The sequence below is a fragment of the Rhinolophus ferrumequinum genome, chromosome X (genome assembly GCF_004115265.2).
Source record: "Rhinolophus ferrumequinum isolate MPI-CBG mRhiFer1 chromosome X, mRhiFer1_v1.p, whole genome shotgun sequence".
Lineage (NCBI taxonomy): Eukaryota > Metazoa > Chordata > Mammalia > Chiroptera > Rhinolophidae > Rhinolophus > Rhinolophus ferrumequinum.
In genome coordinates, this window is record NC_046284.1 from 115,430,538 (window position 1) to 115,574,379 (window position 143,842).

The window sequence follows — 143,842 nt, forward strand, 5'->3', positions numbered from 1 at the left end:
TTTTCTTTACAAAGAAGAAATGGAACTTGAGATGCCATTAAATCCATTCTCCTGCACGTAGGAGCGTCTACCTAAAACCAGCCCTGGCTGACCAATAAACAATGGTCCAGTCAGTCCCAAATTGAAGTCATCAGAGAAGATGAGCCCCACCTCCACTGGCCCCCTATCCCAGCACCACAAACCTCCCAACTAGGAAATGATTGCACAGCCCTGTGCACCCTGCGACCATTACTAATCGTGGAATTAGTAATAACCCAAACCCTCCTGCTCAGTCCCTCAAGGCGACTCTTTCCTCCATATAAAAGATGAGTTTCTCATTCACAAAATCACATTCCTTCATCTTCCCAGTCTCCCCTCCAACCCCACCCCTCCTGACACACACACATGCTGCCCTCCACATCGGATTTTGCTGTTTCCCTTTATGCTCCCCAAAGTTTCTCTACATTATTTTTCTTGTTTTGCAGTCAGCTGCTGTTTTGTATGTGAAACCAGAAGTTCCTATTACGCAAGTCACATCATGGGCATCCAAAGTCAGCATCTGCCATGTGACTCCAAGTCCCGTGCTAACTTGACCTACTGGGGATCCAAATACCTACAAAGAAAGAGGTACTTGGCTGTAAGTCGTGAGAGTCATGTGTAAGTCATGCTTTAAATTAAAACATTTCCAGTTACCCTCTGAGCCGAGGCTCTCAGAACATGCTCCCGGACCCATCAGCATCTTTGGGAACTTGTTAGAGATGCCAGTTCTCAGACCCCACCCAAGACCTGCAGAACCAGAGGGATGTTAAAACTTGGGGATGCTTTAACAGGCCCTCCAGGGGATTCTGCTACACACTAAAGTGTGAGAACCACTTTATAAATGTTTAATTTTACTGGAATTTTAAACATAGTCCAGAAAGATTATTCTGCATAATGAAGTGAAATTGCTTCTTGTCTCTGTTTCTGGTGGTGACCTGGATACACAGCTTTGCAGACAGACTCTCCGACGCTTTTAGGCTGAACCTAACCGTCATTCTACTCCCTGGTTTAGTAATCTCTTCACCCCAGGACAGACCGCCCCTTGGGCAGGTAAAGGCCCATATAAACAATGGGAAGTTTAGAAATACCAATTTTCATTCTAACCTACATGTCGGTTGCCTCCACATCTCCACCTGCATGTGGAAAGAGCTTCCAGTGGGCTAAGCTGGGCACAGCCACCACAGTGTCTCCCAGAAGTTTGCAATGTTTGCTTCCAGATCGCTGGCTCCAAGAAAACCTGGGGTAACGAGCTTTCATCCCACCTGCTTGCGAGCCTTTAGCCACAGTTCAGAGGGCCCCTGTTACATACTGGTCCTTGCTGTGAACATCCCACTGCCCTCGTTAGTGTGACTCATCTTCTGGCACTTGTCCCTTTTAACAAGAGGATGGACTTTTAATCATAGTGCAGAGCATACGATTCTCTCTTATGACCTTTACTTAAACTTCTTTTCCAAATCTCCCTGAAGATTGCTGTCAAGGGTAGCAACTCCTCTCAGATGCTCATCTTGAAACTGAAAGTGCCTTCTGAGGGGGTGGAGAGGATATTTTAACTTGAGAAAATGTCTTCCACTGCTGTGGAATCTGGAAATAAATGCAGGAGGGTATCTTTAAAATGAGGCTGTGTAATTAGGAACTTCTGATGAAAATGACAGTCCACAGGGGGCACGTGCTTTGGAGATGTGATCACAACACCAGCCCCCTCAGGAGATAAGGTAGAGGCCTTTAGTCTTAAATTAGTTTATCTTTAATTTGCATTTGCTGTTGGGTGTAAATTTGCCCACCAGGAGGTAGAGCGTTGATGACTTGAGAGTCACTGTTTTGCATAAGAGCTACTTTGCCTTCAGCACATCTGTAGAACTGGCATGCCCACCCATGAACTCCGCATAGATCACATTGGGGACTGATACACTGTTAGGGGTCTTAGCTGTGAGAGGGGGCGATTTGGATTTGGAATACTGGTGTTCCTAGTAATGCATCCACAAACATTCTCCCTTGCACTTGCAAGCATTTCCTAGTATAGAGATTACATTTGGAGATTTCCTTATAAATGTAACTCTTACAAAAGGGTAATTTCTACTGTTTCCAGAGCTTCTCCTGTGTCTATTGTTTTTCAATATAATCGGCTCAAAATTATCTTTATGCCGGAGAGGCACATTTTGGGGTGGCAAATTCTGTTCCCCTTCACTGTATATTAGAATCTCCTGGCGAGAGTTTTAAAAATCCCAATGGCCAGACCGTACTCCACACCAATGAAATAAGAACCTCCAGGAACTGGATCCAAGTACCAACATTTGAAAACTAGTGCCTAAAACATTGAAAGGTAAGTTAATGGGGGAAGGAGAGAGAATATAGGAAAGCATCGCAATTTCATCCACCTGGTCAATTTGCCCAAGTCCTGTTCTTCCCAGTAAATAGAAATAGCTGAATCTCTGGCTAGACATTACACTGGGACATAAAACATCCTGAGAACAAGTTGCATTCTCTTACTCGGAGACTGAGTGTGAAGATAACGCTCCGTCAGAAAGCCCAAGGTAAGCACCTTCTCTCACCTGCCTTCAGGCTGTATTTTATAAATTCCTATTAAGGTACACTCTTTATCCTGGAAGAATTGTTCTTGACCTTGGATGCTCATTAAAATCATGGGGTGGGTGGGGGGGGCGTAGATTTTAAACTCTCAATGCCCAGGCCACACCCCAGTCCATTTAAATCAGAGTCTGGAGGAGTGGGGGAATGGGAGGGACGGGGGTGGTGGTGGTACTTTTGTAAATTGAAATTTGTATTGAGATAATTGTGGGTTCACCTGCAGTGGTTTCAATTTGCATTTCCCTAATGGTCAATGATGTTGAACGTCTTTTCATGTGCTTATTCACCATCTATATAGCTTCCTCATGAAATATCTGTTCATGTATTTTGTCCCTATTCTAATCAGATTATTTGTATTTTTACTCTTGAGTTTGCGCATTCTCTAGATAGTCTACTTTGTTAGATGTAAAGTTTGTCAATATTTTCTGCCAGTCTGTAGTTCGTCTTATCCTCTTCACAAGGGCTTCCAGAAAGCTAAAGCTTTTAATTTTAATCAACTCCAATTTACCCATTTTCCCTTTCTTGGATTGTGCTTTTTGGTAAAAAGTCTGAGAACCTGCTGCCTAGCCCTTGATCCTGAAGATTTTCCCCTATGTTTTCTTCTAAAAATTTATAGTTTCACATTTTACAGTTAAATCTATGATCCATTTTGAGTTAATTTTTGTATAAGATGTGAGATTTTCGGTCTAGGGTTTTGTTTTGTTTTTTGCCTGTGAATGTCCAGGAATCAATATTTTTAACAGCTCTCAAGGTTATTTCAATGTGCAGTCAAGGTTGAGAACCAGTGGCCTGATGATTGAAGGACACGCCTGTTAGAAATCTGAACTCTAAGGTTTTTTCATGAACATTTCAATACGATTAAAAAAAGAATGACAGAAATGTGTGCTTTTAGAACAGCACTGTCCAATAGAAATACATAATATATATAATAGTGTATATTATATATACATAATTTGAATTTTTCTAGTAGCCTCATTAAAAGTTAGGTAAAATTAATTTTAATAATATATTTAACCAAATATATTCAAAATATTATCATTTCAACTTGTAATCAAAATACAAATTGAGACATTTTGCTTGTTTGCTTCTGGCTTAAGTCTTTAAACTCCCATGTTTATTTTACTTTTATAGCACGTCTTAATTGGACTCACCACATTTCAAATACTCAACAGCCACATGTGGTTATGGCTACCAAATTGAAATATACACTTTTAGATAAAGATAGTCTTGTCCCCCACCCCTTGTTCTTTCCATGTTTGCTGACTGAATATTAAATTCCTGTACCATTTCTACCTGGCACAAATGTAGGACTACTCATTCCGAATAATAGAAGTTGTGTTTAGAAAACCTGCTTCTGCTTACAACAGGATGACACAATTCTCTTCTTGACAAATGCACTCATGGTGGAATATGCTATCATAAATATTTATGCTGGACTGACAGTGATGGGCCCACAGCCTCGGAGCCATGATGTCCCCCCCAACCCCCGGCTTTGATTCTTCTTTTATTTTCCCTCAACTAAAGTTATTAAATTTACATGAGTTTGCACAGTGTTCTAAACTCATGAGGGCCTTGTTTATAGATAGAACTGTGCAGCAGTGAGGGTGGGTCAAGGTAAATCTTATGTGTCATCATTTAAACTGTGTATGGAACAAAGAGCTGAGCAGGACTGATTTCCATTCCACAAATGAAAGCACGCCTGTTTAAATAAATGGATCCTTAGCCATATAACATGGGCTAGACCAGAGTTTCTCATACTGAGCATTGTTGACATTCTTCCTTGGGGGTGGGGTGTGGGTTGTCCTGTGTGCTGTAGATTGTTCAGCAGCATCTCTGGTCTCCAGGATCCACACATTTCACAGGTGTGACAGCACAAAGTGTCTCCAGACATTGCCAGATGTCCCCTAGGGGTCAAAATCGCCATGCTTGAGAAGCACTGGGCTAGAATAAAATGAATTTCTGATTCATGTATTTTGCGGGGGGTTGGGGGGTGGAGGTATTGGCCTAATTTGAAATTTTACATGACTAACTGCATTTGAAGTGTTAAAAGATAAACTGTGAGGCATATTACAAAGTTTTAAGAGTTTATTTGAGCAAAAACCAATTCAAATTGAGCAGTACCCAATCTAGCAGAAAGGAACTCAAGGGGCTGTACAAAATGAAAGACTTTTATAGGCAGATGGGAGCAGGGATAAGGAAGTTATACTAGGCAAACAAACAAACAGAAATCCTGGTTGGTTGTGACAAGGTCACTTTCTTTTAGGGAATGTCGGGTTTATCGGACCGATTAGCTAGTGCTGATTGGCTGGTTTAAGATTCCATTTTTGGGGGAGCTGAAACTGTAGTTAAGTCTTGGTTTGGCGCTGTGGGGCTTAGCATAAGTGACTCCATTTAGGGCCTGTTGTCTTGTTTTGTAACACTTCAATATTATGGAATATTTTACTCTCCAAATTGTTATCCTCTTTGGGAGGAAGTTATTTCTAAAAGTGCCTGTGACAGTCTTTAATCATTGAGAAAATGGCATCCTTAGTTTCAGGCATGGTACTATGGACTCCTTGAAACACAGATATAGGACACAGAAATTCTCATCTTTGATATAAGATTTGTCTTCAAAATAGACCTCCATTCTCTGCTTGATGAGTTCCCACAGATCCTGTAACACTAGCTCAGATGCCTTCTTGTGAGGTCTTTCCTGATTTCCCAAGAAAAACGATACCTTTGTCAGAACTCTCCTTGCTTTTTGCCGAAGCTCTGCTAAAAGTGTCAATTCATTATGTCTGTCATCCCTGCATAGTGAGTGAATGAATGATTACAAGTGACATTATGGGTAGAAGCTGGAGTTTGAGGTACAGCCAACTTTTATTAAACCAAAAAGCATGTTTCATGTATGCGCAGCCAACAGACAGACCAAAAGTAACCAGTAAATGGATACATGCTTGGAACGTGGCCAAGAAACTTGCCAACTTTTTTTTTTAAATAAACAGGATTGACAGCATTCAAAAGGAGAACACTAAAGACCAGAGTAGTTATGAAAACCACTCATCAGTGCTGCTCATGCCCTTTAGTCAACTGGAACAATTGCAAACTCATCTGATCCTGTGATCAGTGGCTTTCAAGATGTATGAATCGTCATTCACAGTAAATGTTCTTTACAGTCAAGAATCTGGATAAAACATTATGTAGATGCTGAAATATTCATTTACACAAAACATGACACTACTGTCACTGGATTAAAACTTTATAGGTTTACTTTATCTCACTGCACATCAGGGAGATATCTAAACTCTCCAAGGACCTGTCTAGCTAAGCTGGAATCTTTGGAAGAACCATAATCACTTCACTTCTACCTGTAAAAAAGAACAGGATCCCAAACAAGTCAAATTTTGCTTCCCTAAGCACCAAAGTCAAATTCAATCTGCCTTGAAGAAGAAATACTGAATTCAGTCATTCTCAAATTTTAAGGTACTTAAGATTTTCTGATGCTAACAAGCTTCCCGATTTCCCAGAGAATTCTGATTCAGGCATCCTGAGTGGGGCTTAATAATCTGCCTGTTTTTTTTTTAAAAAAGAACCCTACAGATGATTCTAATATGGGCTGGCCTATAAACATTCTTGGAGAGATAATGATGAACCAATCATGGGCGATTTTGCCCCTGTCCACCCCAGATATTTGGCAATGTCTGGAGACAGTTTGGTTGTGACAGGTAGGGGGAAAGGGTGCTATTGACTTCTGATGGACAAAGACCAGGGATGCTGCCAACCGTCCTACAATGCACAGAACAGCCCTCACAATAAAGAATGATCTGGCCCAAAAGATTAGTATTGCTTTAGTTGAGGAACCCTGCTCTAACCCACTGGTTCTGAACATTGGCTACATATTATAATTACCCGAGGAGCTTTAAGAAATACTTATGCCTATGTCTTACCCCCAGAAAGTCTAATTAGTGTAGCATGTAGCCTAGAATTTGGAACTCTTAAAACACCCAATGTGATTTTTAATATGCAATAATAGTTGAGAATCATAAATATAGGCCAGTGGTTCTCAAACTTGCATCAGAATCACCAGGAGAATTTTTTCTGTCTTGTCTGCAAAACATAGATTGCAGACATGACGATGTGAGGGGTTGGATGTCAGGAGCAGATGATGTTGATGGTTGGGGACATTTAATATTTTTGGACCAGGGTTAACAATGAGTAACTGAAAAAGTGGAAAGTGAAACTGTGGATAATGGGGGACTACTGTAGTAAGCAATTATTATCTTTATATTTCTTATATTTTGTTCAACTTTTTGTCACCTTTAAATTACATAATTTAGGTTAGCTTTAGTGGTTTTGTTGGTGACTTCTATTTAATTTTTAAAAGGAGTAAATGCCTTTGGAAAAGCATGATCATTTATAGCTGTTATCCACGTGAAAGCTGGCCATCATGACTCCAGCTGAGATACAGCATTTGGCTTTTAGATAGTTCATCATTTCTTTGATTCACTAATTCAACGTGTATTTGTTCAACAACCCACACTCTTAGAATGTCTGATTCAGTAGGTCTGGGGTGGAATCTGAGAATTTGCATTTCTACAAGATCCCAGGTAATGTTCATACTACTAGTTTAGAGACTACACTTTGAGGCTGTCTTGTGAGGCATTGAGAAGTAACTCTGACTCTGGTCTCATTCTGATCTGCCATTTTAATTTTGGATCTGCTAGGCTACAAATAGCACTGATGACATGAAGAAAGGAAGGAACTTTAGATAGCTTTACTTGAAGGAAAGGCATGAAATGCTCAGTATGACAGAGGGGAGGCAATCTTAACCGTTGTTCAGCTTTCCTCCCCTCTTCTTCCCAAAGGGGAGCCTAAGTTCTCCCATCCCAGGGCTGACCAGCGAAGCTGCTCTAGATTGTCATTTAATTACTTTGAACTTCAGCTCCCACTTTCCTTGTCAAAGATGCTAGCAGCTAGAGACTGAGACCACAGCACAGATGTGTGAATGGCTCACGGGATGTCATCAAAGGCTGCCAAAGGAGAGAATACATGGTTTTGCAGCTACTGTTTCCGGACCAGAGTTATGAATCAGAGAGGGGTGAATGTGGGGTGATGAGTGGGAGAGCAAATATGTGGGTGGGCATCTTCTAGTGTGGGGCAAATCTACAAATACCGACTAACCACTGATTCTGTGAGTGCATGGCAGTGATACACTCCGTGCCTGGGCAAGGATAGGTAAGATGCAGTTCCTAAAGATACGGAACTTATTTATGTTAGTTTCCATGAGGAGCTTCTCGTGACCAGCCTGATCCCTCAAGGACCATCGCCTTCTATTTCCTGGTGTACTTGCATTTTTTGTTTACATGACTCTCAACTTGCAAGAGAGGGAGGATGGGTAGGATCACAGTTTCTGGATCCAGCTAGCTTGGGTTTGGATCTTAGCCCTGCTGCTCATTACTTTTATAATGTTGGCCAAGTCACATCACCTCTATGTGCCTCAGTTTCCTCATCTATAAAGAGGGAACAACAGTACCTATTGTGTAGGTTTGTCATGAAGATTAAATGAGAAGATTAAAGTGATTAAAATAGTCGCTGGCACTCAACGAGTATTAATTCTTATTGTATCATAACAATCACAACTTTTATTGTGGAATAAAAGATTTATAATGAGCATTTTAGTAAACACAATAAAGACAATCATTTTCTTTATAAAAAAATAATAACCAGACAACAGCAGAAGGAAGATCATTTTTAAGAATGGCTTCGATAGACTGTAAAGACCTCATTTACAAGAAGTTCAGGAAATATGTTGGGTTCAAGTTCATTGTTCACGTGCAGATAGTAGCCCAGTTGCCAATGAACACGTCTATCTGCAAAGAGCCAGTTGACCCTGCCAACATGAAGAAAAAGGATCAGGGCATTGAATGAAAACGGACTGAAATTAAATGATTTCTAGTAGCTATACAAATAAGCAAAGCCAATAATAGATACATCACTTCATATTTTTCTTCCGCAAAACTTATTAGAGCCTGTTTACATGGCTTTGACAAGTTATTTTCAAGGAGCTTGAACAGCAACTTCAAGTCCAATAAGGAAAGAGTTTTAATTTAGTCCTGTTAGAGGTGGTTGCCAGAAGGGTCAGCAGAGAAGGTCTTTGTAATATGAACATCTCTGCATTGCTTTCAAATTACTGCTAGCAGGTTCTAAGCACAAGATTGAGAAATCAAAGAACTAGCTTTCAGAAAAACTGGTGATAGGGGAAAAGAGTCATGAGACCCTCTCGCAGCAAAATAATCATAGCGTACTTCTTTTTTTGTTCTGCCATGAAGGAATCAAGGGTGTTAGGAGGAAGAGGGAAGAATGACCCAAAGAAGAGCAGAGTGTCCTTATCAAATCTAACTGTGTAAGCAAGTGAGCATGTGACTTTCCTGTTTGTGGTTCTGATGAGGAAAAGCAACTCATCAGCTGAAAAGAAGCAAAAGGAAAAAAAAGTCCTCGTTTCTAAAATGGCTTCACACTCTGAGTTTCAATCTTTAGATCAGGGTCTCTCAAACTCAGCACTTTTGCCATTTGTGGCTGGATCATTCTTTGTTGTAGGGCCTGTCCTGTGCATTGTGGGATGTTGAGCAGTATCCTTGGCCTCTACCCACTAGATGCCAGTAGGACCTGCCCTGAATCTGCAGTTGTGAGGATCAAACATGTCACTATTGACAAATGTCCCCTGGGGGGCAAAAATCACAGCCCGTTGAAAAACACTGTTTTAAAAGATCTGAGTGAGATTAGAAAATTTAGAGCAGTGCTTCTCAAATTATCTATAGGGAAACACAGTTTTGAAAAAATTTCCAATCCATGGTGAACAGATACATTTTGAAACACAGTAAAAATGAATTACTTAAAAAACAAAGTAACAAAAAGACATAAAATACAAGCCAACTTTTATGGTTACATTCAAATGCAATAAAATTACTCTGTGAAGTTGGCAGAAAGGTTTCCAAATGCTTACTCTCCATTTCTGTGCTTATGTGGACCAATAATGTATAGCACCAGTCAAGTCCTCAGTAGCACTAATTTGGAGGAAATTGGACTTAGAAAAAAAATGCATTAAATCAAGTAATACTAGCAGCATGCAGTAGTTTCCCCTTATTCTCGGGATTAACAATGACAAAATACAACAATTATGTCAATATACTGTAGTGAAAGTTATGTGAACGTTGCCTCAAAATATCTTGTTGTACTGTACTTATCCTCCTTCTTGTGATGTGAGATGATTCAATGCCTACGTGATAAGATGGAGTGAGGAGAATGACTTCGGCATTGTGACACAGCTTTAGGCTACTAGTGACCTTCTGACTGCACATCAGGTGGAGGATCATCAAGACATGACAGAGTCAGCGGTTGGATGTCAGGAACAGATGATGTTGATGGTTGGGGACATTTAATATTTTTGGAACAGGGTTAACACTGAGTAACTGAAAAAGTGGAAAATGAAACCGCGGATAATGGGGGACTACTTAGTAAGGAATTATCTTTATATTTCTTATATTTTGTTCAACTTTTTGTCACCTGTAAATTACATAATTTAGGTTAGCATTAATTGTTTTGTTGGTGACTTCTATTTAATTTTTAAAAGGAGTAAATGCCTTTGGAAAAGCATGGTCATTTATAGCTATTATCCATGCGAAGGCCGGCCATCAAGACCAGCTGAGTTACAGCATTTGGCTTTTAGATAGTGCATCAGTTCTCCGATTCAGTAATTCAACATGTATTTGTTCAACAACCCACACTCTACCAGGCATTGGTCTGGGCCCTGAGATCCAAAGATGAGTGAAGGAGAAATTCCACCTATGAGGGAGGGTAGTGGCATCCAGAAAACCTTCCTGGAGGAAGTGACAATCCACAGAGCAAAGTAGAGGAGGTTGAGAGTGTGTTTCTGGCAGTGGGTATTGCGTAGGAGACAGTCAGTAGTTAGTCATGACCCTTCCTAGGAGCTGAAAGTAACACATAGCTGTAGCTGACAATGGAAGTGGAAGAGGCAAAAGATGAAGCTGTTGAAATAACCCAGGGGTCAAATCGTGAAACCTGTGTCAGCCCTCGCTATGCCAGGTATGGTTCCAAGTACCAGTAGCACTAGCATCACCTGGGAACTTTTGGGAAATGCAGACTCTCAGGCTTTACCCCAGATCGGCTGAGCAGATTCTGCATTTTAACCAGAACCCCATGGAATCCATATGCTCTGTTAGAGACAGAGAAGCACTGCTCTGAGACTTATGAAGGCTGGAATTTTGGTTGGAGACTTTATCCTGAGGGATGTGGGCAGCATAAGGCTTTTAGGCACTGAAGGTTGGCTAAACCAATATCCATAGGTACTCTGGCCTGTCTTTGCCATAGGTACCAGGTAGATGAGCATGTAGCTCAATATTGACTTTCCCAGACTCCTTTGAAGCTGGAGAAGGGGCAGAGCACCTCAGTGGAAATCTACTGGGGTGAATTTTGAGAAAACTACTGCTTTCCCAGTTAAAATAACAGGTATGACTGGCAGATCCCTTTGCCATTTCTTTCTGCCTTTAATGGGGATGTGATTCCTGGAGCTGTGGTAGCCATCCTGATTATGGGAGAAAGACCAGTGCTAGCCTTGACTTGTTGGACTACAGAACCTAAGCCAGGAGACACTCCCTCCAGACAGTATTTGTTAGGTTGTTTGTTACTTGCAACTGAAAGCACTCATTTGACTAGCCCAGAATGACAAATCATTAATATATCAGTTAGTATTATATTGTGTTTTTACATACACAGAAAACAAAGCAATATTTTTTTAAACAAGATGTATATTTATGGTCCTCTCACAGAGAGAACAATTTAGTGATAATGCAGTCTAGGCAAGAATGACAGTTACCATAAAACACCAGGAAGTCTGTTTGCTATCTCTGCCATTCTCACAGCATGACTTCTATCCTCATGATAGTTGCTGAGATTCCACCCACAACTTCTGCACTCCAGCTCAATGGGCTGTGGGGGAGAAAGAAACTTTACCTTCAAGGTTCTTTCAGCTGGTCTAATAAATCTACATGGGACAGATTAACAAGAGAAAATAACCAAATTTAAATACATATGTGTGTATGGGAACCCCACATACATGAGAGAGTCAGAGATCCTACATACATGAGAGGTTCAAAAAAAGGGGAAATAGGTATATATGGCATTCTGAGCTAAGGATGTGGTAAGGTGATTTGAAGCTTCAGAGGGGAGGATGGTTATTGTGGGATGTTAAGAAGAGCAGATAGAAAAAAAGAATAACAGATGTTCAGTAATTAGAAGTTTGCCTCGCCCTATAGATAGGTAATAAAAAGTTATTTCTGATGATAACTTATTATGGGCCAGGGCCCTAGTTTAAATTCTTAGCGAGGTGAAAGTTCCCCATGAAACTGCAGGGTCTCGGTTGCCTTCAGCTCAAAAGAATCCACGTGCTGCAGAGGCATATCTTGGGATGACTCATTCTGAACCCTTACAGGGCCACTCCCTAATTTTTAAGGAGTCTTCCTTCAGACCCCACCCACACTTTTTTTAATTAGCATTTTTTATTAGTTTCAGGTGTACAAAACAATGTAATAGATATTTATCATTTATGTCCCTCACACAGTGATAACTTCCCTCCCCCATCTACTACCCCTCTGACATCGCACACAGCCATTACATTTCCACTGCTTCTATTCCTGATGCTGTACTCCGCTTCTTGTAAATATATACAGAGAGATATATATGACTGTAGTTGACATTCATTATTGTTTGCTTCAGCTTCAGGTGTACAGTGCAGTGATCAGGCATCTACATCATCCCTGAGGTGGTCTCCCTAATGAGACAAGTGTCCATCGGATACCCTACAAAATCTTTACAACATGATTGATTACATTCCCCAAATTGACTTTCGTATCCCCGTGGCAATGTTGTGGTTACTGACTGTGCTTTCTAATCCCCTCACCTTCCCCCTTATCCCCACTCCCCCTCCCATCTAGCAACCCTCAGTTTTTCCTCTATGTCTCTTAGACTGTTTCTGATTAGTTCATTCATTTATTCTTTTCTTTAGATTCCACATATAAGTCAGATCATATGTTGTTTGTCTTTCTCTGTCGGGCTTATTTCACTTAACATAATGTTCTCTAGGTCCATCCATATTGTTGCAAATGGTAAGATTTCATTCTTCTTTATAGCTGTGTAATACTCCATTGTATAAATGTACCACAGCTTCTTAATCCAGTCATCTACCGATGGGCATTTCGGTTGTTTCCATGTCTTGGCTATTGTGTATAGTGCTGCAATAAACATAGAGGTGCATAAATTTTTTCGAGTTAGAGTTTTGGATTTCTCGGGATAGATTGCATTTCTCTAATGATTAGTGAGGTTGAGCATTTTTTCATATGTGTGTTTGCCATCTGTATGTCCTCTTAAAAAAAATGTCTCTTCATGTCCTCTGCCCATTTTTAATTGGGTTGTTTGTTTTTGTGGAGTTGAGCTGAGTGAGTTTTTTTTTATAGATTTGGGATATTAACCCCTTATCAGATATATCATTGGCAAGTATCTTCTCCCATTCAGCAGGATCCCTTTTTGTTTTATTGGTGGTTTCCTTTGCTATGAAAAAACTTTTTAGTTTGATGTAATCCCACATGTTTATTTTTTCTCTTACTTCCCTTGCCCAAGGGGATACATCAGTAAAAATCTTACTCCGGGTAATGTCTGTGAAGTTTCTTCCTATGTTTTCTTCTAGGAATTTTATGGTTTCAGATCTTACATTTAAGTCTTTAAGCCATTTTGAATTTATTTTTGTATATGGTGTAAGGAGGTGGTCCAGCTTCATTTTTTTGTATGTGTCTGTCCAGGTTTCGCAGCACCATTTATTGAATAGACTGTCTTTACCCCATCGTACATTCTTGCTTCCATTGTCATAGATTAAATGACCATATAGGCATGGGTTTATTTCTGAACTCTCTATTCTGTTCCATTGATCTATGTGTCTGTTTTTATGCCATCACCATGCTGTTTTGATTACTGTAGCCTTATAGTATAATTTGATGTCAGGTATCATTATACCTCCCACTTTGTTCTTATTTCTCAAGATTGATGAGTCTATCCGGCCGCCCCACACTTTTACATACAGTTCATTGACCAGGATTTGCTATATATTTACATCTTGCTGTGAAGGAGGCTGGGTAATGTAGTATTTTTTTTTCTGGGTTGCCATGTATTAAACTAAATTCCACAAAGTGGAAGAGAACAGATATTTTATATCCATATCTCTCTGGAAGATTCTACCACAGTCAGGTTTGCATTTCAGAAAAGATCATTCTGATAGTAGTATGGAAAGCACATTGTAGGGGAAAATGCCTAGAGGTAGGCATATCAACGATGAGGCAGTGGAATACTCTAGGGCAGGGGTTGGAAACTACAGGCCGTAAGCTAAATCTGGCCTGCCAACTTGTTTTTGTAAATAAAGTTTTATTGCAGCAGAGTGATGCCACACACATAGATATTGCCTGTGGCTGTGTAGAGGAGGGAAAATCATTCTCCTTTTACCATTCTAGGTTCTTGGATGAAACCCCCCTGTAATAGATTAATGGGAGAAAAACAAATGGAAGTTTAGTAACATGTATCCATCCTGTATACATGGGAGAGACCCAGGAACACTGAGTAACTCCCCCAAATGGCCCAAGCCACCATCTTCAATACCATCTCCAGCTCACACAAAAGAAGATGGGGGGGGGGCCGGGAGAGAGAAGCCAGTTATGGGAGGTTACCAGGAAAAGAGAACAGGGTCAGGTTTGTTATGCAGATTTAACTTGGTGCCTTCTCCACTGATACGAGTTTCTAGAGATTTAGAGGCACCTTTCACTTCCTGATACAGAGAGGGAGACCCCCTTGAATGGAGGTTTCCCTTATAAATGTAAATGTCTCTTTTCTGTTTTCAGAGATTTTCCTGTGTCCGCTGCTTCTCAAAATAATCCTTATGCCAAAGAGGCATGTATTTTGGGGTGGTATATTCTGCTCTCCTTCAGCTGCTTTCTCTCTATGACAGCAGAGTTAAGTAGTTTCAACAGAGACTGTCTGGACTTAAGCCCTAAAATACAGAGGGTACCAAAAAAATGTATACACATTTTAAGAAAGAAAAACTGTGTAAAAATTGTAATACTCAATATAGACTGATAACAAAAGATGAATACAAGTCATGTGTATACATTTTTTTGGCACCCCCGGAATTTCTATCTGGCCCTTGACAGAAAAACTGCTGACTCCTGGCCTAGAGGAGCAGCAAGCAGGGTTGGAGAAAAACAGATACTTTCAGAAGACATCAAGGGGGTAGAAAGGGCCAATGATTGTTGGATGAGGGGGATTGGAGGTAGAGTGGAGCTCTGGTTTGAGCAGGCAGAATATTCCTGAAATCCTAAATGGGGCCCAAATCACTGCTTAGCAAGTGCAAGTTTATGTGGGAGAGTTCTTGCGAGACTTCAGTTTTATTGTTATTTATAGTTCATTAACTAGAGAACCAAAAAGAATAATTCAGGTTTTGAGATCTTGGCTTAGATGAATAAGACATGAAAAGGGACTAGTGTCCATTTAAAAAGGGGAGAGAATGAACATGGAAACACGGAGTGTCAGACACTGTGCTAAAGGTGTATTTATGCTATTTGTTAATACACAGTGGCAGTTCTTAATTTTGTTTCTTGATGTTTGATGGTTAAAAAACATTTTTAAGTATCAAAGAAAAATGATATAACTAACATAAGTCACAATTTGTTTTTATTTTTTGAATATTAAAATTGTATTTAAGTATAGTTGGTATACAATATTAGTTACATTAGTTTCAAGTGTACAAAGATTTTTAATTATACAAAAATTTATAGTGGTATCATAAGCTCATTTTAAAAAGTGGGGGGAAAGAAAAAAAATGAAAAATAATCCATACTCTATCATTAGAATTGCTGTTAATTCCGTATATTCTTTTCATCCCCTACAAAGATCGAACATTCTATTTTAAATTATGTTTTTCATATAGTTATATATACTGCTTTTTTCACTTAAATATATTATAATTTTTTTGTCCTTGTAAGATCTTTGCATCATTGTGGGTTCTGTTTAAAAATAAAATTCAACTGAGTAAATTTTAAATATCATATTGGCTTTATTCCATGATTCATGAAGGGCAGCATATAATCTAGCAGATAGAAAGGAGCTCTGAGGAAAAGCCTTCCTATGAAAGACTTTTATAGGCAGAAGGAAGCAGGAACAAGGAAGTTATACTAGGCAAAAAAGCAGATTGATTATTGCAAGGTCACTTTCCTTTAGGGGATGGCAGGGGTCTATCAGGCAGATGACCTAACTAGTGCCGATAAAGCCATTCCTGATTGACTGGTTTAAGATTCCATTTCTGGGAGAACCTAAACTATAATTAAACCTCCTTTGGGGACATGGGCTTAGCCTAAGCAACTCCATTTTGGGACTATTGTCTTGTTTTTAACAGTTCAAAACCATTCTGAGGATTTATGGGAAGTGTCTAGATTTGAATAGACACCGTGAATTTCAAAATTTTATATTTCCTAACCGCGAGATAAATCCCTGACATAATATCCTGAACATCGCGTCATCTACCTGAAGGGCTTTTAAAGCCATGAGTCCTTTCCAGTACAACTCAGCACTTTCCTCATTTTGGAAGAGGGAATCTTTGTGTTGGCAGCAAAGCCAGAGTTGCTGCTTTTGTTCAGTGGCTCTTTGTAGAACCTATTTATAACTGCAAATTTGACCTTTTACTCTTGTTTTACAAGTGTCAGGCAGGGTTGCTATTCTACACAAAATAATTCTTCTTTCCTCTTCTGCCTTTCAATGACATTTCTTTGGGCTTAATCATAATCTATAAGACCCGGCTTTCTCTCCCATCCTGGGAATACTTGGTAGCTAGCCCTAGTTTTAGGGATCCTTTTTTAATAGACAGAAAATAAAATGAGACTAGTCAGTAGAGCTATGGTTTACCTAAAGGAACTAAACAAAAAAGTGATTTCACAGATCCAGCAAAGCAAACTCCTTTTAATTAGCACCCAAATGAAGCATACTCACTTAAAAGGAGTGAGTGCCAGGAGAGTGTTTGGGTAGTATTTTCTGTTTCCAAGGACCAGCATAGGTGGTAGAAAGTGGCAAACGGCATCTGTTGAGGTCTATCCCTTTTATATGTGCTCTGGAAAGCCTCAGAATGGTGAATAATTGGTCCCCAGAATAAGCTCTGTTTTGCTAATAGGTTTCCAACATGAAATGAATCCATTAATACTCAGTGGCATGTTAAACATCTGAATTCATTTTGCAAAGCTGAATGTCAAAATGATTTTTGAAATGAGAATAAACATAGAGCCATTTATTACTAGTGATCACACGAGTGGTTCTAACAACTGGACCCTGCCAACTAGAGGTCAGGGCGCACCCTGCACTTTTTTTTTTTTTTACTGTGGAAGAGGAACCCTGCACAGGGATATGCTCCCACCAGTGTGGAAGCGGGTTAATCATTAAAGTCCTTAAGACAAACGCAGGTATGTGGTGGGGTTGGTGTTCTGTTTGCCCGAAGGCATTTTTGTATTTCCATCCATTCAACATATATTTGAGGGCCTCCCCTGCTTCAGATCCTACATTTTCAGGATGAGTTTTGTTAGACTAGGGTCAGCTGGTTTCCACATAAGCCTCTTAGAAATTTCTCTCTCCTCTCCTCCCGCCTCTGAAAAACCCAACTCTAAACAGTACGCTTCATCAGCTAGCTCCCAGCATGAGACATCTATGCAAGTGGGAAGGAAAGGGTTAACAGCTGATCTGCAATGCAGCTTTTCCCATCATGGAGACACACCAGGGAGAAATGACCTGAGCAAATTTTGTAGCTGTGGTAGTAGCACTACTTGATGGTATTTGCTAATGGGAAGTCCTTATCGATGGAATGTGTTTGTCAGGATATACCAGGTCTGTATAGGACTGCTTACAGTGAATGCACCTGGAATCTATGCATTTCTGGGCCTTGGCCAGCTGGAAAATGTCAGTGTCATCCATTTAATTATCAGTATAAAGTAAAGAAGTTTTAAGACAAAAATATTCCTTTCTGTGAAATTGACACCGCGTGTGTTAAATCTGGGCCAAGGCCACCCTCCCACTCGAAGGCTGTGATTCCCTGAGGATAGTCCTTTTTGTACCACTGTGTCCAGCACAGTACAGAGCACCCACATTACACTCAACAAACGTTTAATTCATTTTAAAGTCTATACATATATAGCATAACCCACTTGTAAAGGACCACAAACACGCTAGCAAAACCCACAAAAGATCATAACAGTTTCTAACCACAACTGTTGCGGCTAAGGGGATGAAAGGAGTTTGGATCAGTGCTTTTCAAACTTGAACGTGCATGTGAACCAGCTGGGGACCTGGGATGTTGTCGACACGCAGCTTCCGATGCAGCATGTCTGGGGTGGGCCCCGAGATGGTCTTTCTAACATTTCTAAAGCCTTGTTAGTTGAAGTATGGTCAGGCGCTGCAACATCAGCACAACCTAGGTGCTTGTTAGAAATGCCGCCCCACCCCAGCTTTTCTTAATAAAATTCTGGCTCCTTTTTCATTGATGCTTGATTCATTGGAACACACTCTGAAAAGGTCCAAGGACTCCTTATTGATTTCTCTCTAAGGTTACCAGGCCCTACTTCAGAAGTGGTATTTTCTTTGGTGCCTATATCGCCATCGTAATTGATTGATTTTTCCAAGCTTATTGCTGAGGGGCAACAAAGCAGATTTCTATCCTTCGTGCCTTTCTGAAACTATAAAACTTTGAACTTTCAATCATTTGATTCAAGTCATGTTTGTTTAGAGACTGCCTGGCAAACGGTTTAATACTATTATGCCTGCTGTTTACTGGAGGGTGGGAAAATACAATATTGAATAATGAGTCCTGTGGGCAAGAAAAGGAATGTGGAAATTTCACCTATAATTGAGTCAAAGAACATTAGATTCAATAGGTATAGAAAGATGTGCCTGGGGTAAATAAAACACATTTATATGTAGGTACTAGTTCAGAGTCACTTTTTTCCCCTCTCCCCTGAATCTTTAGCAAAAATGTATATTAAGTTTAAGCCATGAAATTGAAGGGCTGGTAGGTGCAAGTACTCAAAAATCAGTGCCAGAACCACTGAAATTCAAAGATGTAAGTGAAGAAGAAAATACAGATGGTCCCTGACTTTATAATGGTTCGACTTAAGAGTTTTTGACTGTACAATGGTATGAAAGCAACCATTCAAGCCATACTTTGAATTTTGATCTCTTCCTGGGTTAGCAATATGTGGATGTGATACTCTCTCACGATGCTATGGCAGCCGTAGCTCCTACCACGTGATCAGGAGGGTCAACAACTGGTTTCTACAGTCTACTGTGCTGCCAGTTTTTTTTTTGGATATTGTCTGAGCACAATTAAGGTAGGCTAGACTAAGCTATGATGTTCAGTAGGTTAGGTGTATTAAAAGCATTTTTGAATTAGGATATTTTCAACTTATGATGGGTTTATTGGGTAGTAATCCCATCGTACGAAGAGAAGCATCTGTACTTTTGGCATGAAGAGAAGTATTCATCAGAATTTCTGTCTTCAGAGAAACATCCAGATGGAAAAGAAGACTCAAAAGGAAATGCCATTAACACACAGGCTGAGATGAAAGGATGATACATAGTTATATGCAAGTCTGCCAATACTTAGAAGATGCCATTAACTATAAACATGCTTACTTGTAGTGTCTGTAATCAAGTCCTCTCTCTAAGTTAGCGTTCTCAGTGCCCTTGAGGTCTACTTGGATTTGCTCTTCATGAAGAAAAACCAACAAAGGTGGGTGTGTTTCCTGGAGGTAATAACTACCTATGGACCATGAGCTCAGGCCAAAACTGTGTGTGGGGGGGTTGGGGGAGCTGAAATCCTGCCCAGCACAGAGCAATAACGAACGGCTGGCTCTCATGGTGAGCTTCCATCTCAGTGAGTGGCGAACATGTTTCGCAAATTTAACCAATCCACAGAAAGTTAAGAAACAAACATTGGTCCAGATAGGGATAAAAAGGAAGGGAGAGTCAGACATATGCAATCTGGTCATGACTAAAACTAACTAGCTGTAGTGGATAAAATAGGATGTGGAAATACAAATCCACAGAAAAGTCTTTGAGACTGCAGGCGGCTTTTAGTTAAAATACACAATCTGCCATCTTCAATTAGTTTTACAAATGGAATTTAGAAAAGGAAAATATGAAGGTCTATACGGGCTTCATCAGTAAACCTTCCTTCCTTTACTTACAAGGGTCATGGCATTCACTTTGAAACATGACCTTTGGCTCTTACTTAAATTTCCATTACAGGCTGGGCTTGTAGGTATATAGGATTCCTTCGATGCGTGGTAAAACTCTCGACACAGTGTTTTCCAAAACATGTTCTCAGGGTACTTAGTCTCCAAATATATTGCTTAGAAAAGGGATTCCATGGTTTTAGAAATGTGGGTATTTGTCATGCACATTAGTACACTAAAGAGGCTGAGAACTTCTCTGAGGAAAATCTCTAATTTTGTTTAAGACAGTGTTTCTCAGAATTATTTGACAATGGAACCCTGTGGCCCAGAGTGAGCTGGAATTAGTGTTGTAAGGGGTCTCCTTGGGGAGATGCTGGCCTATAGACAGAGAAAACAGCACTTGAGAAACCACTCGGCCGTGACACTCAGGGAGCCATAGTCATCTCTGCTGTAAGGTGAGTAGGGTAAGAAAAGCTGGGGAAGCTCCCTGTTCATTGGACATTTGGGTGAGGCCAAACATTATCCTCCTCTAGTGTCCATGACAAATAACAGAAGAAGTGTCTTTGCGAGGCTTAGAGAGACAATAGCCCTACTGACCTACAATCCCTGCAGGGCTGCAGACCAGGTATTCTGGGTTCTTTGAGAACAGCCACTGTCTCTTTCACTTGCTATTTTCCTGCAGCACCAAGTTATACGCTTTGCCTAAAGCTGTGCTTTGTGAATGCTAATTGATTGGTGTACATGAGGAAAAAACTATAAGGGAGGAAGGGGAAGGCCAGCCTAGAACTTCAGAATAGTCTGTTTTTTAAATCCCAGGAATGAATTTCTTTATCAGGTAGGCTCCTCCCCTTTGGCAGGTATCAGCATGCTAAGTGCTGGGTACTTGATGGTGGCCACCATCCCTTCCCTTGCGGAGTTTACAGTCTAATGAGGAGAAAGGCATTAATAAAATCCACACAAATATCTCAATATAAGCTGTAATAGGTGCTATGAAGAAAACATGGTGGCATCATGGGAACATCTAATAGCGGGACCTGACCACTTCTTGGAATGAAAGATGCCTTTTCTTTTTTTAAAAATTGAGGTATAATTGACATATAACATTATATTAGTTTCAGGTGTACAACATAATGATTCAATATTTGTATATATTGCAAAATGATCACCACAATAAGTCAGGTTAACATCTGTCACCATACGTGTAGTTACAAATTTTTTCTTGTGATGAGAATTTTTAAGCTTTCCTCTCTTAGCCACTTTCAAATATGCAATACAGTATTAACTATAGCACCGTGCTGCATATTACATCCCATGACTTAAATTTTTTATAACTGGAAATTTGTATCTTTTGACCCCTTCACCAATTTGGCCTACACCCCACCCTCTGCCAACCATCAATCTGTTCTCTGTATCTATGAACTTATTTCTTTGCTGTAGATTCAACATGTGTGATCACATAGTATTTGTCTTTGTCTGAATGCTCTCAAGGTCCATTCATGTTGTCACAAATGACAAGACATTTTTTATGACCGCATAATATTCCTGTGTGTATTATATATATATTTTATATATTGTATATTATATATTATACATTATATAATATGTTACATATATATTACATATATACATAAATATATAAAATACACACCCATTTTCTTTATAAATTCATCCATCACTGGACATTTAGGTTGTTTCCATGTCTTGGCTATGACAAATAAATGCTGCAATGAACATGGGGGTGCAGATACCTTTTTGAATTAGTGTTTTCATTTTCTTTGGATAAATATCCAGAAGGGGAATTGATAGTTCTACTTTTAATTTTTTGAGGAAACTCCATATTGTTTTCCATAGTGACTGCACCAATTTACATCCCCACTAACAGTGCACGAGGGTTCCCTCTTCTCCATATCCTTGCCAACATTTGTTATCGCTTCTCTTTTTGATAATAGCCATTTTAACAGGTGATCTCATTGTGGTTTTGATTTGCATTTCCCTGATGATTAGGAACGTTGAGCATCTTTTCATGTACCTATTGGCCATTTGTATGTCTTTCTTTGGAAAACTGTCTATTCAGATCTTCTGTCCATTTTTAAATCATACTGTTTGGTTTTTTGCTATTGAGTTGTATGAGGTTTTTATGTGTCTTGGATATCAGCACTATATCAGATATGATTTGCAAATATTTTCTCCCATTCCATAGGTTGTCTTTTCATTTTGTTGATGGTTTACTTTGTTGTTCAGAAGTTCTTTAGTTTGATATAGTCCCACTTGTTGATTTTTACTTTTATTGCCTTTGCTTTTGGTGTCAAATTCATAAAATCATTGCCAAGGTTGATATCAAGGAGCTTACTGCCCATGTTTTCTTCTAGGAGTTTTAGGATTTCAGGTCTTATATTTCAGTCTTTAATCCATTTTGAGTTAAGTTTTGTGTATGGTGTAAGATAGTGGTCCAGTTTCATTCTTTGCTTGTAGCTGTCCAGTTTTCCAAACACCATTTATTGAAGGACTATTTTTTCCCTATTGTGTAATCTTGGCTCCTTTGTTGTAAATTAATTGATGATATATGTGTGGGTTTATTTCTGGGTTATCTATTTTTTCATTGATCTACGTGTCTGTTTTTATGCCAGTACCATACTGTTTTGATTACTGTAGCTTTGTAGTATAATTTGAAATCAGGAGTACAGTGCTTCCAGCTTTGTTCTTTGTCAAGTTTGCTTTGGCTATTCAGGGTCTTTTGTGGTTACATATAAATTTTAGGATTTTTTTTCTTATTTCTTTGAAAAATGCCATTGGAATTTTGATAGGGATTGCATTGAACCTGTAAATTGTTTTCAATAGTATAGACGTTTTAACAATATTAATTCTTCCAGTTGAGAATCACAGAATATCTTTCCATTTATTTGCATCTTTTTCAGTTTCTTTCATGAATGCCATAATTTTCAGTGTACAGGCCTTTCACCTCATTGGTTAAGTTTATTCCCAGGTATTTTATTCTTTTTGATGCAATTGTAAATGGGACTGTTTTCTCAATTTCTCTTTCTGGTAGTTCATTATTAATGTATAGAAACACAACATTTTACATATTGATTTTGTATCCTGCAACTTTGCTGAATTTGTTGATTAGTTCCAATTATTTTTGGAGGAGTCTTTACGGTTTTCTATATATAATATCATGTTACCTGCAAATAGTGACACTTTTACTTCTTCCTTTACAATATAGATACCTTTTATTTCTCTTTCTTGCCTACTTGCTCTGGCTAGGACTTCCAATACTATGGTAAATAAAAGTGCTGAGAGTTGGAAGAGAGGGACATTTTCTGAGCAAATGATGAGCTGAGGTCCACTGTGAGGAGGTGAAGGTAGGAGGTTGGGATGGAGGAGAAGTCCAGGAAAAGAGATGGGACCAAACCATAAAGAAGGAGAGAAGGGGGAGGTAAATGAGGCAGAAAAAGTAGGCAAGGGCCAGATCGTTCAGGAGCTTGTAGGCCAAATTAGGAAATTTAATCATGGGCTAACAGTGATTAAAGCTACTTGAAGGCTTTAATCTGAGGAGTGATATGATCGGGTGTGCATTTTCAATGGGTCCTGAATATCCCTGAATGCAATATGTAGAAAGTACTGTAGAGAGTCAAAGGGATGTCCAGACATTTCTTGAGATTGTTGCAGAAGTCCAGGTGAGAGACACTGTGGATTGAAGAACAAGGTGCTGGCAGTGGAGAGGGAGAGAAGTAGAGAGGGGAAGGGCCTTGTGGGGTCAAGGATGAAGGTCAGGTTTCTAGCTGGTGTAAATGGACAGAGCGTGATGCCATCCATTGAGGTGGGGACTGGAAGACCAGGTCTGGGGAAAGAGCATGAGTTGTTTTTGACATTTTGTGATGGATTCCTGGAACTGCTGAGTTGATGGTAGACACATATGTCTAGACTTAGAACAGGGAGGTCTGATTAGAATATCCAAGGGGTTAATGGCTTACCAATGCTAATTGTAGCCCTATATATGGAGGAGATTGCTTATGGAGAGAAAGGAAAGAGTGTACATTCCCAACTTTTAACATCTTAAAGACTTGGTGGAGGAAGATGAGCCAGTAAACGATACTGAAGAATGTCAGTGGGAGAAGAAAAGCAGGAATTCATTGTCTTAGAAACTTAGTGATTGGTAGCCAAATGCTGCTGCAATAAATCACATCAAAGCCAGGCTGAAACAGGTCCACTGATGAAGTGCCGAGGAGGTCATTGCTGGACCTTAGCGAGTACCGTTTTGTTAGAGTGATGGAAATAGGCATTAGGATGGATGAGACAACAGGGAGCAAGATGGAGTGGAAACGTGGTGAGGACCCTTCCTAAAGTGGTTTGTGTAATGGAAGGACCAGATTTCAGTTCTGATTTTGGCCCTATATGAGCAACCTCACTTATATCTGGCTCTCAATGTTGGAATCAAGAGGGTCTACTTCACTCAGTGTATATAGAATGGTAAATATTAATGTTTTTCTTCCATTTATTCTCAATTTTTTTTGTGTCTCTTAAGAGAATCTTGCTGAGGGGGATTCTACTTTCCAAGATACTGTACACACACACAGTGCTACATGACCCTCCCCCCCACCAAATATGAATCAAATACTTTATCTGGTGTTAAAATTAAGGTTTAGATTCACCAAGATATGGGTTACTATGCCAATATTTTTTGCAGTACCTTCTTAACGAATTTTTCTGACTATATTCAATTCTACCCTAAGCACTGACTTTTTTTTTTTTTTTTTTTTAAAGGTGGGTTTTTTTTTTGTTTTGTTGTTGGGTTTTTTTTAAAGATTTTATTGGGGAAGGGGAACAGGACTTTATTGGGGAACAGTGTGTACTCCCAGGACTTTTTTCCAAGTCAAATTGTTGTCCTTTCAATCTTAGTTGTGGAGGGCGCAGCTCAGCTCCAGGTCCAGGTGCCAGTTGCTAGTTGCATGGGAGGGGTGGGGTGGGGCGCTGAGAGGACGGGCTCCAACCAACTGAGCCATCCGGGAGCTCAGCTCAGCTCAAGGTGCCCGTGTTCAATCTTAGTTGCAGGGGGCACTGCCCACCATCTGAACTGGCAACCTTGTGGTCGATGGGACTTGAGGAATTGAACTGGCAACCTTGTGGCTGAGAGCCCACTGGCCCATGTGGGAATCGAACCGGCAGCCTTCGGAGTTAGGAGCATGGAGCTCTAACCGCTTGAGCCACCCGTCGGGCCCCTAAGCACTGACTTTTAATGACTAAGATCTTAAGCAGTTTAAAAGATCCCAGAGCAGTAAATACTGGATTTTCAAGGAAGGTTTGCTTTTTACATCAGTTTCCTTTTACCTTTCCTTTTTAGCAACTTATCAGTTAGCCACATTAACAAAAAATTAAGATTAGCAGATTGTCATACTATTGTTGTTGCCCCTAGTCATAACCCCCTCCCTCTCTACCCCCCTAAAAGGAAGTGGCTGGAGTCAGAGAGTTAGAATATTGGAAAAATACCCAAAACACATTTTTGACATTTAGTTTCTGACTGAGAAGAGTGATTTGGTATTTGACTCAAGTGGCTCAAGCCCATTTGCCTTTTAGTGGGCAAAAGCCATTCCATGGCAAATTCAACTGCACACAGTGAGTTCTACTGAATGAACCTATGTGATAGAGTGAAGACTTGATGCAAAAAAGATGATTATTGGAGTGGGAAAGACAAATGATTCACTTCTTTGTTATAGTTTCAGGTCCAGCAACGGGAGAGGCATAATACTAGGTTTGAAGTTCCTTGCATTCAGAAACACAACTATATACATAGAAGGTGAAATCACGTCTAAATTTGTGGGTCAATAGCAAGTGTGTGCAGAAGGACACTTTGAGATGACTTTGAAGAACGAGTGAGATTTTTCAACACATGCATGTGGGTGCAGAGCTCTAGAATGACCTGAAAATTTGCAGGGGATTTTCTAGAGTTTGATCCAAAATAAACTGGACAGTATAATGCTGGGAATCACGATGCAAATCTCTGTAAGAAAAGGACTTTTTCCCTTTCTTACAGTTTCAACTTTTTTTGTATAGCTACCTTCACAGAGCATATTTATGTCCAAGAAAACTAATTCAAATAAGTTAACTGAAGTGAGTGGATTATTCTGAAAGAAAAGGGAAAGTTTAAAATAACTTATTGTTTTTCACTAGAGCTTTGTTTACAAAAGCACACAATTACTGGAAGTCCCCTTTGCCCTACCTAGCCCATTAACTTATCGTGAGAATACTTCTCAAAATTTTTATGATTAAATAAATGTTTAAAATAGTGGTGACATACTTTCCCTTAATTTATTTATAAAAGTTTGAATACTTATGTGCACTGAAGCTATGAGACTGGAAAAAGCCAAGTGGGATAGAGACATACTATTCCCCCTGCCTGTCATTTGGTGCTTAGCACAAGTTCTAGTCTATTTCCTTTCATGTGGAGGACGTCTGTGAATTCAAAGCAATCAATGAGACTGGGTAAGGTTGGATTAAGCTCTCTGACCCCTCTGTTTCCTGGTCTGTAAAATGGAGGGACTCGGTTGGATGGTCGCATCCAACACCCTATATAACCCTCTCCCCTCAAATGGGGTCCAAGGCTAGTGAATGCGATGGGATAGCACTCCCATGATTTAGGTTAGCTTGTACGAGGTCTGACAATTAAGTTCGCGAACGCATCCCAGAAAAAGTGCTACACACATCATTGCTGAATATCACTACGGTCACCTTTGAAGTGCTCTCCTTGGGAAGCTATGCACTGATACCAGCGCCTTGCCCACCCTTAAAGCAATTTTGGAACTCTTTTTATGGAATGGCCATCAGCTGTCATCGTATTACCCTTGATGTCCTGAATGTCATCAAAATGTCTTCCTTTCAATATTTCCTTTATCTTCTGGTAAAGAAAGAAAGAAATTGGGGGCCAGATCAGGTGAGTAGGAGGGTGTTTCAATACAGTTATTTGTTTACTGGCTAAAAACTCCCTCACAGACAGTGCCATGTGAGCTGGTGCATTGTTGTGATGCAAGAGCCATGAATTGTTGGCGAGAAGTTCAGGTTGTCTAACTTTTTCACGCAGGCTTTTCAGCACTTCCAAACAGTAAACTCAGTTAACTGTTTGTCCAGTTGGTACAAATTCTTAATGAATAATTCCTGTGATATCAAAAAAGGTTAGGAACATCATTGCAACAAGTTCGTGAACTTAATTGTCCAAACTTGTATGATGTATTCCCAGACTGTTCAGGACAAAGGAGCATGCACTTGTAACTTCAAGGACCACTCAAACTGTCCCTCTAGAAAGACATGGAAGTGTGCACATGTCTTGCCCCTATGGGTCAGGGAGATGCTCTTCTGTATTCTTGCCAGTTGAACCAATTGTCCCAAATACTTCAACATGTCTTACTTTGCATGACAGTGGACATGATGTGTGGGGTAGAGAAGGGAAGACAAACTTTATACATTACAGGGAGGTAATTCTATTCAATGTTAGGGTAACATTTTTATGAAGATGCCAAAAGTCCTATGTGATATCTTTATTGAATTGTTACAAATTTGAGGGGAAACGATTGCAGGTGGAATACTGCAAGACCAGTTCTGTGGGTGTGGTGTTTTGAAGAGGCTGTGGGTGCGATGGTGGAGGAAAACATCTGACAATGTCTTCCTCAGTCTGGAAGGGATACTCCTTCACAGGAGAGTCAAGGCCACTGAGCATCACTGGCCTTGCAGGTGTGTCCCTTGACCTGGGCAGCAGAATGAAGAGTGAGGTGCCAAGAAGGCAAGGGTACAAGTAAAATGCAGGGAGAAGTTTGCAGAACTGATGTTCGTCTTTGAATGAGGTGGGCTATTCAGGAAGACCAACTCAAGTGGGAAAAGTTCCCGGGAGCTGGGATGGAAGGCAGTGGAGTAAAGCAGGGCCAGCCTCTCCAGGGCTGCGTTAAATGCATTATTTCCTTTCAGTCTCCCATCAGTCCTGCAAAGTACTACTGTGACTGTCAGACTCACATAGGGTGAGGAAACTGAGGCTGAAATAGCTCAACTAACATGCCCAAGTCACATAGGGAGCAAGTGGCAGGCAGTCTTACTTCGGAGCCCTTGCTCCTAACCACCATTGCTTCAGCCAGAACAAATGGGATTTCCAGTGTCCTCTTGGACCAGGGAGAGAAGGGCGGCCCTGTGCCTCTGCGGCCCAAGTTCTGACATCAGGACACCTCGAGTTGCTGGTGAACATGTAGGGGAGAACGAGATGAAGACTGTTGTAAAGTAACGTGCTCTCCTACTTGGAGCTTTCCCCACAGCTGTTGTTTCCTAGAAAAGTGTGTCTTTTAGGAAAGGAGACCACATACATGCTCCCAGTCCGGGCAGGTGTGGTGCTTCTTGGTACATTACCCTCTGTCTTTGTAGCTCTATTTGGATTTTCTCTTTGGGTGTGTGTCTCTTACTTCTTTTTCAGTTTAGAAGATGGACCTGTCCTATTCGTTCTATTTTTACGGAGCAGTAGCTGCCATTTGGGTGTCGTGTCTTCTAGTGGCAAGGGGACCACACCAGTAATCCCCAGGGCCTCTTCCCTCTGGCCGCCCCTTCCTAACAACGCTGATGCCCATGCTCCAGCGCCTACTCGCGGGGACTGCCTTCCGTCCGCCCAGCAGCTAGGTAGGACTTGTCAGGCAGGAAGGTGTGTGGGTATGAATTTGGGGGGACGTGGGGTAGTTCTGGCAATTAGATTTCACGATGGAGCTCCCAACCATGACAGTGAGTCCAATGCTAAGTCGGAGGAAAACAGCTCTGCTGAAGAGCAGCCAGACCCTGACTAGGGGTGAGGAGAAAAGGGACACTAAGGAGAGGTCACCTGATAACACCACCGCTTCTGGAAGCTTGCAGGGCTGTCCTTATAAAAATGCAAAGCAGGTCTAAAAGAAATTAATGTGATCTTTAAAAGGTCAGAGTGAGTCTGAGCATTGACTTTAATATGCTTTAGCAATTAGAGACCAGAGATTTTTCCTAATGATATTTATTTCATAAATGTAATTATTTTTCTAAAACATATTAAAATAGAAAACATGTTCTTTTGATCAATTTATACAAAGAAAATACCAATATAGTAATAAAAATACTGAAAATATATGAAAAGCACCAGAACATTAGAGAAATTACACTGGCAACAATTCTAGGAATATATTTTTTTGCAATTGTACAATAAAGTGCTATTAAATCCAGTCAAAGTTAGTGGCAAGATATAAAAAGTTATGGTATTCTTATGAAATTTGAGGCTAGGTTTATCAGCAATTGCATTTTTAGGCTGCTTGCAGATCAAACTAATGACATTCCATTAATGTTTTCATGCATAATCTATTAATTTCCATCTTCAAGTGAAAACAATTGAAATCTAAATATTGATTCTTGGTAATCTGTCACAAACAGGTAATGACATGATTCAAAATAAAATTATTAATTTTAGAGTACCAAAAATAATCAAACGTGATTAAATAAAATCAAGACAGAATAAAATCAAATGTAAATATATGTGATTAATCAAGACAAGTACCAAAGTTTAGATGCTTTGATTTTATAGTTAATTTTCATTAATTAGTGACATTAAATAGACACACAAACATTAACAAGATATGTTATTAAATTCAACTGGCCAAACATCAGGGCAGAGCATTTTAGTGAATCAACGTAATTTTCATATAAAACATTAAAGGGACACTGTTAGGACAATACATTTCCAATTTTGACTAATTATTTCCTCATTTATTTGCCGAGGAACATAAAACATACACTTTGGGATTAGATTGTATTAAAGGCACGAATCTAACATGTAAGGGGAAACCGCTGTGCACACACACAGGGAGATACTAGGGATAGTACTTAGGGTGGACTGCCGTCACTTGCACGTCTGGAGTTGGCAAACTGAAACAGAAAAACCCAAATTAAGACAACGTATCAGACCAGTGTCCTTTTAAGGTTTGATATCCTAGGCCAGTTTTGAAGGAACTTTATTATATTGTTCTTCATAACTCTATTTTGGAACCATCAACTTCTCCAGATGAAAGCTGCCAACACTACACCTCAGAATAACAACAACAACAACAACAACAACAATAATAATAATAAATCTCCAAACGTGGCTTAATCAAAACTCACAACTTATTTTACAGGCAGACTATGCTTTCTTTCATATAAAATAGATTTACACATGAACTAACATGGACTGAACTGGACATATTAATGAGGAGAACAAACTAATTTCATTAGACTCTGCTCCTGTGCAAGATGTTTTTTTTTTAGGAATTTAGGAACCGTCCTTGGTATTACTGTGACAAAAGCAGAGTATCAGGCATGTCCCTTAGCCCTGGTCTGAAGGTTTTATATACTTGGTCACGAGTTTGTTTTTCACTCTTAACCGAAGAACTGACACTTGAGTTTCGTTTTTTCTTTTTTTCATCCTTATAATCTTTTCTCAAGTTCCCCTTTTATGGCTGATTTTAAGAAGGAACTGAAATATAAATGAATTATACTGCTATGCATCTCAAAAACAAACGTTTCAAAAAATTTTGTATAACTCGTTTCATTTAGAAAAGGGGGTGTAGAGGATCAAGCCTTTATAATAAATGAAGCAAAAGGCTCAGGTCGGGGTCCAGCCATAGCAAGCAACATGAAACTGCATAAGAAAGACTGGAAAGTGGGACTGAAGAGAGATTCCCTCTGGACATCACTAACAGAATTTAAGGAAAATCCAACCAAACTCAGTTTTCCAAATTCTACCTAAATGAGAGTGTTCATAAAAAAGTCTGAGATTAATAAAAGGCAAGGGAGGACTGATAAGAAACAAAGGCAAAAGGTGGTTTGGCATTAAATAGTTTTACATTCCAAAAGAATATTGACTAGCGTCTGGAAGTAATTCTCAAAATTACAAAGTCATGATTACAGAAATTACTCTGTATGTTTTTTTCCAATATACATGTTCTATATACACATAGAAAAGCTAGTAAGTTGGCTCAGCTATAATAATTATGTCATAAAAAAGCAGATTACGTTTTTTGGCTGCAACAAAGCATGTTATACTTTTCAGTTCAGCTCATATATGTACATGATAAAACTTAAGCTTTAAAAGTATTCAAATCAAAAGGAAAAAAATAAGTTACATCTAAACTTAATTTACACAACGGATATGTCTTTCCTTGCATTAATAACTAATTATACGCTCTTATCATCCATTTCTTCAGTGTTTCCTTATTCTAAGTTTATTTTCAAGACTTGTATCTGTTCCCCTCTGTGCTGCACATGTCCTTTTAGGAAGCACAGATGGGTCACACTGTTAGTAGCATGGTGGAGACGTTCTGGATCTTACTTTTTCCAGCTAATGGACAAAAGAGCCATGTTTCCTACTGAGGAGCACTTCTTTAATTGAACAACAAACAGAACAAAGAGATGACAAAAGCAAGCGAGAGCACTGTTAAGGAAAGCAGCAGCTGCTGGAACCAGATACAACGCTGAACTTGGTCTTCAAGCTTTTTATTGCTTTCTAGTAAACGATTGAGCTAAAGAGGGAAAAAAGGATGAAAGATTTGTATCAGTAAAACAGTATATTAATCATGTGAATGACAAACAGGAATATTAGAAATCCAAACATTTACAGGATGTGGTCCATCTACTCTGAAAGGCTGGGAGCTGGAAATGCAATGAGGAATTAGATTTGTTTGGTGAACAGACTTGTACCTGCTTACTCTCGTTTTGAAAAGGTCTAATTTTCTAGCTGAGAAAGGAGCAAAGCAATCAATTCCTGGAAGTTTGGAAACCAGCTACTTAGAAAGAGAGCCCCTCCCCCCATCTTTTTCAAATTTAAATGCACTATGTGGTAACGTTCAGTGAGATCAAATTCTTTGATTACTCCCCAAAGCACCATGCACTTTGCTATATGGTCCCTAATTCAAATCAAAATGTCCAGAGCTTTTAAAAAATTAGTAGATCTCCAGAAGTAACTCGCTGCTTACCATTTCTGATTTGGCTTCCCTTCACAAAGAAGAGAGCATTTCTGTCGTGTCTATGCCAAAGGTTCTCCTTATGTCAGTGGGAAAAAAATAAATTTCTAATGTTAATTAGCAGTAACAATTTTGTTTTAGGAAGAACGAACACTTACTTGTAGACACATATCTTCACTCGTTTTATCTGACATGTTAAAAGCACTGTCTTTTAACGTAAGAGTGGTTGGTTTACTGCTCTCAACAATATGGCATCTTAACCTATGAAAATCCAAAGGAAAAATAACTTCTTAAAATTATTAATAATTTTTTATAAAAGTAAAAAATAAAATGAGAAAAACACAAGTATATGTAACACAGGTGAAAGTACTCATTCTTCTCCCCAGATACACCTAAGGTAGCAGTTCAGTGTATATTTATCTTTGAAGGGGACAGAATCTGCCACCCCCAAAATATGCCGCTTTGGCATAGGGATTATCTTGAGCTGGTTATTTTTTGAGAAACAGCAGACACTGGAAAAGCTTTGAAAACTGAGTAGAAGTCACCCTTTTGTAAGAAAGTTACATTTATAAGGGAACTCTCCATTTGTAAGGTGTCTCCTTCTCTGTACCAGGAAGAGGAGGATGAATAAATCTCTAGAAACTCATCACTGGAGAAGGCGAGGACTTAAATCTGCATACCGCCTGACCCTGGTTTACTGAGCTTTGCCTGATAACGCCCCCCAAATCGCTCCCCCCTCCACCCACACATCTGCTTTGGGCTTTAGCTGGAGATGGTATGGAAGGTGGTGGCTTGGGCCATTTCAAGGAGTTACTAGGTTTCCCTGGGTCTTTCCCATGTATATAAGAGATACCCACGTTATTAATCTCATGTTTTTCTCCTGTTACTCTGTCTTTGATTTGGGGTGGGGGAGTCTCAGCTAAGAACCTAGGAGAGTAAAGGAAAATTATTTTTCCTGCCCTACAGTCTGGTGACTTACTATTGGACCTGTTAAGATACCATACTTGCTTGGGGGCCTGCAGATTGGCTCCTGGAAAACTGGCAGAAGCAGGCGAAGGATAAGAATTCTCACCAACGTCAGCTCTCCTGAATCTCATTGTAGTGCTAGGCTAAGAGGGGAAGGGAAAAATTTTCATCCTGTCCCTTCCTTTCCAAATTTAGATTAGAAGGAGAAATAATTGTGGGAACTACTTCCTTGGGTGTAGCGACTTTGGTAGAGATTTTTGTTATGAGTAGTCTTGTTTTCTATTGATCCTTTTTTCTCTCAGAGATGGTCACTATTTTCTTTTGTCTCTTTTGTGTCACTTGTCACAAGGAGGAGACTCATAGGCCCAAATGAGTTTTTCATTATATCTTGATCTATCTTGAGAGCGTGGCTTTGTGACCAGTGAGAAGATTCCCTCTGGTCGCTGTCAGCTGGAGTCTGCCTGTGCCCAGTCTGAGACACTAAGTGACAAGCAGCATTCTCTTTGACTGTGACAGCACCCATGGGAGTTTGTCAGAAGGGGTCCCGGTCTATAGTGGGCCTTTGTTGTCTTAACCTTCATTGTCCCTTTCCAGTGGCATGAGTCTGGTGTCACAGATGAGCGGGTCTGTGACTGGAGGCATCTCACGTTCTTGTGGGAAACCTGAGACATGTTTGCACTACACCATTCTTACTGCCTGAGATAATGAAGGTTTTGCTTTCTTATGCTACCACTGGGAGTGAATGTTCTGACTTTGTGAGGACTGCGTTTTTTTAAAACCCTTTTATAGGATGTCTCTTGCGTCCATGGTTAAGCTATAAAAAGTCTTATTGGCCTGAGTCACGATTGAGATTAATATAAGATCCTACTTGTCAATGGCCAGATGATAGGTCCTTTGAAATGGAAAACCTTCTATGTTTGAAAAACAAATTTAAAGAGTTCTCATCCTACAAAGTTCTTATTGGTATCTTCGGAAAGACCAAATTGAAAGGAGGACACGAAGGAGTATGGCGGCGAGCCTTACGGACTTCCTTAGCAAGATGAAATTACAAGGCTCTTTTTACCTCCACTTTCAGAAGATATCTACCAAATTCAGAGAAGAGTTAAAAAGATCAGTGGTCATTCAGGGACCACTGGTCAATCACAGGGACCTTGATTGACTCTAAGGGGTATTCTTCTCACCCGTGATTATACTGCAGTTACCAGACAAGATCTGTGTTTTGACACATCCAGACTCTTGCATTGGCCTATAAGCAGGCGTCTGCTATTAGCAACCATCTTGAGAAACCGCAGGTCTCATTCACTTGGGCACCCCATACCCTTGCAAAACTCAGGACCCACACTAGATGCCTCAATGTCTGCCAAACTCTAGAAGGAAGGTATGCCTGCCATGTAGGCACGTTTCTCTTTCTGATCCTGCCCACCACACTGGAATGCCTTTGAGTAAAAAGCATACCTGTGCTCCACCACTTTGTTTCTGAGAACTTCTTTCCAGAACTGAGTTAATTCTGCTGGGCCTGTGCCAGGTGACTGTTCCATTTCAGCTGCCATTATCAGAAAACGGTCTTGGGCAGAGACGGTTAAACCTGCATTTCAAAAGAGCAGCTTAATATATAAACAGAAATCTTTATAAAGGGTTAGAGATGTGGTTTAAGGCATTATTCTGGGGGGAAAAACGTTAAGGAAAAACAAGAATATGAAACTACCATAAAAAGGAAAAAGTCCTTCTAAAAATGAGGACTGCTTTTTCAACTGGCATCAGTTTAAACAATTTTACTCATTAAAAACAGTGAAAATTTTTGTAATGCTGGGAAGGACTTTAGAGACCCATTTGCCCATCTCATTTTACACGTGGGAAAGCAGACACCTACAGTGCAGTGAGGTGACTTGCTGACACTATATGTATAGATTCTAGTCCAGTTCTGCTGACTCATGGCCCAGCCCCAGGTTCCCCCGCCCCAGCACACCCCACCATGGCCATCATGGGACAACCTACCCCCGTGGGGAGACACGACTATATCAACTGATGCGCCAGGGTCACAGCTGCTGTTACTGGGCTTGACTCGGTATTTTTCTGGAGCAGTTGTTCTCACCTGTTTATAAACAAAGTAGTCACATAATAATCTTTCTGCTTTTATTTGGGAAATGGCTTAAAAAGGACTTCTAACAAAATCAGCAGTTAATTAATAACCAAAATTTACAAAATAAGCTTTGTGGTTATGCATAGAATGTATCTTTAGCCACCAATAGGAAAAAAGCATCTCGAGTATTAAAAAAAATTCACTCATTTTTTAAGTCCAATTTTCACTTAGCCTTCATCTTAAATACAAAAATTACTCCAGCTGTTAAATATTTATCCTGTCTGCTAATCATGTGAATTTAATACACATTCAAAGAAGTGAATGCACATTACAACACATGTTACAATAGTGTTCAGAAATGATAGAAAGATTAGGTAATCAAAGGACATCCACACATTCTAGTGGTTAAATTTAAATATATGATTTAAGGAAGTAATACCTACAACTCAGTCTTGTTACACTTAATGCTCAGTATCAGGTTAGTATCCAGTATAAACTACATTCCTAAATATACTACACTGGGGGAAATGCACATTTGATTTTACAGTTTTATTTTTCACTGTTATTATGAATTATTCATATGATGAAGAGTGATTATCCTTGGGATTTTTATTTACAACAAATGTTAAATTCTGGGTTCAATTTGGGCATTAGCCTATTACTGCAAATAAAAGACTGAAATACAGAACCCAGGAAAAATTTTGTACCACATGGTTAAAGCCAGAAGGTAGTATAGCATACTTAAAAATATCATAAATAAAAACATTGTGCATGTTCAAAATTATCAATCTTTTAATTAAAATGTGTCTAAAATCACTGCCATGTCAAATTTTCACACATAATTTATTCTCTTTCAGAAATTTACCTTAAATGCCACTATGTTTTTAGTTACATTTGTCAACACAATTAAAGCTTTCTTCTCTCCAGATTCCGTACTTCCAAAATATAGTTCTTCTGCTGGGCTAAGTGATGATAAAAACATAAGGCATTTGTATTACTCAGAATAAATGACAATGTAATCATTAGCTTGAAGAAAAACATTTGGTTAGTATTTTATGCTTGTTTGTACAGAGATTTCATCAAAAAGACAAGATTACAAAATAATTACCCAATATATTTTGTATTTTAATCTTACTGATTCAATGTATGCTATTTAAAAAGTCCTAAGGTTTCCCCAAGATCAAAAGCAGAAGGAACAGAGAGCGAACTAGGAAGATTCTGAATTAGTCCTATAATCAGCACCACCTCAAAGTGCATTTTCTTAAACTCTTGGGAAGGTTACAGATAATAATCAAAGTAAAGATGGAGTCGCTGCTTCAACTTCACCTAATCACAGATTAGAATGGGGCATATTTTTATACACCAGCAGAGAAGATCATACCTTAAAAAGAATGATCATTAGGGATGTATTCAAGTAGTAGAATAATTTCTTACTATATGAAGGCTTGTTTTCTATGTAATAGGGAAGAAGAAAAATAAACACAGAAATAAAATCTGGGCTGGGAACTGCAGGAAGAACTTGTCAAACAGTAAAATCAGTGAGCCCCCAAATGCAAATTTACTATTCTTGGCCATTGTAATGCCCGTGACCTAAAATGAAAACAAAAAGATTCCAGCAAAGTTTGTGTAGTTTAATTACATTAGCCAAATTGTATCAGGTGCCTCCAAACAATGGGAAGGATCGTGTTTTTGTTTTAGATAAAAATATATACTGTTCAGCTAGACCTTGACTTTGAGATATATCTTTAAATAGATTCATGTTCTACCAGGAATGTCTTCCTGTGAGAGATGTTTATTAATCTAGAGAGCACACATTTTTAAGGAAGTGTTCTCCCAAGAGGGCTTTGCCCAGCTTTGGACAAGATGGTAAATGAGCACGGTTGCTGGCTTCCTTTTAGGACTCAATCTGAAATATGCCACAGAAAAGACAGGCAGGTTTTGGATCCCAGAACTGCTCTTAGTAACCAGCAGAAAAACTGCGAGAAGCTCTGTGGGTCATAGGTTGGGTCCTTGGGCGTGTGCAGAAGTGCTGTGACTTTCCTGGGGCGGAGGCAGGGAATGGCAGAGCCCTTAGTTCTACTTTGGCTTTCTCCCTAGCTAGCTCTTCTGGCCATACCTCGACATTTATAAGCCAGGACCCACGGTTTGGACAGGCCTCCAGTGAAAAAAACAGTGTGTAACTTCCAAACCAATAGAGGAGAAAATGGGAAAGAAACTCCAAAGAGGGAAAATAGCAAAGAAAAACCATGGAAAACAACATAATGTGCATGTATTTCTCTCTGTCACGCAGACACAACAAGTCTTGATATAATGGTAATCAAAATATATGTAAACAAACTCATCTCGTTAGTTAATCTCAGATTCCAGTTTTAAAAACTCTGGCTGTAATGCTTATAACAGACATATACTAAAACAGTTACATAGAAAGATTTCAAGTAAAGGGATAGAAAAATGACATATCAGGTCATCACTAAAGAAAGATGGTATAGCAATATTAATGTATGGCTAAATATTTACCAACCAAAAGCATCATTAGTGAGAAAGAGGTCTTTATATAATGATAAAGAAACAATCCTGAATCTTTTGGGTTGCATAACCTAGAAATAAAAATAGAGATGGGCTGAAATTTGGCTTTAGTAAAAAACCTATTTTTCTGGTTCAGCTTCAGCTTTTGGAAGGTCAAATTGATAAATGCCTACATTTCAATGTTGTTTCTAGCACCTCTGAATTTGTGCAAGTCTAACAGTATCAGTGTAATGAGAAAAATGCATGTCATTAAGATTTACTGTTAATATATGAATATTCAATTTTATTATCTGTTGTGATAATGAGGGCCTTTTAAACACACTCAACAGAATAACAAAAAGATAGCTAAAAATATCCACTATGTCTGGAAACCAAGGTGAGTCTTCACATAACCCATAATTTTGTATTTCCACAGTTTCAAAAATACTATAGAAGTTTTCTTACTTTGCAGATCCCTCAAGATGATCAAAATATGTTATAAAAGCATAGCTAATAAAATCTTCCACTATTACCTGATGTGTAATAAGGGCCCCTTAAATACACTCAATGGTTTCTTGAAACCTTTCATCTTGGAATCAATCTTTTCATTTTCTTCTGCTTTGGAAACAGCTTCGGTTAGGTTAATCTAAAGACAAAAAAATATATATGAAGAAAAAAGAAATTTAGTTTCATACTGACAGTTGGGTAGGTCATTAGATCCAAAAGTAAACATTATATTGATTCAATCCAAATTACAATCTTTAACATAGGTTTATTATATCTGCATTGTATATTTAGTATATATTAGCATTACATTAACATATAGTTGAGTGCCTACTACAAATATCACTAGAAAATACAACATGGTCCTTCCCTTAAGACTCTTTAAATTTGTTCTAAACTATAATGTATTTATCTATTAAGCCCCTGATTACGGATAGCAAGATGACAACAAAGTGCTTTTTAAAATATGAAATAGAGGAAGCAGATGAAAGTAAAGTTTTCAATTACTTTTATTTCAGACAAATAAAAAATAGCTACAGTTCCTTCCAGGTGCATTTTACCAATTTTTATACAACAGTGTGGAATTGGCCCATCCCCTCCTTCTTCTTTCTTTTTTACATACAAAGATGAGAAGGACAGAAATTTCTAAGTGGATTACACACAATCACATAGCGAGCTAATAGTAGAATTGGGGCTAGGCCATAGCTTTTGACTCAATTTTATTTTTAGAATTACCTTTTTCAGAAGAGCCGTTTGTTCGTCATTAGAAACTGTTTCCAAGGTTTCTTTGCCATCACTTTCTATGTCTTCCTTACTTGAAGCTTCATCCTCACTGGCAATAGGACCATTTTCACACAGTGGTGTCTGGAAGTCGTCATCTACTAGTGGTGGATAGGTATACTTGAAAGGATCCTAAAATAAAATAATTTTGGATCAGTCTGCTAAGAAGTGGATAGAAAAATAATTCTTTTAGTAAAGTTAAAATCCATTACTGTAGCCAAGAAAACAAACTGTAGTGAAATTTAAAACCAGAAAGGGAAAGAGTAGTAAGTGGTATGGGACAACTGGCCAGCCATCTGTAAAACAACCAATTTGGATCTTTAGCTCACTCTTTACACCAAAAGAATTTCAGATGGGTGAAAGCTTTAACTATGTGTGCAAGTGTCTGTGTATGTATGCATGTGTGTGTTTATTTTTTAAAAACCATGTAAGCTTCAGAACAACACATGGGAGGATTAAAAAAAACCCTAAGTAGAGGTAGCCTTTCTAAGTATAGCACAAAACCTAGAAGGCATACAAATACTGATTAAAAATTGAGCACACTAAAATGAAATTTGTTTTTTAAGAAAAAGGCCACAACTGGAAAAATATGCACCACACATATCAGAAACAAAAGACAGCTTTTGTTAATACCGTGTTTCCCCGAAAATAAGACCTAGCTGGACAATCAACTGTATTGCGTCTTTTGGAGCAAAAATTCATGTAAGACCCCGTCTCATATAAGACCCGGTATTATATTATGTTATGTTATGTTATATTATATTATATTATATACCTGGTTTTATATAAGACCCGGTCTTATAGGAAAATAAGACCGGGTCTTATATTAATTTTTGCTCCAAAAGACGCATTAGAGCTGATTGTCCGGCTAGGTCTTATTTTCGGGGAAACACAGTATATACAAATCGTCAAGAAAATAATAACCCAACAGAACAAGGAATAAAGGAATGATGTAGTTCATAGAATGTAGTTCAAAAGAATGAAGACTGCCTTTTAAATCATTAAAATATGCCCAACATCACTTACAATAAAAGAAATGCAAATTAAAACTGTAATAAAATATTTTTCACCTGAGACTGGCAAAAATGAGACTACCGTGTTTCCCCGAAAATAAGACCTAAGTGGAAAATAAGCCCTGGCATGATTTTTCAAGATGACATCCCCTGAACATAAGCCCTAATGTGTCTTTTGAAGCAAAAATTAATATAAGACCTGGCCTTATTTTCGGAGAAACACGGTATTTGGTGTTGGCGAGAATGTGGTTCAAGCGTTCTCACACATCATTGATAAATGGGGAGAATCTCTTTAGAGGGAAATTGGCAACAACTATTAAAATTAAAAACTAAATATACCCACTGACTTAATGATTTTATTTCTAGGAGTTTACCTTCTACATATACTGCTGCACGTGTGTGCCAAGAGTTATTTACAAGGATAGTCATTGCAGCATTATTAGTAATGGGAAAAAGATTAGAAAATAAGGTACCTTCAAAAGAGAACTGATTAAATAAGTTATGTTATATCGACACAATGGAATATTCTGCAATAGTTTAAAGAATCACAGACCTCTATGAATCAATATGGTATAACCTAAAAATAAATGATGTGAAAAAAGCCCCACAACATGTGTGATATGTGACCATTATGTAAAAAATCACTGGATAGAATATCTCCGGAAGGAGAGAAAACTTGGAAACAGTGACTGCCTCTGGGGAGTAGCAATGGGCAGTGACCTTGGGAGGGACATGTACTTTTCACTGTACTCTTATATTTTTCAGTCTTTAGTATTGTTTGCTGTTTCTAAAAATATCATGTGTTTATTATTTTTTGAAAACAAAAAATTATGTTAGAAAATATCAGTCCTAACTACAATTTGACTATAATCCTGAAGAAATATACCACTAACAACAAAGAAGGGCAATAAAATAACCTTTTCTACCCCTAAAAAAAGTAAATTTTACTAAGTACTATTAATTTTAAGATACAACAATTCTATGGGCAAACTATAAAAAAATGACAAATGCATCAAATCACTATTTTAACTAAGGGTAGTACTTGAAATGAACCATACTCTGTTTTTCTAGGTTAAAATGTGAAATAAGTCTCAGAATAGGAAAGCAGCAAAGTTTAAAAATATTAGTTCAAATTTTTTTAATTAAAGAAAACAAACAAAAGGGCATACCAAAACTTTTCATCTTGCTATCCCCTTGGTTCTGGTTGAATACAATTATGCCAGAAAGGCAGTATACAAAGTAGATTATAAAAATCAAGTAATAGAAATGTTATCAATCAAGTTAACCCAAAGCATACCAATTCCATAGGTCTCACAGTTTATTAAAAAAGTCATTATCAATATGTTTTATTGTTAAACAGTATTAAGAATTTAACACATACCTACTAATCCTGGTCTCTTACTTGTAAGTAGTAAAATGATTTCCAAAAAATCTCGATAGTATATATTATCTTTTAAATTAAAAAGATTGTTCAACAGTAAACAATTGGAAGCAAAGTAAAGACACATCCAAATAATTACCTTATGGTTATTAAATAATGTATGGTTCATCTCTAGACACTGTAATACTATGCAGCTATAAATAAAGAGTAAGTTGGTTGTCACATTGATTAGGAATGATCTCTAAGATATATTGTGAAGAAAAAAGCAGGATGCTCAATAGTGTATAAATGTACTACTTATTTAAAAGAGATCGGAAGGAGGAAGAATTACACATATACTACATTTGCTTATACATATACTACATATATAATACAGTTGCTTACATAGGCAATCGAGATCCCTGGAAATAAATGTAAGAAATGAAACTGGGGAGGAGGACAGGGTGGTTGGGATAGCAGTAGAGAGACTTTTTACTGAATACTTATTTCTGAATACTAAATGCTATTTTGCTGAATACTTTCCAGTTTAAAACCATTTAAAAGTAGCACGGGAACAACTTGAAAATTTTACAAATGTCTGTAACACTGCTTTCTACTTTGGGGTATCCGTGATGTTTCTTTGGATGTTATGACATTGATTTTCCTTTTTCCTTGAGGAAAGAATATAGCCCAGTGCTGTGACAGTTTTATTTTAGAAACGAATTTCCAGTACTATACTTACAGTTCCACCCATGTGGGGAGGCAGGTATTCTACACTGACATAGTCTTGGACTTCATTTTTACTTGTAAACTTCAACAAACTCACTGCTTCTGGACCAAGCCAGGATTTCACAATTTTGAAAGCAGCTGAAGAAAAAACAGTCACTTCATTAAATTCTTTTCATTCTCTTTCTCAATTAATTTACTGTATCTGCTAAAGCAGGTCTTCTGGAATTAGTTTGGGCTAAAATCTGTTTATATGTATCTTTCCATGGCATGATACTTAATAGTCTCTAATTCCTGTAGGCATTTACACTGTGACTGTCCCTGATGGATTTCAAATGTTCCATGAAGATTCAGGAAGATTAAATTACCCTGATATTCTCTAATAAACTTATCAGGGTTCTGGCCTCTGCACAAATCCATCAATGATCCCAACTACTAAGATTTCCAGACACTGAATCATACAGCAATGTAATTTGGGGAATAACTGCACAATAGTATGGGGAGAGTCATTTGCCGTACGCTTCTGATAAACCCCCAATCTGAAAAACAGCCTCAAATGGGAAGTCAGGAAGAGAAAGAAGTAGCTCTCCTCATTATGGGTGTGAGCTAGACCCAGACCTCTTCCACCCTAACCCTGAACTTCTCTGCCTTTGTCCCAAGCCCTGCAGTTTATGCAACTGTAAGGAATTTACAGAGTCTGCAGGTATAAATTCTTGTCACACCCAGCTGTTTAGTAATTACAATCTGTTCTGTCATGCCATTCTGATTTAGACTTAATTTTAAAAATCTCATTTCCATCGTGACATTCTAAGCACATTTTAAAGAAATGAAAAGAGGAATCCTGCATTACATTTGCAAAAGCGTCAATAAAAAAATCAGGAAATACAACAGCACAATAAACATTAAATAGTAGTTCAGAAAATTACGTTTTTACTTTGGCTAATTATGCTTAAATTTTTTTACATAACATTTACATTTTCATTAATTTCCATTTTGAAAGTGTGAGTTGACATATTTAAAGTTATGCTACTTGAATTAACTGAAGTGCGAAATCTGATTTTTTAAGAACAGGTTAATTGACATGTAATTTACATACCATAAAATTTACCCTTTTAAAGTATACACATCAATGGTTTTTAGTACATTCACAGAGTTGCACAACCATCACCACTATCTAATTTCACCACATTTTCATCACACCAAAAAGAAACCCTTATCCATTAGCAGTCTCTCCGCATCCTCTTCCATTCCCCGGCAAACACTAATCGACTTTGTTTTTATGGATTTGCCTATTTAGGACATTTCATATAAATGGAATCATACAATGTGTTTTTTTCCCTACTGGCTTTGTTCACTCAGTGTGTTTTTAAGGTTCACCCATGATGTAGCATGTATCAGTATTTGATTCCTTTTTATTGAGGAATCATTTTCCCTTTCATGGACATATAACATTTGTTTATCCATTCATCAACTGATGAACATTGGGGTTGTTCCCACTTTTCACTATTATGAATAATGCTGCTGTGAACATTTGTGTACAAGTTTTTGTGCAGACATATGCTTTCAATTCTCTTTAGGATATACTTAGGAGTGGAATTGCTGGGTCATATGGTAACTCTTATATTTAACTTTTTGAGGAACTGCCAGGCTGTTTTCCACTGTGGCCGCACCATTTTATATTCCCACCAGCAATGTATGAGGGTCCCAATTTCTCCACATCCTCACCATCGCTTGTTACTGTCTCTTTGATTACAGCCATCCTAGTTGGTGTGAAGTATCTCATTTGGTTTTGACTTGAATTTCTCTAATGACTAATGATGTTGAACATCTTTTTATGTGTTCATTGACCATTTGCATATCTTCTTTGGAAAAATGTCTATTCAACTCTTTGGCCCTTTTTAATTGGGCCATGTGTCTTTTTATTGTTGCATTGTAAAAGTTATTTATATATTCTCGACATAAGTCCCTTATCAGATGTAAATATTGACTTGTAAATATTTTATTCCATTCTGAGAGCTGTCTTTTCAACTTTTTGATGGTGTCTTTTGGAGCACAAAATTTTTACATTTTAATGAAGTCCAATGTATTTATTTTCTTTTGTCACTTGTACTTTTTTGGTGTTATATCTAAGAAATCACTTCCTAATCCAAGGTCACAAAGATTTACTCCTAAGAGTTCTTATAAGAATTTTATAGTTTTACATTTAGGTCTCTGATCCATTTTGAGTTAAATTTTGTGTATAATGGGAGGTAGAGGTCCAACTTCATTCTTTTGAATGTGGATGGATATTCAGTTCTAGTACTATTTATTAAAAAGACTATTCTTTCTCCATTGAATTGGCTTTGCACCATTGTCAAAAAATCAACCATCAATGTTAGGGCTTATTTTTGTACTCTCAATTCTATTTTATTCATCTATATGTCTATGCTTATATCTACCAGTGTCTTAATTACTATAGCTCTGTGGTAAGTTTAGAAATCAAGAAGTGTGGCAGTATGAATCCTTCAATTGCGTTGTTCTTTTTCAAAATTATTTTTCCTACTCTGGGTCTCTTGCATTTCCATATCAATTTAAAGACAAGCTTGTCAATTTCTGTAAAAAAGGCAGCTGGGATTTTTATAGGGGCTGCACTGAATCTAGATCAATTCAGGAAGTACTGCTATCTTAACAATATCAGGTCTTCTAATCCTTGAATAAGAGATGTCTGTATAACTAGGTCTTGAATATCCTTCAGTGGTGTTTTATAGTTTTCAGTGTGTAAGTCTTAAACATTAATTTTATTTCTAAGTACTTTATTCTTTGTGATGCTATTATAAATGGAATTGTTTTCTTAATTTCATTTATGGATTATTCATTGCTAGTATATAGAAATACTATTGATTTTGTGTTCTAACTATGTACTCTGCCACCTTGCTGAACTTGTTTATTAATTCTAATAGGTTATTTTTGTGTTTCTATTCCTTAAAATTTTCCATATAGAAGATTATGTCACCTGCAAATATAGATAGTATTACTTCTTTTCCAGACTGGATGCCCCTTCTTTTTCTTGCCTCAATGCCCTGGCAATATAAGTGGTGAAAGCAGACAAACTTGTCTTGTTCCTGATCTAAGAGAGAAGGCATTCACTCGTTCACCACTAAATATGATGTTAGCTGCGGGTTTTCACAGACGCCCTTCATCAGGCTGAGGAAGTTCTCTTCTGTGTAGTGAAGAATTAACCTTTACTCAAAGAAAGGTCTGGCCTTTGCCCTCAGTTTCTGGGAGGTAATCTTCACGCCCGATAGGAGTGTCTTTGTTTGGGGGCCCTGGGTCACACTGGAACAATGAGTTGGGGAGGGCTTTGCGTCACACAGTATCAGACCTCTGGAGGGACTGGAGACGGAGATAAACCATGTGGTAAGTCAGTCAGGCCTATGCAATGGAACCCCAATAAAAACTCTGAACACCACAGTATGCGCGAGCTTCCCTGGTTGGCAGTACTCCACGAGTACTACCACATGTCCATGCTGGGGAATTAACTTGCTTCACATTTGGCACTTTCCTGGATTCTGCACTATGTCTTTCTTCTCTTGGCTAATTTTAATCTGAATCCTTTCCTGTAATAAACCGTAACTGAGTATAATAACTTACAGTGAGTTCTGTGTGTCACTCTAGTGAACCTGAGAGTGGTTCTGGGAACCCCTTGAACTTACAGTTGGTGTCAGAAGTGAGGGTAGTCTTGTGTGGACTACTGTGGTCCCCCAAACTTCACAGTTGTTCCACTCTTTGCACCTACGATTCCTAGTTTCTTGAGAGCTTTTATCATGAGACTGTACTGGATTTTGTCAAATGCTTTTTCTGTGTCTATTGAGATGATCATGTGGTTTTTTTCCTTTAGCCTATTAATATGTTCGATAGCACTGATTGATTTTCATATGTTAACTGACTTTGCATTCCTGAGATAAATCCCTCTTGGTCATGGTGTATAATCCTTTTTATATGCTGCTAGATTCGGTTTGTTAGTACTTTACTGAGGTTGGTCCATCTATATTCATAAGGAATACTGGTCTGTAGTTTTCTTTTCCTGTGATGTTTGTTATTAGGGATACATGCCTCATAAAATGAGTTGGGAAGTGTTCCCTCTTCTTTTATTTTTTGAAAGAGTTTGAGAAGGGTTGGTGTTGATTCTTCTTTATATGTTTGGTAGATTTACCAGTCAAGCCATTTAGGCCTGGGCTTTTTTTGTGAGAAATTTTTTTATTACTAGTGTTTTCAATGGTTAAAACAAATTTTTTTTAATAAAAAAATGTATCATGACTCATAAAGGCTATGTGACTCAGAGATTTGGAATAAATTTCAGATTGATTCTAATTTCTTCCTCAATATCTGAAGCCCGTAAGAAAACTTAGCCAAGGCCTGTGTATGAAATACCCCATCTGTGGGTGACAAAGTAAGGCTTCTGACTATAGTTTTGTCTGAATGGTTGAACATCTTGAGGCTGTTTTTAGAGAAGACAAATGGGTGTCCCCAGGGCCTGGAGGCAGAAAGCTAGCCCAGTTTGCTTTGGAACAGCCTTTGAGTGTTTTAGCTCTAGCCTCTTAAGAGTACGTATACACCAAGCTCAATATAAACATTTTTTTTAAAACAACCATAGAAATATGGCTAAATTGGCAAAGAAAAAAGGACATCAGACATTTTGTTTTAGAAAGTATCAGTAATATACTCACCGTTCATTATCCAAGGCATATCAAAGATCACTATTTTTGCTGAAAGATTAAAAAAAAATTCATTGAATGTGACTTAGTACCACTATAGCAATATCACTTTTACCTGACCTAAAAACAATGGTCATCTAAATGTAACTAAAAAGTGAGCTGGCTGACTCAGTTCTAAGTCAGTGAAGTATGAGTGGTGCTTGAACTAAACTAACTTCTCACTGTGGTGAGGGGCCCCTCCACGAGGATGGCTTCTGGAAAATGAATAATGCACAATCACGGTCCTTTGCTAAGTAGCCTGTCCTTTTGTTTATTTATTGCTTTTGCTGTTTGCAGAAAGGTACAGAAGAAAACAGTTAAGTGGGTAAGTGGAATCTTTGGATGTGCCATGTCATATTAGTGCTGGAGTCCACTGACTTTTAAAATAATTTCAACATCTAATTTATGGTTTCAATTATTAATATAATTTTCTAGAGATTATATTGCTAAACCATTCTCACAGTTGTCACCACTATTTTAATAAGTCATTATATTTGAAGAAACAAAAATTGTTTCTACTTTTCTTAATATCATGAGCTCCAGGAAACCAATAATTCCAAAGTATACAAAAGTATTATTTGCATACTTAGATGAAGATATTAAACAGCCCTATTAACAATTGTGAGAAAGAACCAGAAACCACAAAAGGGATTTTTGATATCTAATTTAGTCTTCATTCCAGAAGAATTAAAATGTAATTTCATTCTTCTCTGAGCAAAGAACCTCCTAGAATGATTATATTAATGTAGGATAGTGAAGTACATGTTAAAAACATGGTATCTGCAAAGAGGTACCCTGGTACTTAATACTATTAAGAAATAATCGTATTTCATGACAGATTCTGAAGCATAATCAATTTAAGATTCTATAAAATTCAATGTCTGCAAAACTATATTAGGTAGGTAGAATATATACATTATCTCTAGTTATTGGAATGAATAGTATTTCAATTCATCTTTGAGCCATGAATTTATTGATAGTTTTCTCAAAAAATCTTGGATGTGTTTTATAAGGTAATAATGATAATACTATTTATAAATGACTCTTCTTAAACTCCATCAGCTATTTTGATAAACAAGTGGATATTTTATTTTCAGTTTGTACATTGGAGAAACAAGCTAATAATATGGGGCAGTGGATGAATTCAGAAGGAACAGCAGATCCTACAAGGTCCCCAAACCAGACATTCTCTTTAACTAAAAACGTTCATGAATACTCTCTCTGAAGACATAAGAGCAAACGGCTAGGAGTGGCCCTGAGCCTCGATCCATAATGCTGTTTGTCTGTTCCTCATTTCACATTCATAATGATGCAAAAGCATGCCAAAGTAAGATGATTTAGGGATTTTATGCTTCAGTGTCACCTGAGTCACAAGTCCCCAAAGACCATAATTGTGGTACTTGCCAGGGGTGTGCCCAGGCAGACCTGAGTTTATTTTCTGATTTCCCTGTTGCTTCTTTTCTGTCTTTTCACTTTCAACCCATTTAGGTTAAAAATATCTCTGTTTATGAGGGATGGCAACTTCATTTCTCCAGGGGGAAACCATCACATAGATCCAATAAATAAAAAATGAGTAAGATTTAGGAGTTCTTCATTCAGGTCATTAATGGAATAATCACAATTAAAAACAAACTCCAAATGCTACATTCAAGTGTAGTGCAGGACAGTCAAGTGTTTTCTCAATGACAATTGTTAAACAGCAATTAGTAACACAGTGTACTTTATGAGTTTGCTTATCAGAGTACACTTTATCAATACTGTTTATCTATTTCTTGTATGTAAGAAGTTCCATATAATATTATTTTAAAGAAATTTCTCAATTGAAAGATTAGTAAAAATGAGATAGTCCCTATGTGTATGTGTATGTTACAGGATGTCATATATACAGTTTAGAACTTAAACTCTTAAAACTAACTGTAAATGACAGTGATTATTTATGAAAATTTCCCCCTGTACCTACTAGAAAATGCACTTAAATGTCTATGAACACATTTAAGCTTTGCATCAGAAAACAATGTTTCAGCTATTAAAGTCCATAATAATATAAAGCGCTACAATTCTCAGGCATTACCTACAGTTTCTACATATTATATTTTTATAAAGAAGTAAGTTACTTACAGAGGTACTTAGGGTAATAAACCTTAAAGCAGTTGATGATAAAGCGTACAAAATCCATGTCCTAAAATAAAGATTATATATTGAAATCTTTAAGAATGTCCACGTTTAAGGTGATAAATTATTAAAGACAAATGAAACAATTATTAACATCTTAAAAATATAAGCAACTATATAAATATGTATATTCTCAAGAATTAACGTTTTATGTCATTAAGCCATTTTTTAAATTAGTTTCAGGTGTACAAAACAATGTAATAGTTAGACATTTAAAATCCTCACAAAGTGATAAGCCCCCTCCCCCAATTTTCTACCCTCTGACATCATATATAGCTGTTACAATACCATTGACTCTATTCCCCATGCTGTACTCCACATCCTGTGACCATATATACATATAATTATAGTTGACATTCAATATTATTCAGCTTCAGCTTCAGGTGTACAGTGCAGTGGTCAGGCATCTACACCGTCCATGAAGTCATCTCCCTAATAGGACAAGTACCCATCTGACACCCTACAAAATCTTTACAACATTATTGATTATAGTCCCCAAACTATCTTTCATATCCCCGTGGCAAAATGTAGCTACCAATTTGTTCATTAAGCCACTTTTAATAATCAGTCCTAAAACTGAGTTAAAGAAATCAGAAGCTTAAATGTCATTCATGTTACCTCAAACTAGTTAGATACTCAGGCGGCTAAGGTAACGTGGCATTATAAAATGGATCCAAAAGCAATCCGCATAGAGAAAATCTAAAAATCTGTTAAATAATTATTGAAACAAGTATACAGTTTACAAACTGACTACTTGGAATGATAATACATTTGTATGTAAATTCTGGTATATTTGCTTCTTAAAGCTAATTTCTACACCTCTAACAGCTTCAATAAAATGTATTTTTTTAGTGTTTTATATAACAATAAATCTGGTAATATTGGCCTGCTATTTCTATTTCACTTCTAGCTTCTTTCCTCTTATTTAGGGATCTAGAATTAGAATTTCTTAGTTTATATTCAAGTGTTGGTCACTGACTCCAATTTCTGGGAGACTTTATAAACGTAACTGGTTGGTTTCAGTGCACTGAACCCAGCAACATGAAATTAGGTTATTAGGGTTACTATTCACATGGATCATTTCAGTCCATGTTATTCCATGGTCACATGCTGTTTTACTAATCCTGATCAGCCATTTTATAAGGTCTGTAGGGTGAAAGATACACACACACGGTGCCAAAAATGTATGCGCATTTTAAGAAAGGAAAAAACTGGATTAAAATTGTAATAATATATACTGATAACAAAAGATGAATACAAGTCATGTGTATACATTTTTGGCACCCTCGGTGTACACACACACACACACACACACACACACACACACACACTTAAATCCATCAGTTACCGAAAGGTGGGTTGTCCTAGAAATGAGTCTATAGAGTCTTTTCTAGCATGTGAGCGGCAGCATCTTTAACTCCAGTAAACTGAAAGTAAGCATCCTTAACTATCTTAAGTATTTATTATGGGATAAATCCTAGTATATAATAATACCTTTGTAACTAATTTTCATATCCACTGTGCACAGAGCTTAATAATTTGTAGTTAAATAAGAGTCAAAGAAATATCTCAAAATAACTAGTTATATATAAATTTGGTTATCTAGCATATATCTGTGGCCCCCAGAAACTGCCTAGAAAGTCTCCCATATTCTTGTTTTCATCTTTTAGGTAGTTGAATGTCCTTGCTTATAAAATCCCAAGTTACTGCTAATTGAAGTAGATTTGATAGGATGCCACTGGTGTATGCATAGTAGTGGGCTCTACATAAAAAAACTCCACGAAACTATTGGTCTGCATTTTGCGGGGATCGCTATTCATTATCTTGTAAAATGTCCTCCCTTTGAGGACTCATGAAAGACTTTTCTCTTTAGTTCAAGTATCAGGAATGAATACACTTCTCCTAAGACCCTGGTTTGAAAATATGGTCTCTGAAATAGTTTGAAATGATTCCATTTCTTTTAGGTAGGCAGCTGAGAGCTTAGAGCCAAATTAGTGGCCCAACTCTTTAACAAGTAATTTTTAAAATGTCTTGCTTTGTAATTCTGTATGCATCTTTATGAGCCAACTTAAATCCTTTGTGATTCATGAGGGTGATCTATAAAAATAATTCGATAAGGTTCAAGTATTTAAAAACATTAATAATGAATTAAATACTCAGTAATGCAAATAAACTTTATAAATTAAAGATAATGAGGTAACATATGAGTAGTTTGAAAAAAATCAGACAGTTCAAGTTAATTCTTTACCCCTATATTTGGCAATAAAAATATTAACAATTATTTTTGATGATTCTGGGTTAATAATTAGAAAATTATACATAAAGGATAACAGAATCATGATTTATTTTTATTATATATTTAGGCATTTAGATTTAGATTTTGGGCATAAAACGACTTACTCTATCATCTAAAACTTATTGACACAGAAACTAGATTGAAAAAATCCAGGGCAATGAATTCTTAAAATATAAATAGAAATATAGAAAGATGAAAAACTCTACCACCCAAAACAACTCATCTCTAGTTCTCTCTAGTCTGTTTTTTGTTCATTTGTTTTTGCAATATCTAAGGTTTTCTTTTTGTGGCTAGGTATCATTATGATACAATCCTCTTGCCTTTTTCATTAAAAAAGGTCATTTTTCAATACTACTACAAATTCTTTATAAATACCATTAAACATACTCCATCAATTAGATACACCATAACTTACTATTTCACCATGCTGACATATGCATTTTTCTAATTTTTCACTATTTTAAATAACACTCTGAAAAGAAACATTTTGGTACACAATGCTTTTTCTGTATTCGGGATTCTTTCTTTAGAATACAAATAGGTTTCAGAAATTAGTTACCAGGCAGAGTCTGAATGTGAACACTTTAAGATTCTTAACATACCGTGTTTCCTCGAAAATAAGACCTAGCCGTACCATCAGCTCTAATGCGTCTTTTGTAGCAAAAATTAATATAAGACCCGGAATCGTAATGTATCGTATCGTATCGTATCATATCTCATTGTATCATATCATACCCAGTCTTCTAGTAAGATAAGACCAGGTCTTACATTAATTTTTGCTACAAAAAACACATTACAGCTGATTGGCTAGATCTTATATTCGGGGAAACATGGATATTATATAAGGCCCGGTCTTATGTTAAAATAAGACCGGGTCTTATATAATTTTTGCTCCAAAAGACACATTAGAGCTGATGGTCCGGCTTGGTCTTATTTTCAGGGAAACCATGGTATTTTGCCAAGTGGATTTTCAAACAGTTTTAACACTGCCCCAGGCAGGTGTGTGAATGCCACTTTACTGCTACCAGAATAAATTCTGCTACCAGAATTTATTGAATGTAAGAGACAACAGCTCTAATAAATGTGCTTATGGATGGATCCCCATCGCTGCTGAAGGGTTTGTAGTTACCACTCAGGTCACAAGCACCCAAATTAAAGACTGGTAGGTTTGATTTATTTTTTTAAACTTGGCAAAATCATTTGGGGAAAATTGGTTTCCAGTTTTCTGGAATCCAAACAAGCAAACAAAACCCCAAGAAAAATCACAAAGAGCTATATGTGCAAAACTCAGGTGAACATCTCGCAGCTGCAAAACACTGTATGAATGTAATGGTACAATAGAGAGCAGACGTTCCTTAGTATTTACTAAGTGCTTTACAGGGGTAGGTGCTGTAGGATATGAGCTTTGGGCAGAAAAGTTCAGTGACCACGTGTGCTCAGTAGCCTGTCAGCCTCCACATCCTACCTCTACATCATGTGTGTCAGACAAGGAACATTTCTAGGAAATCTACAGTTTCAGTGCCAAATACTGAAGCAAATTTCTTTGCAAATCTTACTCCATGTTTGACTTCACTCACAACACAGGAGAGCAGCGAATAAATCTGAAACATAACTTAGTTAGCTCAATTTTATAGCAATATTTGGTTAGGGAGGACAGGAAGGATGGAAGATAAACAATGATTTAGAATTAAAGAAAAATGCTTACTATGCTGTTTAGTCCAGTTTCTGACAGATCAAACATCACTGTTATAGGTTTCCCACTTTCTCTTTTAGCATAACGTTCCAACCAGAATGCAATAAGCTTCTTTTTGTCCAGTATGGTTTTATGATCTTTTATATGATACTTCACCCTGATCCAGACTTTTAGCAGAACATAAGATAAAAATAAGAAAAATGTTTATGGCATTATATTATCATTTTATACGTATATCATTCTTTCCCTTTTCATTTTTCTTCATTTATAATTCATTTTGTTTCTCAGATTAAAATATCTCTTCCTTTTTCTAAATGAGAAGTAGTGTGCACTTGAGAACCTTAAAGAGTAGCAGAAAGTTAGGAAATATCCTTCACTAGTAAGTAAGGGGGAAAAGAAAATACAAGAGAACAAACCATATTTGGTAATAAGATAAGAGTACCCTTCCCTGTGCTTAACAAAAAACAAAGTCGTCATTGCTTCTGTTGCACAATAGAAAAAATGTTCCTTGCAGAGGAAGAGGCTGGACAGAGGCACCGTGGAGGTGTGAGTGGGTGTCGTGCACGTGGGTGGAGTGTGGCAAACCATTCAGAGTGGTGGCAGCTAAGACAAAACATGAGAGGTGAAGCTAAGCAGAGACAGGGCTGGGATTTGAGGACTCTGAATGCAATACTAAGGTGTTTTGATTTTCCTGTTTACAACATCTCTCAGGCAGCAGCATAGAGAGGAGACTGGAAGAGACAGAAAGGAAACCCAACAGCTGCTGCCCTGGGAAGGCGCTGCGGGAAGGAGCTAGTGAGGGACTGAACTGAGGAAGTGCTGGTGAAACCAGACGGGTGGAGTGAAGCTATGTCAGAGGGAAGAGCCAGTGGTTTCTGGCCTGAGCTGGGCAGTATAGGGGCAGAGCAGATGGTGGGACTCGGGTGTTCAGCTGTGTGTTGTGTTGAAGGAAGCCGGCTGGTAATCAATCTGGTGGCACCCGTCAGTGGGTAGCTGGGCAGGTATGTGCACGTGGCCTGGGGACGGTGTGGGCTCAGCGCCATTCAGGGGAGGCAGCTGAAGCTGTCAAGGTACGTGAGATCACTCAAAGACACTATATCAGCTAGAAAGGAAAAGAGGCCAAAAAAGGAATGAAGCCAGGGAAGCACTTTTAAGGGACAAGTGGAAGGAGAAATGCGCAAAGACTGAGGAGAAGCCAGTGATAGGAGGCGAATGCATAGAGTACTGTTACACAGGAATAGACCACATGCCGCAGAAGGCGAGCAAGGCATGCAGTGACGTGCGCGAAGCTGCCTGGGCAGGATGTCTGCTCGAAACGGTGCTCTGACACGCCTGCCGGGCGTCAGCCTTGGTACAAACCAAGCTGGATTTTGGGCAATGGGGAGAGAAGAGAGTTGTCGGATGGCAGGGATGAGTGTTAGTGTTCCTCCTGCTATCACACAGATCGAGGAGAAAGAAAGGGGACAAGATTGGGAAACTTGAAAAGAAAAACGTCCATGTACCAACCGTCAGGGACTGTCAAAAAGATTTCCATAAAAGTACTGGGTTGAAGTTTAATGTCACAGTCAAATTAGAAAGATGATAGTGACTCTGAATTACATTACTTTGGCTGTGTTAGGGCTGCAGCATTTGCCTTTGCTGCCCGTTTGATTAGGTATAATGTAAACAGTACTATAACTACCGAGTATGAGATGCTCAGTCAAGATGGCCCTAACCGTCCCCAACTGGAGGGAACCTGCCGTGTGCTACCTACGGAGGAAGAGCTGCCTATTACTAATTCTGTGGAGCTAGACAAGTACATCTCAAAATCTTGAAAAGCCAGTCCATAAATTCAATATACTTACGTAACTTGTTGCCTTCTTTGTCATAACCGTGGAGATAAATACCTCCAATTTCCAGTAACCATCTGGGAATGGAGGATTCAGTCAGATCTAAAAAGTGATACACTTTGATGAGTAATTGTAACTTAGGGACCTTTTCAAAAAGAAAACTCACAATGTAAAAGGTACTGTTATATAGTAGCTCTGATATAAAAAAGGTAAAGTTTATTCAAACATCTGGATAGAGCATGTGGCAATAAAACAGTGTTTCTTACTAAGTAAACAAACTACATACAGATGAGAGAAATGAAAAAAAATCCATTGCCCTTTGACATGTCAGCCTTTATTTACGTAGACACATTTCCGTGGTCTGGTTGTGTTTCATATAATGATTTGCAAACAAATATTGTCACTGTTGGACAATTTCAAGAGAACACACCCATAAATATCTACAGTATAGATTCAGAATTAATGAAAAAAAATCACTATGGTTTCTTTTGCAAAATAATGTTTTTCCACAAAACCTGATATCCAGTAGAGTCTAATACATTTTATAATCTTGGGGCAAGTGGAAAATAGGAAAAGTGCTAGCTCCGTTAGCAGGAGGAACAAAGAGGGCCTATCCTGTCTCTCGTGAGGCCGAGATCCAACAGAGCAAGACAGCAAGTGCTTTTGTTCCATTTGCCAGTAGTTCCCCAAGAACTTCCGAAGATTTCTTTATCTTTCCTCACCCCCTTTACCTTATATCTGCTGTCTGCCACTAGACACAAGCAATTCTATGCAAGAAAAAAACTATTGTTAAACGTTTATTCTGTCCTTAAGTAATTTAGAAATATCAGATTTGTATTTATTTGCTTGATTAATAAATGCGTCACTGTTTACTGCGATTACCTATAGTTTTTACATTTCCAATGGAATTATTAAATACGCCCCTTCTGATGGATTCCTTCTACAAGTGTGAGGACTGGGGCGAGTGTCTGCTCGATTTATTTGTTGACTGTTTTGTATTAAGTCTCCAGACTCAGTCACTCCAGAGTTTATATTCCTCAAGGTCAGGAAGTTTTTTATACCTCATCAAAACCAGTAGTTATACCAGTTTCTTGTTAAATTTTTAGGAGGAGAGAGATAATGAGTAACCTTTTCTGAGAAGAGTTCTTTATGTGTTTGATGACTATTATAAAACCTCCCTCTAAGATTTCAAACGCCCGTTTTTGGAGAAAATTTCAGTCTTGAAGTAGGCCTTGAAATTAAGCCACTAAAAGAAGGCTGCCAAGACATCCTTGGGGATAAGCTTGCTTTTGGGGGACCTCCATTCAATTATTCTATATGGAACACCTATTAGCACAAGTAACTCTGAGGATGGAGAAAGACATAAGGCAACAACTCAGAAAGACAGGCAGAGTATCTCTAGGCCTAATAGCGAAGATGTTGTCTTGCTATTGTTTAATGGTACCGAACTAACAAGCACACATTAGGAGATTCTGCTGTGAGTGAACAGTCTGAGTGTGATTCTGTTTCCTGGTGATCTGATTTCCTCATGAATGATCTGACTTTTAAGACTTACTCATATGACACTCCTTTCAAAGTGTTATTGGGTCTGTATAATACATTATGTTCTGGTGTTTATGATGATTGCCAAGGATATTTGCAAATACACTATTAGATGAATGTAAAACAGTAACATTTATGCAGGGAATTGTATACTGTCAAGGTTAAATTGAACAGCTTACCATTGACAGACATTTCTTTCCTCCACTGAAAACTCTCATCGATCATCTTCAGTGTTTCATCTACAGCGTCATGTCTCCAGAATAAGTAACTTTCAACCCAGTTATCATCTTGTTGTAGCCTTTCAACATCACGTGGATCATATTTATCTGGCTTATCTAGGGGAAAAACAGTAATAAACATCCAAGTCAGATAAATTTTACAGTGAATAATAACAAACACTAATGCCAAAGGAGAAGAAAGACCCGGAAAACAAAGCTAAGCTATTTGAAGACAGACACAGGGATGCAGTTCGGATGAAAACGCAATTTAAAGGACTGACGGAATTTCTAAGTGTGAGGAGAATAAAGTTATCTAAAGATTGCAGGTTTACTTTAAATACTGTGTTTCCCCAAAAGTAAGACCTGATCTTATATTAATTTGTGCTCCAAAAGACATATTAGGGTTCATGTTCAGGGGATGTCATTCTGAAAACTTATGCTAGGGCTTATTTTCTGGTTAGGTCTTATTTTCGGGGAAACACGGTAAACCACTGTAGATTTTAAAAAATAAGACCATAGTAAGATATTTTGCATGACCCTCTCTAAAACTATAAACCAACATCTGGGAAGATCAATTGTGTTATCTGAACTTGAAATCCTTACCCTAGTCAATGCAAAATGAAATTTTATATGTAAAGAACTAAGTTCTACTTCAAAAGACATTTGTTTGGCAAGTATCATTTAAAAAAATGAACTGAATACAAAATGGAAACTGACCATGTATGTAGCAGTTAACATTTTCTATAACTTATTGGAATAATTGTTTTCAATAATAATTTCTCATTGTCAGCCTACATACATGCTATGTTCCTATCAATCTCTGTATCTGATAGTCTTCTTTCCACACCCTGCTCTCACTATTTTTCTATAACTGAATTTTCCTCGTCTCCTCACAGCCACCTCTGCACGTCCAAATTCTACCATCCTGCAAGACTCCTTTCAAGTGCTTCCTCTTCCATAACATTTCCCGAGCCTAGAAGTCATTCCTTCCCGCCTGTGAACAGCTACAGGACTCGAACTAAGCCTTTCTCATGGCACTTAGCACTTTCCCCCGTGAATCCGAGTCACTGGCATGCTGTCTCCCACATGGAGACAGTAACGGGCCTTCAGTAAACATTTGTTGAATGAATGCTTTACTTCTCACTTTTTATTTTCTCGCTTAATGGTACCCTCCCAGGGGACCTAGCAAGAAACTTCTGAAAATTTTCTGGCTCCTTCATCTCCAGTGTTTTTTTCATCTAATTAGTTGCGAAGTTTTATAGATTCTATCTTCTCCATTTGCTCAGCCTTATTTCAGACCCTCTGAGGTAATAATAGCTTAAAGGGCAAGAAAACAAAGTGCATTCACAGAACTATCTTCTTTGAGTCTCAGTTTCCTTATCTTTAAGCTGCTTTAGATACTCACAGGGTTGTGCAAGGATCAGATGAACATGTATATATGAAAGTAGTTGGAAGTTTAAAGCACTATAAAATATAAGAGTAGGCGCTAAAACATGCACGTGTAGAAATGCCTTTTAATATCTGGGTTCTATTTTTCTCATCTATACAATGAGTGGTTCTGTAGTAGGTAAACCTTGGAAAATGTTTTTTAGCTCTGCTATTGAAAAATTCATCAGTATTCAAAACAACTTTAATTATAAAGTTTAAACATGAGTTGGACTTAAGAGTTTACACTGTTTAGCATCAAGAGAGCCCCTGGGAGCACCTGTCCCCTGAGGAAGCACCATCTAGTTTGGCTACTGGACAGCCGTCTCCACTGGACCAGCATGGTGTTTTGTTTGAAATAACAGGCTGACTCATTCATTTTCAAGAAAATTTCTGCCAAATACCCACATCTGAATAACCACAGTTTACTTTTCAGTTGTTCTTTCAAATAAAAGAGGTGGTCTATATAAAAGATGACTAATTTAGCTGGCAACTCAAACAGGTAGAAGTGTTTAATGCATACTTCCTGATTTTGTCAGGGGTAGAGGGTGTGGACACGTGTGTTTTGGTATCTTCAGATACATATTGAGTGTCCATCTTTAGCTTCTTCCTGTAACATCTGGACTTACCAAAGGATTAATTTTCTGAAAATTTCCTAACACTTGAGGGTTCAGTTGCCTGGGGGCTGTATTTGAATGCAACAAATTATTTTGTCATAAGCACAATTACACTTGGCCTTGAGGTCCCAGACCAAGTTTTCCTCACTTTGAATGCTCAGTTTACTTTGTTTCTCTGTCTCATTCTCTCTCCCCTTAGGCCTCATCTGTCCCCACTTTTCTCCTGCCCCTCTTCTTCCACCCTCATAAGACCTCCTCCCGAATCCTCTCCTTCTCTGTATTTTCCACCCCCATAAGCCTTCCAGGGACATCGTTTTGAAAGACTTTACCTCTTCATGATTAAAGCATATAGATTAGGAAGAGATTAGTTTTGAGGAATAGAATGAAGAAATAAAATGGAGTCACTAAGTCAAGCGGCTAAATTACTAAAATTGAGTAGGCGAAGGCATGAAGAAATGATTATATTCTTGTTCTAACTAGCCTCGGAACTTAAAACCTTTGAACTTTCCAGTCCTGTGTCAATGCCTGGACTTCCAGATAAACCCTGATTGTCCTCTAAGGGACTCACGTATCCAGACCACCAGACATGACCAGACCTCCTGGCACTCATTTTCTGTATCACCTGGCATCCATCATCCAGACTTCCTGACATCTGACTGATAACTGTCTGGGACCAATCCTAGGGCTAAGAATGCAGGACTGATTCTTCTCAAGGATGGGACTTTTAAGAACTCTTTATCTTTTCTTTCTTCTTTGGAACACTTCCAGGTTTTTGCCTAGCTGTGTTCCCGTTTGCAAACTCTAAGAACCTTGAATAAATCTCGATCACTAATTTCTAGAGAAAGCCTCTAGATTCTTTGAGTTCGTTCGACAGTATTATGCACAGATATGTATGCATATGTATATACTATAATATGGTGTCCTTATTACTTTAATCTTGCTGTGGACCAATGAAAACATCATCACAAACCAACATCAATCTTAAGTGGTGAATTTTTAAGCCTCATCCTTGCCTTTCTTCAAAATAGCTCAAAGCTCATTTCAGCCACTTTGTTAAGAAATTTTAAGCACATCTGTGGTTCATTGTTTCTTTCTATTCTGTATGAATTTTGCTCTGTAGATTGATCTTATACAGTTTCCCCAAAAATAAGACCTAGCTGAACAATCAGCTCTAATGCGTCTTTTGGAGCAAAAATTTATATAAGACCCAGTCTTATATTACATAAGACTGGGTCTTATGTTATGTTATGTTATATTATATTATATTATATTATATTATATTATACCTGGTCTTATATTATAGGAAGATAAGACCGGGTCTTATATTAATTTTTGCTCCAAAAGACGCATTAGAGCTGATTGTCCGGCTAGGTCTTATTTTCGGGGAAACACGGTATTTCTACATTATACTGCCACCAGACAAATTGTAAAGTTCATACTTTGACAGAGAAAGAACTGAAGTTAAATAAATGGTAATGGTGATTCACCTCTGCAACAGACAGTACTAAATGTTCCAGGGTAAAGAGAACTCTCAGCTTTTCATCTCTCTGTCTGCTGTGCATGCGTGCACACTGACACCCCCCACACACATACATTGTTTCTCACATATACACCTTCGGAAAATTTTAAGTGTTGCAACATAAAGAGAATAGAAAAATTCACCACAGAAAATTCCATTAACTTTTTTTTCTCTCTTGGCTGGTGAAATGACCAATAGGTCAGAAACTGTGTTTTAAGGTTAACAAATATGAAAAAATTTCTAGATAGATTCAGGATACAGGGCAGAGTGATGGAATCAGAAGACCCATGGTACTATGGATAGGGAGACTGAACAAGTCACTCTGGGACTGATTTTCTTCTCTGTAAAATGGAGATATGGTCTACCTACCCACAGTCATGAAGATCAAGGACATTTTGAAAATGCTAAACACTATACAAGTAAACTTTTATTTAAATAAAATAAGTAGAAGAATAAGTAGAAAATAAGAAGAATAAGTAGAAGACTAAATTTTAATTGACCTATTAGTTAATCAGTTGAGAAAATCTTGGAAGTATATTGTAGTTATTATAAATGTGCCTAGAATTCAGATAAAGGTTGAAAAAATACTGAAGTATTCTGATAATGAAAACTAGAGACCAGTTATTAACTGGGTGTCATAATGTTCAAAAGCAGCAAATATACAACTCTTGAATATTATAGTAGTTTAAAACCTCTTAATTTCTCTAGGTCTCTTATTTCTTATTTCTCCAGCTCTCTAAGCATGGATCGACTTAAAGTTCTGGTGGGGTCCTGGATGGGCATTTGCATTAGATCAACCATTTCTATTGGCTGGATTGTGCAAATGTCAACAATGGGAGTGAATGGGAGTGATCAGGTGCCTAAACAACAAAATATTCCTTTAAGGGCATCCTCTGCTCATTGGCCACACCTACTCTGAATCTCCACTTTCCAGTGAAGCTACCTGGTAAGAGGGAGAGGCAGGTGATCTTTTAAAATGGGATTAAGCCACTAGCCAAAGTAGTGATTCTCAAAGTTCAGCAAGTATCAAAACCAGGGAGGGCTTGTTAAAACAGGGATTGGGTCCCACCCTTAAGAGTGTCAATTCAGGGATGGGATCTGAGAATCTGCATCTGTAACAAGTCCCTACAGGATGTTGGTGCTGCCCTTTGGTCCAGGGACCACACTTTGAGAACCACTGGTGTACTGCAGGGGTTGGCAAACTTTTTCTGTAACGGGCCAGATGGTAAATATCTAAATATCCTGGACTTTGAATGCCACATATGGCCTCCATTGACGATTCTTCCTTGTTTGTTGTTTTTAGCAACCCTTTAAAAATACGGGGGAAAAAACATTCTGAGCTCGAGGGCAGTACAAAAACAGGACTTTGCTGACCTCCCCTGTGGTGTAGAGAGGGAAGGTGCTTTTCTGCTTCAGCTCCTAGTCTTCAAAAGCTGGATTCATATGCTGGATATGCAAGAGACATAATATCTTAGATGATATATCGCTCGGCTCATCTATTCAGGTCTTTTTTCAATATTCTTTAATAACGTTTTATAGTTTTCTCCATAAAAGAAAAAGTCATACATTTCTTCAGTTAGATTATTAGGCAGTTTAGATATTTTTGTGTTGCTATCATGAGACAATACTGACAAGATTGGCAAACCTCATACCTATTATTTTCCTCGCCATATTAGTAACAAGGTTATTTTATATATTGTAGAATTGTAGAATAGTGGAGATCACTGTCTTTTTCCTGACTTTATGGGAATTATTTTGAAGTTTCACAATTAACATAATATTTTCCGTAGGTTTTTAGAAGATACACTTAAAGTTATGTTTTCCATGTTTGCAAAAAGTTTTGTTCGCTTTTTCATAAAGTTGAATTATAGCCAGTGTGGTTTCTCTCTATTGAAATAAACATCTTCCCTCATTTAATTTTGTTAATGCACATATGTTTGTATTGGCTTAAACAAATACAGAAAAAAGAAACAGAAACAGACCTCGTTACCTAAAGAGAAAAGAGGAGAAGGGAGTGAAGAGGCACAAGAGATGAAAGACACTTCTGAATGTTTATCTTTTTATGGTTTTGAGACAGTTGAACTGTACCTATTCAAAAATTTAATTGAGAAGCATTATGTTAATGTGGTAAATTCCTCTGCTACATTTTTTTTATTCCGAATCATCTTTGCATTCCTGGGATTAACACAACTGCTTTTGCCTTATGTGTACACATGCGTCTTTATGGTGGTGGGGCGGGGAGATTGGTCAAGATCTACCCTGTTTTCCCAAAAATAAGACCTAGCTGGACAATCAGCTCTAATGAGTCTTTTGGAGCAAAAATTAATGTAAGACCTGGTCTTATTTTACTATAATGTAACACTGGGTCTATATAACACCGGGTCTCATATTAATGTTTGCTCCAGAAGACGCATTAGAGCTCATTGTCTGGCTAGGTCTTATTTTCAGGGAAACAGGGTATGACTATCAATTCAATTTCTTTAATAGTCACTGATCTATTTAGGTGTTTTTACTTCTCATTGAAGACAATTTTTCTTTTCCCCAGAAAGTTTTACATTTAAGTTTATTAAATTACTGTGATAACACTGGTCATTGTATTATTCTCATGATTTAAGAAAATCTCTATCACATCTATAATTATTGCCTGCTTTTGTTCCTAGTGTATGTCTTTGCCTTCTTCCTTTCTTAATTGGTCATCCTAGGTTTGTCTATTTTACTAGCCCTTGCAAAAAAACAGCTTATGTTTATTATATCTACTATCTTTCCCCCATATCATTAATATCTGTTCTTATTTCCTTCCTCCTTCTTTCTTTGTATTTACTCATGTTCACTTTGTGGCCCCTTGAATTGAATCTTTAGCTGATTTTTATTAGGACCTTGTCATTCTAATGAATGCATGTAAGACCACAGATATTTTGCTGTTGCTCAGCTTTAAGTATTTTGTAATTTCCATTGTGATATCCTCTTTAACCCACAGGTTATTTAGCAAAAGTAAGAACTACAAATATTGCTAGGAAGTTGTTAGTCTATAGGTTATCTAGAGGTGTCCTATTTTAGTTTCTTAACATTTGATTTTAAGTACCTGTTTATTGTGACTTCTAATATAGTTGTTTAATGGTGTGAGAACATGTATGATCTAGCTGCTATGGAATTTCTGAGACTTATTACTTATGTAGTATGTGGTGAATGTTTGCAAAAGCTCCAAGAGCACAAATATATATTCAAAATTATGTATTCTCTATTTGTTGGGTAGGAGAGACTATAAACTCAATATACATACACATACAAACATACATATCTATTATCAACTTTGTTCATTGTAGTGGTAAAATCTGAAATCTTGAGGATTTCTTGCTTTCTTGTTCTGTGTATTTCTGAAAGAGGTTTGTTAAAATCACTCAACATGTTTGTGGATTTTTTGAGTTTCCCTTATAATTTTGGAAGTTTTTGCTTTATGTATCTTAAGGCTATACTGTAAGATACTTTTTTATGTTCCTAATTGTTGTATATTTTGGGGGTCCTTTTATTACTAGTAGCACCCCTTTTTATATGTATAAGTTTTCACCCTAAATAATATTTTGTCTAATGAAAATATAGGCAACACAGGATTACTTTTGGTTAATATTTGTTTTATACATCTTTTTCCATCTTTCTTTTTTTTTTTTTTAAGGAGGGCGCAGCTCACAGTGGCCCATGCGGGGATCAAATCCATCTCTTTATTTCTAACCTTTCTACATTAATTTATTTTAGGTTATTAGTCTCTTATAGGCAGCATGCAATTAAGATTTTAAAAATCTACTCTGGTAACAAGTATATATTTGTTTATATTTGTGGTAACTACTGATAAAGTTGGATTATTTCTGCTGTTTCACTCTGTGTTTTCTACTTACTATGCTCGTTTTTTTCCTCTTTTCCTGATTCCTGCTGTAGAGATGATGTTTTCTTCGTTCCCCTTTTCATTCTTCCACTGGTTTGGAAATTAAACATTTTATTTCTGTCTCTCAGTGGTTACCCTAAGTTTAAATATTCACACTTAATCGACAAAATCTACAGTTAATATCTCTATCCTCCTCCTGAACAAGTCTTGTAATGTTTTGCCTCAATCTCCCCTATTCCTATTATTACTGTTGTTGATTTTTTTTACTAACAACATTAATTCAGATTGTTTCTTTACTAATTTGCTTACCAGTTTCTTTGCTTTTCATTGCTCCTTGCATCCCTCTACTTCCTTTTGGGTTCTATTATTAGTAAAAGAGTCTAATAGATTTTTTATTAGCAATGGACTGTCAATCTTTGCATGCCTGAAAAAATTTTACCTTCACTCTAGACTAAATATTCTAAAAGGGCAGTTATTTTCCTTGGTTCTTTCAGAAAATTATTTCACTGTTACCTGGCGTTAACTGTTGCTGATAAGAAATCAAGTACCGGCATCAGTCTGATATTTGTTCCTTTGTAGATAATCTGTCATTTTTTCAGCAGTTGTTAGATTTTTTCTTTGTCCTTGGTGTTTTCAGTTTCATTACAATATGCCTAGGGATTAATTTATTTTTCTTTATGATGCTCAGATTTTGTTATGCTTCTTTAACCTGAGGATTTGATGTCTTTTATAAACCCTGGAAAACTATCAACTATTATGTCTTCAAATAGCACTGTCTCTATTTTTTTCCTCTGGAAGTCCTATTAGATGTATATGGGTTTCTCATATGTCTTTTATTTTCACTTACATATTTTTATGTTTTTCTCCAATGATCTTGGTACACAGTAAGTGCCTGTATAAAAACTTAAAAAAATTATCTGTAAATGTTTTATGTTAATTGTGAATACATATCAGTATAATGGGAAAAGAAGAGCTTCTGTAAATCACAGCCCAACTAGTAAAAATAAAGTAACTCATATCAAAATAGTTCTATAAATATACACCAAATCTCTATAGTCAACACAAATTCAGCGAAAATAGTTTAGATTGAAATGAAGCAATTTTTTGGTCCTCCCATTCCTTGTAAAAATGGCTGTAGGTGAAAATTTTTTTAGGAATTTCTGTGAACTCTACCCACCTCCTAGAGATCCAATCAAACCAAAATTCTTGTCAGTTTAAATTTTTACTAAAAAAAAATCATTCAAATACACATTAGTTATGAGGACTAATTTATGATCACCTGCCATATGCTAGCTCAAAAGAGAGCTAGGTATTCCAGATGCAAAAAATGAATAAAGCCTGAGCTGATCCCTTGGATGGTTCATAATCTAGAGAGCTTACGTAAAATATCCAATAGTGTAGTTACACTTTAAATGTCATTTCCTTTCCCCATCCTTTCCAGAGAGGGCAGTTGACAAGAACAATCCCTGTGTCTTGTACTCTTTACCTACAGTGTTCCTTCCATTCACTGCTGATCTTCCTGTCCTTAAAATTCTCCTGAGATCCTCTATGGTACTACAGTCTCCTGGTTCTTCTACTTCTCTAACCACTTTGTCTCCTTTGGCCTAATAAAATGAAGGCATTCCTCAAGGTTAATTGCTTAATTAAAAAAAAAAGACAAAAGACTTCTTTAAAATTAAGGGTTTACCACTAAGACCCCACCAAGGGAAAATCTAGAGGTTATACTTTAGATCAAATAATGATTCCAGATACAAGATCTGAAACTCAAAAAGGAATGGTAAATGGAAATATTAGTAAACTTATGGTAAGTAAACAAACACAGATATATAAAACAATAACAAATTGGAAGGAGGAGTGAATATGGGGAGTCAGGTAAGAACTACACAATGACCATATCTTTCAGGGAGGAGAAGAGGAAATACTCCTAACTCATTTTATGAAAACTGCATAATTTTGATGTCAAAAATGAACAACAAAAGTACAAGAGAGGAAAATTACAGGCCAGTTCGTGAATATAGTTGCAAAATTCCTAAATAAAATATTAGTTAACTGAATCCACCAATATATTTCAGACGAGATCGGGCGCGTTCAGGGTGGTATGGCCGTAGACCCACCAATATATTTCAAAAACCTGATTAATATAATCTACCATACTAACAGATTAAAAGAAAACACCAAGTGAACATCTCATTAGATACAATAAATGTGTTCAGTAGATGAAGAAAATGCATCTACCCTGTTTCCCCGAAAATAAGACCTAGCCGAACCATCAGCTCTAATGCGTCTTTTGGAGCAAAAATTAATATAAGACCTGGTCTTATATTTCAGTAAAATAAGACCAGGTCTTATATTAATTTTTGCTCCAAAAGACGCATTAGAGCTGATGGTCCAGGCTAGGTCTTATTTTTGGGGAAACACAGTAGTAAAATTCAACCATCACTCATAATGGGAACAAAACAGCAAACAACCAAAATGGCAAACCAGGAATAGAAGGAAATGTCTTCATTTTGGTAAAGGTTCTCTACAGAGATCATAGTACTTAACGGTGACATGTTCGGGGTTATCGTTCAAAGATCAGGAATAAAACAAGCAAGCTTTTATCACTACTTCTACTCAACACTGTTCTAAAGGTTCCAGCCCATGTAAAGTAAAAGCACTGAAAGATGTAAGAATTGGAAAGTTAGAACACTGTCGTTATTTCAAGGTGATATTACTATCTATGCAGAAAGCCCAAACTAATCTAGAGATATTATCAAAATTAATAAGAGCTAGCAAGGTTTCTGAATTCAATATTAATGTAAAAACTTAAATGCACTTTCTATAAACCAGCAGTCATTTAGAAAATAAATTCTTAAATGACACCATTTAAACAAAAATAATAAAAATAAAATTTTAATTAAAAAAATGCAAAATATCTGGGAATAAATTTAACAAAAATAGGTTAACCTTTATGGAGAAAATTATAAATCTTTCAACAAGAAAGACTTTAGCAGGTAGAACTATATACCAGGTTTTTGGATAGGCCAAAGTTGATTTTCTGATTTAACCCAATTCCACTCAAAATCCCAACAAAAGCTTTTTATTTTTTTCATAAACATGATAAGCTGATTCTATAATTTATATGGAAGAACAAAGGGCCACGAAGAGCCTGAAGAAGTGATTTTCATAGAAGTGGAAACCAAATGGCCCATAGAGATATGAAGAAATGCTTAATCTTGCCCGTACTCAAAGAAAGGCAAATGAGCTGACTCTGGGTGGTGAACACACAGTGTGATTTATGGATGATGTGATACAGAATTGCACACCTGAAATCTATGTAATTTTACTAACAATTGTCACCCCAATAAATTAAAAAATAAAATTAAAAAAAAAAAGATGGTAGCAAATCAAAAAAAAACACCACAATGAGATATTCCAACAGCCCTATAACATGGGAAAAAACTAACAAAGCAACAACAAAAAAATAGCAATGCCGAATTTTAGGGTCTGGAAAAACAAGGACATTCAGATACTGCTGGTTAAAATGAAAACTTGTAGTCACATTGGAAAATCGTTTGGTATTACCGTGTAGAGTATTTGCTTATTCTGTGATCCACCCGTTTCACTGTTGGGTACAAACCCTACAACAGCAGTTCTCAAACTTTTTGATCTTAGAACCCATTTTACACTCTTAAAAATAACTGAGTACCCTAAAGAGCTTGTTTGTTTATATTGGTTACATTTATCAGTAGTTACTGTACTAGTAGGTATTAAAACTGCTTTAAAAAAATTGACACGAGAACAGACCAGCACACATTCTATCAGCTGTCAGAGCAACGATATCACACTAGCGTAACCTCTGGAAAAACAACCACTGTATGCTTGTGAGAGAATGACAATGAAAAAGGAAAATGATGTTTTAGTGTTATTATGAAAATAGTTTTGACCTCTCAAACCCCTTGAAATGGTCTCAAGGAACTACAGTTCCTGCACAAACATTGAGAATCACTGCCTTAGAGAAACTCTAGATACCAGACATGCATAAGAATGTTCACAGCAGCATTGTACATAATAGTAAAACGTAGAAATAACTCAACATCCATCAACTGGTATATTCATTCTGTGCACTATTACACAGCTATAAAAAGGAATTCATGACAGTACGGTTATATTTGACAATATGAATGACTGAGCAACAAGCAAGTCATGGAAAAACATATTCAGCTTTTATTTAAAGTTTAAATGAGGTAAACTTAATAAAGTACTGGTGAGGAATACATCACAGGTGGTGAAGCTAATGAAAAGCAAGGGAATGAGTAACACCAAATGCAGGACAAGCAGCTGCCTGGGGGGGCACAGGACGGATGAAGGACAAATGCAGGACAAGCAGGGACAGGGGTACCCACCCAGGAGGTTCCATTTCTTTGGCTGAATGCTGAGTACATGGGTGTTTATTTTATTCATGTTTTACACATTCTGTACATAAAAGATATTTCTAAATTTAAAAACAATAAGACAACAAAAATTAAAAGACTAGAAAAAGTCAATGGAGAGGAAATTATTTAACTTAACAGCAATGGAAGAAACCACAAATGAATGGGAAATTGCGAATACATTCAGAGAATGAACAAAGTAACATAAACGAGAAAAACCCAAACCAATTATAAAGTCATACTAGTGAAAAAAAATTAAACTACAAGTGGATGTAAACATGAAAAGTTTACTCTCACTAGTTATCAAATGCAAAATCCAAAACCACCATCAGTTAAGAAATGAGGACACTAAATATAGGTAAGGCTGTCGTGAGACTAACACATACATATGTGCTGGTGGGAATGAATCTTGCTGCAACTTCTATAGAGGAAAGTTTAACACATACGAAACAAAGTGTCTTAAAAATACACTACTAAAACCAGTAATTCTACATTTAGACATGAGTCTGAAGGAAATAATCTGCACAAAACGTTGTATTAACAAAAAACTGGGAAGAATATAAATGTCCACAAAGGGACTATGTAAAAGATAAAACTATCTTTTATTTATAGAACAGACTATTAAATGGTAATGTAAAGTGTTGCTTACTTCATAAATATGGGGAAATAACATGTCAGTAAAAAAATGCAACACAAAATTACATACAGGATGGTCTTTTAACTATGTTTTTAAAAATGTATAGAAAAAAGACCGGAAAAAAGGCATTCTCTGTTAGTAGAGCTATCTGTGGATGGTGAGCTTATGGGGAGTTCTCAGACGTTTTTGGTATCATCCAAATTCATTTAAATGAATTCATATACATACTTGCAAAGTCAGGAAACAAACCTAAAATAACACCCCACAAACCTCTCAATAGCTCTCCAAACTGACTACATAAAGCACAAAGGCATTGCTTAGGTGTCCCAGGCTCTGGATACTCCAGGGCCCCCGTTCTTAGCCACGTGTGCTCCTCCTCCCTCCCTAGGCTCTTCGGAGTGGACTTCTGAGGGCCTCCTGAAGTGCCCCCCCCACACCCTCTCACTGCAGGGCCTTAGGTCACACTATTGGATCCGCCTGGTTCACATTTTCCACCTGGCCGAGCTCCACCATCCTCCAAAGTCCATGAGAAACACCACTTTTTCTGTGATTTTTTTTTCTCTAACTCTGTGCTAACCCAGGCACCCCAATCATATGTGATTTTCCTTATCTTTGACTCTTACAGAAATGATGGTAGCACTCTTACTACTCTTGATATAATTTGCCTTAACTTGAACAGCTCTGTTTTAACGCCTCTAACTAGATTCTAGTGGTTCAGGAAGGGGCTCTATCCTTCTTCAGCACTTTCTCTAATATTGACACACAGTTTCCCAGAATTAAGCACATACTGAGTATTTGAGGAACTGAATAAATTATTGTCACAAGGGATTAGTCTCTGGCCTTGGCCACAAGAAGGAGGAAGAGAGAACAGGAAATGTTGCTCATTTGAAACTCAGCATGGAATTTCTCACAGAAACAATGAAAAAAAAGGACCATTAATGATAAGCAATAATGGACTTGTATTTTATTCTTTTGCCAGCTGTCCATAATTGGTAATTTAATTTCTATGGAAACAGAAATGTGCTTGGGATTCCCAAGAATCTACCTTCAAAGAGTTTTTTGGAGTACAGCCAGTGCTTAAAGTGATATACTTGCAGATAGTAAATATTTTCGTTTAGGAAAAACATTACGATTGCTTAAGTCTGCCTTAAGCTCTTCTGAAACAAAATATTGTAAATGACAATAGAAAGGGTGACATGAAAGAGAAATAAGGAAAGTGGATGTTCTAAATATCTGAGTGAATTTCTAAAAAGTAAACTTGAAAGGGAGAACACAGGTAAATGAAAACCCCTTTCTGTCACCTTCCTACTCTACTTGCTGCTCTCTTTCAGGAAACAACTGAAAGTTTAAGGGGAGAAAGTATTTGAAGGTTTTTATTTCCCTTTCTCTTGCCAGTCTTTAAATTAAATTTATATTTACAACGGTTGTGCAGATAACCCACCCACGTGCATTCACACATACCCAAGTGTGTATATTTAAGGACAAAACCCTCCCTATACTTAATGCCATACTGTGCTCTACTTAGAAATAACATTTGTCTTTATGAGACATATTGTGAGGGCTGTTCTTTGCCAGATTTTGGTGGTGGAGGGAAGCCAGTTAGGAGAGCTCTTAGTACTACAGACTTGGACTAATCTCCCTATGTATATATTTAAGCACTGCTATATTCATTCAAAGAGTATGTATCGAGAACTGTGCTAGGTATACAGAGGTGAGTCCAACCTTGCCCTTAATGTCCACAGGTTGCTCAGACCTACATACGTTCTACCGGAGGAAATGAACAATAAGTAAACAAATGAACAAGATAACTACGGCCTATGGTAAGACTTGCAAAGAAGACAAAAATAAACAAGACAAGTAGGCTACTTAATAATCAGCAAAGGCTTCTCAGACACATTTAAACCAAGATGGGAAAGAAAAGAAGGTCCCAGCCATGCACACTATCTGGGTAAGAGCCTTCCGGACAGAGAGAAGTAAAAAGGTCCTGAGATGGAAACAGACTCAGTCTTTGAAGAACATAAAAGAGGCAGTGTGGCTGGTCGTGTTTTTCAAACTGTGGGTCACGTTAGTAGGTTGTGATAACAATTTAGTGGGTCACTGCATCAGGAAGTCATAGATTTTCAGAATAAGTATTCTGTAACAAACCTTTGCTTCAGTTTTGTGTGTGCATGTGTACTGGATTGCAATGTATAATACGTTTCTTAGTGTGGGCAGTGGTGAAATCTGTACTAAGCAAGTAGGAACAGGTGAGGATGGAGGAGTGGGGAAAGAATGAGTGTGTGTGCATGGCCTTGCATTGTAGGTCACTATAAAGAACTGGGATTTTTAAATTCTAAACAAAATAGGGAGGAAACGAAGAGCTTCAAGATGGGGAATGACATGACAATTTGATTAGGATGGTGTTGCCAAAAGATTACTATAGTGAAATTCAGAAGACCTGAGCACCAGCCCTTGGCCTAGCCACTAATACCAGGGATTTTAGGCAAATCATTTAATCTCTCTAACCTTACTTTCTTCATTTTAAAAATAAGAAGATTGGGGCAAGACGATCTTTAAGACCTCGTCTACTACATTTCTATGACTATATTCTTCTTCCTCGCTTGGGTGTAAGTAGAAGAGTATTGGGGAGACACTAGCTCATTATATCAAGTTCTGCGGTCTTAAAATATTATAAACTGTGTAGCTATAAGAGTCACGTTTCTATAGAAAGCAATTTTAAAATTATTTCTTTACTGGAACCAGCTGTATTATTTTAGAAGTGAGATCTCGGAGCTGAAAGTGAATCAAGTGCTTTTGCAACTCTCTGATGCAAAGTTTTGGGATGTGAAGAAAATTGACAGGGAGGGATGAAAAGGTTACTGCCCATGTCATTTGGAACAGATTTCCTTATTTGTTCTAGGTCATCAACTGACATATAATCTAAGGGCAACCTAAAATTGCAGGGAATCTCTCTGCTTAGCACTAAAGTCAACCCTAACTCCTTTCACAGTAACCAAATGACTATTGAGGCAAAATCGTCATTTTGGTTACTATGTAACCCCATGCTGGACAGTTCGATGTCCTCCTAATTGTTAATTAAGCCTCCTAATTATTCACATTTTATAGCTATGTAAAAACAGAGGCTCAGAAAAGACAAGTAAGCTAATAAGTGGCAGGGTCAGGATTAGAATAGTTATACCATATTTATATCAAATTATCCTGCATGTTTAAAAAAATTACTGTACATGGATTAAATCATCAGTTAAATACTGGACAACTCAAGTATCTGTGACATCTGGACACAGAATGTTCAAGCAATACATCAATTCTGGACTCACAGGTACTTTGCTAGGTTCAGTGTGGGATGAAAAGAACTTGTTCCAGCACTGGAGGGCCTACTCCGTGGGTAGCATGCTGGGTTGTCTGATGTAGAATTAGGCAAAATATCCAAGGAATCTGGAGCCCCAATTAAGTACACGTGAGTGAATACTATTATGGCAGTGTCCACGTTCATTTTCGTGATTGCTGCTGGTGAAAGGTCAGCAGAGGAACCGCGGATTGGACAGTGTCACCAGTACCGTGCGCTTAGCAAGTGTCCTGCAAGTTCCATAAACTCGAGATGCTACGTAGAAACTCACCGATTTCCAACTTACATTAGCCCTGTAGCAAGCAACGGACGCATCACCTCCCCGACTGGAGCAGCGTGCATGGCACGTTACGGAAAGGAAAACCTTGGAATCATGCAGGGCACCGCCCCTGTGAGGGTCGAAATGGTCCCTAACGCTTCCCACAGAGACACCAGCAGAGACACCAGCAAACACTCCAGCAAACACTCCAGCAAAGTTGGGGACGCTCATTGCACACCGAGGACGTGACACCCACCTGTCAAATACTCAACTTCGAACCTCCGTCGGGTCTCAGAGATGAGCTTGGCTTTATTCTGGGCTTGACACTGGAAGGAAGACAAGACACGCTTAGACACCAAGCGCACCATCGCGCTTCCCCTCGGCCCAGCCCACCTGCACCTGGGAGCGCAGCCACCGGCCTCAGAGGAGGATTGGGGTCTGAGGTGGGAGCCGGCAACGGTGCGGTGCGATCGGCTCCTCACCTCGGCCATGGTCGCGGGCGCGGACGTGACTGCAGTCGCTATCGCCACTCGCACAGCTGCCGTCCCAATATCACATCACCCACCAGGCCAGCCCAGAGGTAAAGAGCGAAGGGCGGGAGGTGGAGGCGGTCGCGTGACACCGGAAGGCGGGCGGAGGCGTCGCAGAGCTGCCCAATCCACTACGGCCGCCTGAGTCTCGAGGCGGGACTAGGCTCTCAGCCCGGCTTCCCATTCGCTTCTTGTTCGCACCCCCTGCTGTTCCCTGCACTGCGGACCCCACCCCCGCCAGCCGCCGGATCGCGAGCGCTTCCCCCGCGGAACCCCACCCCAGCCAGCTCCACCTGCCATTCGCTTTCACAATGTTCCCCGGAGGCCCCGCCTCCTCAGCCTCCCTCGGCAACCTTTTCCTGGCTGGCTCCGCGGGTTCCGCCTCCTCTGAGCTCTACGTAGCCTCTGGACCGGCCTTCCCAAGATGCTGCGCGCGGGCGGGAGGTTCGGAGCCTCCGGACCCTGCTCCCGCGTGGGGCCTGGGGAAAGTGGCGACAACGGGACTCAGGGCCCCGCGCGCTGAGGTAGGACCGGTGTATGTTCTCTAACCCGACCTTGGCGGAGAGGTCAGTGGGGCTGGGGTTGCTCCCCTGTCCTGTCATTGCTGGAGAGCGGGAAGGAAGCCGGCGTCTTGTGACCTGTATCCATCATCCTATGGATGCCCATCACTTTATGGAATGATAATTAGATTTAAGTGCTTGCTATACTCAGGAATATTTCTCTTGAAACTTTCTTCACCCCTGGGAACACTGGGAGTGTGAGATACTTAATAGGGAATGTATCTTTGAAATCTTTAAACTGAAACAGTTGTGTAAAGTTGAGATGCAAAGCGTCTTCCATTATTAATTAAGGTAATTGTTCTCAAGCAAGGGGCAATTTTGCCTCCCAGGGGACATTTGGCAATGTCTGGAGACATTTTTGTTGTCACAACTGGGAGGGCGTCCTGCTGCTACTGGCATCTGGTGGGTAGAAGCCAAGGATACTGCTAAATCCTACAGTACACGGGAGAGCCCCCACAAGTTATTCAGGGCAAAATGTCAGTAAGTGCCAAAATTGAGAAAGATTGATTCATAACTTGCTGGAGCAGTATTTAAAGTTGTTGGTTAAAAAATTGAAAGCAAATCATCTCGCGTTCAATGTAACTGCCTTTTTTAAAAATTGAAAGATAAAGCTACAAGGACATTGTAAGAACAGCCCCCATGTTTCCACCATCCATAGTCAGCCACGATTGACACTTTAGCATCTTTCACCCCAGACTATTTTTGTTTACATTGTTATAGAGAAAATAAATGAATACTGTTTAGAAATTATTTGGATACATTCTTAATAACATTTCAGGTAAGGCATACCTTGTTTTGTTGCACTTTGCTTTATTGTGCTTCATAGGTGTTGCATTTTTTACAGATTGAATGCAAGACTCGCCACCAGCAAAAAGATTATGACTCACTTAATTGCGATACTATATTACTGTGGTGTCTGGAACCAAATGCGCAATATCTCCGAGGTATGCCTGTATAGCCAAAGTTTTCCTCTGGTTCCACTTCCCTACCCTGATGTCCATCCCTTTCTTCAGAATAAATAGTAGCTGTTTGGAATGTGGCATGAATCTTTACAGCTTTGCTTTTTTTTATTTCGTACAAGGCTGCCTGAGTTTGAATCCTGGCTCTGTCACTTCCTAGCTGTAAGCCTTTGAGAAGATCCCTGAACTCCGTGCCTCAGTTTCTACATCTATAAAGTGGGATAATAGTGCCTATGGCACAAGGATGTCGTAAGGAATAAATGAGTGAGTACAAATTCCAACAGTACTTGGTACAGAGAAAGCACTCGGAATATAGCCATTGTAGGTAAACAGAAAATACATAATCCTGTTTTATGTGTTTTGATTTAGATAAATAATGTACTGCAGTATACATTTTTCTGCAACTTAATTTTTCTCATTTTATTTTTGCCATCTAGCCATGATGATATACATAGATCTAATTCATTTTAACTATATGGTATGATATTCCATCTGTATTTATTCATTTCTCTATTGGTGTTCATTGAAGTTTTCACTATTTTTTTAATAGTACACAACAGCACAGAGCACATTCTAGAGCAATGTCTTTATGTATTATTATGTAGAATTATTTCTCTCAGTTCGTATTTAGAATTGAAACTGCTGGATATGTGCATTTCCATTTATTGCCAAATTGCCTTCCAAAGTCACCTCTCCCTTTAATTAAGTGCTTATAATTATCTCCTAATTGATGGCTCTGCCTCTAGTCTTACCTTACCCCAATCTTCAACACTGTCACCAGGATCTCTATAATTCAGAAGTATAATCCCATGATTTCTGTTTTTGAAATCTTTCAGTGGTTTATCATTGCTATCTAAGGTTAGAAGTCCTTAGTATGACACAGAAAACCTTTAACTTAATCTTTCCTAACTCTCTTAGTGGATCACCATTCCCCCACATTCACCTGCATTTCAGGTGCACTAGGTATTGTTGGGAAAGGGATAAGGGAGATGGATTCTGGGTAGGCCCCAAAAAATAACGTCTAGTTATATAGGTAGAGAAAAGTGTTAACAGTGGACCGACTCTGTAGCCAAGTTAATTTACTTAGGTAACAATGTCCTATATGTTGGGAAAAAAACACATCTATCAGTATTATGCTCATAAGATTATGTTTAATATTATTAGATGAGACTTTTAGCTAAGTGTTTTGTTTTTTTTTTCCAAAGATACTTTGTATTGGTCGCAATTGATACAGTTTGTTAGAGACTATTTTAGATTTCATCTGCAGATAATATAGTGCTCTTTTCGGATCTTCCTGAACCAGACCTGTAGTAATTTAAAGAATTCTGAAATTCACAGTGCCCAAATGAATTTAGTAACGTTTAAAGGGAACATTGTTTATTTGATTGGGAGGCTGGTGCAGAAGATCAGATGAGGATGATAATTTGCCAACCTACTGTGTTATCATATATTATTATTTTTCTAGTGTAGTTACACATCTGTTTGCATTTTATGTATAAATGGTAATACAGAACAGGAAAAGTTCAAATTAATTACACAGCATTTTATAAATACTCTGCTTCCAAATCTCCCCTCCACCCCCACCCACATAACTACAGCAGGAGGTAAAATTTAACTGGTTTGAGTTACCTGTTTTTTCTGCAGCCACTGTTGTAAGGGTACTAAGTAAACAGTCAAATGACTAGTAGGTTGGAATAGTAAGCCTGATGCCCTGATGATCAGGGTTTGATTAATCAGGGCTTGTTTATATTGGTTTAAGAACCTTTAAATTGAACCTTAGTTTCACTTGTTTCCAGATTACTTCTATCTAAAAAGTAAAATTGCCACTTATTCCATAGGTTTAAAGGTTTGTTTTATGAACATATGCTAAGATCTTTACTCTTAAAACAGATGTTGCATTAGTATAAAATAAAACAGATAAAAATGTGAAATTAATAAGCCTTGAGATTACAGAAAATTTGAGGAAAAAATTATCTTCATAAATACATTAATAGTAGCTTCTAATTTTTAACTTTGAAGGTAGCCCATTTAAATAGCATATTGAAAATACAGATGTCTTGGCAATAGTATTTAAAAAGAAAAACATAATCATGTTTCATTTAATATTCATTTATGTTTTTAAATCTATTTGAGTCTAAGTTCATGAGAATAAGTTTGGTGTTTGCTTGGAGCTCATGCTAAAAGCATGTTGGATTAGAATTATAGCAAAGCTTTGAATACCATGCTAAACTTTATAGCAGTGGTTTGCAATATTTTATTTGTACATCATTCATATGTTCAATATACAATGTTTAGCATCTATCTTTTCAGGTAGTAATTCATGGATCATATCTGTTGAGAAAGGGGTGGTGTGCTCACGCAATGTTTTTGAATTAGGAGGCAGTTACCCTATGGAGTTTGTGTTTTAGGACAAAAACTGAGGTAGTCTAGATAAACTGATACATTGGAGGGGAGAGAGACTAGAGTAAGGAAAACCAATTAAGGAGCTTTTTACCTCAGCCTAAGTGAGAGATGAAAGCCTGAACTTTGGTAATTGGAACAGAAAGTTGGAAGATAGAGATTTCTAAATTAAGGAATTTGGTGATAGCATTAAAAGAACAGAATGTAAGGGGCCTGATTTTCCTAAGTCGTAACTGTCAGGGTGCAACAATACACACTCTAAAGTTTAGTAAAGGGAAGATTCTACTGACCTTTTAGCAATCAGATTCTCCTTACTTCTATCACACTCAGATATTGGCGAGCATTGTGTTGATTAAGCTTTAGTTGTGACATTTAATATTAAAATAACAAAAATCCTTTTTGATACAGAAGTTATTTTTGGTTGTTTTTAGTATGATTAAAAAATCTGAAAAACTTTTTGAGTAGGTAGTAACAAACAATGTGTTCTCAGATTTTTGTCTCAGAATATGTCATTTTAATGCTTTTCTTTTTTTTAAATGAATCTTCTGAAAGACCTGACATGGCCGTGGGAAATTTGAAATACAGAAATTGTTATTCATCTATTTTGATGTAATATAGCATGTTTATTTCCTTTAAAGTAAAAGATAGGTTCATAAATAGAAGCCACACCTTTGATTTGCCTATCTTCTTCACTGTGGAAGCTGAAACTACTTTGTGTGTCTCACATCTTTGATATTAATTGCCTAACAACAAACCAGTAAGCCAGTGACTTCTGCTAGTTCGTATTATGATACAGTATCTCCCATTACTTCAGGTCATAGGTTTCATCAAATTCTCAAAAACCGTATCATCAATTTAATGTAAAAAAACCCCAGAAAAACAAATGCCGTAATAATGAATTACTCCCAAATTTAGCTTAAAGCAACAACATTTATGATCGCAAAATTTCTGAGGATCAGGAATTTGGGAGCAGCTTAGCTGGGTGGTTCTGGCTCAAGATCTCTCCAAGGGACTGAGTTATCTAAAGGCTTGAGTAGGAGTAGAGGATCTGACCCCAGGAAGGCTCACCCACATGGCTGTTAGCAAAAGACCTCAGTCCCTTGCTGTCTTTTGGCCGGAAGCCATCATTACCTGCTGTGTGCACTTCTCCAAGGGGCTGCCTGAGTGTCTTGACATGGCAGGTGGCTTTCCCCAGTGTAAGTGATCAAAGGTAGAGGTCAATAATGAAGTCACATGCTTTATGATCCAGTCATGGAAGACAAACACTGTCACTTTTACCACATTCTATTGGCTAGACAAATCATAATGACCAGACCTCACTCAAGGAGAGAATTAAATGTCACTTCTTGATGGAAGGAGTTTCAAAGAATTTGTCAACGTATTTTAAAACCACAAGGGATGTATTTGAAAAATAGACAATAAGGTGTAGCATCTCCAATTTGAAAGTAGATGCTAACTAGTCTGCTCTTAAATAGAATTGCCTCCAAATCAAAGTCATTTCTCTAAAATGCAGGCTACTTTAAGTTAAACTTGTAGAGAATGGTTCAGTGATGCTTTTTTTCTAATTGGACTATTGGTAGATTTTTATAATAAAAGAACAAAACAGCCTTTGGAGTTTGCTTCTTATTCAACAGAGGAGAACATTATTATTTACTTGTAAATGACATAGTTTTCATTTATTTCTGAAATAGTTCGATTTCCTGGTGTAAATGATCCACAGGATAAAAGAGAATATGAATTAGAATTATTTATAGTGGAGAGGGACCTTTCAGCATTCAAAAACCGTTAAGTATGCAACTGTTCTTCTGATATTTATAAGATTAAGTACTGTATTAACCAGCCATGGTGATGATGAGGACAATAATAATGGTAACCTAGTAACCAAATAACCTTTACTGAGGACTTGCTGTGTGCCAGGTCCTATTTCAAGTGGGTTATGTTAGTTAATTACAATACCTTGTGAGGTAGATACTGTTACTATACCCCATTGTATAGATGTGGGTGTGGGGCACAAAGTAACTTGCCCTAAGTCACGGCTAGAAAAGGCAGACCAGCATTCCTGTGTCTGGCTAAGCGTTCAGTAACTGTTAAAGGGAGTGACTCAGCAAATGTAGCCACTGAATCAAGAGAGATCCACATCTGTTTCTTATATGTATGTTAATTGTGTGTGGGAGGTGTTCCTTTGTTCTTTACTAATTCAAGTTGCCTTTCTTATACCAGTGCCACAGTAAGGGAATGCATGTCAGTAGAGTGTGGTGGTTACAAATGTGGGGTCAGCAGTCAGAGGGCCAGCTGCTCCTCCAAATTTAGTGCCATTGCCAATTAGTAGTGTTGTAACCTTGGAAAATTTTCTGACCTTTAAAATAAGGTTTCTCATTTAAAAGATGGGATAATAAGAATACTTGAATAATAGTAAGCTTAAAGGAAATAATGCACGTATTGTACTTGGCACATAAGTATGAATAATTGATAGCTATTATTTAATTATTGTGTTCATTATAATATTACTAATCCTCTATTTTTCTACTTTGAATAAGAATAGTGACTTACTTAGGTCATAAAACTACATTGTTTTTGCAAAGTAAGATTTGAGATTTATGTCTCTTACTCCTACAGAGATTTTTTTCAAGCCATATTATAGCATCTCCTGTTTTTCTTTCTGGGCTTTCATTTTGGTCATACAGTTTGTATGAGCTCCTTTCTCAGGGAAGCAGGGACCCAAATGCCTGGGCTATGGGAGCAGTTTAATTTAAATCACTGACTGAGTTGTCATTGTAATAAAAGTAGGGAAACCAGATTAGGTCAGTAGGTTTGAGAGACAGAAGTGGAACCCTCAAGAAATTCTCTGAGCCAGACAGAATGTTTGCAGTCACCCACATGGCTGTTAGCAAAAGACCTCAGTCCCTTGCTGTCTTTTGGCAGGAAGCCATCATTACCTGCTGTGTGCACTTCTCCAAGGGGCTGCCTGAGTGTCTTGACATGGCAGGTGGCTTTCCCCAGTGTAAGTGATCAAAGGTAGAGGTCAATAATGAAGTCACATACTTTATGATCCAGTCATGGAAGACAAACACTGTCACTTTTACCACATTCTATTGGCTAGACAACAGCTTTTCATAGTTACTGTCAACACATTCAGTTATTGGTTTTGATGTGGTTATTTGTATTCTTTGCAAACTGTGTTTTTTAAGGGCTGTACAGAAATAATACTTGGGATGTATTTTTTGATAAGTGTGTCATTAAGATAACATAAAAAACTTAAAAATGTTACCTTAATAAAATTATAGTTACCTATATAATAGTTGTCTAACAAAAACGTGTTTTCTTTTAACTCTGCCTACTTGATGGCAGTCATTCTCATTTCATTTTTAGGTTTAAAAGTATCAAATGGAATCAATTTGCATTCAAAAATTGGACCAATGCAAAGACTTGATATTGTGGAATGGCGAGCAATGTCCATCTAATGAAGAAGAAAGGCTCTTGTGTTATAATGGGGAAGTGCTTATTTTTCAATTGTCTAAAGGAAATTTTGCAGATAAAGGGCCTGCAGAAATACCCATATTGCATGTCAGAAGAATGGTGTTTGACAGAGAAACAGGAGCATTTGTTCAGAAGTCCACTGGATTCTTCAGCATAAAGGAAGAAAATTCTTATCTAAAAATTATGTGTTGCAATTGTGTGTCAGATTTCAGAACTGGAATGAATCTCCCTTATATTGTGATACAATGCAATGAAAAGAATAATGTTTTCAAATATTTTCTACTATTTCTTCATAGTACCAATAAGTTTGAAAAGTGTTTGAGTTTCAAACTAGGCCATGAGTTGAAGGACGGCATAAGGGTCTTTGATGGCCCTTTAATTTTATGGAATCATGTTGAAACAGTCTTCTATATCTCTCCCCAAACTGGCAGAGTTATTACTGTGTCTGTTAACTTTTCCTGTATTCAGTGGGCAGGAGAGATTGAAAATCTAGGTATGGTTTTATTAGGACAAAAGAAATGCTATTCATCGGAGGAAGAATGCACCCCAAAGCCTTCAAAATCAGATTATGCATTTTGGAATACCAAGTTTTGTGTATACGCCCTTGAAAGTGAAGAAGTTATAAGTGATACGTACATTATCCCTCCGGCTTACAGCAGTGTGATCACGTGTGTGCATGTCTGTGCAACTGAGATCGTCAACAACCAGCTAAGAATGTCTCTGATTGCTCTTACTCGAAAGGATCAGCTGATTGCATTCCAAAATGGGACTCCTAAAAGTGTGTGCCAGCTTCCATTTGGAGATCCTTGTGCAATTCAACTTATGGATTCGGGCGGAGACCTCCTTTTCCTTGTGTCCTTTAGGTCCAGTGATGTTTGTGCTGTTTGGGGAAAGAACTTTCAGGTACAGTAGTTATTCTCATAATCATTCAGTTGGTGTAGCCTTCGACCTATTAAACATTCCTATACTTTATAGAGTTCATTTGGGGTCTTACTATCCAAATCAATTTTTAGTGCTGCACTTATAAGAAAGTCGTATGTATTATTATTTTTTCTTAAAGTTATCTGAATACTACCTGATGAGGATTTTGCCCTGCCATTTTGAGCCATAAAACCTTCGAGTTGGTTGGGAATATGTAAATACATAACTACAATTATTATGTATTTATCTTTTAATATAACTCAATTTTTATTAATGTGATAATTAGGTGCATATTTTTATTTAGAATAATAAGATTATTAGTGACTTGACTTCATAAGCCTTCTTAGAAAACTCAAATCAGTTCAACTTTTTAAAGTTGGTAATCATCTATTTAAACTTAAAATGAAATCTAGAGGAATTTCTTGAAATATATCATTGTCCCTTAAGAGTCAAATAATTGTTCTCCAGAGACAAGTGATAAGTGTTAATTTTCTAAAAACTGTTGCTTAGAGAATTTTGGTATGTTATATTTTGAAACTCAGAGTTGTCCTTAGCAAACATTCACATTTTATCCACATATACAGTAGTCATATTTTTTAATGTAGGGTTTGAAAATTACTTTAGAATACTCACTGGTGTAGAGTGTTCAGTAACAGGTAAAAGGTGCCAAAAATAAATAGGAAATTGGAGGTTTGTAACTGGGTGTCTGCACCAATAATATTTCTGACCCTGCTTTTTGGTAACACTGCATCGTCCTGGCTTAAGATATATATCAACTCATTCAGTTATGTGATATCAGTGTTTGTAATTCAAGATAAATAATCATTATCCGTCAGAAATGTGTCTTCCAAAAGTATTTCTTTAGTTCATTATACAGCTTTTTAAGTTCTTGCGCTACTTTGGTAAAAAGCAGATACTGCCTTACTTTGTGTGCCCTATCTGTTTAATTAGAAGCTCAATTAAAATTTCTGTCACTGTATTATCACCATGATATGGAACACTGATAAATATTTTAGAAGGTTTAAGAGGCATTTTTTATTGTTACTTTGTATGTGTGTGTGTGTGGAAACGTCAGGTTGAAATTGTGTTTTATCAGGCTTTGCCTTGTAAATTACCTTTATGTTAATAAGGGTTATATAACGGTATTCAACCTCTGTAACACATAGAGGAAAATAATTTGAGGGGGTGGCCCGTTAGCTCAGGTGGTTAGAACGCGGTGCTAATAACACCAAGGTTGCCGGTTCGAGCCCCGCATGGGCCACTGTGAGCTGCGCCCTCCTTAAAAAAGAAAGAAAAAAAAAAAAGAAAAGAATTTGAAAGCTAGCCTATTTTATTTTAAAAGCCGTCTTTTAAAACTACATTCTACTTTTATTTGAAGGTTATTTGGAAGGTAACAGTTTCTGTCTTTTTAAACTTCTTTTCCTTTCAAGAAATGGTGGAGGGAAACATCTGGTATAGCCTGTAATCTTTATTGGGATCAGGGTGGTGGAAAGAACACAACCTGAGTTTGAATCCCAGTTGAGCCACTTAATGGTGTTACCTTAAGGAAAGTATTTCATTTTCGTGAACTCGTTTTCTGTCTTTATGAAATTGAAATCATCCTGCCTCTGAGAGGGGAGAATTAAATAAAATGACATGGGGAAGTGTCTAGCACAGTGGTTGGCACATAGAAGAAGCTTAGTGAAAGGTAGCTATTATTAGGCAAGGGCCAGGGCTGCCGTCAATGACAGAGACCGAACAAAAGTCTCGTACTCACCTGGATAAAGAAAAACCATTCCCTTCTGCCTCATTGATTCAGTGGAACATAGTCCTCACTCCCTTGAAGTGGGTCCCCTGCTTGGACACTGCAGAATTCTGCCACTTGACACGTTACCCCAAGTAGGAGACTATGTCACTGCCTGGAAGTGGACCTGTAACTGTTGGCCTCCCCGCCTTGAAGTTGTGTTCCGTGGTTCTTTCTCTACAATGGACCACAATCCTTTCCATAAGTTACCTGAGTCTCTACTGCCATACCCCTTACGCTACCTCTTCAGGGAGTCTGTACTTCTGAACTGTGCTCAAATGCCTCGTATTGAGAGCTCTGGAGTTACGCCCTGATGTCTGCCAAGTAAAGTGCTTCTAAAATGCCTGAGTAACCTCGCCACTCCGGGAGTTGTGCAGCTCCTGCTTCAGTGTTGGTGTTACATTTATACTAACCTAGTTTAAAAAAAAATTAGACATGGCTTAGAGTAAAATATTTGATTACTTTTAAAATGGGAATAAAGGCTAACAATCTACAAATAAAGGGGGAGGAGAGGTAAGGGAATTAATTGCATTTGAGCAAATACACTTAGTTTAGCAGTTAAGACAAAAGAAGTAAATACAGCAGGTTTTACGATTGAATGGAACATACACTATTAAGGAAAAAAATATTTTCTAACACTTGAGTTCTGAGAGGAATTTACTGTTTATGGTATTATGTAAGAGGTTTTGAATAATAAAATAAATACATTATTGAAAAATAAAATAGTGTCTATGGTAGCAGTTTTTCCCCCAAATGGGAGAAAACAACAGAAGAGTCTTCCTTTGGTTTAGCTATGGATTTATCCATCTATCCTTTACCTACCTCATTCTGTAAAGGAATTAAGGCAGCTTACAAAGATAGGTTAAATACAAATAAGCATACATTAAAATAAGTAATGAAAATCAAGGTTTGTGTGTTCTCAATCAACCTTCCCAGGTATAATGTTTTATCCAGTGACAGGACTTGAAACAGAGCTGAGTCTAGAGAAATACATGAGTAGCTTTTATCTTCTGAGGCTTTCTCTCGAGTAGAAATTGTCTCTGCAAGTTTTGGCAAGAATCCAATATATTGTTCTTTGGATATATTTGGCAAGAATCTGTATCATTTCAAAATTGAGATCATTGTCAAGTATACCTGAAACGGATATCGGTATGTTGTAGATAGAAAGAGGTAAATATGTTCTAGAGGTGTTCTGTCTGATATGGTAGCCACTAGCCACATGTGGTTATTCAACATGTGGCTAGTCTGAAGTAGAATGTTCTGGAAATGTCAAATGCACAGATTTCAAAGACTGAATACTGTAGGCACTTGTAACACCACGGTAATTATTTGTGTGTCTAAACATATCTAACCCTATAGAAAAGGTACAGTAAAACTATAGTAAAAAGTGAAAGTAAACTATCTAAACACTGTTATTGGTTATATTGAATTGAAATGCTAATATTTTGGATATACTGGATTAATTAAAACATAATAAAGTTACTTTTACTTTTTTTTTCACTGTTGCTAGAGAATTTTCTTTCATAGGCTACTTGACAATTTAAAATTATATATATGCCTTGCATTTGTGGCTTGCCTGTGTTTCTTTTGGACAGCACGGTTCTAGAGCTGTAGATTGCGAATGTGTGTGTGGATTCACGAGTGCACAGCTTTATGGTGTTTGCATACTGAGCACATTCTTATTACTGTCTCTTCGTATACTTCATTATACTCCATGATACCGGTGAGGGGTTGGGAGGAAGAAGGATACGGTTTTACAAATCACCTTCTTCCTGCATAAATGAAAAAATCACTGCTTTGTAAATTAGCTTTATAGGGGAAAGGTTGATATTTGGTTACATAGATTGAAGAGTCGTATATTCTTGCTCTAATGCAGGCCACCCTCCTGAATCACCTATTCGATGTATCTGTGCTCCTGGGATTCTCAGTGGGAGTTTTAGCTTTTCTGCCTGAGGGAGAAGGGGTATCCGATCCCCGTGGTGTTAGTTTCTCAGATGATTAATGAACCTTTAAAAAGTTATCTTCTATTTTAATCCTGGGGTCTCACATTCTAATATAAACTGGTCAAATCATTCCGTTAGGCTAGGATGGTTCTAGGTGCCCCACTATTAGGATCCCTCCTCTTTTGTGGCCCTGATAATGGCTATGTTCTCCCCAACAAGGATTTAGGGTATTACGTTCTTCTTGACTCTCCCATCCAAGTACTAACCAGGCCCGACCCTGCTTAGCTTCTGAGATCAGACGAGATCGGGCATGTGCAGGGTGGTATGGCCGTAGACCATCTTGACTCTTAAAGGCTATTCTGCTTTGAGAGCTCTTAAAGTGCACACTGGCACCTTGTATTGATCTAGTACAACCGAATTTCTTGTCCAATCATAAATACATATCCACCAAAGCTTATGGGAGTGAGGGTCACACTTAAATTAACTGTTAGAGAAAGAAACTGCACTAGAGTTACTCGTGAGAAATGCTAGAATTTCCAAAATATTTAGTCATGAGAAGTATTAAATTTATAAATTATAATAAAATTTTAATATAGAAACCAGCAACGTTACAGTCCCTGGACAAATGTTGATAAAATATTAAATTTAAGTACCTTTCTATTTATAAAGTTATAACTCTTTATGTTTTCTGATCCCTCAATGTATTTTAGTTTTTAGTGTTTATTTTTCATTACTTGCATATAAGGTTGATGATAACACATTACAACTGCATGCAACAAGTTTTCACAACTGATTTTTTTCCCTTCTCTATTCCTTCTTTACAACTCTTTTTTTTCAGATTGCTGCTAAATGGGAAAAAGTTAGCTCAGTACTGATAGATGACTTTCTTGGAACTGGAACTGAACAAGTACTGCTACTTTTTAAGGACTCCTTAAATTCAGATTGCCTGAGTTCATTTAAGATAACAGATCTTGACAACATAAACTATTCAGTAAGTTCTGTTTACTTTTTATACAATACTTTAAGCACCATTTTAGGAAATTTGAGTGCTTTAAAGCTTTTGACCCACTATTTAAATATTTGTGATTTCATACTTTAAAGTAAACTTTGAACTTTAAAAATACATGCATTGAATCTTTTAAAAATGCAGTTATATGCCTCTTAACAATGGGGGTACGTTCTGAGAAATGCATCGTTAGGCGATTTCATCACTATGCGAACATCATAGAAGCGCTTACACACGCCTAGACGGTCTAGCCTACTGCACACCTAGGCTGTGTGGGGTAGCCCATTGCTCCTGGGCTACAAGCCTGCACAGCATGTACTGTACTGAATACTATAGGCAGTTGTGACACCATGGTAAGTGTTTGTGTGTCTAAACATATGTAAACATAGAAAAGGTACAGTAAAAATACAGTAAAAAAGATACAGAATCGCACACCTGAGTAGGGCACTCACCGTGAATGGAGCTTGCAGGACTGGAAGCTTCTCTGGGTGAGTCAGTGAGTGAGAGTGTGAGTGAGTGTGAAGGCCTAGGACATTACTGTCCACTGCTGTACACTTTATAGACACTGTACACTTAGGCTACACTAAATTTATTTTTGAAAAATGAGGTTTGGGGTGGCCGGATGGCTTAGTTGGTTAGAGCACAAGCTCTGAACAACAGGGTTGCCGGTTCGATCCCCACATGGGCCAGTGAGCTGTGCCCTCCACAACTAGATTGAAGACACAACGACTTGGAGCTGATGGGCCCTGGAGAAACATACTGTTCCCCAATATTCCCCGGTAAAAATTTAAAATAATAAATTAATTAATTAAAAAATGAGGTTAAATCGTGCACAAAAGAAAATGCAATCAAGAGATGAGGTAAACATGAGATTTATGAAGCTGCTGCCATAATACAACATACTGTTTACAGCAAACTTTATAAGTGGAAAGAGTAGACTATAAAATAATGATTAAAAAGTCTATAGTCAATACATAAATCAGTAACAGTCATTCATCACGATGACAAGTATGATGTACTGTACATAATTGTACACACTATACTTTCATACGACTGGCAGTGCAGTAGGTTTGTTTATACCAAAATCACCACAACACATGAGTAATGCCTTGTGGTGCAATGTTATGATGGGTCCAACGTCACTAGGTGATGGAAAGCTTTCAGCTCCGTTATAATCTTATGGGACCACTGTTGTATATGTGGTCTGTGGTTGACTGAAATGTCATGTGGCACATGACTATACATTGAATCGCCTTTCAACAGCTGTTACACAAATTGACTATGCCTTTGAAAATAGTATACATGGTGGTCACTCAAGTGTTAAATTAACTTATTGTTGCTTCTGAAAATCATATCAATAAACATGATATTGGATTAATTAAGGAATAAAATCAAGTGAAACTGCTTTATTAAAACAAGCGGTAGTTCATAATATCTGAAGATGCTGGGCATAAGGGAAATAATACCCCGAAAATTTCAGATCTATTTAAAATGCCTGAGCCTCAATTTTTTTCATTAGTACAATGAGGATAATTCTTATTTTCTCTAGTTATGGGATTTTACAATTTTACGAAAGTCTACTAAGCTGATACTTTTTGAAGGCAGTATGCAAATGTTACGTGGGTGGGAATAATGGTAATAATAGTAATTTTTTCTAGTTACAAGAAGATGGGGAAAATACATATTTTGTATTTTATACACTAGTGTGTAACATGGAAAACTGCCCTTTGGGTAAATTTTGATTGTGTATTCTTAATCTTACGAATTTTCAATTTGTTTCAAAATTTCAATTTTAGTGTATTTGTTTTTTATTAGAGGGAAACATTGGATTGCAATGAAGATGACTTACTTCAAGATAAAGAAGATAATCGCTTTTTGGTGATTCCAGCTCTGGAAAGAAGAATTAAAGTTAGTGTCGATGTTTGCTTTTTGCTTTTGCTTTTTTGGATTAGTGCTATTTTGAATGAAGGATAGGACATTGAAAGAAAGGTTCTTAAAGTATAAGCAATTCAGTGATTGGGAAAAATGGTATTTAAAGGATCATTACCTTTCTGATACCTCTGTAAAAAATATTATGACATTACTTATAAATGTATCATCTAAAAATGATCCCTTTTTCTAGTAAGATTATGAAAATTTAATAAGCCTCATAAGGTAACATATAGGAAGCTTCTGAAAACACATTCTTTCTGGTCTTTGAGATCGGTATCCCACAGTATCTCTTTTAAAGGAATAGCAAATATGATAAAGGAATAGCAAATATGAATCATAACGTATTCCAAACATGAACAGTTTACCCTCAATACAAAGCTCTCTAAAAGAGAGGTTTTTTCCCCTAATATACAAAGGTAATTCACATTCCTTGTAAAATATTAGACTAAGCAAGAGAATCTTAAAAAGAAATGAATGATTACCTTTGATTCTGCTACTGAGATATAACCAATTTTAACACTTTGGCATGTATATTCTTACAGATTTTTTTAAATGAGTGTATGCAAATTTACATGAAAATGTGATGATAAGATGCATGTTCTTTTGTAACCTGCTCTTTTTCATTCATAAAACATTTCAAATATACAGAAAAGCTCACAGAATAGTACAGTGATGATCTCTAGTCCCCACATGGAATCAACTATAGTTACTTTTTAAAAATTCATATTTGCCTCATCTGTTTGTGCTTGGTGTATGTGTATAAGTATGTGTACATTTCTGCAGCATCATTTGAAAGTTGCAGGTATTATAATACCTCACTCTTATGTATTTTAGCAAGAATTTTCTAAAAATAGACATTATCCTATGTAACCACAATACTATTATTGCACTTAGAAAATTAATAAGAATCCCTTAATCTTATTTACTATTCAGTCTATATTCAGATGTCTTTAACTGCCACACAAAATTTTTTTATAGCTGTTTTTCTCAGGGTCCCATCAAAGTTTACACTTCCACTTGATTATTATATCTCTCATTGTTTTCTTTTATTTAGAATAATGCCCCCTCCCTTATTTTTTAGATGACACCAATGAGGAGGCCAGGCCAGTAGTCCCTCCTTTTGGCTTTGTCTGTTTCCTTGTGGTATCATTTAATTTTTTTCTTTATCCTTGGCAAACGTTTTCTTTGAAAGCCCGATAGTAAATATTTACACTTTGCAGGCCTTTTAAACTTATTTTACAACTATTTTAATTATTAAAGTGAATTCACTAAATGTGTATTGAGCATGAATGTGAGCAATAGATAAATAAAATATCATAGTGGACATAGACCCATGAAGGAAAAGATTGATTACATTTAAAATGTTCATACTCTGAACAAAGTAAAATAAATAAAAAGACAAATTATGTAAAACGAAATTGTAACACCTGACAAAGGATTAATATCCTTAGTATAAATATGCATTCTGAAATAATATTGTTGGGAATGTAAAGTGGTCCACCCTCCTCAGAGGGAAACTTGCTGTAACTACTAAAATATGAATTGCACATACACATCTTTTTACTCTTGTGGTTTCACTTCTAGAAATCTGTTCTGAGGTTATACTTGCACATGTAACCAATGATGATTTTATAGGAACATTTATGAAGTATTTATAAATAACAAAATTGCAATATCCATCATTAGTGGTATAGTAAATAAATTATGATATACCTGAACCATGGAATACTATGTAGCTGTCAAAAGGAATAAGGTAGATCTTTATACCTATTTAGAAATAATACCAAAATAATTTAATTTATGAAAGCATGACTTTCAGAAATCCCACTTCTGGTAATATGTCACCTAATTTATTTGGACCAACTGTCCTAATAAAGCAACTTAAAATGATAGTTGAAATATGTTTTTAAAACCTTAAAAGCTTCAAAAAGCTGAAGATATAAGCATAAGTTATCAGGCCAAAGTCTAAAGGGTAGAACCCAGAGAGCTAAGGAGAACACCGAAGCTACTTTTGCCCCAGGAGCATTTGCATTTAACCTAAAGCAGTAGTACCCTGGGGACCTGGCAGAAACAAATATGTGAGGTGTGATCACCAAGTACAGTGAATGTTTAAATTTAAAAAAAAGTTGAGTACAGTAAAAGACACATTGCCATGAATCCCTCTCAAAATACTCCCCCTCACTTGGAACACACTTATCCCATCGTTCTTGTCACTTTCTGAAGCAGTTCTGGAAGTCCTCTTTCGTAGACTGTTTGAAAAATTGTCCAGAAAGTAGCACAGAGACAAAGAAGTAAATACGAAAGGAAGATAGACGGAAGGCAGGGACATACGGAAGTGTGGAATAAGAGGTAGTTGAGTGTCCATTTTGTCTCAGGTATCCACGTGTTATCACTAGCTCTCAATATGGATAAAAACATTTCCAAGTGTTGGAAGGACTTTTAGAGATTAACAAATCTATCCGTGCCCCCATTTTACATATGAGAAAACAAATGGAGAGGCAGAAAGGTTAAGTGATTTGCAGAGCAAAGACTACAGTCCATTTAACTGTTCTTTCTCCCGCAAAATTTGTTTTCCAACCAGCTGTTGGAGGGGAAAGTGGGGAGGACCTTGGAGAAACCCGTGCGCATGGCCAGGAATGTTCACAGCAGCATTGTTTGTGATACTCCACAGCTAGACGTAACCCAGGTGTCCGTGCAGTGCAGACTGGAGAAGTAAACTGGTATAGTTACTTATACGATGGAATACTATAGGTCAGTGAAAGGCCTGAACTGTAGCTACTCATGATAAATGGATGACTCTAAAACCTGACACATACAGAATGATTCCATTTATAAAAAGTTCAGAAGCAAAACACACACACAACTAAAAACAGTCTTTAGAAATTCATATAATGATGGTAAAATTATGAAGCCAAACAAGGAAGTTATCTTAAAGGTCAGGGTAGTGTTGCAACTCCAGTTGAGAAAGAGGTTTGTGACTGGGGAAAGCCCAGGGGCAACTAACTCCTGGAGTGCTACTTTTTGACTTGGGTGTGGCTGCATGGGTAGTGAGTTCATTATTAGTCTGTAAACCATTCTTCGTTTTATGCACGCTTCTGCATGTATGAGAGAGGTCGGAATAAAGAAGGAAAAATGCAAGGTTTGGTGTCATGCAGTGTAGTATACTCCTGTATTTGGTTTTGGGTGAGTTTTGTTTGTATGTTTGTTGGAAGGAGGAGGAACGTATTCCTTAACGTATACTTGGCAAAATTCTGGAAAGATAAGCAATCTGTTGGCTGTGCAAATGGGATTAAAGGTCTAGGAAGGGAAGGTGAGATGTACTTTTCTGTTAATTAAATTTTTTACCATGTGCCCATTTTTATAGTTTTGTAACAAAACTTCGTAACGAATATTTAAGAGTTTTGGTAATTCACCATTTAGTCCTGGAGTAGGGGGCATGTTGAGGGGAGTAGGGAAGAGAGAGCATGGATCATTTCTGAGGGGGCCCTCATTGTCAATCTACTCACATGGATCTACTCAGTCTCATCACTCCCTACCGCTCCAGCAGTCTCAGGTTTGCTCCACCTCTGAGGGGTACAACTCGCATCCCGTAAATTACAAATTACTCAGTAGGTGAGTGATGAGGGCGTGTGAATGATGTGGAGCCCACAGAACTAGGTCAACGTACAAAGTTTTAAAATATTAGCTAGGCACTTACCATACTTTGTCCAATGGGGTAAAATATAATGCAGTCTTCACTCTCCAACCTCTATTCATTGATAAAACGAAAAATGTACCTGCCTTATAATATCATTTAAAAGAAAGGAATTCAAAAGCAGGATGCATTTTGTTTTTTCAATCTAGAAAAACATTTATATTAAAAGCTGGATTAATACTTAAACAGCCTCAGATACCCATCTGAAGTGAAACAGTTTCTATCAGTACAACGACATGACTTAAAATTTTCAGTGGCAAAATGTATTTCATGAGTGTTTTGTCCTTAGTGCTGAAATCTATTTATCTGCTACAATAAAAGGAATGGATTGTTCTATGCCCAGTTCAGACCCATTGTTTTTCCTCCAGTAGTTAAGAGTCAATCCTAGCACTGAGTTTATTAGCACAAAAATAAACTTGTGACAGTTTGGAGGCTGCTGTATGTTATTTTTAAAATTTTGCTATAAAGGTTATAGGAACAGTATTTCAAATAGTATCAAATTAAAAGTGACCATTTCTGTTTATAATGATGTCTTTTGCTTTTTGAAGCAGAAATTATTTCAGCAAGAAGAAAAACAGTTTCCTTGTGGGGGTAGGAGTGTTGATAAGCTTTGATTTTTATTCATATTGATTGGATATTCATATTCATATTGATTGCTTAAGTCCGTGGTGAATCAGGTGCTAATGCATTGGCATTCTCTCAACATGATATGTAAAATCTGTTGCAGTTACTTGCCGTGTGATTTTCTTTTGTAATTAGACTTAAATTTTATAAATATAATAGTTTTCTTCTGAGAAGTATTCTCTGCTTTCCTGTAGAAAAATGAATGAAGCAGAAAGTCCTTCCTGAATTAATGGTATGTCAGGTTTCATTTGAAATTATGTCTCTGACAATGATTGTTCTTCCTACTTTACAGGCGGGATTGGTTTCTATTCAGGAAGCACAGCAGCATCTCTTGCTTAAGGAAAAAATTATTTTAAAATCTTGCAAAGCTTTAATGAACCTGGTTCAAGGGAAAGAAGATAGTATATCAAGTGCAGAGGAGGTAAAATTGATCATGTGACCATTTTATCATTTTATGAATTGAAAGCTATTGAAGAGTTATTTAAATTGGAGTATGGGAATATGTTAGAAAATGCTGCTCAATAGATCAGTTAGCAAAGTGGCAGGGATTATAATGGTGGGCTTTTATAACATTGAAAAGTATTTGGTTAAGAAGCCAATATTTTACCAATTTGCAAATTATTCTTATTCTGTAGGATATTAAAATCTCAGTTATCAGGAACCTGGAGGAATAAGTCCTTTTGTTTAACAAATATTTCACTAAACTTTTGTATAGTTTGAACAGAAATTACTCCTAAGTGAATTATACATTTTCTGACTTCTTAAACTGAGTATTATTTAACCTTGTATTGATAATGACGTAATTTCATCCTTAGTATAATAGTTGTTCTTTTAATATCTTGTACAGTTCATTTTAAAGGATATTTATTCCTCTAGTTAATATCCCTAAATTGCTCTGATTTTTTAGTCCTTGTATCTACTTTTATAAATTTACTCTCATTTTCCTTGTGGTTGACCATCAAAAGAACCTGTTTAGGTACCTTGCAGTTCTTCATGCCAGTACGGTAATGTAGAAAGTTAGCAAAAATTGCTTTGACTTCATAAAACATAGTATTTATGCATATTAGTTCCACGAAGAGAAAGACAACACAGCAAAATTACAAATAAATCAGCTGGATGGAGAGAACCTTGCTGCTGCATTTTATTCCCTCAGGTCACTATAGCACTTAGCTCTGACTTCCTTCTAGATTGGCCGTTCTTATAATGGTCTATGTCTCATGTCTGTATTTCGGTCTTAGCTATGTGAAGATTTTGGGCCAAAATATGATTCTGTTAGTATAACAAATGTAGAGACACATCATGTTACATTTCTGTACTACTGTTCTAGTTTTCTGGGAAACCTCATGAAAGTCATTGTTAAAAGTCTCCCCATTTCCCTTCCTTACCTCACCTCAACAATTTTGCCAGTATTAGAAAAGGGGAAGACGTGTTTAGAAATTAATGCATTGAAACCACTGTGTGCAAGACACCATTTTGGCCCTTTACATGGTTAATTTTAAAAGCAGTCCTGGCAGGCAGTAAAAATTTCTGCAGGTTTTGGATGAATAGCCTGCCTCACATCTCACAGCTACTAGAACAATTGCCATTCCTAGTTCACTCTAGAGTAAGTGCCCATATCTTTTTTCAGTAATTACCACATGGAGGGGCAGTACAGAGTAATGGTTAAGACAGAATATAGGCTCTGGAACCAGTCTGCTTTTGGTCAAATCCCACTGTGTCCCTTGCTAGCTGTGTGACCTGAGGCAAGGTACTTAACTTCTCTGTGCCTGGTTTTCCTTATCTGGAAAATGTAGATAATAATACTACAGACCTAGGGTATTAGGGTTATTGTGAAGGTTAAACAAATTGATACATGAATGGCATTTAGAACAGCGCCTGCTATACAGTAAGCATTCAATAAGTGTAAAATGTTGTTATTATCATTACTACTCCTGTTCTTCCTCTTCCTACTCTTATTTCTATTTTGTTATAAATCCATATGTGTGTAGAAATTAGTGAGTATGGCATGGACCTTAAGAATAAAATTTTAGCAATAATCGATCAGCAGTCCTAAACGGTCAGCAGATAGTTTAGTCAGTTTTATTCATACAAAACTTTACAGTTATAGGTTTAGTGTAAATCACTGATAAGATCGGGTTGTTTTTGGCATGCCTGGGGTATATGTTGTCAGATTATTTTTCAAAATGGACTGCAGGTTTATACCCCTGCTGTGTTGGATAATCTGTCTTGTTTCCAGTCAGGTTATGCTTCTTGATCTGAGTAAATAGTTAATTATATATGTTTTATAAGTTTTATTTTAGTGAATTACGTATAATCTATAATATAAGGAATTATAAATTATAAGTTATTTTAAAATGTCTAAGCCTTAAGGCCTGGCCAAAAGCTGATTTATATTATTTTCTTAGTTTTGCTACAGTTGATAATTTTTTTGTAATTAGTTATTTAAACATGTTTTTCTATAAGGAATGTTTTGTTACTCTTTGTGGTAAAGAAGAAAATCTTGTCCATACTTCTGATGAAAAGTTATTAGACAAATCTCAAGATTCAGAACAGCTAGTAGAGAAGATATGGTATCGTGTAATAGATGATAGCTTGGTTGTTGGAGTGAAAACCACGTCTTCTTTGAAGCTGTAAGTAAATTCTAACATGATACCTTTATCTTGATGCTCTAGAACAGCACTGTCCAACAGCGATGTAATGTAAGCCACGTATGTAATTTTAAATGTTTAATAGCCATATTAAAAATGTAAATAGAAACAGATGAAATTAACTTTAATATTCTTCTATCCAAAATATTATCATTGCTGAGGGATAAATAATGTTCTGTATTAATAAGCAGATTGTATTCAAGTTATTTAGGAGAGTATAAAATGCAATTTTTAATTTAGAGATATTTGCATTCTAAATTATGAAAATAGACTCTTAAAAATGAGTAGTTTTTTTCCTTGTGTAAAAAGAAGGGGGGGCCTACTTCAAAAATAAAATGAAAGCATTAATTTACCATTTCTTTCTGTTAAAAAATTACTTTCCTACAGTCTAGCATATTTATACAATGTTTTTGCTTTCCTATTTTATGAGAAGTGTTATTACAGGATCTTTAAAAATGTGTTTGGCTTTTACGCTTCATTTTCTGATACATTTTACGTTTGAAATGATGTTTACTAGGAAAAGAGAGAATAAAATTTTTTGTTGTTGTTTGTATACCATTTAAGCATCTATTTGATTTTAAAGAATGAACTTTTAGACTAAATCAAACTCTGGATGTTTTACAGGTCCCAGACCCAGGTGACTTTATCGGTATCAGTGGATCGACCCCATAGCTCCAGCTTTCAGCTTATTAAGTGTCAAAATAGGGTGATCAAGTTGAGTAGGAACTCTTTTCCAGCACCATGCTCAGTGCCATATGAAACAGGACCAGAGGCAAAAAGGATCAAGTTGACTCTTGATCATGAGGAAGAGGAAGAGGAGAGCTTTGTCAGTGAACAGCCAGCTGAGAAAGAGTGTGTACAGATAATTACTGCAGTAACACCTCTTTGGCCGCTTTTAACATTCAGTCATTTTTGTTGCATTGTGCTGTTACAAATTAGGAAGAGAGAAAATGGTAACTGTTCTCAGCATCGTTATATTCCGTGTGGCAGACTTTCTTTAAGTCTAGAAGATTTTTCAAGTGGGAAATACCTAGTGACATTTCCAAAGAATCCCATAGGTAATTTTTGTTGGTACTTTTTAATCATATACCTAATTGAATCAGAAATTTTTAAGAACTCTCTTTATGTGATAATAGAGTTTAATGACAGAGCCTATGACATGTTTTTCTTGTAGAACACATGGAAGATCTCTTTGCACTTCTCGCAGTATTGCACAAAACTTGTTTTCAAATCACATCTCCCAGCTATGCCCTGACTTCAATGAAGGCATGGCTCTTAGAACACATGAAATGTGAAGTAATCAAAGGATTTCCAGAAATTTGCCTTTGTAAAGGGCCAGAAAGTTTGTGTGGGACACTCTTCAACTGGAAACAAAGGACCCCATTTGAAGGGATTTTAACAGTCTATTCCAGGTAATGCACATGAAATGGGAATTGGTCCAGTAGAGTTAGGGTAGATGTGTGTGGTGAATGTGCTGTCCGACAGTGATCCCACACGGCAGAGTTCTGTGCCAGCCGTAGTGGGACATGTCCGGGTCATTGCCTGCTGTAGCAACAATGGACAGGTGGCCTCATTTAAAAACTGAAGCTGTTTTAATTTTATGTTTGTATTTGGCTTTTTAAAAATATTTTGGGTTGATTAGGGCCTAATGATTATTTTAACATTTTCCCTTATTCCTCCCCCACAATGAAATTTTAAAAAATAAATATTAGTCTTATTACTCAGAGAAAAAACATTACTCAGGAAACAACCTCATCAGTATTAACTGACTTGGCGTAGGATACATATTTTTGATTGCTGCGGTCTGAATTACATCAGTGGTCACAAGCATGCATAATTGCTTCTAGTCATTGCTAGAGTATTTATAAATGAATAGTAATTGATTATTACAGTATGTTGTACACAATTGCTTTGTGCTATCCCCAGTTTTGTAATATATTGTGTGTGTGTGTTTTTTTTTTCCAGGAATCAAACAGTTTTGTTTCAGTGCCTTCATAATCTCATCAAAGTTCTCCCTACAAATTGTTCCTTCAAAAATCTAAAATTAGAAAGTGAGGATTTCCTAATTGATCATTTGGCGTTAGCTTTGGAGAAAGAATTGGTTATCCTGGGTTCTGTTTCTTCTGCCTTAGTTAAGGTTGAAAACAACTTGATACAGAGGTGTGAAGCAAGGAAAGAAAAGAGTGGTGTCACTCAGGCTGCTTTATCAGACAGAAAGGAAAACATCCACTCCTACAGAGAAGAATTTCAGAGAGAAAAGCAAACGTTGGGGACGAACCTAAAAGTGAGTGGTACCCTTTATAGAGAAATGACTTTGAAATTAGCTGAGATTCAGCTGAAATCAGACATTGCTGCACAGAAACTGACTGGTTTATAATTATAATCTCAATTTGATTAGATTTTAAAGTACGTTTACCCCGCCAGAACATTTTAGTTCCACTTGTTTTCATTTTACATCACATGCATCCTTTGTAAGAATAAAAATTGAGGCATTTTGCAGGTTTTGATGATGCACAAAATAAATAGCATGCCTTAGGGTAGCAGTTCTCAGCAGGGGCGCTTTTTCCTCTCTCCAGCCTCCCCCCCACCACTTCCCAGGGGGCATTTGGCTTGTCGGGACATTTTTTGATTGTCACAAGTACTGAGGAGTGGGAGGGTGAGGCAGGGGTGCTATTCGCATATGGTGGTTGGAGCCCAGGGCTGCTGCTAAAATCCTGATCTGCACAGGATGCCCCCAAAGAAAGAATGACCCCGATCAAAATCCTGAGGTTGAGAGATCCTGCCTTAGACTTACCGCTGAAGTGAAGACAGAGGTGATCTGACAGTCTTTTGGTCTAAATCTTCAAAAAACTTAAGTAGTCCTTTTACTGGATTCTGCTTAGTAAAACAGCTTATAAAAATCAACTTCAAACAGATAAACAAGGTTGTCTGGATTCACAACTCCCTGTGAACAGCAAGCTCCTGTGGAACCTTAAATGGCGGAGTGTCTGGGTGGGACCATTAAAATGAAAGTGTTTGGAACCCTTGTTTAAATTTTATTAGAAAGCATCTCTGAAAGTGTAAGTCTATAGGAATGTGGAAATTTTAGGGCATTTCTCTGAGAAGCACCTCTCTTTCAAAGGTTAAGCGTACCTCACAGGCCACTATTTAAAAAACAAATTGAAAATGCCTTTAAGCCATCTGAAACTCCACTCTAGGCAAACCTAAAATATAAAAGTCTAACTAAAATAATTTAAAGAATATGGTATTTGGCATTTCTCAGGAACCGAGAAATTTAAAAATAAGTGAAAATTCAGTTCAGTTAAGAAGTGATTTTTAAGGGGTCCAATGAGCCATTTCAAGGGGCAAAAATTCAACCTATTTCCTTTTCGGTGGGGGGATAAAAATTTTGGAGTAATGTAACGTCAGGAGAGATAAAAAACATAAAAGGATATGGGCCAAAAGGATTGTTTCTGATCCTTTTTGCTCTAAACTCCTTAAGTGAGATGGAAGTTTCCAGCTCAATTGAAAGAAATAAAGATGATTATAGAAAGTGACATTTCATGCTTGCAGCTATCAAGTGCTAATTCCCCCCGTGCCTTAGAAGTGCTCGATCTGGTGATGCAAATGGGTTTTAGAGACTGTAAGTTGTTTTCTTGTCTCAATTTTTATGATTGTCCATATAATATGCTAGCTCTTTTTTTAGTAATCCATTGCAAATTGAGACAGCTCTATTTCTATGAAATGTCAACGAAAAATATGTCAGACCTTCTGGAAGTGGAAATAGAATAATTTCAGGATTAATTGTGGAAATCTGGAAATAGTACGCGTCTATATACTCGTATATTGAAACTGTCCATGACGTGTTCTGAAAGAACAACCGAGTATAAAATACAAGAACTGCATTGGAAGATGGAGGCTGTCACAAAACTAAACAGAATTTAATTGTTATAGTTTTTCTGTAGGAAAGGTAGGGTAATAAAAATAGCATGGTGCTTATTTTTTATTTATAAGAGCAGCCAAAAGGTATTAATCTAGATATACCAAATGACCTCTATAAGTGAGACTGGTATTTCAGTGTATTTTTCTATTTAATACAAATTAGAAAAGCCAGCGTTTGAGGAAATGATGTCCGTGCCGTTCTTTCATGATTCAGTTATCTCTTTGCTTCTTTGAGCATATTCATCTGACCGCTGACCTTGTGAACATGTGAGGCTCCCCTCAAAACTACAGTCCTTCCCAAATCCACACTGCTGAAGTGAAAACAAGTTTTGTTTTGGAACAGCACTCCACAATTTTCAGACACAAAATTTTCTGTCAGCCTCTTGATCTCTTAACTAAGGAATGTGCATAAGCCAGCTTAGGTGTGACATTATTTAATGTGGTGGCTAGGTTGGGGAAGAAATGTAACATTCATTGGCTGTCAACTATATGCCAAACAGTAAGCTTGAAACACACACACACATGCACACATACACATTCATATCCGTATTGATACATATATATTTTTTAATCCTTCACAGCAAACCATCAAGTGTAATTATTAGTATTGTCCCCAGTATGAAAAAAAATGTTAAACCAAATTAAACAGGTACATGCAAGCAACTTGATCCCATACCCTTGTTACAAATTTTTCAAAATCAGTAGACCCTTTAAGAATTCTAATAATATACAAGTGAATCTTATTGTCTTGATAAAGCTTCCTTCCTTCCTTCCTTCCTTCCTTCCTTCCTTCCTTCCCCTCCCTCCCTCCCTCCCTGTCTCTTATTTCTCTCTCTCTCTCTCCCTTCCTTTCTCCCCCTCTCCCTCCCTCTCCCTTCCTTTCTCCCCCTCTCCCTCCCTCTCCCTCCCTCTCCCTCTCCCTGTCCCTCTCCCTCCTTTCCTCTCTCCCTCCTTCCCTCCCTCCCTTTCTTTTTGCCTAAAACTTGGACAATATCAGATATTGAGAGATATCCTTTTTTCTTCCTTGTACTCAAACTTTCAAAAACATCAGTTTCCATTTTAATGGAATGTATGGATGCTCTTGGGTAACCCCATCTAGAGAACTTTAGGTTTTCCTGCTAAAGACAGTATGGTGCAATTGAAAGAGTGCTAATCCATAAACAGTGTACCTGATTGAATCCTTCTGGGGTTTGTTCTGTTTTCCCTTTTTGAGTTTCCTTGATATGTTACTTGAACTGTTTACTGCTTCATCCAAATGGCCCTATCCTATAAAATCCTACTGTGTTAAGTATCTTCACAGTGCTAATAGTCTGGCTACTTTCTAGGACCTTATTTTGATAATCCTCTCTTGCCTTTTTATTCAGTAGGGTACCAGGAACTACTCAGGCAGTGAGTGATCATAAGGCCAGAAAATCAGACACCTGCTGTACCCACACTATTCAGATTTTCCTGTGCTACACTTGTGAGCAGCTACACTGGACAAAGTACCTGTATGCACAACTGTGGGTCAAAATAATGATCCTGAGTTCCGCTGGGAAATTCTTTTAGCATCTTTGACTTCATCTTTAATTGTCCATTTTCCCGCAGCAGTAGTCATTTACCCCAAAAGTATAAGTGGTGTTATAGGCCACTAAAGTGTGCAGTTGGTAATCAACCAAAGCATCTAGCACTAGGTACCCAGGCACGAGTGGGAGAGAAGTAGAGTGCTCTGTTCATTGATTGCCTGTTGAACATCAATTTCTTCCCTTTTCTCATACTAGAACTCTCATTTTATTCAAGAAACTTCCTTTCCCGCAATACATATGGCTGGGAAAGTGGACTCCATGCCGGGTTACAGAAGTTAGTCCTGACTAGTCTAATTCAGTTAGTGCAAGACATTTCCCTGGCAGCTGTTACTGGTCTGGGATGGGCGCAAGACCTAAATTGGGCCTAATCGGACTGAAGGGAAGGAGTTGGTTCTTTGGTGAGGAAGAGGAGGCTCTTTTCCTGTCCTGCTGGAAGTCGGTGGCCTGAATTTAAAAAGTTGAGAGTTATAATCACAGGAAATTAGGCATTAGAATGAATCTGACATTGTAGACTGCATAATTGTTTTATTGTGTGCTGATCAAACCTAAATCCCACCCTTTCTATTACTTGGAGCTGAAATTATTTTTCACTGCAAGAAATGGGAAAAAGAATCCCAGAGAACAAAGCTGACTGCCGGTCACATGGAGTCCCAGGACAGGAAGAGTTTACTACAGAGACAGGATGCTTGTTTCTGCTAAAGCAGAGCAGGAAAGAGCCACTCAGCCTCTGCCCACGCACCACCTTTCTGTGGCTTGCTAGGCTTCTATCCTGGGTCTCTGTTTCATTTTGTTTAGTTTACAACTCAGATTAGTTCCTATCTGATAGTATTTTGGGGTTTTTTTTGTTTTGTTTTTTTGGTTCTTTATCTTCTTTTCTCTATTCCTTAGCTTCCCTTTAGTATTACCAGGCCACTTGTTCATTATGCCTTCCTCATCGGGTGAGAGGTACATGTGAGATTATTTAACCTATTTCTCCATATTTCCTGTTTTAGAATATAAAAATTATAAATGTCAGGACCATATGTATCGTGTTTCTTAGATATGAGAAGAATTCAGGCTTGCAGTTCTCTCCTGACAACTGTTCTCATATCGTCAGCTATATCTGTCCAATTGGAAGAGAAATCTTTATCAATTTTGATTGTTCTGGGAGTGTTTGTGCTAAGAAAAGCTGATTTGATATTATGGATCTGTTTTGGAAATAGAGTAGGATTCCTCTATCAAGAGATGTGCAGGAGTATTAATTCAGAGCTTGCAGTACTTTCAAAGGTAACAAATATATGCTAGAATATGAGTGGTTGCTTTTTAATGTATACTAGGGAAGCAAACATAACCCTTTCTAACTTCATTCTAGCCTCATTGAAACAACAACAAGGTTATGGGAATTTTTAGTGTAGGTTTTGTAAGCTTGGTGAGATGTTTTAAGATTTATAAAGACCGAGTAGTTTGGTTATGTCAAGTGTGATAATATAATCCTCTTATAAGTTATCCAAACAGGAAATGAATATGTTCTAACATTTGAAAGATTCTGGTAAAAACATTAGGAGTGGGGGTAGGGAGTAACATCTGAAGGGAGCCAGGGCCAAATGTGTTCTTGATGGTCTGCAAAATCTTCAGAGACAGTGAACATGAAATACATGTGTTGGGCCCAAGAAGGGGAGGTGGGGCTTGGCGTGAAGACTGGCCTGGGATTTCCCAAGTCGGTGCCACCTGGAAGGGGAAGGAATTGACCTAGAACTGTAACCAGTAGAAAAAATAATTATCCACAGAACTGAGGGAAAGAGTTGAAGAAAGTTGCAGCCCACACTTGCAAACCAGTTTTTTTTATGATGTGGCATGCTGAGAAGTAGCAATAGCTAACATTTATTGATTATTGTATGCCAGACATTGATTTCAATGCCTACCCCATATAATCCTTACAACCATATAAAACTGCTTTCAAGGACAGTAACCACTAGACACTGGCTATTTAAACTTATATTTAAATCAATTAAAATTAAATTACAATTTTAGTTTCTTAGTTGCACTAGCCACATTTCAGATCTTCAATAGCCACATGTTGCTAGTGGCTACCATTTGGACAACACAGAATAGAATATTTCCATAGCCACAGAAAGTCCTATTAGGCAATGCTGCTATAAGATGTATACTATTAACAATCTCTTGTTTATAGATCAGAAAACTGAGACCCACACAGATTAAATAACATACCCAAGGTCACATAGCTACTAAGGAACAGAGCCGAGATTCCAATCCAGTGTAGCTCCAGAACCTTTGCTCTTTCACTACGATTCAGCTTAGAGTCAGTTTGTAATAAAATAGTGCATGTCCTCTGGCTGTTAACAAAATGCACTGATTACAAAACAATAAGATTATAATAAATGTACAATTCAATCAAAATATAAATTTGTTAATATAATTGAAGTATCATGGCCATGTTATCTTTAATCCTATAACGAGCAGGTTCTTAGAGTTGATTGATGTCCCCAGCCAAGTTTTATCTCTTGACTACTTCCCTCCAACTATATCTAATAACCGAGTCTCTCTTCTTTATTTCCTTTTAATTATCTTTGTTAGAACCTCCGCTCTCCTGAATTATTGCATTTACCATTGCTCATTCATATTTTGGGGGTTCTGAAATGAAGTGTCAGTTCTTTAAATAACCCTTAAGTAGCTTCTCTTTGAGACATCTCTAGGAGGTCTAGAGATTCTCTGAAGTGTTTGTCATTGCCTGGGAATCACTGAGTAGAGCTTGGAATTTCAGGAAAAGTTGTGAGCTGCCTAGCCTAGAAAGCTTACATCTTTATTCCATATAAATACTGCATCACTTGAATAGGAAAGGAGTGGAATTCTTGTTTTTCACCCTTTGCGTACTCTAATCCTTCCAAATGATGTCCCTATAGAAAACATTTCATCTCTTTCAAGATGTCAGCAGTGTATGAAGTGGTGTCCTTAAAAGAAGATGTGAAGACAGACAAGGAGATTGCAGTGTGACAGTGTAGGCAGAGATTGGAGATATGTAGCTGCAAGCTAAGGACTGCCAAAGACTGCCAGCAAACCACCAGAAGCTAGGAAGAGACAAGGAAGGATTCCCCTTCAAATTTCAGAGGGAGCATGACCCTGCCTATATCTTGATTTCAGGCTTCTAAACTCCAGAACTGAAACAATAAATTTCTGTTGTTTTAAGCCTCGCAATTTGTGGTATTTTCTTTCATCAGCTCTAGGAAATGAATACAAACACTTATTATTCATTACATTAGTTTTACAAATTAAAAAGTCAAGGATATTAAGGCAATGAAAAATAAAACAGCATGATGTTTGCATATGACTATAAAGCAGATGGTTTTTAGTACTAAAGTATAAGATTCTGTCAACCCATCCTCCTAACTATCTTAATTTTATCAAACTTTCTTCCATTTTTATTGCCAGCTCCTTATTCCATGCTATTGGTATTTCTTACCTGGACTATTTCAGCAGCTTTCCAACTTGTTCCCATGTTTTTTACTTTTGCTTTCTTCTAGTCCTGTTTTCCAGACAGCAGCCACAGTTGTCAAAGCACAAGTCTGATCTGCATTCATCATCTTTCCACTGTTTCAGTGTCCATTCAGTGACTTCCTCTGACTTTTAGAATAAAGATCAAAATCCATATGTGGCGTGTAAGGCACGGTGTCATCTGGCCTCCCCCATGAGCCTAGCTAGGATTCTACTCCTGTCCCTGTAGGTCCTGCTCACCATCATCCTATCAGTTCTTCAAGCACAGCATTTGGCTTATCACCTCACACACGCACATGCTCTCCCATTACCTGTGCTGTTTTCTCTTCAGCCCTACTCTCCCATTTACTTAGTTTCATGCCCATACATCCTTCATATCTCAGTTATTAATTTACTTCTTTATGGAGACTTCTGACCCTCCAAGATCAGGTCAAGTTCCCCCAGTATACACGTTTATAGTATACCGTACTTCTTTCCAGTGAGTATAATTGTAATTTAATAGCTAACTAATTATAGACAGGTACTTGAGTTAACTCCAATTTGAAATCAGGGCTTTTAACTCCAAACTGTAAAACTTTAAATTCCTTTTTTTTTTAAATTAAAGTTTATTGGGGTGACAATTGTTAGTAAAATTACATAGATTTCAGGTGTACAGTTCTGTATTACATCATCTATATATCACATTGTGTGTTCACCACCCAGAGTCAGTTCTCCTTCCATCACCATATATTTGATCCCGTTTCCCTTTATGGGCAGGGCCCATTTTCTGTCTTGATTACTTTTGTATCTCATCTGCCATAGTACTTTGCACATAATTGCTGCTTAAGTAATAGTAGTGTAATATTTTTAAAAGAAGAAACTAAAGAATGAAATGTAGTTTTAAGAAATTTAAATAAAGAGCTAGTCTTGATGTGTATGTGTGTGGAGGGGCAGAATTTCCAAATTACGTGTCACATTTAGGAGCTTGTACTTAATTCTTCAGTCAGTGATTCCCAGACTTTTCTTTTTAAAAAAACTTTTACTTATTTTTAAGTGTGTTTTTCCAGGACCCATCAGCTTTAAGTCAAGTAGTTGTTCCAATTTAGTTGTGGAGGGCACAACAGTGGGGATTGAACTGGTAACTCTGGTGTTATGAGCACCGCGCTCTAACCAACTGAGCTAACCAGCCGCCCCCGATTCCCAGACTTTGATCATGTGGGCTGGTGTAATTTTAAAAATTGGTTAGGCCAGCATAGATTTGACAACTTTTTGTTTTGCCACATAAGGATGTATAAAAGTGACACCCATGCCACTATCATTCCATAAAAGAATATATTGATTCTACATATATAATCATAGAATACAGATAATTTAAGCTGAATAAATTTGGTTTTGTGAAAAAGAAAATCACCACTTTGGCTTTATTTTTCTCAGTCTCATGGTGCCACACCAGTGGAAACTTATGGACTGGCACTAGTCAGTGGATCAATGTTTAAGAATCATAGATGAGAAGTGTTGAAAGAATTTATGTTGGCAAGTGGCATGATCTGATTTTCATTTTATGTGGATGACCTTGTTAGCTGTTTGGAGGCTGGATTGTAAGGGACAAAGAGTAGATTGAGGAATAGCAATGAGGAGCTTGCTAGAGTCGTCTGGGTGAGAGATGATGAGGTACTGATGTAAATTGGCAAAGGTGAAAACGAAGAAGGTACTGCAGAGATATTTAGGATGTATGGTCAGCAGGATTTAGTTTGTGCTTATTAATCATTCTTAAAAGGTGGAGAATCAGATTCACTGGAGTTGAATGAGTGTGTGTGTGTGTGTGTGTGCGTGTGTGTGTGTGCATGTGTGCCTAGACTTGCCCTAGACCTGAACCAGAATGGTCAAGGGTAGAATTTGATTATATGTATTTTTAAAAGCCACAAATGTGATTTTGATGCTCACCAATTGTTAAAAACTGGATAGATGGTCAGCAGAAGGTGAAGGAGTAGAGTAGTCAAGGAAGACTCCTAGGGTTTTTATTTTGGGTTAACAATAGAATTGGGGGACAAGAGTACTTTGAACTCCTTCACTGATCTATCCCATTCTGTAAAAACAGTTTTTTAAAAATTCAGTGAAAGCAGTCTTCTTTTCCTACTGTCAAATAGTCTTTCTAGCACATCCCTATAGCTTCTCTAGTACTTCTAGGTACTGAAGTGCAATCTCATTTTCAAGTATTGTAAAGTTCAGTTTAATCTCTTATCTTCAAAATTAGACTACATAAAAAAATATCATAATTACAGTAACAGCAAAAAAGTACCCATAACAAGAAAGTGCAAGATCTGAATGAAGAAAACATTTAAATGCTACTAAAGGATCCAAAAAAGACCCTAAAAAAAATAGTAGTACGTATCATATTCCTAGATAGAAAGATTCAGTGTCATTAAGTTGTCAGTTGTGTCTATGTTAATTTACAGATTTAACCCAATCCCAATAAAAATACCAATAGATTTTGTTTGGAAAAAGTCAAGCTGATTGTAAAGTTCTTGTGGAAACATCTGTATGCCAGAAAAGCCATGAAAACTCTGAGAAAGAAAAGCATGGTGGGGAATGGAGATTCACCCTACTGGATATTAAGATATATAATTAAATATCAATAAGTAAAAGTGTGTTTCTAGTGCACAAATAGACATACACCATGATAAAATAGAAAATTCAGAAATAAGACCAAATACATATGAGAAGTTAGTACATTATAATGATGACATTTCACTTCAGTGAAGAAAAGATGGTCTTAGGAAATCTAAGTACCCATCTGGGGGAGAAAAGGTAGAATGTACCTATTACCAGGATCATTTTGATATGGATCAAAATATCAAGTATAAAAAAGTAAAAAGTATAAAAAAGGAAACAAAAATATTAGATGAAAATAAGGGATAACTTCTGTGTTGACTTTGAGTGGGGAAGACTTATCAATATTTCACAAAGTCCAGAAGCCCTAAATTTTAGTCACATTAAAAGAAAAAAAAAATGTCAAAATGTCTTCATTAAAAAAGGAAAACATCAAAAGAGAAAATAACACTGGAAGAACATTTGTGACATATCTCAAAATACGGACTAATCTTTATAATACAGAAAATGTCTTGAAAACGATAAGGGGAAAGAAAAGAAAAAGCAAACAAAAAATTAGTGGAAAAGGAAATGCAAATAAACATTTAACAACCTGCAACTTCAAACAATAAGCAAAATACAATTGCATTGAAAAAATTGGACTTTCCTATAATAGTGAAATGAAATAGGTTGCCACAGACCCACTCTCCCACTAGACAAAACTGGATACATTACAAAGTCACGTTTAAAAGGATTCAAAGAGCTATGAAACAAGGACTGGATTGACTAAAATTACAGAAAGGGGAAAATTTTTTCAAAGTGACTTGATAATTGCCAACCCTTTGTTTATTTGGGGACAGACTGTGGATCAGGCTTGGTCCAGGCACAGGACTTCTGCTTAGGGACAGAAGTCAGCAAATTTTTAGCAGTTGCATTGTGCTGTAGTGACAAATTGAAACATTAAGGTACCTTAAATGCATACAGTTTTCACGTTGGTATATTTTCTTAGTTCTGTAGCTGCACAAGAAATGTGGAAGCTAGCACAAAAACTTCTGAAAGGCATACCGAAACCTCCTTCAAATATACAGGACTGCCAGGGAGGACCTCTGCTTCAATGATATGGCTGGTTTCCCCTTCAAGACATCTGCCAAGTTTTGAAGCTGAATGAAGTAGGAAGCTAAAGGGTAAGATAAAAACTTCTGAAGGTCATAACTGTCTTTTTGTTAGCTTCTAGAGCCAAGGAGATCCGTACTTCCAGAATCTAGGAACAGGAACATACCAGAAGTAGGCTGAGTCTTACTATACTTGCAGTAGATCCCTGATCAAAGTTCTGTTTCTGATTGGATTGAGTTGATCAGCTACTCACCCTAATTCACTAATGAAACAACAGGGAAACTTTATTTTTCACTGAAACCGTATGATTCTTCTATACACACTATCTGGTACACAATAAAATTATTTGTAGATATGCAAAGAGGCAAGACTGTATGACTGGTAATTCAGAGGAAAAAATAGATGTGGACCCACAGATGTTGCTGATATTGAAGTTAGCAGATAAGAATTCTAAAATATATGATATATTCAAAATAGAGGAAAAGGACAAAATAGATGGACAATTTTAAACAATTGGACTCTAAACAATACTCAAATAGAAAGTTTAGAACTGAAAAATGTAATATCTGAAATTCAAAACTCAGTCTATGAATTTAGCTGCAGAGGGGACAGCAGAATGTAGGATTAGTGCATTGGGATATGGGTCAATTAAAAATACTCAAAGTGAAGCAGAGAGAGAAAAGGTGGAAAAAAGATTAGCATACAAGAGACATGTGAGACATACTCAAATGGTTTAACATTTATGTAATTGAAATCCAAGAGGAAAAGGAGAATGAGGCAAAAGCAATATTTGAAGAGGTAATAGTTGAGAATTTGCTCAGAAATGATGAAAGACATCAACCCAGAGGTTCAACAAGCTCAGAAAACTCCAAGCAGAAAAAAAAAGTAGGAAACCACACTTATGTGCATCATGGAAAAACAGCTGATAAACAAAGTCAATTAGAAAAGCTTAAAAATGGTTAGAGAAAAAAGATACATTACCTTCAACAGAGCAACAGTATAATTGATTGCCAATCTTTTATCAAAAGCAATTGAAACCAAAAAGCTATGGAATTCATCTTTAAATTTCTTATAAAAAATAACTGAGCCAAAAATTCTTTGTGTAGCAAAAATATACTTCAAAAATAAATATATTTTCAGACAAAGACTAAGGCAATGCATTGCAAGCAGGCCTGCTCTGAAACAAATATTAAAGGGATTTCTTCAGACAGGAACAAAATGATAGTATATGGAAGCATGAAATGCAGGAGGAAATGAAGAAAATGAAAAGATATATAGTCAATAAATATACATAAATGAATATTGTACACAACAATAATTGTCATGTCTTCACTTTAAATTATTTGTTGAATTAAAATGCCTAACGGGAGTGACATCACCAAGATGGTGGAGCAGGAGACCCAAGCTTCTGTCCCCCCACACACAAAGAACAATTAGCTAGCCACATACAAAAATAGCTCTGTGAGAACTCAGGAATCCATTTAAGAAGCTTCAGCAACACAGTGGACAAAAAACAAAACAAACAAAACCCTGAGAATAACTGAACGAAAAAGGGTAGGAAGAATAGTTTCATTTTCCTGCATCATCCCAATGCCTGGTCAGCTCTGCTCAGGGTCACGAGGGAGCTCCCAGACCCAAACTCCCCTTGCTGGGAAAAGGGGAACAGGGTGAGTGACCAGACTCTCCAACCTTTCAGGACACCGTAAAAGACCCACTTCAGTTTCACCCCACCCAGGGACTGACATAGGTGATACATCTTGAGATGGCTGGGAACAAGGAAGAAGGGCAGGGACTACCAGTATTAGCAGTGGGGGAATGAATGTGGTTTCCAGTGGCCTGCTCTGTAGAGGACCCCTTCAACTTTCATCACTGAGTAGCCTATCACTGACCCTAGCAGAGTGCTCAACAGAGGGTCCTGGCAGCTTTTGCCACTGAGGAAACTAATGGCCCCACAGGTTTTACATTTGCAGACACCAGTTGCCTGATTTCCTCCCCATTCCCCTCTCTCTCCCCTCAACCACTTTGCTACAGGATGCCCAGGACCCAGGATCTGCACTAGCAACCAGCCACTGTCTCTGATGCTGTGTGGGTGCATAATACTGGTTTAGGTTTGTGCAGCCAACCCCCTACCCGCCACACACACACTACCATGCACATACCTGCAGCTACCCTCTGTAGATGTATGAATGCATGTGAAAAGTCCAGGCCCTAGCACCTGCTTGTATGCCTGGATATAGCTTGACTCCTGTCACAGGACTCCACTGCCATACACACGTCCACAGCTAGACCCTACAGCCATGTGTCTGCATGCCCCTTGTACCTACAGCCAGCACCCACAGCCGAGTGTACACCAGCCCCAGTTCCTTACTTCAGGACCTGAAGTCACCACCAAGGACCCCAACATCCATTGCAGCCACTACAGACACCCTGAAGTTCTCACCACAAAGGATCATGCAGTTGTCAATGTGGAAAAGAGTTTCCTGAGCCAATGATACAAAATGCCCCCTGCCCCCCCCAGACCTGAAGGTACCACATAAACCCACACTTGGCATCCTACACCATTAGACCAAGGACCACAGAATGCTCCAGTATGCCCTGACCCACAGTGAAGGTTTTTTCTTACTAAAGTCAGTCCATAAAGTCTGGAAGAGGTGACTGCTTCTTCACATGGGCACACACACACACACACACACACACACACACACACACACAAGGCTGCACATATGATGAGTCAGGGAAACATGACACCACCAAAGGAACACAATAAACTTCCATTAACTGACCCCAAAGAAATGGAGATTCACCAATTGCCTGACAAAGAATTCAAAATAATTGGTCTAAAGAAACTCAGAGAACTACAGAACACCGACTAACATTTTAACAAAATCAGGAAAACAGTGCAAGAACAAAATGAGAAGTTCAACAGAGAGAAAACATTAAAAAGAACAATCAAATTCTGGAGCTGAGTAATACAAAGACTGAAATAAGAAATGCATTAGAGAGCTTCAATAGCAGACTCGATCAAGCAGAAGAAAAAAATCAGTGAACTAGAAGATAACTTATTTGAAATCCAGTCAGGGGAGAGAAAAGAAAAAAATGAAAAGGAATGAAGAAAGCCTACAGGACTATGGGACATCAAGCAAATGATACCTGCATTATAAGAATTCTAGGAGGAAAAGAGAAAGGAGTAGAAAATGTATTTAAAGAAATAATGGCTAAAAATTCCCCAAATCTGGGGAAAGATGGACATTCAGGTACATGAAGCTCAAAGGTTCCCAATTAGGTTCAACCCAATGAAGACTTCACTGTGACACATTATAATAAAATTGTCAAAAATCAAAGACAAAGAGAGCATCTTGAAAGCACTATGAAAAAAGAAGCTTGTCATACACAAGGGAATCGTCCCACCCCAAATAATGCTGATGGAGTTCACTACTGGATTACTTACAAGGAATGCCAAAGGGAGTTCTTCAAGTTGAAAAGAAATGACGCTAACTAGTAGTATGAGATCATAAAAGGAAGTATAAAAATTGTAAAAAGTATAAAATTTATTGCTATAGTCAAATTCACAGCACACGAACATTGTAACAGTGTTGTATAATTTATAATTTTAGTGTAAAGATTAAATGACAGAAGTATTTGAAATACTTATAGCTAAAATAATTTGTTAATGGGTACACAATATAAAAGATGAGGGGGCCAGCCTGGTGGCTCATGTGGTTGGAGCTCCATGCTCCTAACTCCGAAGGCTGCCGGTTCGATTCCCACATGGGCCAGTGGGCTCTCAACCACAAGGTTGCCGGTTCAACTCGAGTCCTGCAAGGGATGGTGGCCTCCGCCCCCTGCAACTAAGATTGAATACGGCACCTTGAGCTGAGCTGCCGCTGAGCTCTGGGATGGCTCAGTTGGTTGGAGTGCATCCTCTCAACCACAAGGTTGCTGGTTCGACTCCCGCAAGGGATAGTGGGCTGCGCCCCCTGCAACTAGCAATGGCAACTGGACCTGGAGCTGAGCTGTGCCCTCCACAACTAAGACTGAAAGGACAACAACTTTGACTTGGAAAAAAGTCCTGGAAGTACACACTGTTCCCCAATAAAGTCTTGTTCCCCTTCCCCAATAAAATAAAAAAAAAGAAAAGAAAGATAATAACTGTGACACCAAAAATATAAATTGGGAGGGGAGAGTAAAAGTGTTGTGCTTTTGTATGCAAAGTTGTTACTAGCTTAAAATAGACTTATAAGATATTTTATGTAAGCCTCATGGTAACCAAAAAGCAAAATCCTATGGTAGATACAGAAAAAGATAAAGAGAAGGAATCAAAGTAGAAAGTCATCAAGTCACATAAGAAGAAAACAAGAGAAGAAAGGAACAAAAGATCTACAAAACTCCCAGAAAACAACAAAATGACATTAGTAAGTCCTTACCTATCAATAATTACATTAAATGTAAATGGACTAAATTCTCCAATCAAAAGAAATACAGAGGTTGAGTGGATGTTTTAAAAAAGATTCAACTATATGCTGCCTACAAGAGACTCACTTTAGCTAAGGACACTCCTGGACTGAAAGTAAAGGGATGGAAAAAGATATTTTATGCAAATGGAAAGCAAAAGAGAACAGGAATAGGTACACTTATATTAGACAAAATAGAATTTAAGTAAAAAAATGTAATAAGATACAAGGTCATTATGTAATGATTAAAGGGCTCAATTCATCAGGAGGAAATAATAGTAAATATATACGCATCCAACATCAGAGCATCTAAATATATAAAGCATTATTAACAGATGCAAAGGGAGAACTAGCAATACAATAATAGTAGAGAACTTCAATACCCTGCTTTCAATGATAAATAGATCATTCAGGCAGAAAATCAGTTAGAAAGCATTGAGCCTGAACTATATAGTCCAAATGACCCTAACATACATACACAGAACATTCCATCTAACAAGAGCAGAATACACGTTCTTCTCTAGGGCTCATGGAACATTCTCCAGGATAGATCATATGTTAGGCTACAAAACAAGTCTTAACAAAATTAAGAAGACTAATCATATCAAGTATTTTTTCCAACCACAGTGGTATGAGACTAGAAATCAATAAGAAAAGGGAATGTGGAAAATTCACAAATATGTGGAGATTGAACAGCACAACTTCTGAACAACCAAGGGTCAAAGAAGAAATCAAAAGGGAAATCAGAATATAACTTGAGATGAAAATGGAAACGCAACATGTCAAAATTTATGGGATGCAGTAAAAGTAGTGCTAAGAGGGAAGCTTATAGCAATGAATGCCTACATTAAGAAAAAACAAAGATCTTCAAATAAACAACACCTCAAGGAACTGGAGTCAGCATCAAAGGTTTGGCAGACAACTTTCAATAGATCTGGTCCCAGTGTCTTGGGAAAGCTGTCTCATCAGATGTCTGCTTCAGTTTTGAGGGAATATTTACATGCAGGTTACCAGATGACATGCAAGTCCAATGAGGGTTTGGTACTTTTCTTTAGGGTGTTGCTTGAACTTAAGAGTCTATTCCCTGGAGTTTGGTGGTACAAGGGTTGGCTATCAGTGACTAATAGGGGCCTTTCCAGTAAGGTTGAATAGTCTTTCTGGGGGTGTCTTTTCCATAGACGAAATCTCCAGGTTGCAAAGTGTGTTGCCCAAGGTCTTCGTCTCCCTGGAACGTACTGTGAAAGGATTGCTCTACCAGAACATGGTTAATTTTGATAGAAGCAATTAGGCCTTTACAATTTTGAAGTATATCTCCTTTTATCAGCTGTGGATTGAATGAGGCATGGACTAGGTGCATTGGTTGTCCTATGAGTATCTCAAAGGTGACAGTTTATGAGTTCCAAAGGTGGTAGATCTGAGATTTATAAAGACCGATGCTTTTGACCATAGTATTTAGAGAGCCTCTACAGATTTTGCCAGTCGAGGCTTAATAATGCCATTTTAGTGCATTTGACTAAATCTGAGGATTGAGGGTGGTGAGCACAGTGAGTGTTGTGAAACGGCCCAAATGGCACAGACTTGTCAAAACACCTGACCAATAAAATGAGTTCCCTGATTACTATGGCATTCCATAGGGGTCCCCCAGGTAAGGATGATCTTCTTCAAACGGACTTTAACTACAAAAGAGGCAGTAGCCTGTCTACAAGGGAAAGCTTCAGCCCAGTGAAAAAATATACAGACCATGACTAAAACATATGTGTATCCATGAGACGGGGGAAGCTGTATGAAATCTATTTGCCAGACCGTGAATATTCCATTAGGTAATTTAAAATGTCCAGGGGCAGTGCGAACAGGCTTTCCTGGGTTGTACTTTGGACAGGTGGGACAAGTAAGGCAGGCACTTTTTACGGCCTTAATATAATATCTCCCCACCAATATTGATTCATAAATGCTATCATTTTGTCAGTGGACCAATGGTTTAATGTACATACGAGCAGAGTGGTTAGGAGTGAGAATTTTAGAGTCTCTGGTAGGACTGGATTGTTTTTTGGCCTGAACTAGAGCTTTCTCTTTATATCAAACCAATAGTTGTTGGAGTTCCAATCTTGTCTTTCCTTCTCTGAGGCAAATTTTGGGCTTCTGTAGCCAGTTTTTCTAAGTTGTCATTTGAAGAAATATCCCTTTGGACCATGTCATTGACTTGACTGCTGTTGTTTCCTGTAAGGGCAGCATTCCTTGCAAGTGTCAGCTAAGGTGATTTCCCTTAGCTTCTAGAGAGTCAAGTTTAGAATGCCCTGGGAACTTAATTATAGTTAAAGCAGCAGGTAAAAGTATAGCATCTAATAATTCCTGAACGTATGGGCCATTTTAAATTTTATTTCTGCTGCAAGTAAGGAAGCCATGCTTCCACAACATTCCAAAATCATGAGCTACTCTGAAAGCATATCTGCTATCAATATAAATGTTGGCAGTTTTGTCCTTGGCTAGGGTGCAGGCCCCGTATGAGCGCTTATAATTTGGTTTGTTGGGCCTTAGTAGCCAAAGGCAAAGGTGTCACTTTAGTTATATCAGAGGGTGTTGATATTGCATATCCAGAACAGAATTTTCTGTTTCCACCTTTTCAATAAGAACGATTAGTGAGCCATGAGAAGTTGGCATTACAGGAGTTTCTCGCGGATGACCATGAGGGGTCAGGAGGTGATCCGTTGGTGTCAGGCAGTCAAGAAGGGCTTCATCCGTCTCAGAAGGGGGAAGAGTAGCTGGATTAAGGTCATCAGAATGTGAAAGAGTTATATGGGAATCGGTTAACAAAAGGATTTCATAGGAGGTGGAGGCAGCTAACTGAAAAATGTTGAGTGTGTTGAGAATTCAGAAGCGATTCTACTGCATGGGGCACAAAGATGGTTAGAGGGAATCCCACAGCGATTTTCTCTGTGGCCTTAACCAGGCGGGCAGTGGCAGTAATGGCTCTAAGGCAAGGGGGGATCCCCGTGCCACAGGGTCCAGTTGCTGACTGCAGTACCCTAGGGGTCTATGGTGGTCCCCATGTTTTCTGGGTGAGTACCCCAAGGGCATTCCTTTCCTTTTCATATACAAGAAGGAAAAAGGGGATCTGATCATTGGGATGTCCAAAAGTGGGGGTCGGGGGGTCACAAAGTCTCCTTTAAGGCTTTAAAGGCCATTTCCTATTTTCCCCATCAATTTGGGCTCTTGTTCTTTAGTAAAACATCTAGAAGTTTGGCCATAAGGGAGAGATTTGGGGTCCCATTTTGGCAATAACCAATCAGCCTGAGAACACCCTGCAGTTGATGCTGAGTTTTGGGTGTTGGGAACAGGAGCTTAGGACAGCATGAAGCCTATCTGGACGCACCTGCAGCCCTTGTTTTGCTCTCGGCTGCCCTAAATAGCAAACCTGGGTTTGGGAAAACTGCAATTTTTTTTCTTGGTGACCTCATGTCCCTTTAAAGGACAAAAACTTTAGCAAGTGGAGGCTGTCTTTCTGTGAGGAGACTTGAGGGGAAGAGCGAAGAAGCAGTCATCCACAGACTGCAACAAAGTAGAGCCCCCAAGGGACATTATATAATCCAGGTCAGCCTTCAGGATTTCTGAGAAATAACGACTCTCCATAAAACCCTCGGGCATTGCAGTCCAGGTGAATTGGTTTTCCCCCACGAGTGAAGGCAAAAATGTATTGGCTAGCTTTGTCCACTGGAATACTAAAAGATGCACTGCATGAATCATTGACAGTGAAGAATGTGTTTTCAGTTGGGATGGATGTAGTAGGGGATGAGAGGAACAGGGTGTTGAGTGACAATGTTGGTTATTGGTCGGAGGTCCTGGACAAACCTCCATCCTCAGCTCTTGGGTTTTCTCAGAGGTGAAACACGAGTATCACAGGAGCTCGTGCAAGGGATCATGAGGCCCCGAGTCTTAGAATCTTCTATTATGGGCCTTATCCCTTGAAGGGCTCTTTACTTATGGGGTGTTGATTGATTCTGGGATTTTGAGGAATCTATCTGAATCTTGATAGGAGGTGCACTGTGGATTCTGTCAATATCAATGAAAGATTTTGCCCATAAAGAAGATGGCAGCAGATCCAATAGAGACAAATGATCAGAGCTCCCAGATTCAGCTATAGTGCCATTGGAAATGGAGCAAATGAAAGATGTCAAAGGGTCATTTCTTTTACCTGATTGGCTATTTTGATGGCTGCTATAAAATTCTAGAGTTATTTCCCCCCTTTGGGAGAAAGAAATTCCGGCATGCAACTTTTCTAAGAAGTCTCACCTTAATGATTGGGGGAGAAGGGGAGTAACTAAGGAGAAAAGGGTGAGTACCTCCCAAAGGCCTAAACAAAAAGGGATCAGTTCAGAGACAGGAACCTGTTGAGGTTTATTAGCAGTCCCCACTATTTGAACTGTTTTACTACTTTGAGGCAGGGGCTGCTTTATAGCAGTGGGGCTGAGCACCAAGAGTGTGGCTGCGGTGTCAGTAAGGACAGAGAGACATTTGTTCCCAGCCTGGAGAGTGGCTTCTTCGAGCCCATTAAGAGGGCAGATTGGGAAGAGCCCCTGTAGTTCCTCAGAGTCCTGTCATTGGGGATTAGGACACTGGAAGGGCTGATTAGAAGGCTGGAGGTGCCTGGAGCACTTAAATTTGTGACAGTCTTTTCCAATGTCCTGGCTGTTTGCAATGACAGCAGAAACTAGGAGGGTTTGGGTTTTGTACAGGGACCTTTATTTTGCCAGAGTTGAAAATTAAGAATTTTAGCTGTTTTTCTTTTAGGGTTTTTTTTTCATCTAGGGTGTGAGCAAGCTGATTTGCCAAATTGACCAAATCTAGAGTGGACATGGTGTTTCATTCCATCCTGATCCTTTTCACGAAAACAGAAAGGTTTCAGTTCAGCTCATTAATAATTATAGACTTAAAACCCACCTGAGTAGAATCAGCCTCTGAAGGAGGACAAGAATTTATTGTGAAAACAGTCTGAAGTCGATTATAATATTCATGAACAGGTTTATCAGACTTCTGTGAGCAAGCCTGAATTTTATTCCAATCAACAGGCTTTGGGAAAGCCCTGCGAATTGCCTGCTGCAGGCATTTAGCAATAGCCTGATGATATAAAAAGCTGGTGGAGTCATCTCCTGGTTGTAATTCTAGAGACCTTTCAGGATTTTACCAGTTAGCAGTTTTCATTCAATGTTGAGCCTGGCCTTCAGTGACAAGCATATAAACTGACAGACGTCAGAGAAACCAGGTTGATAAGTTTGAGTGACTATTAAATTCCTCACCAAATCTGTGGGAATCCTCGGTTATTTTGGGGACATCTTTGGATATGGATTGCAGTTCAGCTTTTGTCCAGGGAACATAAGAAATTAGAGGTTTATTAGGATCCTCAGAAGACTTAACTTTAAAGAGATAGGTACTGATGGGTTTAGAAGAGGAAGGAAATGCCATCAGAAGTGGATCCTGAGATAAAGAATCCAGGAGAGAGGAACATGATAGCATCCAGGTAGAGCCAGAGATGAAGGAGCCAAGGGATGGGAGCACCTTTTCTGTAATTTGAATTTTTTTTCCAAAATAATAATAAAAAAAATTCTACACGCTAACATTGAGAATCTACTTCTAGATAGTTCTTCTAAGGAAATAATAGACAGCAGATAGGCATATATGTATACAGATGGTGTACAAAAACTACGTGTACAGATGACCATAGTTTCTTTGTTTCTGCTAGGAAAATGGTTTTAAGATTTGTTTCATATATGTGATGGAATATTCTGTAACTTTAAAAAATCGTGTTCACACATACACAAGCTATTCACTGGTATAACATTTTTCATCGATTGAATTGACACAGATCCAAATGTTCTTTTGGATTCATGCCAATACCTTCAGTCGCAAGTGCACGGAGAAACAGGAATGTCATACTTTATGGGTGGGAGTGCCATGGATGTATCTCCTAACCAGGCAATCGGGCGATACCCAAACAAAATTACAAATGCATTATGCCCTTTGACAAACCCTACTTCCAAAAATGTACCCTAAAATAGATTTGCAAGCATGGATTTATGTGTATTGTATGTATATGTGTACATACATACCATGTTGTTTACTTTGCCATTGTTTGTAATGGCAAAAAAAAAACTGAAAGGAACTGGTTAAATAAATTGCATACATGCATTCAATGGTATTCTATGCACCTGTAAAAATGGAGGATGCTCTCTATGCAGTAATATGGAAAGATCTCAACATATATTATTGTTCAATCAGTATAGTAGGGTATGGAACAGTATATGGTAAATTACCTTTTGTGTTAGAAAGTGAAAAAAAAAATGTTCGTATATTTTCCTATGTGCTTGCATTTGCCTATATCTGGAGACATGCATAAGAAAGTAATCTCTGGAACCTGTGACTATTACTTATATGGCAGAAGTTGTAAGTGAAGGAGATTATCCTGGATTATACAGGTGGGCTCTAAATGGCATCACAAGTATCCTTATAAGAGAAAAGCAGGGAGTGACAACACACACAGAAGAGGACAGGGACAAGTGACCATGAAGGCAGAGAATGGAGTGATGCAGCCACAAGTCAAGGGCTGCCAGCAGCCGCCAGAAGCTGGAAGAGGCGAGGAACAGTCTCCCCTAGAGCCTGTGGAGGGAGCGTGGACCTTGATTTCCTCTCAGTGACACTGAGTGCAGACTTCTGGCCCCCAGAAGTTTGAGAAAATAAATTTCTATTTTAAGCCACCAAGTTTGTAGTAATTTCTTATAGTAGCCATAAGAAACTAATTCAGATACTAATAAAAATAATTACCTCGTAGGGAGAATTAGGTGACTGAAACAGAGGTGGAAGCAATTTTTTTCACTGGTGATCTTTTTATAATGTTTATTTTTTGGAACAAGATGAATACATTTACATTTTAAAATGGAAACTGTTAAAAGTTAATCTCCCATTTAATTAAAAACTTTTCTCTTCTTCTGTGCTCAGGCCCGGCCCCCAGTTCTGCAGAGCAGCTGTGAGGAAAGGGACCAGAACGTATTCTCACATCCACTTGCTCTGCTACCCTGGCTGCCTCGTGACGTGGAGCCTGGAAGCAAAGAGCAGTCCTTCTGGATTGGCTGTGGCACGTTCTAGCTGTTCATACCTCTGTCACAGCAGCAAGTGTCCCACTGCAGGCTCTCTCTCTGTCACGGTTGGTTTGGATGTGTTTTCCGGAGATCCGCGTGAAGGCCTTGACCTGGCCTCATTCCGTGAGCACGGTGAGAAATGACTTCTTATGACTCCCTTTAACTCCCCCCCTTTGAATCTTGGGAAGCAGGTTTGGAATTCCAGTATCTTTTTCCATACTGAGGAATGGCTTCTTTCTCCTCTCATTTTTACATAACCAAAAGAATTTAGTAGATTTTACAGGACAATGAAGATAAGCTTCCAGGACACCACCTGCCACATGCACTCCGTTCGATACCTGCCTTGCCAGGCGTCCAATACACAAGCACTCACAAAGTTCTGGCGTTTCGAGGGCAGAATATTGCTCACACCCATTCATTTGCTTTGCCACTCCCTTGCTCAGGCCACACATCTTTCATCTGGATTGTTGTGGCAGCTTCCTAACGCTGCCTGCCGTCTACTGCTCCCCTCCAATGCCCTCTCCAAACGGTAGTCAGAGTACTGCTTCCAAATGCAAATCAGATCATGTCATCTCCCTGTTTAAAACAAGTGAGACGCCTCCTCTTGTCCTCCTGGTGACCCCCTTACCATGATTTTACAAGATCTTCATGATCTGGCCCCTACTCACTTCTCCAGCTTTCCGTGTCACCTTCCCTGCCTCCCCCACCACTCCCCAGGCACTTTCCCTTCTTTCTTAGTCCTGTCCTTCCATCTCCTCCATAGGAGTTTCTTGCTGCCCCCTTGGCCACCTTGACCTAGTTTGAAGGAAGAAAGAATGTCCCCACAAGGAAGAAAACAAAAATGCCAGGATGCTCCCATTTGTTCTCCCTTTGAGATATAACCTCTCTTCTAATTTATCTAATAAGTCTCTCTGGGTTTCTCCTAAATAATCTGGAGGTAGGTTGTGGTCACTGAACCAGTCACTTAGGTGACGAAGTCATCGCCTGTCTTTAGAATGACTTCACACTTGATACCCATTGACCTCAGCTTTGGGGCTTTATAGGACCCCCAGACAATAAGAAAAGCCCCATTTAATACCCATTTACATTAGTGTAACATAGCCTAGTTATGTGATTATTTATAGCAGCCTAAAAGAGAACTGCAATAAGCATGTATTTAAATAATTACGTTATACATATCATCAATTACATTAAATGTATCGTCTTATTCTATGTTATGTTCTGTATCATGTCATAAGTCATAACTATTCATCAGTTGTATGACAGAAGGGTAATTTGTTAGAGGGCAGCATTGTCTGACTCTATATTTTAAAATATAATGAAAACATGAAATTATATAGACACTTTTTCCCCCACTTTACTGGCTTTTATCAAGCTTATATCCTCAGCATGCGGCTTCACTTTTCCTCTGATTTTTTTCTCTCTCGTAAGGGCTTTCCGTAATTGAGACATGTAACCTATTACTGAACTGTGGTACAATTGTAGTGTATTTCAGCTAAATTGATGTGGCAGTTTCTTACCTAAAAATAAGATTTTAGCTATTGTAGGCATCATGTAATTTTGAGAATCAAAGCTGTTTGTGGTAAAAATACCTTAATTTTTGGTGTCTGTTTTTATCTTTATAGCAAGAAAAGAAAGATGAAATAGGGCAAATACACGATGATACTTGTAGTAATACAATGAATAGACTGTTCTAGGCACTGCGAACACCCTGATCAACATTAATTTTGGGAAATGTTCAGACTCTCTTTTGGCTTGACAAATTCATGGAATTCCTTTCTTGAAGGGGATTACATAGCTAAGAAGCAGAGAATGCATAGAAAAAAGCATTTTTAAAAACTTTTACATTTGAGATCATTTTAGACTTCCGAAAGGCTGCAAAAATAGTATACGAGGTGTGACAATTAAGTTCGCGAACTTTGTTGCAACGATGTTTCCAACCTTTTTTGATATCAGAGGGATTATTCATGATGAATTTGTACCAACTGTACACACAGTTAACCAAGTTTACTATTTGGAAGTGCTGAAAAGGCTGCGTGAAAAAGTGAGACGACCTGAACTTTTCTCCAACAATTCATGGCTCTTGCATCACGACAATGCACCAGCTCACAGGGCACTGTCTGTGAGGGTTTTTAGCCAGTAAACAAATAACTGTATTGGAACACCCTCCCTACTCACCTGATCTGGCCCCCAATGACTTCTTTCTTTACCCAAAGATAAAGGAAACATTGAAAGGAAGACATTTTGATGACATTCAGGATACCAAAGGTAATCAAACAACAGCTCTGATGGCCATTCCAGAAAAAGAATTCCAAAATTGCTTTGAAGGATGGACTAGGTGCTGCCTTGGTGCATAGCTTCCTAAGGGGAGGACTTCGAAGTTGACCATAGTGATATTCAGCAATGAGGTATGTAGCACTTTTTCTAGGGCGAGTTCATGAACTTAATTGTCAGACCTCATAGAGTTCCTGTATACTATTCCCCCGACTTCTCCTTATGTTAATATCTTGTATAACTATAATAAAATGAATTTTCAAAATAAAAATACCATTTTCATATAAAGACTGGGACAGCTGAGATTATTGCCACCTATCTTTCTCAGTTATCTTTTTTAGATTTAAACTTCAAGAAGGTAAAATCCAGGTCCAATTGGATTTGGATTCCATACCCTAACAAAGTCTATTTATTACGACTGCTCTGCATTTAATAGTTCACTTACTCTGGATATTACATTTTATTAGGTTTTATTTATTTATGTGACACATTTTTATTCTGTACCTCCTGTGGACTAAACTCTTATAAAGACCCTGCTCTCAGGGAGCTTCCCTTCCCATTGGGAAACACAGAAAGATTGAACAAACCAGGCAATTGCAATACCAGCATGTTACAACGCAATAAAGCTAGTTCAATAGTTGTGTGAGCATATGAGATATAACTCTAACCTAGTCTTGGGGGACCAGCAAAGACTTTTTCAATGTAGTGGCTTTAAATTGTGAAATGATGGAGAAGTAGGAAACACACCAGCAATGGAGGGAAGATTATTTCAGGCTGGGGAACAAGATGGGAAACAGCTGTGGAGTGAGAGACAGAGGTCGGGAGAGGGGAAAGGGAGAGACTGATTGATTAGGATTTGCTAGAAAGGTAAAATAAATCAGGAAGATAGGACTAGGAAAAAAAGGAAAGGACCTGGGGAGTGGTGGGGGAGGCAGGGAAGGTGACACGGAAAGCTGGAGAAGTGAGTAGGGGCCAGATCATGAAGATCTTGTAAAATCATGGTAAGGGGGTCACCAGGAGGACAAGAGGAGGCGTCTCACTTGTTTTAAACAGGGAGATGACATGATTTGCATTTGGAAGCAGTACTCTGACTACCGTTTGGAGAGGGCATTGGAGGGGAGCAGTAGACGGCAGGCAGCGTTAGGAAGCTGCCACAACAATCCAGATGAAAGATGTGTGGCCTGAGCAAGGGAGTGGCAAAGCAAATGAATGGGCGTGAGCAATATTCTGCCCTCGAAACGCCAGAACTTTGTGAGTGCTTGTGTATTGGACGCCTGGCAAGGCAGGTATCGAACGGAGTGCATGTGGCAGGTGGTGTCCTGGAAAGCCTATCTTCATTGTCCTGTAAAATCTACTGAATTCTTTTGGTTATGTAAAAATGAGAGGAGAAAGAAGCCATTCCTCAGTATGGAAAAAGATATTGGAATTCCATACCTGCTTCCCAAGATTCAAAATTAGGGAGACCTCTTCTGAGAACTGGTGGTAGAGATGAGCAATGAGATCCTGTATGACTGAGGAGAAGGTGCTGCTGAACAGGGGCTGAGATCAGGGCTTGCGAATTTATGGAGACGAGTTCTCATGGAGAAGGGATTGGGTACAACATGTGGCTGGTGCTGGAGGCTCCTCCAGACTTACCCTCCTGGGCTGCTGTGGCACATGATGTGGCACAGCTCAGCCTGAGATAGGCTTTCCAGACCAGTCAACTGTGCAGGACTGGTTCACAACAGCAGAATGGTGTGAGAATTGTCAGATAGCTATTCTCTAGTTGATTCTCCACTTGGTGTTTGTATGAAGAACCAGGACCATCCTTCCCACCCTGATCCCACCCCTTGGATCAAATAGTCCCTGGAGGTCATGGTGAATTATGGGCAGATGTGGTCCATGGACTTACTGCTACCAGGAAGGGTGGAGGCTGGCATGTATAATTGTTCATGTTTGTGTGGTTCTCAGGGGTGGTGAAACAGGTGACACTTGTTCTAATTGGCCGTTTCTCAGGATTTTGTTTGGGGATCTGGGTTAATAATGACACTTCCCAGATGTGTGAAATTAGTTTCCTATCCCTGTGCTACACTTGGCTAGGCTTTTATGTCTCTAGCCAGACACCAGACAATAACGAACATTTGCATAGTACTTTACCATTTATCAGGAGCAGTCACATATTACCATATATGTTGCTTTCCAAAGCCCTGAGAAGTCTACTAGGCAGTCCACTATTTGTCTTTTTTATGAGAAGGACATCGAAGCTCAGAGAGGGAAGTGAATTTCTCACGGTAATACACCCAATAAGATTTGCAGTTCTGAATCCAGTCATTTGCGTGTTCATTTATATATGCATTCTTTATTTCTTACACATAGCATATGTTTATTGGGTACTTCCTAGATCATTTACTGGGCTAATATCCAGAGTAAAATTTACATGCATGGTATAGTTCCTTCCCTGAAACGACTGCACAGACAGATGTGTTCACACGTAAGAAAAATGCCAGCAGATTTCTCTAAGAGCATAGAAGTATTGCAAGGGCACAGAGAAGTCCCTATGGACCAGCTCCGTTTTCCTAGAGGTGATGTGTCAGCTGGCTCGCGGATGATGTGTAGGAGATGTCAGGTGGAGGGGGGAAGAAAGACACTCCGGGAAACTGCTTTTTCTTATAGTATGTTCCATGGTTCTCTGACTTTAGAATCTTGAATGTCACTGAGAGAAGTGTCAAGTTAATGACACTGAGTTCTACCTTTTATGAGAAATTTGGGAAGAAAAAAATAAGGATTGAATTGAGGGAGAGCATTATTTTATGCAAATGGTTAGATTTAATGAGTAAATTCTTCCTTTAAAGGTCTTTTTTTTTTTTTAAAGTGAACCATTCAGTGAAAGGAATTATGTTTCTAAGATGGGTAATTTTCTTTTTCGTATTGCATAGATTGAACCCAGAATACTAAACATTCCTCCAAATTGCAAAGCAGGGGAAACAGAAGTTTCATAACTAACAAATGTAAAATCATAATCGTTCACCAGGGTAGCATAAAAGTCTGTCATCAGACCGGGTGAAAATATGATGGTCCCTTTGATCTCTAATGGAAAATATTGTGACATCTCTATGGTAATACAAGTAACAAAGTTAGACCTTTCTATCCTAATTCAATTTGAGCACTACTTTTAAAAGTTAAATGGTACAGTGTGTCATCAGTCATACTGAACTCAATGTCCTTTGAATTTTCTTGCCTCCGAATTTACGTTTTTCTATACCTCCACACCTATCTCGTGACAGCATCTAACGGGTAGCAGACCAAATACCAACCTCCCACCCCAAAGCCCCGAGCTGCCTCCAGCACCATCACTACTGTAAAAGGGAAGATTTCTTCATCATCCCAACTCTACACTGCCCCATCTCTTTATTTCCCCTTTAAGATATGAATCTAACTACTTTGTTGTTGTTAGTAAAAGTAAGATCTTCCTTGAAGAGCATCTTTAGAAATGGTGAATGAAACCTCAGGGGAACAGAATAAATTTAGACCAATAAATCTCAAAGATCAGAACCCTGCCAGAGACATTCTTACTGTATTTTGGTGTAGGACAGAGACTTTGCTGCAGGCAGAGGCCACTTTGGGTTCACTCCCGGCTGCAACCCGAGCAATACACTCTTCAGTACACTCCTCCCTGGTGGCCCACCTGTCTTGTGTCTAGAATGCGAACGTCTAGGCCTTTATCCCAATGAATGTTATTTGAGTGCGTGAGGCCGTGGAGCAAATGCCTGAGCTGTCTGGTTCAGTCTCTGCGCCTTGGAAGCAATTCCTTTGCAGGCTTCTCTGTCCCTAGAAATGTATTGCCCCCGAGGTGGCCTCTGTCTTCTCATTCTACATATCTTCCCGGGTGATCTCACTCACTGAAATGGTTTTACCTATTATCTACTTATTGGTAAATGCTAAATTTAAAATTTGTAGTCTCTCTCCTTCTCCCTTCCCTGTCTCTCCTCTCCTCTTGTTCTTCATAATAGAACCTTTCCATTCCCAAGGAGAGTTACCTCAGTAATTCCTGAACTCCAGAAAACCATATGGAATATAATTTCCCCCGTTAAATGTGTGTAGAAGAGAGGATAGAGAAAAAACAAACACAAAAGGAAAACCTAAACAGAACATAAAACAAGCAAACAAAAACCAAGTCTCTCTGAGGTCTTCAGCCAGGGTCTCTTCTTCTGTGTCCTACCTAATTCTTCAGTCTTGTCATTTCTTCTAACACACAGCCTCTTGGATTATCGACCCCGCCCCATTCCTCCTTCCCACCTCCAGTTCCAGTCCTTATTATTTCACATTTTATTTACTATAACAAACTCTCCATTGATCTTCCTGACTTGTTTTTACCCTCTATTCTGTTGCAGATTAGTCTGCCTAGAAATCTATTTTTGTCTTGCTATCTCCTTCCATCATGGAAGGTACCGTGTTTCCACAAAAATAAGACTTAGCTGGACCATCAGCTCTAATGCGTCTTTTAGAACAAAAATTGATGTAAGACCCGGTCTTAATTTCCTATAATATGTTAAATATATAATATTTCCTATAATATAATATGTTATAGGAAATTAAGACCGGGTCTTATATTATACTAAAATAAGGCCGGGTCTTATAGTAAAAGAAGACCGGGTCTTATATTATAGTAAAATAAGACCGGATCTTATATTAATTTTTGCTCCAAAAGACACATTAGAGCTGATGGTCCAGCTAGGTCTTATTTTCGGGGAAACACGGTAGTGTAGAGGGGCTCTGTTTTGTGTACTAGCTCATAAGCAGTCTCCCGCCAGGCACTAGAGTCTGCCGTCCAAGGAAGGGCTTTATGTCAACTGGCAACCCTGCCTCTCACCCCTAAAACCCACGTCCTGATCTGTGCAGCCTAATGTGTAGCCACTGGCCACATGTATGATTGAGCCCTAGAAATTTGTCCTGTAGGCCTAAGGAATTGAAATTTAATTTATTTAATTTAAATTGATTGGCATTTAAATTTAAAAACTGAAGCAGTTTTGTCAATGTGGATGTTAATATTAATAGAAAATGATTTTTAGTATTTGGTTCAGTTACTGGAAAATGTTTAGGTATTTTTGGAACAACTTGGGCATGTGAATTCATCTTCTCAGTTGTAAATTTTATTTAAAAGCAGGTCAAATATTTCTGATGAATTCAGCATACAAATTAAGATATGCTGTAAGTGTGCGATGCACATTAGATTTCAGAGACTTAGTTTGAATAAAAGAATGGAAAATATCTCATTAATAATTTTTATATATTGAATACATTTTGAAATAATATTTTGTATATGTTGAGTTAGATAAAATGTATTTTTAATTGAAGTTTATTGGGGTGACAATTGTTAGTCAAGTTACATAGATTTCAGGTATACAGTTCTGTGATACATCTTCTATATGTCACATTGTGTGTTCACCACCCAGAGTCAGTTCTCCTTCCATCATCATATATTTGATCCCTTTTACCCTCATCTCCCACCCCCCACCCCCCTTACCCTCTGGTAACCACTAAACTATTGTCTGTGTTTATGAGTTTTTGTTTCTCATTTGTTTGTCTTGTTCCTTTGTTGTTTTCAGTTTTATATCCCACATATCAGTGAAATCATATGGTTCTCGACTTTTTCTGTCTGACTTATTTCGCTCAGCATGATAATCTCAAGATCCATCCATGTTGTCTCAAATGGCATTGTTTCATCTTATGGCAGAATAGTATTCCATTGTGTATATACACCACAACTTTTTTATCCAATCATCTACTGAAGGACACTTTAGTTGTTTCCATGTCTTGGCCACTGTAAATAATGCTGCAGTGAACATTGGAGCACATGTATCTTTATGGATAAATATTTTCAGATTTTTTGGGGGTAAATACCCAGGAGAGGGATTGCTGGGTCATATGGTAACCAACCTAATGGGAGAAAATTTTTGCAAGCAACGCCTCCGATAAGGGACTAATATCCAAAATATGTAAGGAATTCTTACAACTCAACAACAACAAAAAACCCCAAAAATCCAATTAAAAAATGGGCAGAGGACCTGAAGAGACATTTATCCAAAGAGGACATACAGATGGCAAATAGACATATGAAAAAATGTTCAACATCACTAATCATCAGAGATGCAAATAAAAACCACAATGAGATATCACCTCACCCCGATCAGAATGGCTATCATCAACAAGACAAATAGTAACAAGTGTTGGAGAGGCTGTGGAGAAAAAGGAACCCTCATCCACTGTTGGTGGGAATGCAGACTGGTGCAGCTGCTATGGAAGGCAGTGTGGAGGTTCCTCAGAAAATTAAGGATAAAATGTATTTTTAAATGAATGTAATTTGTTGCTTTGCTTTTTAAAATGGGGCTACTAGAAAATTTTAAATTGCATGTATAACACACATTATATTTCTACCATACAGTGCTATTCTAGAACAATCAGGCCATTTTCTTTATTTTCTCCCCACTTCAACTTAGATTTTTTCCAGGGCAGGCTAAATTTTTAACACTACCCCTAACCGCCACCCCCCCATTTTCATAAATAGCTCATACTTGTTAGATAACCTGTTCTCATGAATGACTTAGAAAATGGGGTGCAGGCTGCCATCCCCTTTTAGTGTTTTCTAATGCTGTTTACATTGAGAATAGCCTTGCTTTCTTTTTCAAAGTCTACATATACTCTGGGTTCTACTCAGGGTTCTACCTCATCCCTGTGACATCGCTGACCACTTGCCATGGGTTGATGTTTCCTATCTCTCATTCCCAAAACACCCAGAGTTAGTTTCCACACACTCAGACTTATTGCAAAACTCTACACCGTTTTGCAGTGCTCTGACTTCATACATACAAATTCTCCTTTCCCTTCTAAAGAGCTCAGTCACTTGAGTCAAGTGTCATGCTTTCTCCCTCCTTTGACACATTTACCAGATCTAAACTAGTACTTTACTTGAGTAAAGGCTCAATAAGGACCAGTTGATTAATAGTGTAGTGCGGGAAAGTTCCATATAGTTGAAGTGTACCATTTTTGAGTTGCCAAATATTAAATTTGGCAATGTTAATTAAAGGAATATATTTATGTTTTGGAAGATGTGCTATAGTGGAAAGAAACTTGCTATGGAGTCAGCCAAGTGTGGTGTTAATTCCAATTCTGCCTCTCTGGTCACCTGACCTTGGTGAAGTGCACTTCACCTTTCTGGGACTGACTTTCTGCATCTAGGAAACAGACTAGGTAGTCTCTAAAGTGCTCATATATTGCAAATCACACATTTTATAAGTCTGTGATGAAATCCTTTCTCAAATGCCTTACACACTACTCTGAATTTTTAAAAATAGAACATGCTGAGTAGAAATTAGCATTTTTTAAAATGTGAGTCATAATAGGGATGTCAGTTATTATGCACTGACAGTGTAATGCAGCTAAAGGGTTATTGTGATGTCTGTGGATGTTTACTCTCCGGAGTATATGGCTTTATATTTTAATTAATGTCTATGCTTTAATTTCCTCTTTTAATGTCAGACTGTCATCTGTCACTGTCGCCGACGCCAGTCCTGCCTATATTAATACCTTCCTTGTGTTCATCTCACCTAATTTGGGATTTCTAACCTAAGGTGATGTGGGAAAGCGCAGTAATGATAAGCTTCTTTGACTCATGTCTGAAATTGGTCATTTAGTCCCTCAGCAACCATTTATTGGGTGCCTGTACCTGTGTGCGAGGCACAAGTGTTGCAGGGGCTGAATAAGAAATAATTTATAAGCCATCTTAATAACCTTGGGGGACTTCACAGTTTGAAAAGTATCTGACTTTAGAGCAAGGCTTCTGCAGGTCTTTTTCTTCACTTCTCAGTTCCAAGTCCATTTCCTGATGGCTGAGTTTCCCAGACAAGTCATCTATAGGTAAGAGGGCTTAATAATCATAATGGGACAGTGAGAAACTCTTACAGTAATATGCAAAGGGACAAGTAGAACAGAACAGAAAGTCCAGAAATAGACCCCAAGTATATATAGGAACTGGGTGTATACAGAAGTAGTTTCCGAAAAGAGAGAAAAGGATGGTTTAGTGTCTCATCTAATTCTTACAATAAGCTTGTGAGCCATGTAACATTATTCTCCCCAGTTTAGAGATAAGGTAAAGAGAAAGTCAGAGACTTGCCCAAAGTCTCAGTGGTGAATCCGGGAGAAAATGTTTTAGTTTTGGTCTCTTTCTATCCATCCTCAATACTGGGTCATTTTATGTGTTAGATGATCTGAATCCTTCCAGGTGGTCAAAGGAAGTGAATAGAAAAGTGGCTCTCAACCAGGAATAATTTTATCCACCCAGGATAAAATGCCTAGAGCTGTTTTTGATTGTTACAACTGTAATGGGAGGGATGCTTTTGGCATCTCGTGGGTAGAGACCAGGGAGGTTGCTAAATATCCTGCGGCATGGGACAGTCCCCATGAATGTTCCAGCTCCAAATGTCAACAGTACCAAGATTGAGAAACCCTACAGTAGATAAAAGAATGCTCTTAGTCCTTTACTCACTAATAACGTAGATTGGATTAAAATAAATAGTGTATTTGAAGTCCATTTTTTCTCTTGGTCACACCATACTGAAGCAAGAAACGTGCGGGAAGAAGGGGGAAAAAAGCTTCTGATACATGAGCAATCTGGAAACATTTTCATTTTATCTTTCCTATGGGAATACAAGTAAAATCTAAAGACTTGCTACATTTCTGTAGTAGACATTATTGTTTGCCACCCAAGATTTCTGATCCTTCTTTTCGGGAGGGGCACATACCTTCTTGAAGTTAAGTGTAGTCATGTGACTGAAATGTGAGTTATGGATGAAAGCCAGTTTGTGATTTTCCGTGCTTTTTTCCTAGGCCACAGCAACCGTGGGAGTGCATGTTGTTATGGAGAAACTGTAAAATCTAAGCAATGTGGAAACTACACCAATGCATGGAGATCAGCAATCCTGCCCAGTCTCCCAGATCTGCGAAAGACTCTGTATGAGTAAGAAATCATCTTTTGTTATGCTACCTCACTGGGAATTTAGGAACTATTACTGTAGTGTATTCTAACTTACCCTGACTGATACATCCAAGTTAATTAGCAAGTACTCTGGAATTCTTGAACCCCAGAATTTCTGGGGTGTTGCTTCCACCTTGGGAATCAGGATATATCAATATTTTACATACATATTCATTCACACTCCTTTCTCAAATTCTGATTAGCATTGAGGTCCTAGTGAGATGTTCATCTCCATAAAACTCCAGTAATTCTGCAGTAAGCACCAAATATTCTCACATAGAGTTGTTGGGGCTGTGTGTGAAGGAATATTTTTTTAGGCTTTGGAAATAGACTTTATGTCTGAAATGATTTCTCTTGGCATTAAAATATGTCCTGAATTGTGACATCCCAAGCTTGATGACTTTTACATGCTTATTATGTAAATTCTATTATGTAAGATATAATGTAAATTTTATTTAGTCTCCTGAATTTCTAAATTAGAAATTGTGAAAATTCTAGGACAATGGTAATCAACCTTTCCCTCTTCTTTTCCACACACTTCACTCTCTCTCCCTAATTTGTATCAAAACCATGTTATTATTTCTCAGGTCTGTTGGGAATAATGTACCTTTTCTTGTAAGTTAGGGATCCAGAGACCAATCTTTTTAAGTTGTCCTCAGTACTCTTGGAACATTACTTTGTATCTACCATCCAGTGTGATTTTCAAACCTCCTTCTCTAAGTATATTCATTTTAACTTATGTCTAGCATATTTATTGTTGCATTTATTTACTCAAAAATGTTTATTTGTAGCAATTCTATAACTTTAGTGTATGAGCTCTAACTGTAACCCAAGGCTCAGCTGCCCAGAAGTCCCCAGGTCTTTCTGCCTTACGGGAGTTGCATCTTCTTTCCTTCCGATGCCAAGTAAAGTGCCCCGAGATACAGTCCCTCAGGTGGTAGCAAATCTAACACGCTGACCAAGGTGTCTGTGCAGTTCTGTGCATCTGATTTCATGTGGTCATCCACACTGCAGTCTGTTTCCCTGTCACCCCTGAACCCCGGCGGCTACTGTCTTTTCTCTGCACCAGCTGTGCTCTCTCCATGCCTGCGGCACCTCTAGCTTGGAGCAGTGCTCTGCGGTAGCATAGAGTGCTATTTTAACAGATTTTTATGGAAGGTTTTGGGGTAATCGAAGGGGATCACAACTCAGAATCATCAAGACAAGCCATATAAAATGGAATCACAGGCATTCTGGCCTCGAGTCCCTCGGCCATCCTCATACTGGGAATTGCTCAGTAGTCGTCTTTCTTCTCAGGCCACAGCATATCACCGTGATACTGGGCTCTCTTTCATTTTCACATTCTCCTCACTTATCCCCTTCCCTCCTTTCTCAGGGCCCTCACTCCCTCTCTCTCAAACTCTCTGCACCCCACTCCTTTGAAACCTGTAATTCCCCTTACTCTAGTATGGTATGTACTGCTATTTGACTTTGCCAATCTTTAACTCATCCCTGGTCCTGCCTTTTCATTTTATAAACTTCAGCCAGACATTCTGCCAAACAAAGGCCATGTACTCTGGGTAGGTACCCCTTAAAAACATATGCTTTTAGATGAGTGTTTTCTTCAATCTGAGAGTTTCTAATTTTTAGAATGAGGAGGAAGCAATAAAAGTCTCAAGGCATTTGAGAAGTGTAGGAAGGAGTAGACAGATTTGTGTGCAGGAGGAGTTGCATGGGAGAGTGGAGAGCTGCTGACATGTAGCTGAGAAGACCGGAGTGGTCAGGATGGACCAGGAAATGGAGGCTCTTGGAAAGTATCATGTGGGCAGAAGGCAGCTATTGAAGGATGCATAGGAGCAGAATGTCATGTTCAAAACTACATTCTAGAAAGATCAGTCTAGCTTCAGTCAGAGGACTACAGTCAGAGTGGAGTCAGGGAGAACAGTTATAAGGCTTTTGCTGCAAAGGGAAATATAAACTGCCTGGGTTGAGGCAGGGCAGGGTAAGGGAGTGAAATGGATCTGAGAGCTGTTGAGTAGGCGGGATTGAAGGGGCTTGGCAGGTGGATGGGCGGATGAGTCAGTGAGAGGATGAACCTGGCTTGAGTAGTTTAGGGGGTGATGGTGTGCTCTCTGGGGTAACAGAGCAAGGAAGGAGGAGCACTTTGGGGTGAGTGTAGAGGAAACCATGGATCGAGTTATGCTCATGGTTAGTTTCAGGTACAGTGACACCCTCATGAAGATGTCAAATAGACCCACAGCTGTAGACCCACAGACACTGGCACCCACAGATTTAGCACACTTGGTTTTGAATGTTCTTGAGGGTCGTGACATTGCTAGAGTACTAATGTAAATCCAGAGGTGGAAGGTTGGTGTTTAAGAATGAATCATGTAGCCTATGCATGAGACTCTTACATCTACATTTTTTGGGGGATAAGGAGAATTCAGGAAAGGTGGGCAGAGACAAGAGGGAGAAGGGCTTGTAGGGTGAGAAGGAGGAGACAATAAATACAATTTAATCATGTGGAGTTTGAACAGACAGAGTGACATGCAAAAGCCGCTAAAAAGTCAGGACTGGACCTTGGGTGGTATCAGGACTGGAGCTATAGGTTAGAGACACAGAAGTCTCGTCCACTTTGCCAAACTGCAGCCTTTGATTTCTTAGCTCCATTAAGTGGGGTGGAGCTCAGAAACAGACCCTAGCATTTTCAGTTTACTTTCTATAAGGCATCCTGTCAAAATTTGCAGAGGCAGGTTAGCTCTTAAACAATCTGCAAAGGGATTGAAGTGAATAATGAACTTGGAAGAGAGAATGAAATCTAACCCACATCAGCAGAATTGCGTATTTATCTCCACACGCCATGGATGAAAAACAAGCATGGTATTTGAAGCCAGAAATGTGCTCAATTTTCACTTCTAACACTTTATTTTTTTTCCTTATTTTAACTTTACTGATGTCTACGTGATGCTGCCCTCACCCCCCAAAAAAACTTGGCAGGAGTTTCTTCTCCTCCCTAACATTCCTCCATACCCACACACTGCCCCCCACATACACAAACCCAAAGCATTATTACTAGGTAATTTAACTCAGAAAAGCATTTCAAAATGTAACTTCTTTGTTGGGAAAGAAACACATGGTGATCATTTAAAAATATTGAATGGTGAAAGGTATTCCTGAGGTCTTTAAGACAATAGATTAAAGTGGAATCCTTTTCTGCAGTAACATTTGCTGGCACCAAGTTCATTGCTGAAGTCCAAGTAGCATCTCTGCTTCACCTGAGCACCATATGTACCTGTGACTAATTGACAGACAGGTGTCGAAATCCCTGACTCATCTGTACACCTTGTCCTTAGGAATAAAAGTCACTCCCTTTAGGAGAGCTCCAGCCTGAATCATTCATACCACATCCTTTTGGCATATACAGAACGGTAGGTTTCTTGGAGTCAGAGACAAATTTGTGAGATCAGGATGACGGAATGGCCCAACTGACTCTTTTCCATCGATGCAAACGTCTTGGCTCTTAAAATGAAGTTTGGATGTCAGATACAGAGATGAAGAGAATTTATTCAAGTCTCAGCAGTACCTAAATCTGAAGACACCAGCAATGGTGCCCTAAGTTTTTCCAGAATTTCTTGTATTCAGTGCAGACTGAATGTTTTCTCCTTCTGAAACATATTTCCAAGGACTATGGTAGAAACCACTGCCTGGTGACTTTAAAGGAAAGGGTTGACTGATTGAAGGCCTGTACATTTCTTGGGTTGTTCAATTGCACTTTAGCTTAGAAAACAAAAGAGAATGCCATATCCAGTTATCTGACGTCTTAATTCACCCTGATGTCCTATAGGCACATTAATTCAATCTGGCTCAAACTGAACTTATTATCTCTCCCCACAGTGTTGCTTCTTCTCCCATATTCCTATCCTGATGGACAGTACCACCACCTACCCAGACATCCAATCGAGAAGGACGGGAGTTATCTAAGACCTCTCCTGCTTCTTCACCAGTCTCCAAATTCTCCTGAGTCTATCTCTTCAGTCTCTCATTTCCATTCTCTCCTCTGCTTTCCCACCGCTTTAATTAAGGTCCCCACCGTGTTTTACCTTGTCTATAATAATAGTGTTCTATCGAACTTTCCTGCCTCCAAACAGCACACCACTCCTGATCACAGCAATTGGCCCTGTCCTCCTTACAAAATGACCCTGCTGTGTTGCAAGTCTGACTTAAGGCCCCTCAGCGGCTTCCCATGACTGCAGGATGATGTCTGAACTCCAAGGCTTTCCCTCTCTGACCTGGTCTCTGTCTTTCCTCCGCCCCCGTGGTCCTTCTGCCATGTGACCCAGTATTTCAGCCATATCACAGGATGCCATGCCATCCTTATATATACCAAGTTTCAGGGACTTGCCATCTCTTTCATGTACCCAGCATGCTCTGTTCTCACTGCCTGGACCGTCCTTTCCCCCACCCCCGACTGGGAAACTCCTAGTTATATTTTAAGAACATCTTACCCTTATTGCAGCTACCCTGTTTTTCCTAACCCTCACCAAAGCAGTTAAAACATTGCCTTGCCATGATATTATCTGAAATCTATCTTTGCTATCAATCTGTGAGCACCTCGAGGATCCATGCTCCATTTGTTTCTGACCCTAGCTCCTGTGATGCCACAACAAAGTGAGGACAAGTCATTTGGCCACAGTCCTAAGGTTTCAAGGAAATCACAGGGATCTTCAAAGGAGAGTAAGTCGAGGAGCTCCTTTTATTGTCCACTTTGCCCTTTTCCTTGTGTTCCTTAGGGACTAGAGTCTTTCGCATTCACTTTTTTATTAGGAGGTACTAGTGGGACATGGAGTTAATGAAAAGAAGTGCAAGAGGGATGGCTGTGTGAACTGTGCAAGTCATGTTTAGACTGAAGGGAATTTGGGAATCACAATCATGGCCTAGAGCTATGTTTTTCTAACTTAAAAACATGACCCCCGCAGAAGGATATACAGTTTTGTTATGATCCAGTCCACATTATCACATACACAACAGGAAAAAAACAAGTGAAAAAAAGGTTCATGAAGTAGTTACCCTTACTACATGGCAGGCATTCTAATATTTTCTATTCTAATTAGTCTATCTTGTTCTATTTTGTGTTTTAAAGATTTTGGTTATGACCCAGCACATGATTTTGTAGTTCACCGATGGGTCATGACCCATAGTCTGAGGAATCTTGTTGCCAAATGCCTCCTTTACACTCAGGTACCACGAATCCTCATTTATAGTCCTGGATAGGTGCTTGGAAGCTGCGACTTTAAGTGAAACCAATTTGACCAGAGGCTGATTGATATACACAAGAGCTAAGTTCCTCTTGCATATTTCTGGTCAAAAAAAAATCACCAAACTTCTAAATAAAGACCCAAAACACTTCTAATATGAAACTTTGAAATAAATGTGAGCTCTACACACATTTGAGAAAGATGAATGAAAACAAGTCAAATAATGGATTCCGGTTCCGGGACACGGGTGTCCGCAGCCTGTCCCGGCAGCTCAGGGTGCCAGGTGGGACCCTCCTGGACAGGACGCCCTCCATCTCAGGGCCACTCACACCACCCACACGCACTCGGTCTGAGACAATGCAGACATGGCAGTTCACCTCACGTGCACGTCCCGGGTACATCGGAGGACACCGTAGTCCCCCGAGGAAACCCACACACATGTGGGGAGGAAGCACAAACCACACAGACAGTGGCCCCTGCTTAGGACTTATTTGTTTTTCTCATCAAAATTGAAAGGAAATGACGTTGAACGAAAAAGATGTGGTTTGAGGACTTGCTGTACATGCTTGTGTGCAGATGAAGGCAGGCAATGCAGCTCAATTCAGACTCTTCCAAGAGCTAAATAAAGTTGCCTGACTAACAGCATGGACTCAGAGACTGGAATAGCTAATGGCCTTTTGGTCCCGGCAACTTTGGTCATGGGGATTCGGATGCCTGTGCTCTGGCTCCACCAGTTCAGACCACTTGCAGCAGCCGCACTGGGGATCAGTCTACTCAATGTGGTGCTTCTCCTGCAATTTCCGCTGCTGTGGTTGTTCACTGTGCATGTCAAACTGACTGACAATTAGCGGCTGAGTGTGTAAACAAAGCCCACGCAGAATTTAAATTCCTTACTGATGTGCAGTAATGTTTGTGAAGAAAACGTTGTTTATTCCATTGGATTTCACATACAAAAAATGTCTAGTATTTTTGCAACCATGTGAGAGGAGAAAAGAGGAAATTAGAGATCAGGGCAGATACAAACAAGCCAAAATGACAAGTACTATAACTTTCAAATATGTCTTAAGGCAAGCTTTAAATTAAATTATTTGATTATTTAGTTAATTTAATTAATCTGATTGTTTTTTTTCATTGAATTTTATTGGGGTGACAATGGTTAGTAAAGTTACATAGATTTCAGGTGTACAGTTCTGTATTACATCATCTATAAATCCCATTGTGTGTTCACCACCCAGAGTCAGTTCTCCTTCCATCACCATATATTTGATCCCCTTTACCCTCATCTACTGTCCCTCCTCCCCCGTTACCCTCTGGTAACCACTAATCTGTTGTCTGTGTCTATGAGTTTTTGTTTCTTTGTTTGTCTTGTTCCTCTGTCGCTTTCAGTATTTTGAATTTTAAAAATTTCTTTGATGCAATTGAGTTCTTTGTTGGAGGGCCTTTCCCCCCATCCCTTGCATGATATGGTGCAACATTCCGGCTGGCAAAAGGCAAATCCCAGGGCTATGTGCTCACTCACTAAGGGCTTACAGTATTAAGAGACACAAGAGTGGATGCAGATGATAGAGGAAACCCTTGGTTATCCATTAAAATTACCTAGTGAGCTTTAAAAAATTCCAGACCAGTAGAATCGGAATGTCTAGGGCTGGTGGCTAGGTGTCAGCATTTTTTTTCAAGCTCCCCCGATGTTGTAGCTTAAAAATACACCCACACAGACTCTTTGCTACGCCTTTCCTCAATACGTAAAACGTAATTTCTCCCTCCTTGACAGTGGGCTGGGTTAAAAACAAGAGCATATGGCAGCAGTGAATATGTGTGACTTCCAAAACAAAGTCATGAAACACTTGAGGCTTCATCCTGGCTTTCTGTCTTAAATCACATGCTTTGGGGGAAGCCAGCTATCATGGCTGTGAGAACACTCAAGCAGCCCTATAGGGAGTTCCACGTTGTAAGGAACTGAGGCCTTTCTGATGGTTAATTTCATGTGTCCACTTGGCTCAGCCACATGGTGCCCAGCCATTTGGACAAACATTATTCTGGGTGTGTCTATGAGGGTATTTCTTGATGAGATTAACATTTGAATAGGTAGACTGAGTAAAGCAGATTGCCCTCCCTAATGTGGATGGGCCTCATCCAATCAATGGAAGTCCTGACTAGAACAAGACTGAGTAACAGGAAACTCTTCTTGCCTAAGTGCATGAGCTGGACCATCAGTATTTTCCTGCCTTCTTACGTGAACTAAAACATCTGCTCTTCTTGGGTCTCAAGCCCAAGCTTTTGTATTGGAACTGACACCATCAGCTCTCCATGCTTTTGAACTTGTACTGGAACTACAACATTGACTCTCCTGGGTTTCCAGCTTGTTTATGGCAGACCTTGGGACTTCTCAGCCTCCATAATCATGTAAACCAATATATATACATACATATGCATATGCATATACATATACTTATATAAATTATTGGTTCCTCTCTGGAGAACACTGATTAATACAGCCTTCTGCCAATAGCCATGTGAGTGCGCCATCTTGGAAGCCCCAGTTAAGCCTTCAGATGACTGAAGCCTGAGCTGACATGTTGACGGCAACCTTATAAGACATGCTGAGGCAGAACCCCTAACTAAGCTTCTCCAAAATTCTTGGCCCACAGAAACTATGTGGGATAATAAATTTTTGTTTTAAGATACTAAGTTTTGTGATAATTTGTTACGTAGCAATAGATTACTACCACCAGGTGATTCCAATATGCAGCCAAACTTAAGGAGCACTGGCTTAGTCTTCTGTCAGTAAAAATCATGAAGATCAAAGGGATCTTGACCACTTATTTGTATTGTAAGGGATCTGTCAAATGTCTAGCTGAAGCAATGGATCTGTAGTGCTAACTCTTCTTCACTTTTCAATAGTTTCCAGTTTCATCTTTACATCCAGTCAAACCCTGCATCAGTGAGCTTCATAACTGAACCATATTGCATTGACCTGGCTGTTTCCTTTATGCACTCTGAATTGACTTCCCAGCTTCAATAATTCTGTTATCGCATGTTTGGGTGTAGACATCTGTTTGGGACAGGGTAAAGGCCCTGTGAAAGACATAATACTGTTCTAAATTTCTCTGCTTGTTTGAATCTTTCCTCTTGATTTTCAGAAGGAAATTCCACAAAAACAAAAAGTAGAAGCTACTAGACACAAATTCCTTCGAATTTCTTGTCATTAAACTGCTTTTTTGTGCAATCTTTCCTCTCCTTTAGCTGTTATTCTTAAAGAGTCAATGTCTTCTTTTCATAGGCTAGTATTTCTACCTGTGCTCTGCACCAGATTATCTCCTCCTCTCCTCAGGGGCTGGTCTGCATCTTCTCCATTCTTTCTCTTCTGACTTCTCTTGAAACTACTCATGATTTAAGACCCTTAAAGATTGGACTCTTTCTTCAGCTGAACTGTAGTCTCCTAGAAGGCAAGGGTAGTATCTTGTTAATAGTCATTGACTATATGAGTGAATGCATTAGTTTTGAAAATACTGAAACATTTAATGGACAACAGAGTTAGTCTGTTTCAGTGTCTACCCAAAAGTTTGCATTTCATTTTGTTGAAAAGGAAAACTCTAAATGAAAGTTAGAACCTCTTCTCCAGAGGTGTAGTAAAAGAAGCTACAATGTATTACATTTAATATAGAGGTGTATCTTGCTGGTGGTCAGCTGTCAATTTGGTAACCTAATGACCACTTCACAGCATTTAAAGCTTCTTATTGAACCTGAGAAGCTGAATATACAAGACACCCTTTCTCTTATTGCTACCTAAGTGTTCTTGATTTCTCTTCAGTTTATAAAGTCAGAAAGGCATGTCGACGCAAAGAGCCTAATGAAATTTTCCCTAGGAAGAGAATCATTGTAGCAAGGCATTATTAGATGTGAGAATCTTATAGCAGGGTTGCTACGATATATCTCAGTCACACCATTTATTACATTCTCCTTTTGGAATGTAAACTACAAACCAACTACATTGGCTTTTTCCATCACACCCAATATTGTGTATATTCTGTCCTTACTCTGTAGGCTTTTCCTGGAAGCGTCCGTCTACTGCCACAACTTAGAGAGGGTCAGCAAGACACAGAGGAAAGAACATGGACTTAGTATCTAGTGAGAGTTAGTTGAATCCTAGTTCTACCACTTATTAGCTATGTAGTTTGGGGGAAGTTATTTGGTTTTTCAGGATATCAGTGTCCTCTTCAGTAAAAATAATGTACAGCTCAGAGTTTTTTCATGGACATTAAATGAGATAATTTAAAAAACATTTATTATAGTGGCAGTTTCATTGCTTTCTATATTCACAGATGACTTCCAAGTATATGTAGCCTTACTTTTCTACTTAGATCCGGATCAGTGATTCCAACTGCGTATCTCAAAGTCATCTCATAAACAAATCTTCAACACTGTGGCTCTACTCATCTTTCCTTTTATCCTTTCTCTTCTGGTGTTCTCTAGTTTAACAGCAACACTGCTTAGTTATCCAATCTAAAACCTGTGTATCATCTTCCATCTTTCATCTTCCTCTTCCTCAGTCTTCATCCCAGGGTCTGCCAGTCAACAAACTGTTGATTATGCCTCTAAAATACTGTAGAAATATAACCTGTCCTCTTTATCCCCACTTCCACTGCCTTGGTTCTGACTCTTGACTCTTCAACCTGGACCATTGCTTGGCTCCAAGTAAACTGCAGTATATCATCCATCTGCTTACACACAAGACACAGTCTTAACAGCCCTTGTAGCTTCAGGGGACCACCCACAGTGCTTATCAAGGACCATGCAGTTGTCAATGATGTGGACCTCAGTAGCCTGAGCTAGTGAGTCACCACATCCCTGCCCTTGGCACCTTGCACCATCAGATCCAGGGTCACAACATACTCCATCATGCCCCCACCCATAGATGCAGGTCTTTTCTTACTAACGTCAGCCAGTAAAGTCTGGATGAGGTGACTGCTTCTTCAAATGCACAGATACCTCTGGAAGGCTACAGGGATCACACAAAAAAATCAGGGAAACATGATTCCACCAAAGGAATACAGTAAACTTCCAGTAACCAACCCAAAAGAAGTGGAGTTACAGGAATTCCCTTACAAAACATGAAAAATAATTGTTCTAAGAATGCTCAGAAAACTACAGATAAACAATTTAATGAAATGAAGAAGACAATACAAGAAGAAAATTATAAGTTCAAAAAGATAAAAAAAAATAACAAATTTTGGAGCTCCAAAAATTAGTTACCAGACTGAAATTCAATAGAGAGCTTCAACAGTAGGCAGGACCGAAGAGAAGAAAGAATCAGGCAGCTCTATAAGAGATCATTTGAAATTATCCAGTCAAAGGAACAAAAAGAAAAAGGAATGAAAAACAAATTGGAATCCCAGAAGAAAAAGAGAGGGAGAAAGGGGTAGAAAGCTTATTTAAAGAAATAATAGCTGAAAACTGCCTAAACTGGAGAAGAAACTTGGAAATCCAAATACATGAAACTAATATGCACTCTGAAATTTCAATCCAAAGTAATCTTTTCCAACACACATTACAATAAAACTGTGTAAAATCAAAGATAAGGAGATAATTTTTAAAGCAGCAAGAAAAAAAAAAATTCTTGTACAAGGGAACCCTCATAAGGTTATCAGCAGATTTCTCAGCAGAAAGCTTGCAGGCCAGGAGAGAATGGGATGATATGTTCAAAGTGCTGAAAGGAAAAAGAAACCGCCAGCTAAGAATACTTTACCTAACAAAGTTGTCCTTCAGAAATGAAGGTGAGATAAAAAACTTTCCCTAACAAATAAAATCTGAGGGAGCTCACCTTCACTACACATGCTTTACATGAAATGCTAAAAGGAGTTCTTCAAGCTGAAATGAAAGTACACTAACTAGTAATATAAATACCTATGAAAAATATACAACACACTGGTAAAGATACACATATGGTCAGATTCAAATACTCTAATATGGTATAAATACTGTAATGTGAGGTGTTAACCACTTTACTAGAGAGATTAAAGGACAAAAGTACTAACTATAGCTATAGCTACAATAATTTGTTAATGGATGCACAATATAAGAAGGTATAAATTGCGACATTAAAAATAAAATGTGGGGATGGGAGTAAAAGAATAAAGTTTTGTATTTGATCAAAGTTAAATTCTTGTGAGCTTAAAATAGACTATTATATCTACAAGATGTTTCAAGTAAGCCTCAGGGTAACCACACAGTAAAATCCTGTAGTAGATACACATAAGATTAAGAAAAGGGAATCAAAGTATACCACTACAGAAAATTGTCAGTTCACAAAGGAAGACAGCAAGAGAAGAAGAAAGGAACTACAAAAACAGCCAGAAAACAATAAACAAGATGGCAATAGTAAGTCCTTACCTATCAATTACTTCGAATGTAAGTGGATTACATTCTCCAATCAAAAGTCATAGAGTGGTTGGATGGATTAAAAACCAAGACCCAACTATATTCTGCTTATAAGAGACTTGTTTCAGCTTGAAGGACACAGATAGGCTGAAAGTGAGGGTTGGAAAAAGATATTCCACGCAAATGTAAACTGAAAGAGAGCAAGGGTAGCTATACTTACATCAGACAAAATATACTTTAAGTCAAATTATGTAATAAAAGACAAAGAGGCTCATTATATAATGATAAGTGGGTCAGTTCATCAAGAAGATATAATAACTGTATATATATATATGTATCCACCCAGTATTGGAGCACTAAACACATTAAGCAAATACTAACAGATCTGAGAGGAGTAATAGACAACAATACCATAATAGTAAGGGATTTCAGTACCTCAATTTCAAAATAGGCTAAGTGTCCATCGATAGATGAATGGATAAAAAAAAAATGCGGTATATATGCATACCATGGAAAAAAGAAGGAAATCCTGCCATTTGTGACAACATGGATAGATTTGGAGGGTATTATGCTACGTGAAATAAGTCAGACAGAGAAAGATAAATAATGTATGATCTTACTTAGATATGGAATCTAAAAACATCAAACTTAATGGAAACAGAGTAGAATAGTGATTGTCAGGCACTGAAGTGTGGGGAAAATTGGGAAATGTTAGTCAAAGCATTCAAACTTTCAGTTACATGATTTACAAGTTGTCGGTATCCAATATACCACATGGTGACTATAGTTAACAATTCTGTATTGTACTCTTGAAAGTTGCTGTGAGAGGAGAGATTTAATGTTCTCACCATAACAACAACAACAAAATGTTAATTATGTCAGGTGAAAGATATGTTAAGTAACCTTATTGTGGTAAACGTTTTGCAATATATACGTGTATCAAATCATCACATTGTACACCTCAAACTTACACAATGTGGTATGTCAATTATATCTCAGTAAAGCTGAAAAAAAGAAGTAATGAGAATGCATGTTAGACAAAGTCTACACCTCAAATTCTTTATCCACAACATAGAACCTAAATGGCACATTTCCTTTTTTTAATTTTCCAGTATTATAAATGGGAATATTATTTATGACAAAATGTCTAGATGACTTCCAACTTACTTTTCGTCTTTTTAACTCTTGGCAAATTACATCTCCTTTTATAATGCAACAGTATGTTTAATTAAAGAAATGATGCGTTGATATTGAAACCCAGCCCCTGATTTCTGTTGGCCAACAGGGTTCTGTATATATTCATCCCAGAAAATTGCTCAGCTTCAGGGAGGGACAGGTCAGCTGGCGGGGAGGGAGAGTCAGGTTCTAACCAAAGTAGGGCGTGATAAAGTGACTGGCTTCTTTGGAGAGCCTTGGTTTTTCTTCAGATCAAACATATTCAGTCTTGAAAAAAGTCCTCTCACTAATTTGTGCACATATTTCTTTTGAGATTGATGCTTTTGGAAGGAAAGCACAAAATGACAGTGTCTGAGAGCAGTGCTTTTAGCAAGATATTCCTGACCCAGTTAAAGAATCTCAAATTCCAGGCAAAAAAAACCCATGCTCCCAATTTCCTCGCAGTTCTGACATATTTTTAGTGAATTCATTACAATTTTTAAACTTTTTCCAATATGAAATATTATGAATATAAATGTAAGATTTATAGATGTAATACAGTTGTCATCCGTTTTTTGTTTTTGTCATTCTTACCCTAGAAAGAATGGAAGCTGCTCTGGAAATCAGGCTGATAAAATGTCCCATTTTCAAATGTGTTAACAAATGTAATTGGTTCATATAAAAAAGGACATGGA

The 143,842-nt window shown here is 38.1% G+C and overlaps 2 protein-coding genes across 6 annotated transcripts; one reads left to right on the forward strand and one right to left on the reverse strand.

The window, feature by feature from the left end:
- Nucleotides 1-28,947: 28,947 nt before the first annotated feature.
- Nucleotides 28,948-73,025, reverse strand: MOSPD2 (motile sperm domain containing 2). Of its 2 annotated transcripts, none has more exons than XM_033115732.1 (15): nucleotides 72,868-73,025; nucleotides 72,642-72,711; nucleotides 56,255-56,410; nucleotides 54,549-54,635; nucleotides 52,717-52,871; nucleotides 48,662-48,722; nucleotides 46,517-46,555; nucleotides 41,827-41,951; nucleotides 38,667-38,843; nucleotides 37,961-38,073; nucleotides 35,788-35,884; nucleotides 34,838-34,934; nucleotides 34,298-34,427; nucleotides 32,035-32,137; nucleotides 28,948-31,435 (listed from the first exon to the last, which is right to left on the reverse strand). In XM_033115732.1, exons 1-15 carry the CDS (start codon nucleotides 72,874-72,876, stop codon nucleotides 31,298-31,300), a joined length of 1,557 nt encoding a protein of 518 aa, XP_032971623.1. In that variant the 5' UTR covers nucleotides 72,877-73,025; the 3' UTR covers nucleotides 28,948-31,297. The 2 variants fall into 2 exon arrangements, with proteins under 2 accessions (XP_032971623.1, XP_032971633.1); XM_033115742.1 differs by having other exon boundaries at nucleotides 28,962-29,804.
- A 225-nt stretch (nucleotides 73,026-73,250) lies between these two features.
- Nucleotides 73,251-103,526, forward strand: FANCB (FA complementation group B). Of its 4 annotated transcripts, none has more exons than XM_033119458.1 (12): nucleotides 73,251-73,439; nucleotides 74,320-74,419; nucleotides 74,557-74,698; nucleotides 80,183-81,214; nucleotides 85,797-85,949; nucleotides 87,780-87,872; nucleotides 92,507-92,635; nucleotides 94,678-94,844; nucleotides 95,487-95,920; nucleotides 96,037-96,274; nucleotides 96,828-97,146; nucleotides 103,249-103,526. In XM_033119458.1, exons 4-12 carry the CDS (start codon nucleotides 80,219-80,221, stop codon nucleotides 103,285-103,287), a joined length of 2,568 nt encoding a protein of 855 aa, XP_032975349.1. In that variant the 5' UTR covers nucleotides 73,251-73,439; nucleotides 74,320-74,419; nucleotides 74,557-74,698; nucleotides 80,183-80,218; the 3' UTR covers nucleotides 103,288-103,526. The 4 variants fall into 4 exon arrangements, with proteins under 4 accessions (XP_032975349.1, XP_032975338.1, XP_032975319.1 ...); XM_033119447.1 differs by having other exon boundaries at nucleotides 103,271-103,526; XM_033119428.1 differs by lacking the exon at nucleotides 103,249-103,526 and having other exon boundaries at nucleotides 96,828-99,547.
- The last annotated feature ends 40,316 nt before the right edge of the window (nucleotides 103,527-143,842 follow it).

What these genes read in the sequence shown, in the direction of transcription:
- FANCB (XM_033119428.1), top strand. Translation starts at nt 80,219, where the DNA reads ATGGAATCAATTTGCATTCAAAAATTGGACCAATGCAAAGACTTGATA. An exon ending in ATTTCCAAAGAATCCCATAG is followed by an intron (nt 95,921 to 96,036) that starts GTAATTTTTGTT and finishes TTTTTCTTGTAG; the next exon opens with AACACATGGAAGATCTCTTT. An exon ending in ATTTTAACAGTCTATTCCAG is followed by an intron (nt 96,275 to 96,827) that starts GTAATGCACATG and finishes TTTTTTTTCCAG; the next exon opens with GAATCAAACAGTTTTGTTTC.
- MOSPD2 (XM_033115732.1), bottom strand. An exon ending in AAAACATAGTGGCATTTAAG is followed by an intron (nt 34,935 to 35,787) that starts GTAAATTTCTGA and finishes GTTTATAAACAG; the next exon opens with GTGAGAACAACTGCTCCAGA. An exon ending in AGTCGTGTCTCCCCACGGGG is followed by an intron (nt 34,428 to 34,837) that starts GTAGGTTGTCCC and finishes TTTGAAATGCAG; the next exon opens with GTTTAACCGTCTCTGCCCAA.